Source organism: Xenopus laevis, chromosome 9_10L (assembly GCF_017654675.1).
Source record: "Xenopus laevis strain J_2021 chromosome 9_10L, Xenopus_laevis_v10.1, whole genome shotgun sequence".
Lineage (NCBI taxonomy): Eukaryota > Metazoa > Chordata > Amphibia > Anura > Pipidae > Xenopus > Xenopus laevis.
In genome coordinates, this window is record NC_054387.1 from 56,555,878 (window position 1) to 56,683,142 (window position 127,265).

The following is a 127,265-nucleotide window of genomic DNA, read 5'->3' on the forward strand; positions in this document are numbered from 1 at the left end:
TTTTGAGTTATTTCGCTTTTTATTCAGCAGCTCTCCAATTTGCAATTTAAGCAACCTGGTTGCTAGGTTCCAAACTACCCTAGCAACCATGCATTGATATGAATAAGATACTGGAACATGAATAGGAGAGGGCCTGAATAGAAAGAGGAGTCATAAAATGTAGCAATAATGTATTTGTAGCCTTACAGAGCATTTGTTTTTAGATGGGGTCAGTGAACCCCATTTGAAAGCTGCAAATTCTCAGAAAAAAAAACAAAAAAACGCAAATTAAAAATAACTATACAAAATAAATAATGAAGACCAATTGCTTAGTAGTAACATACTACAAGTTAACATAAAGGTGAACCACCTGTATAAACTAGAAAGAAGCCAAACTTTCATGGATTACTGAGGGGAGCTGCCCGTTACATTACCTCATACTGACATATATAAATCAGAGATTGCGAGGAATGGTTACAAGAGCCGAATTATCGGTACAGGTATCTGGTCCTGCAGGCCAGGCATATCTCCCCCGTAGTTATAAACAGAGTGGCACCGGAATAGAAACAAACTATTGGTCAGAGCACCCTACGGACCGGTTTATTGGGAAGTAAGTCAATTTGCAATGAAGAAGCAACAAAATTGGATTTTAGAGTCAAAGTTCCTGTACCACCATGAGCCCCCCCCCTTCTGCCCACAATGGCAATATAAGTGCAGTGCAATGTCTGCAGCACAGAGTCAATCTTGAAGGTTCTCATACTCATTCCAAGTTCTTTATTAACTCTTATTGAGAGGGGCATGGCGATGGGGACCAGTTATAAACCAGGATTACCATTAAAGTCTTCTCTAAAACCTGGGGTCGTTTAACTTCAGGGTCAGTAACTGGGGGTATGCAGAGATTCTCACAGAAAATACAAACACAAAGAAGTAGTAAGGGATTCATGTCAAGCACATCTGTTCAACAATGAACATGGTATCCGACCAACCATGACAAATCTAAAATAAACATTACAGTACAGGACAGTACCAATCCAGCCAATCACAAGTCTTAAAGTTTGGCTGCCTCCAGTTGTCCATTTATACAATGGTTAATCTTTCTGGTCCAAGAGGGTCTGTTACTTCCCCTCAGCAGGGGTTGGCTCCTCCTTGCTGAGACCCCGGATAGACAGATCATAAACCACTTCTTCTATCTTCTTGACGTCGTACTTCAGCCCATCGTATCTCTTACGCAGTGAGTCGTTCTTTAAGTTGAGGAGTCGGAAGCCAAAATCCAACTCATTGATGAAGGAGGCAATGCGGAGGGGCCGGGAATAATCTCCTGCAATTACGCTGTTAACAGCCAATCTAGACTGGGGAAAGGGGAAAAATAAGCCCTTGTTACATAAGAGACAGGCAAGATAGCGGTTTTCAGGGTTTGCTGTATATATTTAGGAGGCGATGTTCTCTCTGTAGACATGACCAGAACCCCCCAGTGGATAATGAACCTGATTTGGGGAAAGGACAAAGGGTTCCTCCCCCATGGATACTCACCAACTCATTAGCAAGATTCAACACCCCTGATAGATAATCCTCAATATCCAAATGAAACCCTTTCTCCCGCACATACTCAACTGAAAATAAAGAGAAGTGTGTTACTCCCAGAGCCGTACCAGGGTACATATAAATGGGTAGACAGAGTACAAACGGATCAGCTGCACAACAGCCCCAGGATAACAACACGGTAAGAAACAAACAGGAAAAAAGGCAGTGCAAAACTCCCTGCTACTTAACTCAAGCAGGAGGTTCAGTGGAACAGCGTTGGTTCAGCCTGTTACGTTGTGCCGACATTATAAAGGTGCTTTCTGCTTAAAGGAACAGTAACACCAAAAAATGAACGTGTTTTAGGAATGACTAATGTACCGATGCCCTCCACTGGTAAACTGGTGTGTTTGCTATAGAAACACAACTATAGCTTATATTAAAAAAAGAGATTAGGCTGCTCCAAACTCACCCCCTGTGTGTTCTTCTTAGTGTAGCTCCACTTTAGCACTCCGGGTTCATTATAGTTTATATAAACAAGCTGCTGTGTATCAGTCATTCAAGCACAGGATACACAGTGGATTGCAGATAAGTTCTGAAGAACAGAGCTTATCTGTTGTGTATCCTGTCCCTTTTCCGCTTTGAATGGCTGCCTCCATGGCTACATAGCAGCTTGTTTATATAAACTATAGTAGTGTTTTTGAAGCAAATACACCAATTGTACCAGTTTAGGCAGCAGTACATTATATTTTCATTACTTTACTACACTTTAATTTTGTGGTGTTAATGTTCCTTTAAAGGAAGTAACTATTTACCTATAATCCATCAGCCCCCCCCCTTCCAAGTAAGGGAACAAGGACTGTACTGAAATAAGATCTGTCTGTGATAAGATCACTGATTTGCTGCAATAAGAGCTCTGTATTTATAATTAACGAGCCTCCCCTGTCATGCCATTGGGCATGTGGCGGAACAAGTCATAATTTACTGCTAAAATTGAGCATTACTATTGGCTCTGAGGATACAGTTTTTCTATGCCAAAGGAAGCCAAAATCCGATGCATCTAAACAGCAGAACTTACTTCCCAATATCTCGGCCACAGCTTCACGGGTTACAAGAGTCTCAGTCTCCAGGTAGACAAGGAAAGAAGCTAAAAACACCAATCGCTGCAGCACAAATCTCCACTGGTCATGGAACCTACAGGGACACAGAGAGGGAACTGGATGGATGAGCCCTCTAGCCTTAATTAGCCAGATCAGAGCATTACAAAATATAACTACACATATATGTGAAGTGCTGCCCATTGCCGACACTTACTTATAGTATTGCTCAGCTGGGAATTTGGTCTGCAGGGTGGCCAGCTGGTCTCTGACAGTGCTGTAGTGCTCTCGTGCTTTCAGGCATTTTGCGGGTACTGATAGGGGAAATAAAATAAAAGACTAAGCCAAGGTCCAAACCAAAACAATTCCTCCCACTAGAAACATAACGGCAAACACAGAACTATGAACTAAATGTTTCAGTTACGGTTATTTTGAGCCCTTAAATTGCTTTGCCATAACTTTGCTGGCATTTTATCTACCACCCCTACACAGAGACTATTCCACGTATCTATCTCAATCCCTTTCCTTCCCCAGGAGCAGCCATCTCCCACTACTGGAATCAGTTTCTCTGCTGAGCACAAAACATCTTATCTTATGGATCTTAAGGAAGGGATATTTACAGTGCAGCTATGGCCAATACTATGCATCATTTCAATAAGCCTGAATGCTCATTAGATTATGCTAATAGGAAATGCTGAGCTGGATGTGGCCCCAGCAACAACGCAAAAGGTGCCAGATTAATGAGACAGGACGGGGTCCATTAGGGATTAGCGCAAGAATTAAAGGTGAACTCACTGTCTTTGAATCCGGCTTCCTGATGAACACCCTGCAGCAAGATGAGAATCTCCCGCGCTGTTTGCTCCAAGCTCTGTACCACTTTTCTAATTTCCTGGTGAGAAAGAGATCAGCCAATTCCTGCGGCACACAAAGCACCTCCCCCAGTATCCCCTGCCTGGTACACCCCCCACCCCAAAGTATCCCCTGCCTGGTACACCCCCACCCCAAAGTATCCCCAGCCTGGTAAACACACGCCCCTTCCAGTATGCCCGGCCTGATGGACACACACAAAATACCTCCTGCCTGATACACTCCCCTCCCATGAGCACCAACATTACAACTTGCTCCCCTATAACCCCGTCCCATATTCTACCAGCAGTACCCCTTCCCCATGATTCCTCAGTCCAGGGCAGGAACAAGGAGTAGGCAGAATAGGCACGTGACTAGGGCACAAAGCTTGGGGGCCAGGCAAGTACCTCACATGCAGCCGACCCCTAGTTCTGTAATTGTTACCTCAGTAAAAAGTGGGTGCGCTGAGCTCTCTTAAGTCAAAGTGCTTAGCGCACGACTGCACTCGCTGCGCGCGGTTGCGCACTGCTGCGGCCGAGGTGGTCGGCGGGGTTGCCTACAGAGCCCGGCCGGCCCCAGTCTCCTCCCCTACAGGAAACCCAAAATCTCGATTTCTCCTCAAATATAAATAACCAGTGCATATTCTCGACCCCCAAAACTCGCACTCTCGGGGCTCTCCAGTTTCCTCACACAGGGTATATATCAATCCCATGACTCCATTCCCCCAACAAAACCTTCACCTTACGGCCCCCTCAGTCAGTCCTTTACCTCTCGCACATCCTGGTCCGCGCTCAGACCGCTCTGCAGCTCAACGAACATGTCAATCACAGACATCTTGCTCCTGCTTTCCGCCAGCGATTCCAGTAATTGTCGGAGATAGATCTTGGTTCTATAGACTCGCGGTTCTATACAACTGTCAGAGAATAATCAGCGCGCCGTGAAAAGAGCTAGCGCAAGCGCAATACATCACTTCCTTTGATACCATCGCAGTGAGCCGGAAATTACGTTATCTGCTCTCCCAGTACCATAAGAACTATAATAATACGGAACGCATTTTAGGACATCCTGCAGCGAAAAACCCGTCCTGCATGCGATGGCCTATGCCTTCTGCATATCTGCAATCACACCTCCGACCTCTAACCTCCCTTCCGAGCCGTCAGTCATACGAACTCCGCCCTTAGTCCTCCATCCTCCGACCTCAGCCTTCCGCCCTCAGTCCTCCAACCTCCCTGCTCAGCCCTCCACCTTCTTTCCTCAGCATTCCCCCCTCAGATCTCTCTTTTCAGACGACAGTCTTGCCCATAAGTTTCTAAAGTGGTGAGCGAGGGCGGAAGACTGAGGGCGAATGATGGAGGGCTGAGGGCGAATGATGGAGGGCTGAAGACTGAGGGTGAATGATGGAGGGCTGGACTGAGGGCAAATGATGGAGGGCGGAAGACTGAGGGCGAATGATGGAGGGCGAAAGACTGAGGGTGAATGATGGAGGGCCGAAGACTGAGGGTGAATGATGGAGGGCAGAAGACTGAGGGTGAATGATGGAGGGCTGAAGACTGAGGGTGAATGATGGAGGGCCGAAGACTGAGGGTGAATGATGGAGGGCAGAAGACTGAGGGTGAATGATGGAGGGCAGAAGACTGAGGGTGAATGATGGAGGGCTGAAGACTGAGGGCGAATGATGGAGGGCAGAAGACTGAGGGTGAATGATGGAGGGCCGAAGACTGAGGGTGAATGATGGAGGGCAGAAGACTGAGGGTGAATGATGGAGGGCTGAAGACTGAGGGTGAATGATGGAGGGCCGAAGACTGAGGGTGAATGATGGAGGGCAGAAGACTGAGGGTGAATGATGGAGGGCAGAAGACTGAGGGTGAATGATGGAGGGCAGAAGACTGAGGGTGAATGATGGAGGGCGAAAGACTGAGGGTGAATGATGGAGGGCCGAAGACTGAGGGTGAATGATGGAGGGCAGAAGACTGAGGGTGAATGATGGAGGGCTGAAGACTGAGGGTGAATGATGGAGGGCCGAAGACTGAGGGTGAATGATGGAGGGCAGAAGACTGAGGGTGAATGATGGAGGGCAGAAGACTGAGGGTGAATGATGGAGGGCTGAAGACTGAGGGCGAATGATGGAGGGCGGAAGACTGAGGGCGAATGATGGAGGAATGAAGACTGAGGGCGAATAATGGAAGGCTGAGGGCGGAGTTTGTATGACTGATGGCTCAGAAGGGAGGGTAGAGGACCGAGGTGTGATTGCAGATTTGGACGATGAATGACAGCAAAGGCAACCGATTCGCCATTCGGAAGGCATAGGACATCGCATGCAGGACAGGTATATTGCTGCAGAATGTACGGAACGCATTTTAGGACATCCTGCTGCGAAATACATCTCCTTCCTGCAATGTCGTCTGCCTTTTGAAATGGAGCATCGGTTGCTTTTATCGTCACTCATCGTCCAAACCTGCAATCACACCTCCGTCCTCTACCCTCCCTTCTCAGCCGTCAGTCATACGAACTCCGACCTCAGCCTTCTGCCCTCATCCCTACATCCTCTGCCCTCAGTCCTCTTCCTTTTAGTCCTCTTCCTTCTGCCCTCTTCCCTCCACCCTTGCTGCTCAGCACTCTCCCCTCAGATCTCTTTTCAGCCGACAGACTTATCCATCATTTTCTAAAGTGGTGAGCGAGGGCAGAAGGAAGAGGACTGAGGGCGGAAGGCATAGGAATGAGGGCGGAAGGCAGATGACTGAGGGAGGAGGATGGAGGGCTGAGGACAAAAGACTGAGGGTGGAAGGCTGAGAGGGAGTTCATATGACTGATGGCTGAGAAGGGAGGGTAGAGGACGGAGGTGTGATTGCAGATTTGGATGATGAGTGACGGTAAAAGCAACCGATGTGCCATTCCGAAGGCATAGGACATTGCAGGAATGAGATGTATTTTGCAGCAGGATGTCCTAAAATGCCTTCCTTAAGAATGTCGTAAAATGCGTTCCGTATAATAATACTAGTCACGTGCAGCTTATTTGCGTCTTCTCCATGTAGAGATAGTGAGAGGTGGGGGATAACGAGAAAGTTTACTGGGGAGAGAGACTGATTGACTGGACTTGGCGAGGGGAACCTCGTCAGTTTGCTATCGAGCTGCAGCCTGCAGGGGATAGTGACTGACTGTATTATGAATATCTGATGGTTGCATGGTGGACGTGGCTGCACTTTTTAACTCAAATCCTAACTGTGGCCCTGAAACAAAAATTGTCAATGCACATTAAAGGGGATGCCGGTCGGAATGCAGTAGTAGCCACTTCTCTATGTAGGGTTGCCACATTTTCTGGAAAAAAATACCGGCCTTCCTTTATATTTATCTTTTTTCCCTATTAATAACATTGGGAACAGCCTTAATTTTTACCAGCCAGGCCAGTAAAATACCTGCTAGGTGGCAACCCTATCTCTATGCCAGTGCAGCCCTCAATTGTCTCACTCAGCAGTATCACCCCAAGGAGGCACGTCCCTCCCAACCAGTCCCATTTTGAGTGGGACAGTGCCGTTTTTGACAGCTCAACCCGCAGTCCCGGATATGTACTATATCCCTAGTTTCTCTTTGGTCTGCTGCACTGAACTGCCAGAAAAAGATACAAAGTTACTTAATTGGCTCTTGACAGACAGCCCAGAATACATACTTAACATACTTTTGTAACGTTTTAGCTAAGATAAGAACTTACACAACTTAAAGGACAATTCACCTTCATTAGCCAAAATGTAATAACACATAAAAACCACAGAAATGTGTTCAAACTTTCATACCCTGCCAAATTTTGTAAAATGGACATGGTTATTAGGGGACGTGGTCACAAAAATGGGCTTGGTCAAAAATCTTTTTGTTTCTTTTTCTGCTTTCAAAATGTTGGGTGGTATGGACCGTACATGTGGAGTGTGGACCAATGTACCAACCTCTGTTTTGCATTGTATCACTCCAAATTGCAGTGCAGCAGTATAAAGTGTCTAAAGTTTATCGGAGCAGAAATCACATGACTGGGGACACCTGGGAAACTGACATGTCTAGCCCCATGTCAGATTTCAGCTTTAAATATAAAAAAAAGTGTTTCTCTTTTGAAAAACTGAGTTCGATGCGGGATTCTGCTAGAGGAGCACTATTAACTACTGAATTTTTGGGAAAAAACAAGTTTTCCCATGAATCCCTTTAAACTTTCCCCTGCCAGTCAATTTGGTGCTTCTGGTACTTTTATTGCAAGACCATTTTCAAACACGTTGTGCTTTTTCACTTGTTTCTTTCTTGGAAGAACTTTTAGTTTACCAAGAAAACTATATATTGACCTTTTTTCAAGGAATCATAAACTTTTAAAATATGCTGGCATTTTTGTGTAATGCTATTTCTGTACGAGATCATCTTCTAAAAACCTAATATTGTATATTTTATTATTTATATTTTACATATATCAGAAACATATTTTATGAATGAAAATATAACTGATTTGGAAAGTCCCAATACCAAATATGTATAGTTTTATAGAAATTTCATAGTTGGGTCAAAAAGAGCAACTTTAATAAATGGACAAATAGGGCATCTGCCCAGAGCCCACTGATTTGGGAGAGCATTTTTTTTCTTGCTCCCTTGCCCTACCTCCCATGCTGCTGCTGCTTTCTTCGCCCATTGTACGCGTGCACAAGTTTTGAAGCCAGCGCACACACCAAATTGTGGTGTGCACAAAGAATTTTGTATGAAAACACAAGATTATGCATTTGTTCTGACCTAGGCACACAAGTTTAAAATGTACGTACAAAATAATGTTTTGCTCACATAGCCAAGAAGGAATTAGAGGGAACAATGACCACAGTACCAAATGTTTTACAACACCACTCCAGAAATCTGTGTTCTTTAGATTTCAAGGCCAAAAATTCCACTATCAGTGGGTTTACCTCTGGAAACCATATCATTTGCCTCTAACTGCAAAGAACTGTTGTGGCAGTATCTGTATGCTTGTTGTTAGATGAAGTTCTGGCCAAAGAGTTTGGAGACAATAACTGGAACTTGAGCAGATAAGATGTTTCTTATTCATTGTGCAACTGCCATCATTAGTTACATCATCAATGGAGATACAGTAAATAAGCGAGAACCAGTAGCAGTCATGCATGACCGAGCCATAACTACCCAAACACCATGTTTAACAGATGAGATTAACTGTAATCTTGCCATCCTTTGTTTGGCTAGTGGTTTGCATTTTTAACTAGTGGTTTGCATTTTGCATTGTAGCATCTGTATTTCTGTTCATGAAATCTTCTGCAGATACTTGTCTCTGACAAAAACACACCTGCCTCCTGAAGAGTGTTTCTGAGATGTTGGACAGGCGTTTGAGGATTTTTCTTTACCATGGTGAGGATTCTTCTATCAGTAGTAGAGATCTTCCTTGGCCTACCAGTCCCTTTGAAATTACAGAGCTCACCCATGTTCATTCTTTCTAGACAATTACTTTTGGTAATCCTAAGGTTTGACCAATGCCTCTAATGGGTTTATTCTTGTTTTTCAGCCTCATAATACAGTAGCTTCCTTGACTTTCATTGCCACAGCTTTGATCCTCATGTTGAACAATGGCAACTGCAGTACTGACTCCCAATGGTAAAAGCAAACCCAGGTTTCATATCTCTGCACTAGTAAAGCAATGCAACACACCTACGTAATTACAAACACCTGTAAAGTTAATTGTCCAAAACATTATGGTTCCCTGAAATGAAGGGGGCTATGTATAAAAAGTGTTGTAACTTCTACAAGGTGAAATGAAAATGTATGCAAATAACTTTAAAGTCTGGAATGTGCACTTTAATGACATCTGAATTGTTTGATTTAAAAATTTTCGCCCAGGAGCAGAGGGGTAAATCAAAGAAATTTGTTTTGTCCCAAACATTATGGAGGGCACTGTGGTTATCTGGAAATGATGCAAATCCCCTCAGTAAGGGCAGAGACACACGTGAAGTTTCAGGGAGACTTAGTCGCCAGGCGATTAGGGTTGGGCGAATTTGACCCACGTCTAAACTTTTTTGACGCGCGAAGCCATACAAGTCTATGGGCATTATTTCCGCGACAAAACAAGGTGAAAAAATGTACCTATCCTACAGGCGACAAATCGCCTCTTCTTCAGATGACTAATCTCCCCGAACTGCTTTCCCAGCGGCTAGAATCTAAATCGCCAGTGGGATGGCACTCTGAGCGCCAAAGTTTCCTTGTGAGGCAAAATCTCCCCGAATCTTAACATGTAGACTCAGTAGACCAAGGAAGACCTCCACTGCTGATGACAGAAGAATCCTCACTATGGTAAAGAAAAATCCTCCAGATCATCTTTTAGCTAATTTTTCTCAGGAACTTTCTGCTGCTGTGACTCGTTACGCCATACCTCCCAACAGTGCAGTTTTCTGCAGGACAGTCCCGATTTTAACAGCTCAGCCCGCAGTCCTGGATTTCTTACTGAAATGTCCCGACTTTCTCTTTTATCTCGTACACTGAAAAACATACAAAGTTTCTGAAACTTAATTAAAATAAGAGGCTTTTTGGCAGAGAGCCCAGAACAGCTGCACTTGGATATGTTTGTAACAATTTAAGATAAGCAAAGAAACATTTGTAACTATTTAAGATAAGCAGATCTCTTGGGAGAACTAAGACGAGCCGTTTTAAAGGGCAATTCACTTTCATTAGCAAAACTGTTGCAGCACATAAAACCTTGCACTAAAAATAGAAATATGAAATATGAAATATGTTCAAACTTTCATACCCTGCCAAATTTTGTAAAATGGACTTGGTAATTAGGGGGTGTGATCATAAAATTGGCAGTGTCTAACACTTTTCGTTTTTCAAATTTAGGAGGTATCATGCCACTAGAACTAAAATTATTTATCAAGATGGCGATGTAGCTGTCAGGCCCAGACTGGCAATCTGTGGGTTCTGGCAAATGGCAGAGGGGCTGCTGTAACCTGTAAGATGCCACAGAAAGTGACTATTCAGTGGGCTGGTGGGGTCTGTTTGGGCCTCTGTGTACTAGGAATACCAGGGCCTATTGTGAATCCCAGTCCCCAGTCCTGGTAGAGCTGTCCCTGCACAGATGCCTCCCAAATGCAGCTGTCGCTGTACGTTTCCAGTCTATCAGAGGATTTGTGCAATTGAAGCCTTCCGCCGATAGGAGTCGCTGCGCAATTCTATACTACTATCCGCTGTGTACAATTTCCTCCTCCCGCCGGAAGGTGTCGCTGCACGTTGAGCTTCCACAAACCCCACTTATTCTCCTTTGCTGACATGCCGTGCCTACAACCTGAGGAGATGGCGGTGGAGTCTGGACCCAGTGAGTCGCTGCTGTCCCTGAACCCGAAGCTGCAGATGGATTTCCAGCAGAAAATGCATGAGATCAGGCGGAAACGCTCCTTCCTGGGCTGCTTTGGTTGGGCGGACGTGCGGCTTTCATAGTTTGCAGGGAGTTGTAGTTTTGTAGGGGTGGGGAGTTTGCAGGGAGTTGTATGTATGGCAGGTGGGGGGGGGGGTCAGTGTTGACAGTCCCTGGTTTATATTATACTGGTCCCGGCTGCTTTTAAACTACAACTCTCAGAATCCAGGGGTAGATCTGCCTTACTCTGATGCCTCTTGTGCTTTTCAGACAGGGAACAGCAAGGGATATGCACATGTGGAGTTCGAGTGTAATGAAGTGGCCAAAATTGTTGCAGATGAATAATTATCTGTTCTGTGAGCGGCTGCTAAAATGTAAATGCCCCCCCCCCCCAATTACATGACTGGGCCCTACTGCAGGATCACTTTCGGGCCCCCTTAAAGGGGTGGTTCACATTTAATTAAAGGGATTCTGTCATTTTTATGATGTATTTTTTATTTCTAAATGACCCTGTTTAGGGCAGAGACAGACACGAAGATTCGGGGAGATTAAGTCGCCCATTGACTAACTTGCCTCTTCTTCGGCGACTAATCTCCCTGAAAAGCCTTCCCACCAGCTAGAATCTAAATCACCAGCGGGATGGCACTCGGAGTGCTTTGTTTTATGAAGTCGCCTGAAGTTGCCTCGTGAGGCTACTTCGGAAAACAAAGCACTCCTAGTCCGATCCCGCTGGCGATTTATATTCTAGCTGGCGGGAAGGCTTTTCAGGCAGATTAGTCACCAGAAGAAGAGGCAATTCCAAATCTTCGTGTCTGTCTCTGCCCTTACACTGCAAATAATTCACTCTACAATATAAAATTTAATTCCTGAACCAGCAAGTGTGTGTTTTTTTTTTTTAGTTGTAATATTGGTGTATAGACAGCCATCTCAGGTCATTTTGCCTGGTCATGTGCTTTCAGAAACAGCCAGCACTTTAGGATGGAACTGCTATCTGGCAGGCTGTTGTTTCTCCTACTCAATGTAACTGCATGTGTTGCAGTGGAACCTGGATTTTACTATCATGTGCTGTTCTTAGATCTACCAGGCAGCTGTTATCTTGTGTTAGGGAGCTGTTATCTGGTTACCTTCCCATTGTTCTGTTGTTAGGCTGCTGGGAGGGAAAGGGAGGTGTTGATATCACTCCAACTTGCAGTACAGTAGTAAAGAGTGACTGAAGTTTATCAGTGCATAAGTCACATGACTGGGGGCAGTCTAGCCCCCTGTCAGATATCAAAATTAAATATAAAAAAATCAGTTGGATCTTTTGAGAAATTAATTTCAATGCAGAATTATGCTGGAGCAGCACTATTAAGTGATGCGTTTAACTTTTGGTATGTTATAGAATGTCTACTAAGCAACTTTTCAATTGGCCTTTATTTTTTATTTTATAGTTTTTGAAATATTTGCTTCTTTTCTTCTGACTCTTTCCAGCTTTCTTTCTAAAAAACATATTTCACTGGAAGGTTACAAATGTATTGTTAATACTTTTTATTACTCATCTTTCTATTCAGGCCTCTCTTTTATTCATATTCGCTAAAACATGAAAACCAATTGCAAATTGTCTCAGAATATCACTCATCGTAATAAAAGTTAATTTAAATGTGAACAGCCCCTTTAAAGGGAGTCTGTAGTGGTTGCATTGCCTTGGGCAGAAGCTCCAGAATAGAGCAACAGATGAGACTGAGTATATTTTGCCTTTAATGTGTGCAGGGGAACTTGTGCCCCCAGAGAAAGTCCACCCTCGGCTCTTTATTGGCTGCGCTACCAAGTTTCGTAAGCCAACAAAGCCAGCTGTAAAGAGGTACAACCAAAGACGCAATGAGGAGGCACGAAAAAGAGATGACACATCGAATGATCTCGAAGGAGAATACATTTAGGAAATGATTGGCAGAGAAAGGAATCAACTACGACTTCCCAGGATTTGTGAGTCTTTGGAGCTAGAGGCCAGGGCAAATTTTAGCAGTGCAGAAGGGCAAGAGAAATTCGCTATTACATTATGGTCTTGCTTTATGCCAGTGCTCATGTGACACTTGCTTTCTTTCACCTGTGGATCTGTTAGGCACCAATGTCACATGCCTGATTATTAGCCAATCAACAGGAGGCTCCAGGTGCCTCCAACTTCTTGTGCCACATTCATTTATCAGTAATATTCTATCTGGTTGGATGAAGTGAGTTTCCCATATGCACCAATCAGAAATGCAGATCAGACACAGAATTATTAAAAGACTATGGCCCTGTTTAGTTTTAGCCTTTTATGCCCCATTTCTATTTACTCTTCCTGTGCTGGACCCCAGACAGGCGGGGTAGTTGCTGGGCTGGGGTTACATACAGTGAATCTGTGAGTGTCTCGTTACAGGCAGCACAGAGAGAGAAGAGAAAAGAGCCGACATATGATGTCAACACCTCCGTGAGCAGTCGGGTAAGGAAAGTAATCCTCAAACCAAATGATCCCTGGAACCAGATCCTCCTCTCCTTTCACTTACTGTCATCTCTGGCCTGATTGTGCTTTATCTGCCTTACTACTCCCAGCTGCCACTTAGCTCCCAGCATCGTCAGCCAATAGCAAACATTTCTTTATTTATTGGACAATACGTCGTCATTAATGAAGCATGGCAGGAAATAAGTTCCTCTTCAGTAGTATTGTTTGATATTGTTAGGGCTGTTGGTGTATTAGTGCTCAGTAAGTGCCCAGTAAGACTGGGTTTTTGGATCTTGACAGTACATCTACTGTAACCAAAAAATGCCCTGTCTTTGGGGTGTATAAAGGATATACATTATTTGATAACTGAAACTTGTTTAGCCTAGAGCCAGACTGTGAAAATACCCTTAGTGGAGGATGCTGGGAGTTGTAGTGCAGCTCCATAGGTACTAGTTTCTAACAGACATTTTGCACATCTGCTCTGGCTCTGGGAGTGGCAGTAGTAGCCATCTATAGCTTGTGGCTTGACTGAAGATAAGAAATATCGTCAGTGCTGTTGCCCACAGTGACCAATCAGAACTTTGTTTTCAACATTACAGGTTATTGTTATCCCCTTTGTTATTAAATCAGCCCCTTGGGGTTGTGCCCTGCTGATCTTAGTGTGACAAGCATTTGGAAACAGGTGGTGGCAGCCTCAAACACTTCTATCTCTTTATCTTTGCACAGGACAATATTCTGTTCTTTTTTTCTGCCATCTCTCATCTGAGATAAATATCCATCTGCCACTACATTGTTATACTTACCCAAATGCCTGGTGCTCACTGTGGCCTCTAATTCCTAGGATCCCAACCCCGTCTGTACCTCGACTGTGCTGGAAAGGAGGAAATCTCTCCGCCTGGAGCAAATTGATGATCAGGAGGAGGATGAGGTTGTGCTAAAGTTGCCCCAGCAAGATGATGAGATTGTGCTCAAGTTTCTACAGAAAGTCTCATCAACTGCAAAGAGGCCGAAGATGTCCAAACCAGAGAAGAATAAAAAGATAAAGTAACAGAAATAACAAACTGTGTAAATTCCCCATCCCCTGCAATGACACGACACCCATGTGTCACATATGTGCACTGGTTCCTCACATCTGCCTTTCGCCCCTCCTACCAGTGGTGCCATTACCCAGTGGACTGAAATTCTTGGGGTTATTGGATTGCATTGCCTGGAGTATTTCCCCTTCTGCAACACAGTATATTGCCCACTATGAGAAGCATGAGAGCTTGGTAGTAAGGAGACTGTCCCTTGAGGCTCCCGCACAAACATTGAGGGCATCATTAGTGAGGAGTGTAAGTGCTTGTGCCGTTTTTTTTAATAAAGACTCTGTTTCACTTGTGCAGTCAAATTTACCAACTTTAAATACCTGTTTGCACACCGTGTGCCCTTGTCTGCTGCAGTTTACATTTAAAATGTGGTTTTGGGTCATTTTACTTAAAACTGGGAAAATGTATGTTCAGGTGTTTTGAGCAGCAACAACAAAGCTCCAGAAACACATGGAAATGTCCTGTATGAATATAGTCAATGATGAATAATCTGTCCGCTTTCACAGTGGCCTAAAATGATTGCGAACTTTAAAAATGGTCCCTGTATTGCAGCACATTTCTCTATATTTTGAAAAATATAATGCACTGGCACATTCTTGGTTTTTATACAATGTTTCCTTTGAAATTCCAATATTTAAAATGTAAATCCAAGCTCCTGCAACAATGTAGCAGAATGCAACTAATCAATGGACCCCATCCACTGGCTCCTGCTACATTGTTTCCAGGGAGGGACAGAGCCAAAAACTGCTTTCAGTAGCAATGTCCACCACAAATTATAAACTGAAGGCCACAGAAGAACTCCCCTAGCCAGTCTTGCTCCTTTGTGTGGCACTAAAGGATCCTGTCAGTAATGGGTAAGTCTCCCTGTAGCTCTGTGCATGTGACATGCAAGAGTTTTCTCAGAAAGCGGTGACAAAGCACATGGATGAAGGATCTGCTCCACTATAACCCACATCTGACCAGTGGGCGATACCACAAAAAGCAGGCAAGATGGCAAATCCGTAACTGTAGAACACCATGATCTCCTTGGCCTGGAAGGGGTGACCATTTACTTTTTAAAGGTGTGGATTTTTTTTTTTAGTCCTAAGGGAGCAACTCTCACTATGCTGCTGTGTCAGTTTGTCCAGCCATAATTACATCACACTTATAAATGAGACCCTCAATCTCCTACCAATAGAAGTGGCCTTTTGTGTAGCACTTCTTCACCAGCAACTGGCGGGCCTAATTCAGCCTGTCCTGGGCTTCCTTTATAAGAAGCTTTTGGCGGCTATTTGTGGATAATAAGCTATATAGCTCTAAGCAGTGTCAGTCATTGATTGATATACAATATATATATATATATACAGTAAATGAACCACTGGCCTCTGATGTTTTGTATGGTTTTTACACAATCTGCTTTCCTGTTTTGGCTCTTTCTTAACTGTAGCTAAAAATGCTGTGTGGTTGTCATTCACTGAACCCAGCAACCAGAAGATGATTGAATGGCTTCATTTTGTATAGCTCATTTTTTTTCAGGGTTCCAACATTCATCTGCCATTTTGATTTCATAACTGTTTCCTGGTTGCCATGGTAAGCCCTAGCAACTCCATAATCCTCCAAATTCCAAGTGTTGAGTGATGTTAAGCTAAAACAACAAAAAAACTTAGTGAAAGATTAAAATTAATGACCATTTGAAAGTTCTTAGACCTGTGTGCCGTGTACACCATACTAAATCTTAATTTCAAGTGAAACATCCCCTTTAAATCAAGACACAAGGCTGCTGAAGTCTCTTTATACAGGAACCCCATACAAACAATAGAATAAGAACCGCCCGGCAGGTTAAGAATCTGCAGATATAACCAAATACTTTATTTTAGTACAAAAGCAAATAAATGACATATTAATAGTTAGTCTGGTTCTGACACCTTCCCACAAGTGGTATCTTGGACATAACCACTAGAGGTCACTAAAATTAAAGGAATTCTGTCATGATTTTTATGGTTTACTTTTTATTTCTAAATTACACTGTTTACATTGCAAATAATTCACTCTGCCATTTAAAATGTTATTCTTGAACCAACAAAGCTGTAATATTGGTTTTGAGGCAGCCATCTTAGTGCATTGTGCTTGATTCTGAGCTTTGTAGAGGAGCCAGCACTTCAGGATGGAACTGCTTTGGGACAGGTATTGTTTCTCCCCTTCCCATTGTATTATACTACGATCCTAGGTTGAGTTTGCATTGCTAAAAGCTTTGGTGCTATTCTCATGTCTACAACAAGAAAAAAATCTGTTTGTTCTTTTAAAAAAATGGATTTCAGTGCAGAATATTGCTGGAGAAGCACTATTAACTGATGCTTTTTGAAAAAACACATTTTCCAGTGATAGTATCCTTTTAAAGAGGAACTGTACCTGTGCAGTTGATTACTAAATCCACTTTTTTTCCCCCAGGGTTATTGAATATAAATGGTTTATCAGTACTCATTCTGGGCCAAGCATTGCTTCCTCTGCTGCAAATAACATTCATTCTGATTGGGCCAGCAACAGGACATTGTAAAAAACTGACTTGTGATCGAACATTTTGCATTTACTGACCCATGCTCCCTTAGGGCCTTTACACACGGGCGTTTCACCCTGCATTCCCCTGCACTTAATTTTCTTGTGTTCTACTGCAGAGGAACCAGGATGAAATGCATTCTATTTCTTATTGGGCAGTATTGATACAGGTGCATCCAAGAGCCAAACTCAGGTGGAATGCAACATGATTCTAGGGGATAATTTCTTTCTACTTATTTAAGTAGATTTTATATTTACTGTGTGTAATCTTTAGTTTATATTTACTGTGTGTAAGCGCTATGGCAGAGACAGTCAGTGGTTGGCAGCAGATATGGGAGTTACAGTCTAACAACAATAAAAGGATGGTAGGTAAGATAGTGATATCTTTTCTAATGACACCCTGGTGTGTGAGGGCCCTTGCGAGGCAATCCCACCCTGGGATCTCAGCAGAATGAATTTGGTCTGGCAGAAAATTTCATCTGACCCAAAAGTACAACACACCTCTTTTCCATTGGAGTTCTTTGGGTCTGTCAACAGTCCCAGTGAGCAGCATTACAGTATACAGCAGAACCCCCATTTTACATTTTTCAGGAGACCAGAATAAATTGTTGTAAAATCTGGGAAAATATGAAATCTAATAATTGTATCTATTGGTGAGACCACAGAAAAATAATGTAAATTTGAGGTTTCACTGTACACCTTTTCACCAGGGGTCACCAAATAATTTCATTTTATCTAAAGGGCTATTGGTTTGTCAGACTGCACCACATGACTATGAAAGACTTTATCGTTTTAAAGATTTAATCATAAAACAGGTTTTAGAGTTAACACGCTTAATGTACAGATTTATGAAGCTAACAAAATTCCCTTATCCACATACAGTTTCTGGTTTGCACATGGCACCCGAGGCTTTAGTTTCTACTGGCTGGTAGCTGCTCCGTACATTGCATGTATAGACATAAATGTTGCACGTCAGTGGATGGGTTAATGCCCTTGGGAAGGTGGGTGCTACCAAGTTACTCTGAAACGTCGGGGGAATTGGTAATACATACAGGTTACAGAGTTACAATGAGAGCAGCATCAGAAAGCCAATAGCGTGTGGTTTACACTGAACCCATAACCCCTACGTTAGTGCCTGCCATATATTGGGGGCTCTATGTTATTATGGAGCAGATCTGGACTGGGACTCCAAATAGGCCCTGGCATTCCAAGTACACTTAGGCCCAAACAGCCCCCACCAGCCCACTTTTATAGTCATTTTCTATTAGGGATGCACTTAATGCAGGATTCGGTTCAGGATTCAGCCTTTTTCAGAAGTATTCGAATTCGGCTCACTCCTTCTGCCCGTTCGAGCCGTATCCGAATTTGCATATGCAAATTACGGTGGGGAGGGAATCGCGTGACTTTTTGTCAAAAAACAAGGAAGTAAAAAATGTTTTCCCCTTGCCACCCCTAATTTGCATATGGTTTGGTTCGGTATTTGGCCGAATCTTTCATGAAGGATTCGGGGGTTCGGCTGAATCCAAAATAGTGGATTCAGTGCATCCCTACTTTCTATGGCATCTTACTGCAGCCCCTCTGGCATTTGTCAGAACCCACAGATTGCCAGTCCAAGCCTGTTATTTTGCAGTGCTGGTGGTGCTTTACCGGCCTGGCCTGTAAAAATGATGGTTGATCCCAATGTTATTAATAAGGGAAAAAGATAAGTATATAGAAAGGCCGGTATTTTTTTCCAGAAAAGGTTGCAACTCTAGGTGCAAGTGCTGCTAAAGCAATCAATGGAGGTGATTTTGTGCATTTTTACTTCACTTTCGCGAGCACCCAGAATACACAGGCACTATAATTCCCAGAATTGTTCCACGTGCCATTGTCCTAACTGGTTACTTACTCTTGCTAATGGCCCAGGCTGTGTCTATACATCCCTCTGCAGTAGGGTTGCCACCTTTTCTGGAAAAAAATACTGGCCTTCCTATATATTTATCTTTTTTCCCTATTAATACAGTATCATTGGGATCAACCATCATTTTTACCGGCCAGGCCGGTAAAATACCGGCCAGGTGGCAATCCTACTCCCCAGTAGGGTTGCTAGTCCGAGCCTGTTATGTTGCAGTGCTGGTGGTGCAAGTAGGGTTGCCACCTGGCTGGTATTGTAGCACCCTGACCTGTAAAAATGATGGTAGATCCCAATGTTATTAATAGGGAAAATACTGATAAATATATAGGAAGGCTGGAATTTTTTTCCAGAAAAGGTGGCAACCCTACTCCCCAGGGTTGGATTGGTGTAGTAAAAGCATCAGAGGATCCCTAGTGGCCCCCAGTTTAAAGCAGTTCCCATCAGCTGACACTTATTTGCTTTGTGGGGCCTTAAGAAGCTATACCATTCAGAACTATGTGTATCTAACTGGTGTGAGAGTGGGCCCAGGGTGCCAGATTCTCCATTGGACCCTGAGACCCAGTCCAAAGCAGTCCAGTCCAGCTCCTGTTTGCAGTGGAACCAATAGACTGATGAGGGGGCTCTGATGCACACCAAGATATAACACGGGTACACAGTTGTGTTACTAAAATAATAATGGGATATGTAGATTTAGCTGCCAAACATGCATTTAAAATATAAGCAGGCTCTTGTTGCCCTTATCAAACATGGCCGAAGCAAAGAATTCCGCCTCTGCCAATATGGCCTCAGTTTCCCAGGTGACCGCCCTCTCCTGCCGGCACAGCTCTCTATGGTGGGGGTTGGCGAGTTTGCGCAGTGGTGCTTCTTTTGAGCAGAAAGAGCAGCCGGGGCGGGGAGTCGGAGCCAGACGGGAGAAACAGGAGCGATGCACCGGGGCCTGGAGCGGCGGAACAGCCGGCAGCCTTAGTGTAAGAAGCGGCATTACCGGTACCCACACGGCACAGCTTTCCCCAGGTACCCAGGGCGTATCTGATAGGCCCTCCTTTTGTACTGCGGCCTCCCCCCGGGCCTCGAGTAGTGACAGGCAGAGCAAGGTGCCCCCTCCCCCTGGTGCTGCATCTGTCAGCCCGCTGCCCCTATTAGCCTATATATGGCTGCCTTCTGTACTAGCTGGCTCTATCACTACTGTCTGCCCCACTGCCTTCTATACTATGCCCATTATCTGCCCCACTGGGGTATCTGTTAACTTCACTACCAGTATGTGCTTATTATCTGCGCTACTGGGGCTGTATGGCTCTTATCCCCCTTTATTAACCCCAATTGGGGGTTCATAGATATTTCTTCCATTGTGTTAACTAAATAATATACAGGAGCTTCCCCACTGGGGGTGTTTGCCTTTTTGGAAGGTTCTGTGGGAATCGGTGGGATGGCTAAATGGGCACACCCTGTGGGTTATCCGCATCTTCCCTAATACCCTGGGGGTATTGTGTTATTCCCTATACTGCCTGGGTTATTTATTTGTACCTGTCCCACCAAGGGAAGTGTATTACCACATCATTAAGGGTGTTCGGTGTACATTTAACCTGCTCAGAGGCATCTGTGTTTTTTGCATCGTTTGGGCAGTGGGTGGGTGATTGGGGGTGTTGGGTGTCTGGTAATGTCGTACTTGTACTAACCCCCAGTGCGGGTGAGGTGGGTTTATTATGGTGCCTCACAGGGTAAGTTGCATTATACATGTATCTCGATACATGTATTCATTTGTTGTTGTATCAATGTGTGTGTCACACACTCACTACTATCCTGTGCCACTTGCTCTGTGTGTTTATTATTATTATTATTATAATTATAATTATTGCCCCAGCGAGGGCTGTACATGCGCTGATACCCGCAGCTCTGTATGTGTCAGTAACTGCCTCACAGGCACGTGTGTATTTTCTACATTGGTGTGTGTTCAGTTGTGCATTACCTGCAACAACATGGGGCGTGTGAAGCAATTCCTGCACTGCTGTGCTGCACCAACACCCAGGGTGAGTAGAATTGCATGAACTGCATTGCTGGGGGGCAGCTACATCTGTATTGAGGCCTAGGGGTACACGTGTGCAGTCACTGCACCACTTGTGTCAGAAACATTTCATTACATGTGCGTATTGTGCTTTTTAGTTTTACGGGTGCTGTTCTGTTGCACATTAGTGTCTCCCCCCTGCAGCACTGGGTGCTTGTACATTGCTGTTTGAATGATACAAGGCTGCAGCCTTACTGAGGTGTGTAACATTGGTTAGTGGCTTATTCTGTTAATGGTTCTGAACATCGGCACTGGGGTGCTCCTTCCTGACGCCTGGCTGTATATGATTAGAACTTGCTGACAGATTCTGTAAGTGCCAGCCCATTCCTAATAATTCATAATGTTCATTTTATTGGGCTACATTCTCCCTGCCCCATCCTTCCATGCTGCGGTCATGCTCCATGTAGCCCTTTTAAATATTGACATCAATTATTTATCCATTTATGTGTAGCGACATTAGGACAACTCCCTCCCTATCAGAGTGCTTAGAAATGCTTAACCCTTTCAGTATTTTTCCTAGTTAAAAAGGAAACATGGAAGAAAAACTGCCCTGTGTCTTATGTACAACCCCATTGGTAATGCTGAATCCAGATGGGAATTGAGCTGAGGTTTAAAGTTTTGCGCTTCTCTCATGTCACCCTCCTCAAGTCCCTGGGGGGGGGGGGGTTGGGGGGCTACACTATCATTTAAACTTGCGATTTTGCTTCCAGAGGTTCCTGCAAGGCATTGTACACCACATTTAACAGGAATTATTCAGGAGCATCCAACCTGCTGTACAGAGAGTGACAGAGGGTAATGGAATTTAGGGATTGGCAAACCTCAGGGTTTTCTCCTTATAATAATAGAGTGTAATATCCCATAGCGCAGTCTTGCTGCTGTCTGCCTGCGCTTGTATTGATTGGTCGGGCTGATGTCATACACTTGGCTTCTGGCTGCTGTCTTTAGAACTGGGAGAGTGCCCAGACGTGTCCGCTTCCTCCTCATCTAGATATCAGAGATCTTCTAGAACTATGTGCAGTTTTGGGGCCCAGGTCATTTATCTAGTTTTTTGTGGGGAGTCCCCATCATTATCCCATTCTGGTTTCAGTGTCTGGGTTTGTTTGCTGCTCTGTAACAGGATCCATTGGGGGTGAATTTACTTAAGGTGGCCACACATGGAGAGATCCGCTCGTTTGGCGATGTCGCCAAACGAGCGGATCTCCCTCCGAAATGCCCACCTTGAGGTGGGCGATATCGGGCTGATCCGATCGTGGACCCTAGGGCCCAACGATCGGATCCTAACGATGCCTAACGGGCGGTCGAATCGCGGGACCGCATCAACGAATAGATGCGGCCGCGATCCGACGGTATTTTTTGTCCCATCCGATCGAGATCTGGCCGACTTTCGGCCAGATCTCGATCGGTGAAGCCCGTCGGGGGGGCCCCATACATGGGCCAATAAGCTGCCGACACGGACTGTCGGCAGCTTTTATCGGCCCGTGTATGGTCACCTTTAGATGGGACTGTGGATGTGGGATAGCAGGTATAGTAGGGAGAGATGGTGCCTATATTAGCAATGGGAATAATAGTTTCTGGGAAGGGACTGTGGCTGTGGGATAGCAGGTATAGTAGGAAGAGATGATGTAGTAGCAATGGGAATAATAGTTTCTGTTAAGGGGCTGTGGCATAGCAGGTATAGTAGGGAGAGATGGTGCCTATAGTAGCAGTGGGGATAATAGCACATTTGAAAGGGACTGTGGCTTTGGGATAGCAGGTATAGTAGGAAGAAGTGATGCAGATAGTAGCTCTGGTAAGGGCCTGCGGCTGTGGATAGCAGGTATAGTAGGGAGTGATGGTGCCTATAGTAGCAGTGGAATAATAGTCTATGGGAAGGGACTGTGGCTGTGGGATAGCAGGTATAGTGGGGAGAGATGGTGCCTATAATAGAAGTTGGGATAATAGTTTCTGGGAAGGGACTGTGGCTGTGGGATATCAGGTATAGTAGGGAGAGATGGTGCCTATAGTAACAGTGGGGATAATAGTCTCTTGGAAGGAACTGTGGCTGTGGCATATCAGGTATAGTAGGGAGAGATGGTGCCTATAGTAGCGGTGGGATAATATTCTCTGGGAAGGGACTGTGACTATGGGATAACAGGTATAGTATAGAGAGATGGTGCTTATAGTAGCAGTTGGATAATAGTCTCTATAACTGGACTGTGACTATGGGATAACGGGTATAGAAGAGAGAGATGATGATTATAATAGAAGTGGGGATAATAGTTTCTGAGAAGGGACTGTGGGATAGGCAGAGTAGAGCAAGATGCAGCTATTTAATTTGTTGCTCTGATCAGCCACCAACAGCTGATGGCACAAAGCTGACAGTTGCAGTGACACCATGGCTGCAGGGCTCTCGATTGGACAGTTCTACTTTTTTAAATAACAATGCCCCACAATGCTTAGCTGTGAGACTAAGCTCCACTATGAGGACTGATAGGGTTCTTTACAGCCTTTGTCATAGCTGAAAGTGAAAGGAGCCTGTCATTATATATGAAGCATAAGGGGAGTTGTTTGCAGCTTCCCAGCACAATAGCCTCTCCACACGAGAACATTCCTGCTTTGCAGCTGATCATACAGTGCAGAGTTGTTAACCGGAGGCATCAGTGTGGGGCAGACTCTTAACCTTCTGTGACCCTAAGATGCTTTCAGTCCCCGCTATTTACTAATGGACAAGAGGATTCTATAATTATTGGCCTGTTGTCTTGTTGCACTTTCACCCTGTGCTCCCCCCAGGCTCCACCACTTCCTCTCTCTCTCACACTGGGAAATTAATTTTAACTTAAGTTTTTACTTTGTCAGACGATCTGACTTTGTTGCTGTGTGTGGGGGCATGAGGTTAAGATGATGGGCAGGTGCTGGAAACGTGTTGCCTGTAGTGAATCCAATAGTGAATCTCTGTAATATTTCATAGAGCAGCCCCAAGTCCAAGTTTATTTCTTATTATCTTGTAACGAGCACCAATATATATCTTGTAGCACTGTAAAGCGAGTATCCATCAGTCCCTGCTCCAGTAGGGCTAACAATGTTAGGACCCTATCAAATTCCCATCAGCCCCTGCCCCACTTAGGTTGAGTGCACATGAGGTGCAAACTCGGCTTCACTCCACCAGCTATTTCCCTGCAGGCAGAGAGAATCCCATGCACTCCCATCTGCTCAGCTGTTCTTCTGCCCTGACAGGCACAACATCAACCTGCTTGCAGACACGCTGAGTGGATATCCCTGCTAAATGCATAGTTTTGTGTTTCTAAATTTATATCCGCTCAGTACAGAGGAAGCATGTTGGCTTCTTCTTGTCACTCTTCCTGGACTTTTTATCTCCCAAAATGCTTTTACCTTATTAATGTGCTGGAGAATTCTGGCAGTTGTAGTCCAGTAGCATTAACCTCCAAAGGTAAAGAAGCAGGGGTACTTACCCGGCCATAGGAAATATGTGCAGGATTACTTACCCACTATTATGGTTGTCAGGCTTACACACAATTCTTAAATTTATCCCCAGGGCCACACAGATTGTTCAAGTGCCCAACAGAACAGAATAACGTCTGGTTGCCTGCTGTGTGTAACAAGGCAGGGGCCAACTCTTTCATTATACCCCATGTGCTAGTGACCAGGGCTGTGGAGTTGGTACATAAATCCTTCAATAAAGTCCAGATAGGGGAATGGGTAGAGGCTCTGGCCTAGCCACTCGCCAGTGAAATAGTCTAAAATAAATGGAAAGCCAATACCTTGTCTGCTACACACGGGTGAATCCCAAACTTTATTCCATGGTGCTCACAACACTTCAATGTTCAAACGTTTCGGGACCGCATGGCCCTTCCTCAGTGACGAGGTCCAGTACAATGGTGTTTTATTTGATATGTAACCTGTATAAACACACAGCTTTCCCAGTGCATGCTAGCAGTATATTATATGCTACAGTAATTACTTTTAAACGCTTACATTTTTTGTTGTTACTCTTCCTTTAATATACTCTTGTATCTTCCATGTGGCTTGAAAGAAGTTAAAGGACAAGGAAAGTCTTATAAAGAGAGAACCTCCATTAAGAGGCATACCTTCAGTGTTGCCATCAGTACTATTAACTCGCCTCTGTATCAAGTCCTTTTCCCACTTCATCTCCGCAAAGTACAAAAAACTGCTGACTTTAATAAAAAAAAAAAACCCCAAAAACACCCATGATTCTCCTCTCCTTAACTAAGACCAAGACTCTTGAGTTTGCATAGTGTAAGAATAGACACGGAACGCTCCCATACACGGACTCCGCAAAGCCCTCCCTTTAGTGTGCGTGCACCAATAGCAACTGACTACAACCTTGCTATGGTGATTCATAAACGAACCAGGGCAATTAAACTCGCAGATCGTCCAGAACTGAACACTTTCTCCTCCTCTGAGCCCACCTGTGCTGAAGGTTGTGTGCTAAAGCTTACAACAGCGTTAGAAGTTGGGTTAGGGAAATGTTACGCATGCACAAAGCATTTGGCGCGGCCATGTTGATTATGGCGGCTGCGACTGAACTTTTATAGGTGATAATATCAGAGGCTGCACCGGGTGAAAATGAAACAATTATGAAAATATAATATAGCGATCAGGTTCAGCTATGAGTATTGTATAACATAAAGGAAACTTCTGTTTCACAGGATTTCCTTGTCCTTTAAGTACACAACATACAAGGCATTTTATCACTGCCAAAGCTCAAAAATACAAGTTAAAGTTAAGCTACATAAACTAAAAACAATTGGAAAACCTAAAACAACTTAAACTTAAGGTGGCCATACATTGGCTGATAAAAGCTGCTGACAGACCTAGTCGGCAGCTTATTGGCCCGTGCATGGGGCCCTCCGACGGGCTTCCACGATCAGTATCTGGTGGAAAGTCGGGCAGATGTTGATCGGGCAGGGTTAAAAATCCTGTCGAATCATGGGCGCATCTGTTCATAGATGTGGTCCCGCAATCTGACTGCCCGTATTGGCAGCATTATGATCCTAGGGCCTGCGATCGGATCAGCCCGATATCGCCCACTTCAATGTGTGTATATCCTGAGAGTTTCGCTCATTTTGCATCATCGCCAAATGAGCGGATCTCTCCTTGTATGGACAGCTTTAACTTAATTATTGTTCTCAGAAATAGAATTACTTTTCTATATCCTCCTTCATTGAAGCTGTTAAATCTGATTTGATTATTTGCAGTGCTTGTATTTAAAGTTATTAGGAGTTGGAGTCTGTGTATTTTTGGCATCTCCGACTCCAGGTACCCAAAATTTCTTCCCGCTCCATGACTGCTAGTGAAACTGTTTTTCACACCATCTTTACCTTCTTTCATTTATTCTGTACTTTCCTTGCTGCACTTTCTATGAAAGAAGCTGGTGTTATGAGAGAGAGCAGGGGATTGGCTGGCAGTGCAGTGAGGGTCAGTGGGAGATTTTCCCTGCATCATCGGGGCTGGCTGGTTGGCGCATATAAATAAGCCAGATCGTGTGCTAGAGCGAGGGTCTGCCCCTCCCCGGGCGCTTCCCTCACTGGCTGCCTTTGTTCTTTATTAGCACGTTCACGCTTAGGGAGTCTCCCATCTGGGTGTGAGATGAATTCACCCTCCGATCGGATGCATTCCCACCATTATATTATATTATCGTAAATCCGGAATGGAGCTTTGTGCAGGGGCACAGACGGCTGGTGTCCAGTTCACCTTTTTACATTTTTGTAGCTTCTGTAAGGGGCTAATTTATTATTCTCTTATGATGCACTAAAAGTTGTATGCAGTCATGTATAGCGGACTAGTACGGAGACAGAGGGTAAGACAAATAAAGCAATGCATTAAATACCCGTTGCTAATAATTTATTCCATTCTTGTATAAGGGCAAATGCACATTAGATAGGATCTCCGATCGTGAGGGTTTCCTAATTCTTCCTGTATTTACCTACAAATGCTCCTTGTTCCCAACAACAGCAAATCAACCCTCTGTGTATTGTTTTGTATTGAGTTTTGTACAGGTGGTTGAATCATTAAATAACTTCCATCTTTATAGAAGCCTTATTTTCAGCACTAATGGCAGGAGAGGCCTGCAGCTCGGTTACTCCAAAACGAAGTGAGCCATGGCCAAGCAAGGGAAATTGACTTTATATAAAGCTCAAATACATGAGACCTAACTGCCCTTCTCTCTTCTTTCAGCCCACCCCAGCCTTCCTAACTGTCCTTCTTTCTTTCAGGGCGTCCTGCAGAACTATGTACCTCTGGACCGGCGACTTAACATTACAGTGCCTCTTGCCCTGCTTGCTGCACGTTTAAATCAGCCTTTTTATATCCGAGCAGCTGCTCTGCAGACACATGCTGGATTGTTCTCATTCCCAGGATTGCATCTTTGAAGGCCGAACCCTCTTCAGCTTTTTGGCAACAAGAGAAGACCACGTTGGTGCATTCACTTGAAAGATTGGTGACCTTCTGCCCTCTACATTGCCTCCTTTCCTAGTCGGTGCTGGCCCACTCCCTAGCTATGGAACAGGGAATGGACTACTGGCTGGGGCAGATACAGCAGAAAGATGTGGGCAAGAGGCTCCAGGTTGGACCCGACTTGATAGAATACTTGTTGGATAGACAGAAGTCCATAGACCTGGAACAGGACCAGACTCTGCTCGACAGAATGGTCGATGGACTTGCCACTTCCTGGGTGAATTCTAGTAATTATAAGGTAAGCCCGACATGCCTTTTATGCCCATTACAAATGTCTTCTGATAGCTTTATGCTGCTCAGCCCAACATGAAGGTGACTAAATGTATCACTGGAAGCCCTGGCTTTCTAAAGAGCCTACCCAAAGGCTGCAGCTCTTCTAGATTTAGCCTGCTGCTGATTGACAGTTCCTTTAGGCAGTGTGGTGGTGGTTGTGCAGCATGTGTGGCTGCTGTGAATGGCAGAACAATATATAAATCTCTCTCATGACTCTTGTCCCTTGTGGGGTTGGGATGTAGCAATGCATAGAGAAGGGCAGTTTATTTAACTGAACAAATATTGACACCAATGCTGCTTTCCATTCCCAGGGATTCATGCTCCTCCCATATGTCATCTTTTAACCCCTTAATTAACTCTGCCCAAACGAACATCATCTTGAATCCCCCCCCCTGGCCTGACATGTGAAGGTGGCCATAGACGCACAGATATCGTACAAAACAAATTTTCATATGATATTCTGTGAGTGTAACCGATATCGGCAGAAGACTTGGATATTGGTCGGCTCATCGATCGGGCTGGACGGAAAATTTGCATCGGGTGCCCAAACGTCGGCCATGATTGTTAGTGCTGAATCGTCAGATGCGGGTAGAATTCTATTGTTTCTATCTGTATATCTGACAATTCAGCTCTACACACGTATATTGAAACAAAAGATCTTTTCCAAGAAAGATCGCAATTGTTACGTCTATGGCCACCTTGAAAGGTAAGTGTGTAGTGGTCCTGGGTGGAAGTGAAAATGTAAACACAGTTTACCTAACCGATCCTTAAGCCTCTTGATTGGCTGCCCTGGGGTCGGATTCTGTATCGGTGGTGCCGTGCCCTATAGCTGACAATGAGACATGGTTGCCCCGTTGCACAGTAGTTTTGCTGTTGTTTGGACTTGTGGACACCAGTGTTACAGGGAAAATATGCCGTATTTATAGGAAGAATTTACTTTTCCTTTATTCAGTAAAATGGGCGTATGGCTTACTCTGCTTGAGTTTCTGCTATTTAGATTTTTTAGCTTTCAGTATGAGTGAGCGCTGGCATGCAGAACTGACAGTTTGGGGCTGCTGGTTGGATTTTTCTGAAAATGTATTTCAACCTGCAAACTTTAAAATGGAACTACACCCTTGAAGTGTTTTGAAAGGAAATATAATTCTAAGCAACTTCCCAATATCCATTAATTCCTCATTCTCAAAGCATTTATTGCTATGTGTAACTGACAATGCTATTCTCTGTTAATGTGTCCCCTTCTGCTGGTTCTAGCTTGAAACCATGTAACAATAGCCAGCTTTGCATGCCTTTTCACAGGTCTCTCAACAGGGGTTGAGTTAACTTTCAGCATGATGTAGGGAGTTATATTTTGAGACAACTTGCACTTGGTTTTAATTTTTTATAATCTGTGTTTTTTTTTTAGTTATTTCACTTTTTATTTTCAAGCAGCTCTCAAGTCTGTAGTTTCAGAAATCTGGTTGCTAGCAGGCCCGGACTGGCAATCTGTGGGTTCTGGCAAATGCCAGAGGGGCTGCTATGAGGTCCCATAGAAAGTCAGTATTTAGTGGGCTGGTGGGGGCTGTTTGGGGCTCTGTGTGGGCCTCTGTGTACCTGAAATGCCAGGGCCTATTTTAATTCTCAGTCCGAACATGATTGCTAGGATCCAAAATAGGAGGTGGACTGAATAGAACGTTGAGTAATAAAAAGTGGCAATGACAACAAATGTGTAGCTTTACAGAACATTTACTTGCATCGGGTGCCCAAACGTCGGCCATGATTGTTAGTGCTGAATCGTCAGATGCGGGTAGAATTCTATTGTTTCTATCTGTATATCTGACAATTCAGCTCTACACACGTATATTGAAACAAAAGATCTTTTCCAAGAAAGATCGCAATTGTTACGTCTATGGCCACCTTGAAAGGTAAGTGTGTAGTGGTCCTGGGTGGAAGTGAAAATGTAAACACAGTTTACCTAACCGATCCTTAAGCCTCTTGATTGGCTGCCCTGGGGTCGGATTCTGTATCGGTGGTGCCGTGCCCTATAGCTGACAATGAGACATGGTTGCCCCGTTGCACAGTAGTTTTGCTGTTGTTTGGACTTGTGGACACCAGTGTTACAGGGAAAATATGCCGTATTTATAGGAAGAATTTACTTTTCCTTTATTCAGTAAAATGGGCGTATGGCTTACTCTGCTTGAGTTTCTGCTATTTAGATTTTTTAGCTTTCAGTATGAGTGAGCGCTGGCATGCAGAACTGACAGTTTGGGGCTGCTGGTTGGATTTTTCTTAAAATGTATTTCAACCTGCAAACTTTAAAATGGAACTACACCCTTGAAGTGTTTTGAAAGGAAATATAATTCTAAGCAACTTCCCAATATCCATTAATTCCTCATTCTCAAAGCATTTATTGCTATGTGTAACTGACAATGCTATTCTCTGTTAATGTGTCCCCTTCTGCTGGTTCTAGCTTGAAACCATGTAACAATAGCCAGCTTTGCATGCCTTTTCACAGGTCTCTCAACAGGGGTTGAGTTAACTTTCAGCATGATGTAGGGAGTTATATTTTGAGACAACTTGCACTTGGTTTTAATTTTTTATAATCTGTGTGTTTTTTTTTTTTAGTTATTTCACTTTTTATTTTCAAGCAGCTCTCAAGTCTGTAGTTTCAGAAATCTGGTTGCTAGCAGGCCCGGACTGGCAATCTGTGGGTTCTGGCAAATGCCAGAGGGGCTGCTATGAGGTCCCATAGAAAGTCAGTATTTAGTGGGCTGGTGGGGGCTGTTTGGGGCTCTGTGTGGGCCTCTGTGTACCTGAAATGCCAGGGCCTATTTTAATTCTCAGTCCGGACATGATTGCTAGGATCCAAAATAGGAGGTGGATTGAATAGAACGTTGAGTAATAAAAAGTGGCAATGACAACAAATGTGTAGCTTTACAGAACATTTACTTTTTAGATGGGGTCAGTGCTGAAACAGAAGAAAGCTGAACAGAAGAAAAAGGCAAATAATTATAAAAAAAGAATGAAGACCAATTGAAAAGTTGCTTAGAATTGGCCATTCTATAACATACTAAAAGTTAACTTAAAGATGAACTACCCCTGTAGTGCAGACTTATTTTTTTTTTTTTATTATTAGGAAAATGTTTCTTTTGGATTTCTATTCCCTTGAACAGAATATATAGATAAGACATTTTCTGGGCATACAATAAGTTATACCCTCATACTATACTGTCTATGGCCAACCCTCCTGCCCCTCCAAAGTAGATTGTCAGCCTATTGGCCCATGTATGTGAAAATCCTAAACAGCTGCCCACCCCGACTAATATGATTATAACATTGGTACTTTGGGCAGATTGTCAATCAGTCAGTGGCATTGCTCCCTTCCATGAATTTGGGGCAAATATATTGTAAATCTATTATATAAATATATTCTTATATTGACATTAAGTGACCAAATGCAGTTGTGTAAATTGTTGTGTTCTTGGTTTGAATGGAAGAGAGAAAAGCCTTTTGTGTAAAGAGGGGAAGTAAAACCAAGGGGTAGATCCCTGATAAAGTTGTACTGCAGTTGGTCGGCTGAAACTGAAAACTGGGTAGAATGATCATTGACTCACTTGGCTAGTGTGCTGGCTCATTGGATTTGGGTGCCTGTGCTGCTCTGGGCCTGGGTGCCTGTGCTGCTTTATTGGACCTGGGTGCCTGTGCTGCTTTATCGGACCTGGGTGCCTGTGCTGCTTTATGGGACCTGGGTGCCTGTGCTGCTCTGGGCCTGTCTTGCCCAGTTGGCCCTAGGTACCTCGGGCCAGTGGTTTCCATGAAACAAACATTCTGGACAGTAGGCAAGTTCTTGGGCCGTTGAATTGAGTTGTGTATTTTCCTTGCAGCACAGTGAAGCCCCTTGTTCCCAGAGAGCTGGCCCAGCCCCTTTGCAGACCTGAAACCCACTGGGAATTCCCCAGTAGTGGGGGCAGGATTTTATCCAGGCTTGAATTCCCAGCACTCTTTATACAGGAACCCTTCACCAGGGGAATTGTGAACCAGGGGTTTAAGTGAACTACAACTAGAACCCATCTTAGGACCCAGTTGCTGCTGTTCTGAACACTGAGGTATTCTTACTTTTGTAATTCTAGGAGAAGGGTAAATAGTCGTGTAATAAATGGTACTTTAATCCCACACACAGATACAGGCTTGACATGTGCAGATTAATGGCATTCATTAAGGTATTGCTCAACAGAGCTCATTTACTAACACAGGTGCTAAACTGCACACCCTGCACATGGCAACCCAACAGCTTCTCTAGTCTCTGTTGGTGACTCAAGCCAATGTTTCATAAGTTTCTATGGATCCCAGTTCTGGGGCAATTTACCAGCTCAAGATATATTTAATGGAAAGGTTTTTCTGAAATCCTTAATGAATCAACCTGAGTCCCGCAGGGGCATTAAGCCAGTACTGTACCCTATCTTCCCCCCCCACAGCTGGAAAAATCTGTGGCAATGCCCAGGCCCCAAACTCTAAATATGAGGTTCTGCCAAATTCCATCCCATAATTCTCTGAGTGTGCTGTGATATAACAGGACTAGTGAAGGCAAAACCCACCTGGCTGTAAAGAAGCCCAGTAACTTGAATAGAAATGTAAATGGTATCTCTGGGGATCAGTGCAATTGTGATGGGTTGCATTGGCTCCTCAGTGTGCACAGTGAAAGAGTAACTAAGGGCTTATAATACAGCTGAACATATATCACTTGGAGACAATGCTAGAATACTGTTTGCTGTCAAGTGTCACCCCTCTCTGTGCCTCTAATGCCCCTTCCCTTACAGCTCACACGTGTGCTTTATTACTTGGCTTGTTTACTCACAGTCAACTGAAATTGACTCCGGTTTGTCTTCCTCTGTGGCCCTTAATCGCTCCTCAGCGTCCCAGTAACCATCGCCCTTCCTTCTGTTTCTTTGATTTATAATCTTCAACCAAATTGGAGGTTGAAGCCATACGGTTTGGGGTCAATAAAAATCCCTTGGGAGTACCACAGCAGTTCCCCATGTCACTTGGGCAATACTGATCTAAAATACAGTCTAAGGGGCAAATTTACCCCACGAATTGACTAACGCGGGTGTAAATTCGCCAGCGTGATGTCATTTTCGGAACTTCGCTGATTTACTAATGGTTTGCTGGCGTAACTTCGCTAGTGAATGAGATAGGACTTCCTCAAAAAATAGTTGAAAAGTCCCAAAAACGCTGGCGTCTTTTCCTTCTTACTTTTTTATTTTTTTTATTTCCCGGGCTTGTGTAATGTTTTGGCTGCAACATATACGTCCATTAACTTCCCGCCGTATGCAACTTAGCCAACGCTAGCGCAATTTTGCTTTGCTTGCCGCAGTAACGCTAGCGCTACTTTGCCAGCGTTCAGTGCCCTGGACACAACTTAGAATTTTAGTGAATTAGCGTTGTCCTGGCAAATCTACGCCTGGCGAAGTGTTACACTGTGAGCGAAGTGTTACGCTGTGAAGGAAGCCATCGCTGGCGAATTTTCGGGGGTTAGTGAATTTGCCCCTTAGAATGTCTCCTCCTAAAATTGAGTGCAAGCTCTTGTGAAACAACAGTGATTCACCTTCTCTTCCCGTTACCTTAAAGGAGAACTAAAGCTTAACTAAAGAATAATATAAGGCTGATTAGTAATTAATACAGATAATTACTATATGGTAGCACAGAAATTAGTGCAATTTGCATGAGAATGTAATAAACAGCTCTGTAGCATCATTTTATATTACAGACCAATCTCGTTTTCTGCTTGATAATTTGTGACGACCCCTAAGCTTAGCTTCTCAACAGCTGTTCAGAGCCCAGTGAGCATGTGAGTGTCACAGACACTTTCCAAGATGGTGACTCCCTGTGACAAGTTTGAAGTCCTGGATCATTGCTGCTATTGAGAAGCTGAAACTTAAGGCTGGTGCAATAAGTTCAGTATATAAAATATGACATTTTTAGCCCTATTCATTTTTAGGGTTTAGTTCTCCTTTAAGGCCTTCCTGCCACTAATCCTGTTTGGGGACTTTGTTTATTAGCCCATGACAAGCAGGTTCCGTTTCAGGATGCCGTCTCTCCTTTCTGCCTCCAGTACTGCCCAAACTTCCCACCATAAAACTACAAAATGCGTTTATTGCACCTGAAACAGGTTCTGCTGTGCGACTCATTATTGCACCCTCCTTGTCCCCATACTGAGTGTTATGGTGGGAAGAAAGAATCCCAGTAATTACAGGGTGTGTCAGTTATAAGGAACATGGCCCATCTGCTTTACCTGCGCTGTCTGCTGCCCTTTCCTACTCTGGGGTTGTATAGACAACACACTAATGATTTATGTTACAAATTCTAGGGCTGTGTGTAGAACCAGCAGCTGGATCTTCATTCTGTGGTCACTTTACAGTCCTATATAAATCACTGTTAGGCATAAAAAGCCCCAAACTGCCTGTAGGTTGTGCATACATTATGCACACGAGTTTATAGTCTAAAAGTAGTATGTATCAGGATATCTAATCTTTTAATCTGGTTATAATGTAACAAGTTGCATGTTTGTCTCTGAATTTTTTTGTTACTCATTTACGGCAAACCCTCTTGGACATTTACATCCTAATCCAGAGGAGTGGTGTTTTGGTAATGGGCAGAAACATTATGTTTATTGAGAGGAGGATGCTGTTTACATGGGTGCCTATTGGGTGTTTGCCCTGCTCCCAAGCCTGATGCTGTTGGTGCCGTGACAATGGTAGAGAGCATGTTGGCGTCTGACCTGGCTGATAAGGGTAATCATTATCACTAAAATTGCCAAATTGCACTCATCATGAGCTGGCTGGGGATGTTCTGGTAAATGTGTGGTCCAGGGCCCTCCTTGTGCCGCATTCCTGGACACCTATGTCTGGCGCATGTAGACAGCAGAGGGCCACATATATTCAGGCAGGATATGACCACTACATTTGCTGCCCCTTTAAATGCCACAGTTCTGTGTAGTTTGTGAGTGTGTGTGCCCTTTAGATTCTCAGTCCCCATTGCTGCACTAGTATGAGATAAGGGGTTACACTGGGTGATGTGTCAGTCGAGTGCCCAGCATTGTCCATTGTGACTGTTGTTTCTATGTATTTACTGAGCAGCTGTACTCCGTGCTGAGCCAAAGATCAGGGAAACACATGTGCCCCTTCTCCCGTCTGAATATAGCTTCATGTAATGTCACTTCCAAAACATGCAGCCGCACTCTGGTGCTAAGTGGCAGTGTCTCTGCACTCTTTATTCCTTGTGCCCAGTCTCTAGTACCTCCATTTGCATTATCTGCTCAGAGACTGATCAGCTTGTATTTACCCCCACAGAACATTGAACAGGTTATTTTGTCATGCCCAGTTTTATCCTCATGCATTCACTTGCCCAGTCTGCCTTAGCTGCCTGTCATGGGCACCTGCCTGAGAGAGTGATACTGTAGTGCCAGCCCTGAGTGCTTGGGCAGAGTTAAGTGTTGTGTCTGCTGAGCTTTGACAAATGCACGAGGTCCTCTGCACTCAACCCATTATCAATATATTTAGGATATTGAGACATTTTGTACCTTAAGCTACTAAAAATGGCTTACCCTTTAAACATAGCAGGGATTGTTTATCCATATATTGCAATATATTTAAGCTGGCCAAGTACATCAAAGTCATCCCCAGTTAGGGTTGCCAATTTTTCTGAAAAAAAATACCGGCCTTCCTATATTCTTGCTGTTTGTTCCTATTAATAACATTGGCATCAAGCATAATTTTTACCGGCCAGGTGGCAACCTTATCCCCAGTATGGCCAGTCCTACACTCAACTTTCATCTGATCCATTAAGAATTCTATTGCTTCAGTATACATTTTACACAGGGAGTTTTACCTGCAACTTACTTGCTGCTTTCAAGGTTAAAACTCCCAAACATGGTTGCCCATTTATTGGCCACCACTGGGATCACCTGACTATAGCTGGAAAGGTTGGGAGCTACAACAACATGTATAAACTATAACAAACAAGGGAAAGTTGTACTCACCACTATGTTTTAAAAACATTAAGCAGGGGTGCACAGTCTCATTGCACCCCCACTTAATGGTTTTAAAAATTAGTGGTGAGCATAACTTTCCTTTGTTTGCGGAGCTTTTACACCCGCACACTAGCCCTTGGCTTGATTTGCCATACACGTGCAGATTTAAGATGCTGATTCGGGTCCTTTAGACCGATTTTGTAGATTATCTGTCCGTGTATGGGGCCCTCCCACGGGCCTACCAGACCAATATCTGTCCCATCTTGATCAGTCAGGATCAATCAGGTTTGATTTTCCATCAGATCGAGGACCACATTGGCTAGTTGACCTTGCCACACGAGCGGATCTTATAGTGTATGGCCAGCTTTAGGGAGGACCAGGAGTAAAGTACCTAGGGGCATCAGGCTGTATTTACTTTCCTTGTCCAGTTTGATGCTTGTCTGGCCAAAAAGTATCATGACTTCCTTGCTGGGGTGGAAGGTTAGGGTTATACAGAGACGCTGCACCTTAGTACCCATATTCCAGAGTTGGCAAAGGGACACTGCCTGCTGGGACAGAGGGGCATGGCCCTTGAGCTCTCCCTAAATTCCCTGCAGGACAAATGGAAAAAAAAGCAATGCAGAATGGATGTGACTTGTATGTCATTATCCCCTGACTGGGGGCAATTGTACATTACACAGCAACCAAGATAAGAGCCTGGGTCTGGTTAATATTTACTGAGTCAGCTGAGGGGGGCCCTGTATCCTACAGACGCCATGAGGCACAAGTTCACGCACTGAAACTGAAAACGGATGGGTCCAACTCAGCAAGTGTGTGCCACATGGAGCACTGGCTGCTGCAGCCTCCCTCTTCTGTGCCAAGTGTTACATTTCACACCGGCACAGGAGCAAATACCCGCTGGATAAGGTTACACACATCTGCTTGTATCATTTGGAAAGGGAAAGGCAAGAGGATGAAGAATGAGTATGTGACTGTGTGTGTGCTGGTCTGGGCTACCAAACTGCCTACTCTGATGGTGTAGATTGTTAGGCCTCACAGAATATTTATACACAAATAATGGGACCCTTACTCCTAAACAGGGTATCGTGGGCCTTTAAAGCAAACCCCCTCTCGCGCCGCTGCATGGATCTTTATCTCCGGGAAGAATTTTAGTTTGTTGCCAAGAGAAACATTAGGTTGCCTGGAGAATTCCCATAAGGTACCTTTCTTGATTTCTTATTTGCTGAGAGTGTGGCTTAGAGCGAACATTGCCTGTGAGTCCCTCAATCTGCCTTCATGGAGGGGGCACCGTGTATAACCCCGGCTTTGGGAGGAAAGGTAATTAGCCAAGTGCATTAGGGATAATCCGGCCTGAACCTAGTGCAGCCGCATGTGATGGAAGGGTGAGCAGAAAGGGCACCAATGCCCAGGATTAACCCTGGTAATACCTGCAAGTTTACCGTATTTGTATTCTATTACTGTCATCTGCTCATAGTGTCACTTTTTCTTCATAAATCCCAGTCTGACGTTGGGCCAGTGCTGCATTGTTTCAGAAGTCAGAACCAGCAGTGTAGTGAATAGCCAGTCAAATGCTCTTTTTAGGCATGGGGTGAGAGTGCATGGGCATGGAGTATTATGACATGAGTCTTGTGGCTGAATTCTTGGGCTGTGCATTTGCTGTATTCCATGTTGCTTGTGTTTATTAGTCTGCTGGAGGGTCCCCACTCCTGGCCCGGAGCAGGGATAGGTTAGTGCTTCAGTTAAATGTTACAAATGGAGGGGGTGGGTGGAGTAGCTGGAGTATGCAGAAAGCCAGAGCCATTATTACCCTTTAGCCATGTTGGCCACATTACTCTGCTTAAAAGCAGGGGCTGCCCATATTGTGCCCAGCAGGAGGGCACCTTGTGAACAGTTTGGGAAGGCATGGGGCAGGAGCTGTTAAATTGTACTGAGGGATTTTGCAGATGGGGGATGCAGGTATTGGCACTGGCCTAGCAACACACCAGTTAAGTAATCCAGAAACAAATGAAGAGCCAATACCTTGAATGAAGCATACGGGGGGATCCCAAATGTATAACATGGTACTCCAGACACTTACACACGATCAAACATTTTGGGGCCACATGTCCACTGAAGGGACATGTGGTCAAGGAATTTGTTTCTTAATTGTACTAAGAGTCCAGATTGTTAGGAGTCACTAGTGCAGTGATCCCCAACCAGTAGCTTGTGAGCAGTATGTTGCTCTTCAACCCCTTGGATGTTGCTCACAGTGGCCTCAAACCAAGAGCTTATTTTTGAATTACTGACTTGGAGGCCAGGTTTTGTTGCATAAAAACCACATATTCTGCCAAACAGAGCCTCAAGTACGTTGACAGTCCACATAGGGGCTACCAAATGGCCAATCACAACACTTATTTGGCTCCCCAAGAACATTTTTCATGCTAGCGTTGCTCCCCAACTCATTTAACATCTGAATGTTGCTCATGGGTATTCTGGGGTGTAGGAGTAGGTTTAAAATCCAGCCAACACACCTGGAGCTTGAGGCACAAACCATTTAGCTGTTCAGGTGTTAACGGAGAGCTCCAGATTCCCTAATAATGAATAGGGCCCAATTACCCAGCTGTCTCTGCACTGCCCTGTGTAACACCTGCTTGGGCCCTATAGTTAGTGGTTTCAGTGCAATATCAATTGTGGGCTGTGAAAATTCCTTGCTAACGAGAAATACCGGTATGGACCTAGCGCTTGGGGTATTTCCTGCACAATCTCCTTTCATGTGACACAGGTTATTCATAGACTTGTTTGTTGTTAGTGGCCACTGTAGGCCATGTGATCTGTTACTCCGAATAACACCAGAATCTGCAAGGCCCAGTTCTGATTTACGGACTTCTCCCTAAAATATAGTTCACCGGCCTCACCTGCTAACTCACCTGCTATGCATTATTCTGTGGGAGTGATTTGGGTCAGTTTCGGGGTCTCTGTGTATGTGGGTGCTTGTGCTCCACTCTGAGTAACGCTGTTGCCCCAGTTAGCAACTGGGTCTGATTGGTTAGATGCAGTAACACTTGAGTCACACTGGGTGTATTGTCTGACACTGCCTTAAAATAGTGGTTGTCAAAACTCCCCAGTCTCTCACTCACACACACACATGCACGTTCTCTTCTAGGTCTGTTAATCAGCCGGCTGCTGACACAGTATTTCACTGTTCATAGAATATAAACAATAAATATTATCTTCCCCCATATGTAATGAAAGGCAGTAACCCATAGCAACCAATAAGATGTTTTCTTTTGAAAAGATGACCAGTAAATTCTACCTGCTGATTGGTTGTTACTGGTCCTGGGCAAACTTAGTGCCTTTAATTACATAACCCTATTAAAGTGCCCTTTGGCTCCAGTGATTGCCAGTTTCTTGTGCTTTGTATTTGAGACTAGAGAACTGCGCCAGAAATGCCAAACTTGTTGCACGTGGATGAGTGGGATGAGTCGTGTGGCTGCTAGTCAGAGCTGAGTAATCATTAGTGAAGAAGTCAATGTAAATACAGATTGTAAACAAGTAAAAGTGACTGTATCTGCTGGGGAAAATGACTGTTTCCTCTTTCCTGTACAGAGTCCTCTTGTAAATAAACCAGGAAAGATGGTGGGGTGAGGCTGCAACCCTATGGAGATAAGAGAGTATTGCACCCTGTGGAGCAACCTCATCAGTTGCTGGACAAATGATCACTTTTGTGGGCACGGTCTAGGCATCTCTCTGCATCCCCCAACTGCCTTGTATGTGGTTGCAGGTGCAGCTGATCAGAATCATGTTTTCATTTGTATATCACTGACGATAGATGGGAGGGTTGATGTTGGGGCGGGTTCCACTCACCAATCACCAAGTGAGAGTCATGTCTGGGCAATGTGTAGTCTGCTTGTAAGTGAGCAGTGTAGATCATAATGTTAGGGAAGGAAGGGGAAGTAATACTGTGATCGTTTCCCTAAATCTCACACAAGTGCAGTGTTACTGGCACCAGAAACCAACCCAGCGTTCCCCATGCACCTTACTTAGCTTGCATTGTGCTACATGAAATACAATCCATATAGAGGACTCCCTCCCTCCCCTTTCCCTTTCTGCCTCCTGCATGGGAGAATATCAGAATGCTGGCTACTCTTTCAGGCAGGTGGCATAAATGGGGCGTAAACATGGTACATGCATGATCAAATGCTTTTTGTACAAGCTGGTATTGACTGCAGCAGGGCCTACTGGTGTGTATATACCCATATAGGACAGAAGATCCCTAAATGTCCTGTAAATTATATAGTGAATAAAGTACACCTTCTTGTAAATGATAAGGATATTATAAGCTACCGAGGAGTTTCATGACCATATAAAAACACGAGGCCGAAGGTCACGGAACTCCGAAGTCACTTCTAAAATCCTCCTATTTTGAAACAGGGGGTACTTTATTTATTATAATACACACGTTTCAGTGAGTCATGTGACCAAAATGATATCACTACTCACCGTTTAATTTACAAGATATTCATGGCTTTTGTGTATTATATCATAATAGACGAGCCATGAATAAATGTTATCCTGATAAATGGTGCTTAGTAATGTCACATTTCTGTCCCATGACTCACTGAAACTTGTGTATTATAATAAATAAAGTACTCCCTATTGCAAAATATGAGGATATTCAAAGTCACCTTGGAGTTCTATGACCTGTATAAAAAAAAAAGCTCTGTCTTCGGCCTTGTGCTTTGATATGGTCATGGGACTCCTCTGTAACTTAAAATATCCTCCTATTTTACAAGAGGGGATACTTTATTCACTATATAAATGGTGTTTAGCGATGTCATCAGTTACAATCCATGCTTAGTAATAAATTCACATGACAGACTGAAACTTGTGTATTACATATTTTTCATTTTTCATTTAAATTTTAATAGTGCATATAAATTTGGGGGGGGGGGGGGGGTATTGGCCTTGTGCTTTTATATGGTTATGGAACTCCTTGGGAATTTATAATATACTTATATTTTACAATAGGGGCGCTTTATTCACTAAAATATAAATATATGTATTCCAACAGACAACACGCTGTCCTCCATTGCCTAGGGGCAAGGTTAATATAGATACATGAAGAAAGAAAGAGACTAGCAACACTGCAAATTCACTTTTCACTGTGTATTAAATGTTTGTACAACCAGCATGATATTTTGGTATATATTAGCACTCTCCTACAGACACCAGCTTGAAGTTCAGCCCCCATTTCTTTCCAGGCAGCCCTATCTCCTCTTTTGTTATTTATTTCTAGGTTCCTAAAATTGCACCATGTCAGAGTTTTCACACTAGAGGTGCAAGAGTGTTGTTTGTGATATCAGCAGTGCTACTCTTGGGAAATAAAATGTTCCATGTTATACATTTTTTCTGGTTATTTGTGCACATACCCAGAATTTCTTCTCATCATTAATTGCCTCATTTGCATTTTCATTGTTCAAATGACTGCCCAGATCAGTGGGGTTCCTAATTCAGGGAATACCCTCCTTTGTAGTTACTTGTTTGCAACTCCCCCCCCATCCCCCTGGGGTTGTAAAGGAACCAGGGGGCCACAGCTCAGTCTGCATTCCGACTTCATTAATTCACTTCTGTCCAGTGGCTGTCCAGTCTGGTTGCTATGTTTAATCCCCTGGCAACCAGGCAGTGTACTGAATGACAGACTGCAAGATGAAAAATGTGAGAATCCAGCCTCACTTTTTATCTGGTTGCTGGGGTCCACAGGCCTTAGCAACCAGTTCCAGGTCTAAATGAGACTGATTACTAGCGGTGCACATTTATAAACACTGGGCAAATGGCAGTAACCCATAGCAGCTAATCACTGTTTCGATTTTACACCCTGCTGCAAGTGAAACAATGAAATTCTCAGGCCCTAAACTTACATTTGCTCTTATTTTCAGCTTTTTAGCAAATTGTGCATTGTTTCTGGCAGGCATGGCAGTTTTAGGGGCATTCTGTGTTCCCTGTTGTACACACACATACACAGGGTTTGTGTGTCCGTAGGCAACTAATTTGAAACCATTGTTTGGTTAGTCTCTTTGTCAGTGCTGTTATTTCATGGACCAAAGAAATTTTGGGAAAATGTCGACCGAGTCACGTGTAGAGCAATATCCAAGTAATGAACCAAGTCAACAAAGCTGGTCCATATTCTATTTCCTGTATTTCAATAATTCTAATATTTCAGAGGCTTATTGTTCAGTTTAAAGGGGGTTCCAAAAATTGTACCGTTCTAGTGTATTCACACCAGTGGCACGTATGTGTTGTTTGTGGCATTAGCAGTACTGCTCTCACTATACGTTCATTGAGCAGCAGCTCACCCCAAGACAAAGATGGTTACTGAGTGTTATGCTGGGAGAGCGGGGGTAAAGCACCGGGGTTGGTTGGCATTGGGGTGAGTCAAAAGGCAAGCTTAGTGGATGGGTAGTGACATGGAATCCTTTCTCCTTTTGCTAACAAAGAGCGATAAATTCAATAACAATAAATAAATAACAATAAATTCAATGGTTTATTACACCATAATGCTAGTTTTGTGTTACCCATAATGCACTGCGCCACCTAGCTGCAGTCATTTGCATATGTTAGTCAAATGATCGCCATCAATGGCTCTTTATTCTTTCTGCCTCACTCAGATTGCACATGTTCTGAAATGCTCCAAAATGCAATAAAATGTCCCAACACTTTGTGTTTTTGCTACCAGGTGGCCCTGCTGGGCATGGATATTCTGTCCGAACTTGTTTCCCGGCTGCAGGATCGATTCAGAACACAGCTTGGCACAGGTGAGCTGTTCCCTCTCTATACCTTTCCCCAGACTTGCAGCAGTGCCCTCCAACCTACAAATTAACCTACGTTATTTACAGGTGGTATCGACCCGCCCAAGGGCCACTAGGCCTTGACTCACAGGGGCCCAAACCTAACCTTCAAAGCAAAAATTTCAGTTAAATATTGGAATTCCTTTGGGCTCATTTCTAATAAGTGGTGTATGTACCTGTGCAGTTCCCTTACCCACTGCTGCATTGTGCCAGTCTGCACCCGGCGTTCTTCTAGTTCCAGCTGGAGGAGCAAATAAATGGCAACCTGCAGCAGGGCCCTTTAATGCTGTATGAAAACAATATGGCGTGAACTGCAAATCATGCCGCCATAAACCCAAATTCTCTCCTGTGTGTGTTCAGTAGGAGGTTCTAATGTTTCCCTTTCTGCCCACAGTGTTACCAAGTTTGATGGACCGATTAGGGGATGCCAAGGACTCTGTACGAGAGCAAGACCAGAGCCTCCTGATAAAGATAATGGAACAGGCCTCCAACCCACAGGTACCTGTCTGTCTGTCTATCTATCTATCTATCTATCCATCTATCCATCTATCCATCTATCCATCTATCCATCTATCCATCTATCCATCTATCCATCTATCCATCTATCCATCTATCCATCTATCCATCTATCCATCTATCCATCTATCCATCTATCCATCTATCCATCTATCCATCTATCCATCTATCCATCTATCCATCTATCCATCTATCCATCTATCCATCTATCCATCTATCCATCTATCCATCTATCCATCTATCCATCTATCCATCTATCCATCTATCCATCTATCCATCTATCCATCTATCCATCTATCCATTTCCATCTATCCTTTCATCTATCCATCTATCCCTTCTATCCATCTATCCATCTATCCATCTATCCATCTATCCATCTATCCATCTATCCATCTATCCATCTATCCATCTATCCATCTATCCATCTATCCATCTATCCATCTATCCATCCACTATCCATCTTCCATCTATCCATCTATCCATCTATCCATCTATCCATTCCATCTATCCATCTATCCATCTATCCATCTATCCATCTATCATTACCATCTATCCATCTATCCATCTATCCATCTATCCATCTATCCATCTATCCATCTATCCATCTATCCATCTATCCATCTATCCATCTATCCATCTATCCATCTATCCATCTATCCATCTATCCATCTATCCATCTATCCATCTATCCATCTATCCATCTATCTCTCCAGTGTATTAATTGACAAGCAGATCCATACAGTGAAAATGTTGATGCTTATCCTCTAACTACATGTGCACAATAGTGCCCTTCTCTATAGGCTTTATGGACTTAGTCTCACTATATATAATAATGTACTTGCCATTTATTAGCCCCTTCCCTCACTGGGTGTAACTGGTGGGTAGTACATTCCCCTCATGCAGGCTGGGTATCGGTCTGTGTGTGGCTCAGACTGGAAGGCTATTTTGTTGTCTGCATCCAGCGCCCCCGTTCTAGCAGTATCACCACCCTGGCACTGGTCTTTACTGAAGGTAAACTCCTATCTCTGGTCATTAGGGGAAACCAAGCAGTCCCTTGCAAAGAAGCTCACCTGTCCTTACAGTTAGTACCCATCACAACAGGGGGTGAGGAGGTCTTTTTGCCCCTGTGAAAGGGGTGGGTTTCATTTATGGTTTTGCTTTGTGTTTTTGCAGTATGTGTGGGAACGGATGTTTTCGGGATTCAAACATAAGAATTTCCGTACGCGGGAAGGAGTCTGCCTCTGCCTTATTGCCACCCTCAATGTGTAAGTCCCCCCCCCCCATCTTCCGCTCTGGTGGAAGCACCCATTCCTCTTGCTCTGTGCCACTGGCTGACACATATTCTTTTTCTCCCACTCCCAGGTATGGAGCCAACAGTCTGACACTTAGTAAGATTGTACCGCATATATGTAACCTTCTGGGGGATCCTAATAGCCAGGTAGGTCCTAGGAGAGAGTATGTGAGTATGCATGTATGTATACAATATATGGTAATATGGTGGCATGTCATTCTGATTCTCTCCATTCATTACTGTAATACTAGTGCAGTAACCCTTAGCAACTAATCAGGTGCTCCCTTGCATTATTCAAGCGCAAGTGAAAGCTGGCTGGTTGCTATGGTTACAGGAAGGAGCAGTCTTTGCTTTTTATTTGCACTCTGGTTAAGCCTACGTGTCTGGTTAAGCTAGTCTGCCTACGTGTCTGGCCCAGTACCCCATTCCTACAGTGCTCCACACGATTTTTGACTACAACTCTCACCATCCCATTAGCAGGCTGTTCGATGCTGGCAGTAGATTTATTTTGTGTTTGTTTGTATTTATTTCTTTTTTGCAGGTCCCAGCAGGGTAGTTACTCATTTGGTACAGAGCTGCCACTCCTTGTTTCTGTGTTCTTGCTCCTGTATAAGAATTACATGGAAATAACGGATCTGCTGATGTCTTTGTCTTATGCTGCCATCTGTTGGTTGAAAGTCGTATTGTACCTACTGTAACTGGCCGTGATAACCATGTAGTTCCGCAAACAACCAACAGATGGCATAACATGTGAAATGATATCAAAATGAAGGTGAAAAAAGATATTCGGCTCATTTAGGCTTACTTTTTCCCATAATCATGTGAATATAAATATGAATATCCGCACGCTGTAAGGTTAAGGCTCAAATTGCAATGCTTCCATTTATATCACTTGGAAAGTGCAGTGACTGGTGCCATTTTTAGAAGGTACATACCCTACATTACATTGGGATCTCTAGCTTCTCAGGCCCTGAGAGCATTTAAGCTGCCCACTTTTCATATTGGGATTTGCCCATGAGTAGACCAGTGTCTATGTCTTCTCTGTAGTTACTGATAGGGTCTCATTTTGAGTGTGTTCAACTTTAGGGAAAGAGAAGTGACTTGCTGGGATCTCAAGACAGCCTTCTTCAGATGGGGTCCTCATGCAGGGTCCTCATATCAAACCCTGCATTATAGCAAGACTTGCTTCTCTCTACCAGGCATCTTTTGGCAGAACCACCCTGCTGCTCTTGAATTATATCCCCTATCAGTCTGCAGCTCTCCAGCATATCATTGTGTGGCTTGTTTGTTCATGGGCTACAGCTTTTATTGTTTCCTCCATATTGCCCTCCAGTTGAGATCCTCCACCTGTTGAATTAAAACCTTCAGAAAACCTACAAGGGACCCCCTATATGTCTGGATGTGTTCAGTTTAGTACAATGAATTCCAATGAAAAGAAGTCTGAAGTCAAACGGTTTGGGAAGTTAAAGGGACAGTGTCTGTTTATGATCCCATAGGAATATTTTGTATCATTTTGAGGAGCTGGTGTATCCAGTTAAGCACTTGTGCTGGTTACCAGGTGTAGTCACAAAGGCCTCTCTCTCCCATTTACAGCATAATCTACAGCCCTGTCTGCCTCTCACCTCCTCTGTGTTCCCTCAGGTCCGAGATGCTGCAATAAATTGCCTCGTAGAGATCTACAGACATGTAGGGGAACGCGTCCGAGCTGATCTCAGTAAGAAAGGGCTGCCACAATCACGGTGAGTGCCTTCTCTGCCTGGGTAAAGTGTGTAAACACTCATTTTTTTTGTTGCTCCCATAGTGGCTATAATCTGGGGCCAATGTAAAAATATCATTAGCAGCTGCCAAACAAACACCAGTATTTGATCCACCCAGAGGATTCGGGACCAGTTTCCTGCTGGGTAGGGCAGTCTGCCACCCTCTGTACACTTTAACGGAGTCATTCAAATGGGAGATGAATAGAAGTGGCAACGGGGCATGAAATTAAATGGGCATATTTGGGCCATGAAGGAAGGTTCTAGAGCAGCCACTCACACACACTTTGCTTTCCTTTCAGACTGAATGTAATTTTCACCAAATTCGATGAGGTACAGAAATCGGGAACCATGATCCTCTCCGCATCCGGTAAGTTTTCCACTCTTGCCTCTGTATATTAGGTCTTGGCAGTACTGTGGAATAGCTCCCTCTTGCACGACCCTGTGCTGGAGGAGGCAATATATGCTTGTTGCTAGGTTACCCCAAGCCTCTTTTCTTTAGGAAATGGAAATTGAAATACAGTGTTGTTACTGTGGAGCATTTAATTAGCAGCTCCACCATGAGAGAGGATTGTTTGTTATGCAGTATATTTTAGTGCTGCTAATTATGTGCAGTTTGTCTCCCCTCATTATATTCATCTGCCCCCTACCAGTTTGAAAGTCTCTTGTTTTTCTAACCTACAATCAAAGCTTTAGCTAGTTGGCAGCTCCCAGAAGTGGGGAGCTGGGGCAGAGCCATGTGTAATAAATCAACTTTGCTTATCACTAGTCCTGTGGGCTTCTTGCATCTGCTGTTTTGTCTCCGTTATGTCCCCTCAGCAGTTTATGCACCGAATCCACTATTTTGGATTTGCCGAACCCCTAAATCCTTCACAAAAGATTCGACCAAATACCGAGCAGAATCCTAATTTGCATTTGCAAATTAGGGGTGGGAAGGGGAAAACATTTTTTACTTCCTTATTTTGTGACAAAAAGTCACGCGATTTCTCTCCCCGCCCCAATTTTCATATGCAAATTAGGATTCGGTTCGGGAATCCTGGCCGAATCCCGAACCGAATCCTGGATTCCGTGCATCACTATTCAGCAGGAAACAGAACCTTGTACAGAAGTTAAATGCTTTATTCAGTGCTGCTTGATGTCGGGCATTGGTTTTGCCGCTGCCTTGCTAATGTGGTTGGGCTGTGTAGAACATGTGATCAGGGCCTCCATCAGGGGGTTACACAGGGCTAAAGGGGGGCTGGCTGTGCTGGAAAAATCATGCGCAGAAAACCCAAAGCTGTGCCGAAAAGACCTGAAGTTGGAGGGGGGCCCTGACCACCAATATTTATTTTTTTAAAAACTTTTATGGGGCCCCTGGCGCTATATTTTTTTTTTTAAACTTATAGGGGGTCCTAACCACCAATGATTTTTAAAAAATTTGTATGTGGTACACTGGCCGACCCATTTTCTTGTTTTACCGTTTCGAGCGATGGTGTTTGTATGGACTTTTTACTGTGGTGTAGGATTAACGGCATCTGGGGTGGGGCTTGGGGTGGGCGGGACCAGGGCCCCAGAAAATTTTGCTGTATGGTGCACCGTGATTTCTGATGGTGGCCCTGCATGCAATGCTTCAAAGGACCGGGAAGAAACCACAACCAATGTACTTACAGCAGTCACCGACCTACCTGCCACTTCCATATGATTTAAGATCTACAACAGATAGATACAAGGGTTAAAGGGGTTGTTCTCCTTTGAATTAACTTTTAGTATGATGTAGAGCAGGGATCTCCAACCTTTTGAACCCGTGAGCAACATTCAGAAGTAAAAGGAGTTGGGGAGCAACACAAGCATGAAAAATGTTCCCGGGGTGCCAAATAAGGGCTGTGATTGGCCATTTAGTAGCCCCATGTGGATTGTCAACCTACATTGAGGCTCTGTTTGGCAGTACACCTGGTTTTTATACAACCAAAACTTGCCTCCAAGCCTGGAATTAAAAAATAAGCACCTGCTTTGAGGCCACTTGGAGCAACATCCAAGGGATTGGAGAGCAACATGTTGCTCATGAGCTACTGGTTGGGGATCACTGATGTAGAGAGTGATTTTCTAAGGCAGGGGTCAGCAACCTTTACTATCAAAAGAGCCATTTTGCCCCTCTCCCACTAAAGAAAAATAGTCTGGAGCCGCAAAACATAACACAGCTTATAAACTTTTTTAACCTTTTTTTAATTTTAACTGTTACAACAACAGAATACAACAAACAGAAGTGCATTGTGTATATGCAGGGCTACTTTGAAATAAATTAAACACTGAATAGCCCTATTAAATGCTAGTGTTCTCATCTGTTTAATGTGACTTCTGTTTCTGAAGCTCCATGCTGATCGTGTCTCTCTTGTCTTGAGTGTGTGACCGCAGTAAGGACCATGATGAATCATCTTGCTGTGGCTCGGTCTTGCCACTCCTGGGACGTCTATACAGCCCTCGCACCTGCTGGCGGCTTCTTGAGTGTGCTTATCGTGGTCGCACACTCAAGAAGCCACCAGCAGGTGCGAAGGCTGTAAATACGACCTGACAGGCAAAGCCGCAAGACTGAGCCGCAGCAAGCAGGATGAAGAGCCGCATGTTCCCTACCCCTGTTCTAAGGCAATTTAATTTGCATTTGGTTTTAATTTTTTTATTTTTTTTTTGTTATTTAGTTTTTTATTCAGCAACTCTCCAGTTTGCAATTTTAGCAACCTGGTTGCTAGGTTTCGTTACCCTAGCAACCATACATTTATTTGAATAAGAGACTGGAAAATGAATAGGAGAGGCCTGACTATAAACCACATCATTTGGTAATTCTAAAAGAAAATCAAAGTTAAACTACATAAAGCAAAAACAATTGGAAAACATAAACATATCTATTAATTGAACCTGGCATATAGCTGTAGAATAGCTGTTGAATATAATCCTATATTAACTAAAGTAATATTCTTAGAAACAGAATTGCTTCTGCCTTATCCTCATTCATAGAATCTCTTAAATCTTATTTGATTATTTTCACTGCTTGAATGAGTCGGAGTCGGTATATTTTTGGCAACTGTGACTCCAGATACTCAAAATTGCTCCCGACTCCAACCCCACAGCTCTGGTGACCCCCATTTGAAAGCTGGAAAGAGACCGAAAAAGAAGGCAGACGATTCGAAAACTATAAAAAAAAAAAAAAGAATTGAAAAGTTGCTTAGAATTAGCCATTCTATAACCTACTAAAAGTTAACTTAAAGGTAGACCTCCCAATTAATACAGAGGTGCAACTTGGGTATCTCACTGTCCATAACCTGGATATCTGGGATCATGAGGTTCATGTATCAGTGATCTAAATGACATTTCCCCCAAGCACTGACCCTGTGTGTATATTATATAGTATATATAATGTTTCAATGGTTGGGGTCATTACAGGGATTCAGCTCATATGGGCCTAGGGTATGTGATGTACTGTGGGGCCCTTCTGTGTGTCAGCCAAGTGGTTACAATGAGACCAAACAGAGCAAGGCCACAATGGCTATTTGTATCGTATGCACAAACAAATGTTCTGTTGGCTCTTCAGTGCCGGCCTCTAAGGCCACTGAATGTTACTTACAGATCTCTGCCTGACTGACTGCCTTATGGGTTCTGCTAATGAGTGACATCACACGCCTCATTCCTTCAGGCCGACATCATTGTCCCCTTTCCCAGCTGATATTTATGTAGAGGAAACTTGCTTTCCACTGTGTCTGCCCACCAAATCTTTGTCAAAGAAAGTTATCTTGCCCACCAAATCATGTTCCACATTAATGTCCTTAATGCACTGCTGCTTGTAGGTTTGAACTGTGAGGCTGGGGTCCCTAAACGGCTCAAAGCAGTGACAATGAGGGGCTATTCTAAATGCAAACTAACATGAAATTGGGTAGTTAATGCTTATTTGCTGTTTTGGATATTTCCTTACCTACAGTACAGGGTACCCCAATGTTTTCCTCTTATCCAGGTCCAGACTGAGAATTAAAATAGACTCATAGGCCCAAACAGCCCCCACCAGCCCACTAAATACTGACTTTCTATGGCACGTTATAGCAGCCCCTCTGGCATTTGCCAGAACCCACAGATTGCCAGTCCGGGCCTGCTCTTATCACTACCTTGTTATAAAACTTGGGGAGAGTGTTTAAGTGCTGGGATTGTGCTGAAAATACTGGCCTATTGTGTTAATTAGTGAATATCTGTTTTAGTTATTTCAGTTCATAGATATAGGTATAATGAGCTACTCCTTATCTGATACCCTGACACCCAGACTGCATCTAGGATTGGTAATACAGAGCTCATTTTCACTACAGGCATATACTGGTTGCTATAATTGCTTTTTAGTAGTATCTGTCTGGTACCTGCTATGCTCTCCTCCAGCTAAAACTCCCTTGCCTGTTCTTTGATTAACATGCTTGAAAACAGTAGTTTTTACTACATTGTTTCTGCAGTCGGTCAAACGCAGAAGAGAGTAGCCATGGAAAGACTTTATTGCTTTCAGTTGCAGTTTCGTTTAAAATAACTTGAGGAATTAATGTTTATTGGGAAGTTAGTAAGAAGTTTGTTTCATTCATTGAAACAAATCATTTTGTATGGCGTGCCCCTTTAAAATTCACAGTTGAAGCAATAAGGGATCTTGGTTGAGGCAGAGCAAACAAAACAAGTAAAACACAAAGATTCTGAGCCCTCTTTATGGGGTTTCATTGGATTATTATATCCCCCTGAGATTAGACAAGAAAATGTATTGGGCGCATGTGGAATCTGCGAGTTGCCATTTGGCCAATGAGGCTTACGGAGAAGAATGTTGGATCCTATTGGTGAAGCCTTTGCTTTGTTGTGAGGAAATTGAGCAGAACTTTGCATGAATGGCTGGACATAAAATGAATTCGGATCTGCTCTGTGCAGCAGAAGCTTCTCATTAAAAACAAAGAAACGAGCTGTTTTGATAGATGCCAGTAGTACAGCTGTTTGACTACAGCTCCCAGCATTCCTTGCCGGCGACTGAGTTTTGCTATCTAGTGGGAGGAGCAACTGGGATTATGGGCATGTTATGGTGTCTCCCCGCCCTCAGAGAGGGGAGCAGAGAGTTAACTGTTGGTTTGGATCAGCAGAGCCCAGTGACGGATGAAGGCAGCGCTTCTCCTGCACGCAGCTTTTATTTTGGAAGAGGGAGGCCGCTGTCAGCTTTGTGCCTGCTCCATAGCTCTGAGCCGCAGGAGGGAGAGGTGTTGTTATCAGAGCTACGTTCCCTACTTACACCGAGCCCATCTTTCTGCTGCCAACCATGCCGACTGTTGGAGACGGGCACCCTGCATCTCTCTGCTACTTTATTCCCCAGCCCTGCTCTGCGTGACTTGCATACAGATCTGTCATAATAAGGGTTGGTGTGTAGCGGCCACTCTGCTGGGCACCTCTTGCTCACTGGGGCTGCATTCCAAGCTGATCTCTGCTGTTTTCGTCTTGCCATTCTTTGCAGTTCATCGATTGGCATTTAGTGATTCACCTCAAAATCGATTGACATTCAGTGGCACATCCGCAAATTGATTGGCATTCAGTGGCACAGCCGCACATTGTTTGGCATTCAGTGGCACAGCATCCATTTGGGACATTGATTGGCACAGCTGCCTATTCATTGACACAGCCATCTATCCTGAAGCATTCAGTGGCACAGCCGTGCATCAGTTTGTTTGTGTGGCACAGACATCCATACGGGGTATTGATTGACATAGCTGCCTATTCAGTGGCACAGCCGTGCATATCTCTGGCAGTCCAAACTCTCCATTTTGAAAACCTTCCCAGCGCTGGTGCTGAACTACAGGAGCTTATGCTTATTGGGAGCAGAAGAGGATATTGAGTGTTCCCATGGGTCAGTATGCAATATGGCAGTTTGCAGAGAGAAACCTGAGCATTGCTTTTTGCTAAAGCTGTATTTCTTGCAATCGCTATGTCCGTATTATCCAGTAAATATATAGCATCAACACATATTGCAGGAAGGTACAAACTGGGTGTGAAGCTGTTGTACTGTAGAGCATGGTGGAGAGGGGAGGTGTCTGTTCCAAATAACGGTTATCTCTTCCTTGGCCCCTGAGCGCTGGGTTAAGAACTGTGTGCTTTGCCCATTGTAGTACCACTTCCCACCACTTGTTCTGAGGGTCATGTGCTGCAATAGAACAGCGCCACAATTCTCTGTTTGGTGCTGCATATAAAGCAGTGGAATAAGTAATCTGTGTGACCCCCCCAGATATGGCTGAAACCTCGGGGCTGCATGTTACTCAACATCAGTGCCCAGTACCTTAAGGGGTGTAGAGATTGTATGTAACAAGTACACTCCCAAGGCTAAAACATTCTTTATTATGAAAGTTACATTGCCTACTCAGAGATTATGCTGTAACACTAGCATCTGTAGATAATATTCATTTTGCATATATAATAACCATGGTGCTGGTGGATGAGTGTAATTGAGCATTAACCCCCCCCCCCCCGTGAGACGGGCCCCCTCTTTTTATAACTGTGTGGTGTGCAATGTGCTGCAGAATTACACCCCCTTATTAATGTCTACTGCTGTCTCATCTGCCTTTCTGTTTAGTGGTTGATATTAAATTGCAAGCTCTGTGGGGGAGGAGTAATATGTAAAATGTGGTGCTCTGCAGAATTGTTACTGCTATTCTGGCAGCTGAGGGGTTAAGGGGCGGTGTGTGTGTTCACGTTATTAAGGTCACATTAAAGGGACAGCTGCTTGTTACTGTGGCATTAGCTGCCCTCCCCCAGCTTTTTTTCCCCCTCTTCACTCCCTGTGTAGACCAACCCCACTGCTTTATCCTCAGCCACTACAGTCCAGGGCAGACGTAAAATCTTGTGTGAACAGTTTGTGGCCCCTTTAAATTGTGTGCCAGGTAACAGATGGAATATGGCTTTTCCTCTGAATCCCTTTCTATAAGACTGCAGCCTTGGCACCTGATATTGGAATTCAACTCCCAGAATCCTGTGCTGCCCAGAGCACCACTGAACATTTTCAGTTTTGGAGTATTGGGCTGAGGTATGCATGCAGAAACTCCATCACCCTTCCTGCCTGTACCAGTAAGCACCGTGTTGGTCTTTTCTTTCCTAGCAATGCAAGGGGACTCACATGCCCTATTGGGGCTTATTCGGCATTTCTCACTTGGTAGAGCAAAGACAGCATTCTTCCATTAGACTTCATGTTATAGGTTATAATGAGATTCATTTGGTGCAACCAACATGGCTGCTCACACAATGGAGGCCCAAACAGAAAGAGGGTTGGTGTGTGCAGAGAGGGGGCTTAGTTCATTCCGATACAATCCCTATGTGGAGAACAGGTTCAGGCTGGGATTTAAAATACTGTAGCAATTTCAAGTACACAGATGCACAAACAACCTCCACTAGCCCAATAACTATTGCCTGTCTGGCATCTTACAGCACATTCACAGATTGCCAGTCTGGGCCTGGAAGTGTGGTCCCCTACTTAGCCCCGTGTTATAACAGCATGTACAGCAGCTCCTTTCACCTCTTGTGGAAAATTCCACATAAAGCTGGGGCAGGTTTGTCGCTGGACCAGCCCTTTCCTGCCCTCGTTTTTATCTCCTGGGGGGAGCATTAACATTCTGTTCATGCATCAGTTCTCACTGTGGCATCAGGTGTGCTGACCAAATTCTCTCTGCTTGTGTGCCACGTGCACTCCTTAATCCCTCCCCCTGCAGTGTTGTTTGAGACAACAATACCCCTCCTGTAATGCGAGGCTGCTCTACACTTTTGTACCCTCAGCAAAATAAAGTGGAAGTGTAGCAATGGCTTAGGAATTGGTGGAAAGTGAATGTGCTTGCTCTCTTGCAGTATTGCCCTTGAGGGTGTTACAGCATCGTTGTCCTTTAGCTTCCTTGAACTCCTGGCAGACTTTTGTGTGACAAGTATGTTAATGAGAACCTGCCCAGGCACAGGGATATTCTACTTCCTGTCTAGCTGAGGATGCTGGGAGCTGCAGAGGAGACTACTGGTTAACTGGCTGACATTCCTGTGTCACCGAGGGCTGTGTTACGGGGCCCAATCCTGGGCACAGCTGCACACAGACTGCTTTGTGAAATTCTGCTCTGAACAACAAACATATTGAGTGCTAACAATGGGCTCTAAGAGGCAGCCAGGAAGCCATTGTTTTTGGGGCCATGTACACAGTCTCCCTCTCCTGCGAAATGCCCTTTAATTGGCAGTAATTTGGCACCAAGTGCCGGACACACACAATGCATGGACTTTGAAAGAGCAGTTACTTGTTTGTGTTCTCAGCTCACCCCCATCAGGTGTTGCTGTTAAATTGGGGGTTATTTGGGGGGCTTGAACAGCGACCCTTAGTGGCCATTAATAACTGTTATTTTCAGAATATGGTTATTTTGTGCCTCATTCCCATGGGCAGTGTTTCTTGTGGGATATTAGCAACTATTGTATCAATTCTAACAGCTGCCTTTAATGAAGTTCAGTTGTGATATGTGGGCTGGCCCGAAACCCACGGGTTCGGGCAGACTCCTGCACCAAATGTTCAGTTTGAGGGCGACTTAGCACTTCTGGCACCTACATTTGTATACTCGAGCTCACCCTGCCCCTTTTGTGACATCACTGATTGGGCGCGGAACTATAAATAGGGGGGCAATAGAGGGCCAGGCTGAACACGGATTGAAAGGGGACGGTCAGGGTCGGGTGCGATACGCACATCACTAAAGCTCCGAGATTCTGCTCAGCAGGTACAAAGATAAATATATCATGTAAATGTATCAATTTAAAACCGCTAAAGAGTCGGCGACCCCCCCCCCTCCCAGAACTGCTTCAGAAGGTGAAAAATTAAACTTTACAGTTCAATATTAGAAAACTGGTCAAATATAAAAAAATATAACGTAGTTGGAAAAAGTTTTTTTATTTCTGGTGAACTAACTGAAATCAACTGAATTGAAAAACATGTTTGAAGGTGAATAACCCCTTTAAGAGGTGCTTCAGAGTAGTGCCAGTATGGAGTTGGTGCTACAGATAACACATTGGCAGTTAGGCCTTGGTGAATGTGACCAAATTAATCTGGATTCTCTTGCCAGTTATTCCTAGAGACTATTCAGAATGTTCCCTTTAATGAAGAAATCCTGGATTTAATTGCAGTGATTCAGCACCCAGGTCTGTGGGGTCATAGCACTTTTGGATAGTGAACCAGTGCCCAGGCCCCTAGATTCCACATATTAGGTACTCGTGCACCATGCAATAATGGGAAGAGGTTAAAGACCTGAGTTTGCCTACTCTGCCAATGTTTTAGGCTGTTGCCCATTAGGGTACCATGGAGTCATGCAGCCTGTGTTGGTGATGTACCGCATATCATTCCCTGATGCCATAAGGTCAAGATACAGCCAACTTTTAACTGTTTTAGTTCAACTGGGTACTTTATCCCTTATAATATGAGTGATACTTCCCTGTATAACTCAGCCTACAGCCTTGTGCCTTTATATGGTCACATAACCCCTCTGTGACTTCTAATATCCTTATAATTTAGAGTAGGGGTACATTTTCCCATATTATAGGTGAGTGCTAACTGAATTCCCTGTATAACTCGTCCTACAGTGCCTTTATGGGCACAATATTTTATGGAAATGCCATCTCCCTTAGACTCCATTTTATCCAACTAATCCACATTTTTAAAATTGATTTCCCTGTTCTCTGTTATAATAAAACAGTAACTTATACTTTGTCCAAACTAAGATAGAATTAACCCTAATTAACCAGCATATTTGGTTTATTTAATGGTTTTATGATTGTCTAGTAGACCTGAGGAATGAAAAATCCAAATAACGGAAAGATCCATTATCCGGATAACCCCAAGTCCCAAGCAGTCTGGATACCAGGTCCCATACCTGTATATATAAATATATACCCATGCTTATCTTTTCCACGCTGTTGTGCCTCCCATCATTTCCAGCTCTTGGCAAGTGATCCCTCCGGGGGCCAATAGAAAGGGCAATCATATGGGAGTGTTGCTCTGGGAAAGGAAGGTGCAGGTGAAACTTATTCTGTATATAGAATCATATGAGAAACTGCAAAACTGTGAGTGAATAAGCTGAGAGTGAGTATAGGATACGGCAGAGCATGGGTGAGTGGATGAAAGTGAGTATGAGTGTAGGAGTGAGGTAGACCAGGAGTGAATGAGGTGAGTGTGAGTGGGACACAGTTACCAGGGAAATGCATTTCAATGTAAGGACAAACTCTGTGTGTAAGCCTGTGCCTGTGCTGTAGGTGCCTAATGGCTGCCAGATGCCTCACTGATACCTATTCTGGTAGCACCTATGCAGTGCTTAGTGTTTCCCGAGGAATAAATCCCATTCCTTATTGATAACTGTGCCTTGTGTGTCACTAACCTGATAATCAGAGCTCATGTTAGCCAGTGGGGGTGCTCTGACTCTGCACAGCAAAGAAGATTCTAGTAGCTCTGACTCTCTAGCTGTACTGGCACATGCTTACCACTTACCCCACATTCCCCAAATGTCTGCCATTACTTTTTTGTGTCATTAATCTGTGCAACCCTCTATCTATTCTGGAACTCTTCCCCTTGGGGGCTCTAAACTCTGGTGGCAGAATATTGAGTTGCACACAAAATACTCCTGCAACTACAGTATGATGGTTGTTATGGCACAACGCTGTCCCAACTAAATGTGCTTGTCTAAAGGGAGGCATCTTGTACTAGTAACCAGTAACTAGTAACCATTCTTTTCCCATAATCTCTGTTCCTATATATTCGGAATTGGATGGGAAGTGATGAAAGCAGAGCAGATAGTAACTCTTCCAACACATTCCCCTGGTCTCTGTCCCTAGTGCTACCAATCACTATTTCTGTAGGGGAAATGAGAGCAGAGCAAGCAGTAGCCCAACATATCCACCTTGTCTATTGTGATTTGTCATTAAGTGATATCACTTCTCTCGGCAGAATCAATAGCTTTATATGCAGGCTTGTCACACCTGGGGTATGGGGGGTATACAGTATACTTTGCTGGGACTGGAGTTACCAGAATGGTATGAGGGATATTGAAAGAGAATCTGAATGTCTAAAACAGTGATCCCCAACCAGTTGCTCATAAGTAACTAGTGTTGCCATCCGGCCGGTATTTTACCGGCCTAGTCGGTAAAACACCAGCCAAGGCCGGGTCCGGTATTACAAATTTACCGGCAATGTAGCTGCCGGTAAATTTGTAACACACCTAAAAAAAAGCCTGTGGCCTGCCTCCAGCCTGCTCTAAACTTACCTTTTTCCTGGGCTTCTTGCCAAATGCGCTGTGTTTGACTCCGCCCCCTCTGACGTCACGACCCGGCCAGCCAATAGCGCGTCATGGCCCGCCCCCCTTAGCATCACGGCCCCGCTGAGGGAGATGTTGCTCAACAAACCATTGGATGTTGCTCCCAGTGGCCGTAAAGCAGGTTCTTATTTTGAATTGAAGACAAGTTTTGGTTGCATAAAAACCATGTGTACTACCAGACAGAGCCTCCTGTTGGTGCCAGTCCACATAGGGGCTACCAAATGGCAGATCAATTATTTTACACCGTCCTGGAACATTTTCATCTGAAAGTGGCGCCCGGGTGACCTTGGTCTAAAGTAACCAGTCTAGCCTCTAGATAACAAAAGTTACTTTTTGAACTGCTGTACAGAAAGGGGATAGATACAGTGAACTGCCTTCCAGCAGGGGTGGTGTAACTAAAGGTGGCTATAGACATAACAATTGCGATCTTTCCTGCAACCATTGTTTGCAAGAAAGATTGTTTTCAATACAATGAAAAATACAAATATACAGAGAAGAATTGACTCCGTAAGCTATTTGTATTTTTTTATTATGGTTGTTGGGGAGGGTGCGCTATATTTAGGCTCTGGTAGGGAGTTAGGATGTGAGTATAAGATGAGGGAGAGCGGATTACAATTCCCTGGGTTCAACAGGGCCGCAATGGTAAGCTGTGTATATATACAAACAAAGTTTGTGTGCAATTTCTGGGTGCAATTGATTCCGGTGGAAGGTGGGGGGAGAGAACACATTGGATATATTCGTGCCATGAATGTGGCTCTGGGATGGGAGGTAGCATGTGTTGGTGCTACCATACCTATAAGACAGTGTGTGACTGTGTGTAGGTGAATAAAAGAGTACACAATGCAGGATACCTGCTCTCTCTTTCTGTAACTGTTTGTGTATGTGAATATGTCTTTGTATGTGTGAATGTGTATATGTCTTTGTGTGTGGGGCAGGTACCTCCCCGGGTAGCAGTGCTGTAGCAGGTTGTTATGGAGCTGCTGGCTCAGCCCATAAGGATGGGGTCCCACTGGGACTGCATTTATTTGTTACAGTGCAATGACAGCTGTTTGAGAATCCTCCAGGGAGAGGAATGGGCGAGTAACACAATATCAAGACGCTCCACGGATCTGACTTCATTTCCCGTCTCCTCTCGCAGTGGCAAAACCTCACCCATGCACATTTCACAGTGTTCCTTGGTGGGATCTGACATTCCCAGCATGTCTGCTGGATCCCTGTCTGCTCAGGGCTGGAATTCCTGCTGCTCTCTTCTCTTGACTCAGTTGGGGAGGAGTAAGGAAGGATGCTGAGAAAGCTCATTTGCCAAAGGATATGCACCCGTAAGATCTACATGCTTCTAATGGCGGCTTGAGATGTTTTTATTCCCCCACCCACCCCCCTTAGTGTTGTGAGGCGCCTGTCGGGGAGTATTTAACATGGAGGGTCGCAGCACCGATTGGAATTGCTTCCTTTGTGAGCGAATGCACTGACATTCCCCCCGGCCGGTTGTATAGGGAGGATTCCCATCACTTGTCTCTTTGCCTTCCCCACCCCCCTCACTGAGGAGCTGCTGCTTCTCTTGCCCTGCTTTGTGTGTTTATCTGCTGGAGAAACACATCTGTCTGTCTATGTATGGCTGGTTGCGTCCATGTGTCTCTGTATCTAGGTGTGTTTGTGCCGGGTGTGATGCTTTCTGTTCCTCCATGTTTCTCTCTGTCTGAGCTGCATCTGTGGGGGCAGGGGCTGCGACACATGGATGAGACATTTGTTACATTGATTCCTATGAGGGATCTCACACAGGCGGTTTTGTTGCACTGCTTGTGGAAATGTCCCCGGGAAATTCCATGCTGATCATGCTATTTAACGGTTGCAGCTTTGTGAAATTGGGCAATTTATGCCATTTTTATGGAATTTTGTAAATGGGAAATGTGTCTGCGCGTCTGGTTGCACTGTCTCCATGTGACAGCAGCCATGTTTTCACAATGGGAGTATTTAGCTGTGAATTCCGTTGAATTTACATACCAATCGGTTTATTCCTCTGACAGGAGGGAGTCAGCATGAGTCACATCTGTCTTTCTGAAAGATTTACTTACCGTTATCAGCCATTGCTAAACTGGCCACATGCATCTTAGTCACGAAATGATGGGAGATATTTAGGGATGGGCGAATTTGACCCGTTTCGTTTTGCCAGAAATTCGCCTTTGTGCCTCTTTTTGTACCCTGAGGAAGTGCCTGGTATAGAGGCACGAAACGTGTAGGATTCGTCTGCACACCCACTGCATGTAAAGCACTGTATGCTGTAATAAAGCCGCATTTCAATACATATAAGGCGTCCTTTGACATCATTCAATCAGCGCTCAGTAGGTGAGTAAAATTGTCTTTCATGATAGAAACTTCGGGTGAGTTGCCGAAATCTCGCAAGAGTTTGCGACCAGCATCGAGACTCTGCGCCGGAGTGGGCTCCGCCATCGGCGCCACAGACTACTGAGAAGTGCTGATAAAATATTAGAGACTGCTGATTGAATGGATGCCATGTGAAGTGCAAGGCCGATAACCTGCCCATTATTGGACACTTATGCCTACATGTAAACAATACACTGTTTGCCCTGGGGCAGTAACCTATGGCAACCATTAAGATTCCCAGTAAATGCTACCACCTCATTGGTTGCTATAGGCTATTGTACCTAGTAAACTTTGTGTATTTTATCACATAACCCTATTAGGCTGCTTATTGGCACCTAAGGGTCTAAATGCCATGTGAATTGCAAGCCCATTAACCTGTCCAATATTAGCAATTGTTTGTGTGTTCACTCTGAAACTGGAATTCTCCGCAGATAAAAACTTTGATGATGAAGATTCTGTTGATGGCAACCGACCCTCATCGGCCAGTTCTTCTGCCTCTTCTAAAGCCCCTCAAACCGCCCGCAGAGGGGTGAGCTTAGGGACTGCCCGCAGGCCAGGACCCTCTAGTGCTGCAGCCAAGACAGGAGGTGAGTGATGAACAAATATCACATTTCTGTGCTGTGTCTTTTATCTGCAGTTAAACTGCAACTTTTAGCCTTTGGGATTCTTGTAGTTCAGCTGGGAAGGTGATCACCGATTGCTGATCATATGTGTTCATTTTTCCCTGTCACCCGGACAGTCCTCCCCTTAGCCAACTGACTCTGTGTAACGAGTATGACTCCTGCCATTTATCCTTCTTATTTCCCATTTTTTGGCACCTGCTAGGGCCTGGCTTCAGGTGCTCTATCCAGTGTCGGTGAACCACACCTTTATGTATAAACTGAGTCACCCAGCTCTGTGGAGATGTCTTTATCTCCTTTAAAACAGAGAGATTTCCTATTAACTAAATCAGATCATTGATTGGCTGGAGTCTGACACTTCATTCTGTATCCCCAGGAAGCATAGTCTATATGGCATTTCCCACATCTTTAGCTGATCGCTGGCCGTGGTGCTGAACTGCTCATTCCCTGGCTGCCAAGATATTAGGACGCAGCCAGTGTGTCTCTCTCTCTCTCTCTGTAAATCATGTACAGCTCAGTGACATGCGCACTCCTGGCAGCTCCTGCTGAAATCAATATCTCTGTGTGTTAAGGGAGGGACTAACCCACATAAGGGCAGACATTTTGGTGCAGTCTCATGCAGATTTCATGCTCCCCCCCCCCCCTTTAATGGTTTCCATGTTTCTCCAAACTGCAGGAACTGCCAAAGAAGGCGCGGGAGCCTTGGATGAGGAGGATTTTATTCGAGCATTTGAAGATGTTCCGAATGTCCAGGTGATTTGGCTCTAAACGTTTCACTGTGATGCTACAGTATCTGCTGCCTCTCACCCCCCCCATCTACTTTCTCTCACCCCCCCCATCTACTTTCTCTCACCCCCCATCTACTTTCTCTCACCCCCCCCCATCTACTTTCTCCCCACCTCTGTACATTCTCACCCCCATACATTTTCTCACTTCCACCCCCCATATACATATATGTCTGCCCCCCTGCATTCTACCAGTCTTACACACAGCTCTGGAGGGTGGAAATTATTCGGGGGGCGTTCTAAAATTATTTGATTTCCCATTACCATGTGTATATCGGCATCTCCCAGCAGGGCCAAGAATCATATGCATCATTACTTAGACAGATATTTAGAGGGAGGGAGTTGGGGTTAATATAATATCCCATTTCTAAATATTGATTTCCTTTGTAAAACATAACTGACATAATTATAACCTTGTGCCCATAATGTACTGTTTCATGAAATAAACTTTCTTATGTTATTGCTCTTACTCAACCACATCTGCTGGACACAACTCAGCCCTGCTGTTTGTCAGCTGCTCATTTCTAGTTTGTGATTGGTGCTGGGAAATGACTGACTGCCACCTACTCCATCAGTCTAACAGTCCCCATGGTACACTATAGAGTGATATCAGCAGCCATTGGTTGTAACAGGGGAACAAAGCTGTGGGAGGAGGAGTCAGGGGATTAAAGCCGTGGGAAGAGGAATCAGTTGGGCATTTTATATCCGCAGAATCCTTTTATTTAGAAAGAGGGAGCAGATATCAGTTAGTGACTTCCCTAATCTAACAGTTTCCCCTTCTACAACCAGTTACCTCTGCTGTCAGGCTTGGGCTCACAGCATGATGGAGGTGTTTGCAGCAGGAGATTAAATGCTTTGCTTATTATACCAAAGTTCATTTGATTGGCTTGAGGGAGGGCATTTCTGGCTAAACAGAGTATTGATTGTTGTGTCCCTCAGCTAGAGAGTAGCCCCATGGGAAACTGCTAACTGCTCTGGTACCTTTCCATTATGTCCATTATCACGTCCTTGCCCTTTAGCTTTAGATAGGCCTTAACTCATGTTGGGTCTCTCTGCTTTGGTACCATATTGCACTAACACCCTTGCCCTCTCAATTCAGATATATTCAAGCAGAGACCTGGAGGAGTCCTTGAACAAGATCCGAGAAATCCTCTCTGATGACAAACATGACTGGGAGCAGCGGATCACTGCTGTAAGTGCACCTCATCCTTTCCATATATCATGCAAGTGTTGGCATCCTCACAGTTTTATTATGGAATGTTGCAGGAGGGAGCTGGGAGTTGTTAGGAAGGCACAAAAGGATATATTAAGGTCTTGAATAGTCTGCTTCTTCTGCCGGTTTCAGAAATGTCTGTTCTCCTTCAGACTTGCAATCGATATTTGTCAGAATTGTAGAGGAAACCAGCGCTCGTAGCACGAAGTTTTGGACAAGGGGAGAATGACAAAAATAGTAATATAGTGTAGTACTTCTTATGGTATGACACACCGCTTAGTGCATAGGCAAAACTGAAATCTTATATAGGTGCCTTTAACCCTCTACTCATCCACACTGTGCACTTTCTGCAACGCCACTTCCCAGCATGCGGTGTGTGAAGAATCAATGGTGGGGTACTTACAAACGTTTAAACGGAATAATTGCGTTATAATAATACTTCAATGGGTCGATGGTCTAACCTTTCCAGGTCCTATGGTTCTATAAAGAGGTACTCGACATAGTGTAAAACCGTAAAGAAAATTTATTTGGTCACAGAACTATTAAAATTGCACTCACAATGTTCTTAGTAAAATACGCATAAATAGTTAAAAGTCACCGTCTCTCTGGTTCCCTGGGTCTCACATGCGGTTTGTAAGGATGATATTTAGCCGGCGTCTTCCCGCCTCGTGTTCCCTGGGCTCCTACTGATGACGTATCTGCCCGACGCGTTTCGTCTCATACGACTTTCTCAAGGGCTTCCCCTTGAGAAAGTCATGTCGAGTACCTCTTTATAGAACCATAGGACCTGGAAAGGTTAGACCATCGACCCATTGAAGTATTATTATAACGCAATTATTCCGTTTAAACGTTTGTAAGTACCCCACCATTGATTCTTCACACACCGCATGCTGGGAAGTGGCGTTGCAGAAAGTGCACAGTGTGGATGAGTAGAGGGTTAAAGGCACCTATATAAGATTTCAGTTTTGCCTATGCACTAAGCGGTGTGTCATACCATAAGAAGTACTACACTATATTACTATTTTTGTCATTCTCCCCTTGTCCAAAACTTCGTGCTACGAGCGCTGGTTTCCTCTACAATTCTGACAAATATCAGTTGTTAGGAAGGAGCAGGATAGATTTTTCTGAGGCTATGTGGTTTAAGGGAATGTTTGAAGGCAGGTAACAAGGGGCAAAGTGTTGGGGAGCTGAAAAGTGAGTTACATAGTTAGTTACATAGTTACATAGTTAAATTGGGTTGAAAAAAGACAAAGTCCATCAAGTTCAACCCCTCCAAATGAAAACCCAGCATCCATACACACACCCATCCCTACTTTTAATTAAAATTCTATATACCCATACCTATATTAACTATAGAGTTTAGTATCACAATAGCCTTTAATATTATGTCTGTCCAAAAAATCATCCAAGCCATTCTTAAAGGCATTAACTGAATCAGCCATCACAACATCACCCGGCAGTGCATTCCACAACCTCACTGTCCTGACTGTGAAGAACCCCCTACGTTGCTTCAAATGAAAGTTCTTTTCTTCTAGTCTAAAGGGGTGGCCTCTGGTACGGTGATCCACTTTATGGGTAAAAAGGTCCCCTGCCATTTGTCTATAATGTCCTCTAATGTACTTGTAAAGTGTAATCATGTCCCCTCGCAAGCGCCTTTTTTCCAGAGAAAACAACCCCAACCTTGACAGTCTACCCTCATAATTTAAGTCTTCCGTCCCTCTAACCAATTTAGTTGCACGTCTCTGCACTCTCTCCAGCTCATTTATATCCCTCTTAAGGACTGGAGTCCAAAACTGAACTGCATACTCCAGATGAGGCCTTACCAGGGACCTATAAAGAGGCATAATTATGTTTTCATCCCTTGAGTTAATGCCCTTTTTTATGCAAGACAGAACTTTATTTGCTTTAGTAGCCACAGAATGACACTGCCCAGAATTAGACAACGTGTTATCTACAAAGACCCCTAGATCCTTTTCATTTAAGGAAACTCCCAACACATTGCCATTTAGTGTATAACTTGCATTTATATTATTTTTGCCAAAGTGCATAACCTTGCATTTATCAACATTGAACCTCATTTTCCAGTTTGCTGCCCAGTTTTCCAGTTTAGACAGATCACTTTGCAAAGTGGCAGCATCCTGCATGGAACCTATAGTTCTGCACAATTTAGTATCATCTGCAAAAATAGAAACAGTACTTTCAATGCCCACCTCCAGGTCATTAATAAACAAGTTGAAAAGCAAGGGACCTAGTACAGAGCCCTGCGGTACTCCACTAACAACACTGGTCCAATTAGAAAATGTTCCATTTACCACCACTCTTTGTAGTCTATCTTTTAGCCAGTTCGCTATCCAGGTACAAATACTATGTTCCAGGCCAACATTCCTTAATTTAACCAGTAACCTTTTGTGTGGCACTGTATCAAATGCTTTAGCAAAGTCTAAGTAAATCACATCCACTGCCACGAGTTCACAAGCTGGAGGTGAACGTTGGAGAAGTTTGTTAGAGAGGATTGTGGGAGGTGTAAAGGGAGCAACTGAGGAATGATTTGTGAGCTAAAAGTTGTGATTACAGTTAATGGTTTTATTTGGCTTCAGTTTTTTAGGTTTAGTTTTGGCTTTTAACTGGATTTTATGTATTTCATCTTTTCAGCTGAAGAAGATCCGATCTTTGCTTTTGGCGGGGGCGGCAGAATATGATAATTTCTTCCAGCAGCTCCGTCTGCTTGATGGAGCCTTTAAACTCTCTGCCAAGGACTTGCGTTCTCAGGTTGTACGGGAGGCTTGTATCACTCTGGGGTAGGTGGAGTTCACTCATTATATATAGTAGTGGATTTGGTGCATACCTAATAAATAAATATAAATATATATATATATATATATATATATATATATATATATATATATATATATATATATAAAATAAATATATATATATATATATATATATATATATATATATATATATAAATAAATATATATATATATATATATATATATATATATATATATATATATATATAAAATAAATATATATATATATATATAAATAAATATATATATATATATATATATATATATATATATATATAAATAAATATATATATATATATATATATATATATATATATATATATATATATAAAAAATAAATTTGGGTGCATGAGACATGGTTAAACGATATACAATTTCAACTTTCTCAGCACTCCAAAAACATTAAGTGGCATGAATGCATGTTAAGAAAAAAAGGGAAATACTAGCTATACAGGCAAAGAGGTGAATTACCTGCATCCAAGTGAAATAGTTTGTACAAGCATGCATAAGCCATCGTGCCCCGTCAAGGCAGTGTCCATTGTGTCAGTCCTAAACTAGTTTAAAAGCGATGTATCCACATCTGCTACTTAACCCTCTCAAATACTGAGCTGTTGGACAGCCCTTAAAGGGGCGGAAATAAAGGGAGAGCTAACATTAAAAGGAGAAACCACCTCCATGTGTGTGTGCTTATTCAAGCAAAAGCAGCAATAAGATGTAGACTCACAGGGGCTCTGTAAGACCGCTAAAACAGATAGCACATGGGGCAATTTGATCTTAAAAACCCTGGTTATACACCCCCCTTATAAACCTTTGTTCCTCAGGTTAGCAGATTCATTTAAAGCACAGGTGCTTCATTTAAAGCACAGGTTAATAATCCATTAACATCTGGTGACCCAGGGTTAAGAAGCAAATATTTTGGATGCTGCCAGTCTGGGGTGGTCGGTGGGGCCTCGGGATATTCCAAACTTATCTCTCATTACTGATAATGAAACTGTAACACTCATTTCTGATGACATTTTCCCCCACCAGACACTTATCCTCAGTTCTGGGGAATAAATTTGACCATGGTGCAGAAGCAATCATGCCAACGGTCTTCAATCTGGTCCCCAACAGTGCCAAAATCATGGCCACCTCTGGCATTGTAGCCATCCGGCTAATCATACGTGTAAGTACTTGGGCATTCTCATATATGTAACTAGACATAAGAAATATTACTGGGGTTATCTACACATGTCCAAAAACCATCAGACACCAGATCAGTGAGATGTATGTTTGACTTGGTAACTATAGGTCACTAGACCAGTGAGACATGTATGTTGGTTGGTTGCTATAGAAAACTAGACACATTAGGGAATGGTTGCTATAGATTATTAAATCAGTGAGCTATAACGGGGATGGTTGCTATAGATTATTAAATCAGTGAGCTATAACGGGGATGGTTGCTATAGATTATTAAATCAGTGGGCTATAACTGGGATGGTTGCTATAGATTATTAAATCAATGAGCTATAAAGGGGATGGTTGCTATAGATTATGCTATAGATTATTAGATTATTGGATATAACTTGAGGTTTGTTCTTTTAGGCTACTTGACCAGTTAGAAATAACTGGAGGTTAGTTACTATACGTTATTAGACCAGTGAGATCTAACTGGGTTGATTGCTATAGATTAGTAGACAAGTGAAATATAACTGGTTGCTATAGGTTACTAGACCAGTGAGATAGAACTGGAGGTTGGTTGCTATGTTGGTAGCGCAGTGCTGACTTTACAAGATAGCCACTAACACAGAGAAATGTTCTTTGTGTTGGTGAACCTTTTTCTTGGGTGACTCTTCTTCTGTATTTGTGTGTCTTCAGTGTGTAGTATCTAACACTGACCCTGGTCTTTCTCCGCAGCATACACACGTCCCAAGGTTGATCCCCATCATCACCAGTAACTGCACCTCCAAGTCTGTCGCTGTCAGAAGGTTTGTAATTTTCTATTATTTGCCCCATGTGAGACCTGTGGGTACTCACACACAGCCCGGTCTGTGTTCCAGTGTCTCTATAGCATTTTGTTCTGCTTGGAGCAAATAGAAATGGTTTACAGTTCACATTATGTTGTTGCTTGTTCCAAAGCCAATTGCTATTGGTCATTATATAGATATATTTTTTGGGCTGTCTGGATTCAGATTTCAGATTTCTGCCTGGTTGCTAGGACCCCATGACTTTAGCAATCAGACAGGTGTTATATTGATGACCGGAGGGGTATATTAAAAAGCTCAATAACATTCTCTAATATTGTGTCCAATGGAATTGGGGGAAGAAGGGGCAAATGATAGGGGTAATGGGGCAAATGTCGGTAGTGCATGCACATGCATTGGGATTGAGAATATAAGGTAGAAAGAGTGAAGAGAGGGGTGGGTTAATGGACACTGATTCAATGAGAGTAATAGTTTAAAATTTAAAGAGACAGTACCATAACAAATGAGTGTAATATTCTATTCTGAGATAACATTGATACCCCTACTCTGTGGCTGCTAAAAGGGCTGGAGCGCTCTACTTTGGACCACAGACTTCAATGTTTCTCTAACAGCACTTTTGTAAGCAAGACCCATTATTCATACTCTAAATCTACAGAGCAAATCTTCCATTTACATGTTGCCTGACTTCATTGTGTATGTTTGTGTCCCCTGCAGACGCTGCTACGATTTTTTGGATCTGCTTCTCCAAGAATGGCAAACTCACTCACTCGAAAGGTGAGCACAAAGCTGCTGTATTTAGCCTACGTTCAAGGTCTGGGAATATAAGTAATATAGGTCCTGTTTATATCTCGTGTAAAGGAAATGCGACTAGATTAAAATGCTTATCTATGTTTGTTAATGAATGGGAGCTACCTAACTGCTGAAGTAAATCCATAAAGTACTGGCAGAAAGGAGACTTGTTGCCTGCATTTGAATTTGTGCAAGTGTCACCAACAAATCTCAACAAATCTCGCAAGGTAACATGTCTATTGTTTAGAAATAAACAGGGAACTTTTTTTTTTTTTTTTACTTGGGTCATTATGTATTAATCTCTGGTGTATAGGTGTTGGAACTGAATCTTCTAGGCTAGGGAATGGTCTGGGCACACAAAAAGTTTTACCCTCATACTGTACTGTCTGAGAGAAACAATATGGCTCCTCCCACCCATAATATACAGAGGAGTGTTCTGGGCTCACTCTACTGGATGGCCCCATAATATACAGAATTAAAAGAAACAAGAGTAGCTGGAACATGTCTTGTACCTATGCTGTGCAGAGTGGCTGCGGGAGAGGCCATGCTGTTTGGCAGGATTATAAAAGTGGCTTTGTTGACCTTGTTAGTTACTATCACAACCAGCCATTGAGTTCCTAGGAATGCCATTTCCTTGTTTGTCTCCCTTCTTTGGGCTTTATTAACGGGGTGAATTAGTGGCTCAGAGCTCTCCTTGATTGGCAGTACTGTGGGTGGGGGTAACAAGGGAGTCATGGAGCGAGTGAGGATCTGGGCTTTATGTGACTCCTTTCCCCTCCAGGCACGTATCTGTGTTAGCAGAGACCATCAAAAAGGGGATTCATGATGCGGATTCAGAAGCAAAGATCGTCGCAAGAAAGTAAGTAGTCCTAGCTCCATACAGTGTTATTGCTCCAGTCTTTCCCTCTGACTCTTGCTGTGTTGGGCACTCTACAGTCTCTTTATTCTATTGCATGAGGTTTGAGGTGTGAAGGAACGGCAGTAAGGAGGAAAGCTGACAAGCTATCGCTCAATTGCCCAGGGTATACTTCACCTTGTGTTAGACATGGGTCCTCTCTGATGTACTTCCTGCTATCTTTTTCGGTATCCAAAGCCGGCGCTGATCCTACGGGGCAGTGGGTATAGAGGCTAGGCCCTTCCAGTAGAATTAACTAGCGAGTTTCATAATGTGACTAGACTGGCACCCTCTTTCTGCATCTCTGTAGTCCTTAACTGAGCTGCCATGGCTCTAACTCTCACTGCTGCATTTTTTACTCTCTGCACTATGGAACTACAACTCCCAGCATCCTCCTGGCAGCAGTTGCTTGTTTTTAATTAAATCCTATGGCAGTTAAAGCACATAAGTCCAACTGTTCTATTTCAACAGATCCACCAGCTGCTTCACCTGTACAGTTCTCATTTGTCTCCCTCTCGCATGCCCCCCATATCTGTGTTAGTTCTTTCTTCATGTGTCCTAGAGATAGAAAACCAGTTGCCGGGCAGATTTTCGGCAGGGAGACGGAGTGGGCCCTGGTTGAAGACTTGTTAGGAATAACAATTAGGGAATTTATGTAAGGTCTAAGAATTGGGGGGGGGGGGGGGGGCTTGCTGGAAACAGCTGGTAGGGATTAGGGTGGGAAATAAAATTGTGGCACAGATATAAAAGCTCTACTATGTCATACACCATACTTATTTCCCATTAGTTATTGTATAATTAACAACTTGAGTCATTATAGGAATTCATATTTTGCAAGTTGTGTTTTGATTTTGATCTGATCCAGAATATTCTGCTGTTGGGTTTGATTATTTATTTCCCTTCCCTAAACCTGAAACCCCCTTGGAAAGAGGTTGAGGGAAGAGCTGCAGAGACTGCAGAACATTGTGAGTCAGCAGCAGGGAGAGTGCTCTGCACCAAAGCTCATTATGACTCCTGCCTCCATCCATCCCTGCCCCTTTGTTTTTCTGGCACCTGCTGGTCAGTTGGGGCAAATGTTTAAACAAAAGACAAATCTACATCCACCAATGATATATTAATGCTCTGAGTGTGTTCCCTTCATTAGGTACTGAGACATATAGTGATGTTAGAAGTGACATAGAATGCTCCCCTTATAGACCGAAAGCTTTGTAGAGCAGGGCCCAGCTTCGCTCTTTTGCGTCCCGTTTCACAAATGCATTTGTCTGTGACTTAGTTCTGCTTTAATCTCATGTGCAGGTGCTACTGGGGGTTCCACAGTCATTTCAGTAAGGAGGCAGAGCACTTGTTCCATACACTGGAGTCTTCCTACCAGAAAGCCCTGCAGTCTCATCTGAAGAACTCTGACAGTATCGTCTCTTTGCCCCAGTCTGACCGATCCTCCTCCAGTTCCCAGGAGAGCCTCAAGTAAGTGGGTTAGAGAGGCAAGAATGCTGGGAATGTCAGACCCCACACACCTAGAAATCTGAATATAACTTGCTGGTCATGTATAACCTGTGTAATTCTGTTTCTGGTCCACAGCCGACCACTTTCGACTAAAAGAAGCCCCACAGGCAGCACTGTGTCTAGAGGTGAGTCCCACCCTGTGGAGCAAGCTCTTGGCTTCCCACTAACCTGTGTTCCCCCAAACTATTGAATATGAGACTGACGCGATACATATTAGTGGACAGAGAATCAAAATAAGGCCAGCAGGGGTCGATTGGCATTTAGAGAGAATTACCCTGAAGCCATTATGTTCAATCCTTTCAGGCCTTCAAATTTGCCACCAGCAACTCCCCATATCCTTAGCTTGGCAGGCCATCATTTGTGTTTGAGTGGCACTGTGGGCATATCTGCTTATATATTACTGCCAGACCTGAGCCGCATGAATTACTCTCACATATTACTCACATTGGCAGCACCTGGTGGTTCAGTGGATGTTAGATGCTGTACATAATATACTTTTCCAACTTATTAGCCAAACCAAACCCTTTTTTTGTAATCAACTTGGTGGCACTTAGTCAACTTTTTAGAAGATCACTCAGGAATTTGTTATAAGTAATATTATTAGTAGGGCATTTACAGTTTTTGAACAGGAGGTCCCTTTATTGGATAGAGGTAGTTACTGCATTGAGCTATGAGAAACAATGTGGCCCTCAGCATGTGTGTATACACTGTGCATAGTGGTGCAATTTAGCACTGGATAAGTGACAATGGCATTGCTGATGCTATTGTAGTAATTGTAGTGTGAGAGAATAAACTTCACAAAGGATTTAAAGGAGCAGTAACATAAAAGATTTTTTTTAAAAATTTGTTAGTATACATCGAAAAAAATAAAATGTAAAAAGTCTTTATTAAGAAATAACTTGCCGAAAGTCCGCTTGTGCTCCTCTTCAGAAAGCAATCGGCGATCCATCATGCGGCGCTCGATTTCTCCTCCTTGCCACACGATGGTTTGTGCCGTGTTGGCTTTCTAAAGAGGAGTGCAAGCTGAGTTTCGGTAAGTTATTTCTTAATAAAGACTTTGCGATTTTAAAGTTTATTTTGTTTTGGTGTTTTTTTTCCGATGTATACCAACAAATTTTTTTTTGATGTTACTGGTCCTTTAAAGGATCCACCTCTGACTTCTCCTTTTATGTCATAGCATCGTCAGCTACTTCCAAATCCACCCCCGGGTCCCTGCAGCGCTCTCGTAGTGACATTGATGTGAACGCAGCGGCCACTTCTAAATCTAAGGCAGCATCAGGAGCCTCCACTGCTCCATTCATTTCTGTTGCCGCACTGCCACCTGGATCCTATGCGTCACTGGGTAAGAGACCTTTTTTAGCCTACAGATAACATGCTTTGTGCTATGAGAGGAGGCACCATCACCTTGTGCCTGTGCCATGTGTAGGGACAATGGGGAGGGAAGAAAATTACAGGATTTGCACAGATAGTGGGGACACCATCAACATTTATAATGATTGGGATTGCTCTAGCAACTCAGTGTGGAATCCCCAACAATCTAATTTTGTGTACACTTTTCTGACCCATTAAAAATGCCCAGATTATTGGTACCTGGTGGACTTCAGTGCTATCTGCTGCCTTATGTGTCATATTGCAGACACATTGGGGCCTAAATATTCTTTGCCATGATATCTGTATCTAACCCCCGCCCAGCATGTCATTGTAAGATCCAGTATCCCAACACAGTATAAGACATTGGATACTCTGTGAGCACAACAGGGACATTAAATACCCTTCAGTACATACTAACATGGGGAGGACCACATCTGGGGAGCCCCTACTGTAAGTGCATATTAGCCATTGAGAAGCCAAGTTTTTTTCCTCTTCATTCTTTCTGACCAATCTGTAACCTTTCCAGCTGCCTCCTGACACTCACTAATTCTCCCTACTGTTCCTTTTCCCTATTTTTATTTCTATGTTAATTTTGCCTAAAGATGGTACCACATCTAAATCGGATGGTAAGCAGTTTGTGTGGCGGAGGTCTTGTCCCTCTGTGTATCTGGAACCCACAAGGGCATCTCTAGTAATCATTGTGCTTCCCGGTGACCTGCATGTTGTTGTGCTCTTGGACCCCTCATCATGTCTGTATGTATGATGCATCCAGTTCCATGCCAGAGTTACTTGGCATCCGCTTTATGCTGTGATTCCTGAGGTGTCGCATCTACACGCTGTAGATTGATGTGCACTGTGCATTGGATCCTCTGTGCTTCTGCCTTGTAACTCTTTATACTCACATTTATTTAAGAGAGCCTTCCATTTCAAATTAAGAGATTGTACTACGTTAGTTATGGGGGCAGCCAAGCTGAATGCTTGTATCATCCAGAGACACAAAGGCCCAATATAACTCTCTCCCCATAGAGCCATATGTGATACCTTGCTTGTTTTATATTCACCTTTCACAAGGGAATTAGGTTAAACCAAACTGCTGTGAGCCATGTCTGCTGTGGGGTAACTGGGTGCATGTGCCATTACTTACCATAAGGGTATCATTTGTCATTTTCTATATGATTTCTGCCATTGTGATAAGGGCTGAATACTGAAGGGCATAGGTGGCACAGTGGTGAGCATTGATACCTTGCACCCCTGCACTTGGGTTCCATTCTAGCCAGTAAACTCAGTGTCTGCATGTTTCACCACGTTTCTGTGGGATTCCTCTTTTTGCCCAGATTCCTTCTCCTGCTCATACTTTGAGGTTCATTGGTTTCTCAATATATGTGCCCCTCTTAGTGTATGATAGAGAGATTAGATCGTAAGCTCCTCTGGAGCAGACTAAACATTCTATCTCATCGGGATATAATATATAAGCGACCTTGGAAGTTGAATGCAAGTGCAGTACAGAATTGTGTGTTTAAAGATAAATGATCTGATTTGGAGCAAGGGAAGGTCACAACTGTAAATGCACACTCCACTGAGCACTAACCTCAGTGCTTGTGTAGGTGGAAGTTTGGTCGAGCTGTGCTTGGATCAGGTTTATTCTCAGATCAGTTTTTTTTCATTCCCATTTAATCAGTCCTTGTCCCTGTGATTGTGTTTAGAAACTGTTGTGATGTATTCTACCGGGGCGTTTGCAACCAGCAGGGTGCAATCTATTGCAACAGTGCAGTGATGTTTAAATTGCAGCTCCTATTGCGCCCATCTAGCAGTTAATTATCACTGCATGAATGCATCATGTATGAATAGATGAAATCATAATTTTCCAAAAAAAAAATTTGTGCGTATAAAGAGCCCTCAAACCTTTCTGATACAAGGAAAAAAGTTGTGTTGCTGCATAATGAGGAGGAGCTGAATTTTAACCCTTTCTGTTTTTCTGGATTAGGCCGTATTCGCACTAGAAGGCAGAGTTCCGGCAGCACCACCAGCACGGCCTCTACCCCAGCAGACACCCGTGGACGCAGCCGAGCCAAAGTCGTGTCACAGTCACAGCGTAAGTAATCCAATCTCTATGCTGTGCGTCACCTTCTAAAATCTATAGCAGAGTAGCAATTGTTGCTTGGGGATGTTGCAAAAGGAAGTTCAGCTTTTAACTACACAGCCGCAATTTGCAATCACTCTTTCTTTGTTTTATTTTATAATTTAAACTGCTGAAGGATATATGAATTATAAATCTGGTTGTCTGGGTTACTGACCAGAGCACCAAGGTTCACTTTTGGAAAATAAAAAGAAAAGAATACCTTCTGCAATCAAACGTAACTGTAAAGCTGGACTTGCCTTTTAAAGCCTAGTTCCTCTGTGCTTTTTGCCACTTCCTGTGCTCAGAGACTAACCAGCTTTGCATGTTGATCGTTCTTTCTTTGGCATGTTTCTTTAATCCTGTTCTGCTGTCCTTTACTTTGCTGTCATGATAAAGGATCCAGATCGGCAAATCCTGCCAGTGGTAAGAGTCTCTTGTATTCCGTTCTCTGTGTATATGTACTGTCACCCCCTTACTGTACTGTCTTGTCGACTCTTAGCACCTCTGCATATCCTTGGTAATGCTCTCCTCCATGCCAGACTCGAAGTCCTTTAGCTGATGATCAGTTTTACTTTAGCTGATGAGGTGTTCTCTTACCTCGACAAAACACAACTGGGTTCATGCTAGAGTCTTTCCATGCTTGGTCTGGATTGGCTTGACCCATCTAGTGATGCAAGACTCAATGCAAGGCTGATTGTTGATCACTATGTTGGCACTTGCTAATTTATTATTATTTGGTATGGCTTTCCCTCTGCCAATTTTCTGCTATGTGTTCCAATATGATGCATGGCTTTTCTGCCATTTTGGCACTGCCACACTCTGTATCGGTATCACTTTTTCCATATTCCACCCAATAAACCTCTCAATTGTTCTTTTTGCGTTTGCAGCTGGAAGCCGGTCCAACTCGCCAGGAAAGCTCCTGGGGAGTAGCTATGGTGGGATAGCGACTGGCCCACAGAGGGTCCCCCAGATGCCCTCCTCTGAAAAGAGAAGCAGGATCCCCCGGAGCCAGGGGTGCAGCAGGGAGACCAGCCCAAGCAGGATTGGCTTAGGTAAGGAGATAATGTGTCACAGGTCTCTCCTTTCTCATGCTCAGGCAACATTACTGTACAGGGAGCAAAATCACTTCATGCAGGAAAGTGGGGACAATCTGTGCATGAGCAACTGGGATATTGTGTGTCTTACCACAGTGAAAGGACTTCATTCAGATTCAGCACAATTGAAAAAATGAAAATGTAATACAAGCTTCATCATACTGAAATAAAGACCTTTATAAATATAATCAGTTAATGATTCTGACCCATTCCTGAAATAACGATACTCTCCCCATCTTAGCATCTCTATTCATGCAGAATTTGGTAGTCTGGTTTTGAATGACTATTAGGTCTATAACAGCCTTTGGGGGGAGCTCCTTTTGCCTAAAAGATATAGTAGAGCTCACTCTCTGAAAATTACTAGAAATACTCACTCTCTATATGCAGGATTTATGCAAAAATCAGTTCGTTTGTTAGATTGTGTTTATGCTCTCTCCCTTAAGATAAATTGGACCTAATTGTCAAGCAAAAACTCCTGCAAGAAGACATAATGAAAGAAAAACAAATGCTGAGGGACGGATAGCGAAGATAAACTTGATTATTTCTGAATGTGCAGAATTTTTAATTGATTATATTTAGAAAGTTTCTTATTTCAGAAGTTCCCCTTTAAAGGGAAGTCTAAAATATGAAACATGTATTCATGGTGCTCCTCTGGGCATTTTTACAATATACATTAGGGATGCACCGAATCCAGGATTCGGTTCGGCTTTTGTCAGCAGGATTCGGATTCGGCCGAATCCTTCTGCCCGGCCGATCCAAATCCTAATTTGCATATGCAAATTAGGGGCGGTGAGGGAAATTGCATGACTTTTTGTCACATAACAAGGAAGTAAAAAATGTTTCCCATTCCCACCCCTAATTTACATATGCAAATTCGGATTTGGTTGGGTATTCGGCCGAATCTTTCACAAAGGATTCGGCCGAATCCAAAATAGTGGATCCGGTGCATCCCTAATAAACATTCATTTTCTGTATAGTGGGGTCTGAAACAGTGGAAGTTTTATACTGCTAGGCAGGCTTTGCTCAACAGTTCTCTGAAGGCCCAGAATGTTATTGACTCTGCCTTATGCACTTTCGTGGATTCAGTTAACCCTAGGGTTGCTAATATTGCTAATATCATATTAGCTAAATTGCTAATATCACAGAAACTATTCAAAATAGGAAATGAATGTAAATTGCAAAAGTGCTCAGACATGCCCCGATAAACTTTATATCAATTTAAAGGGGAACTATCGCGAAAATGAAAATTTAGTATAATCATACTGAAATAAGACCCTTTCTAAATACAATCAATTACAAATCGTGTACTGTTTCTGATATAATCAAGTTTATCTTCACTATCCCTCTCTCCGCATCTGTTTCTCTTCATTCTCTCTTCATGCTGGAGTTGGGTGTCAGATATTCAATATATCTTATAGGGAGGGCTCCTTTTGCCTAGAAGATGTATTAGGGCTCACTCTATTAAAATCACCAGAAATCCTTTCTCTCTACATGCAGGATTTGTGCAAAAGGCGGTTAATTTGTTTTGTACTGGCATCAGTTATTTGAGTGAGCTCTAATACATCTGCTCGGAAAGGAAGCCCCCGTATAAGATGTAATGGATCTAACTGTCAATGAATATCTGACACCCAACTGCTGCATGAAGACAGAATGAAGAGAAACAGATGCTGAGAGAGGGATAGTGAGGATAAACTTGATTATTTCAGAAATTATGCAGAATTTTTAATTGATTGTATTTAGAAAGTTTCTTATTTCAGTGTGATGAAGCTTCTATTACATTTCATTTTCGCAAGTGTTCCCCTAACTAGGGGGGGAGGGGGGGCATATGTCATGATATCTATGTTTGAGGGCGGTATGAGGTATTGCTCACCTTGAGGGGTGTTGTAAGGATTTCTTTGTATAGCATCAGCAGTTTCATTGCCTAATGTACATATTTTTAAAGGTGCAGTGACTGAAAGATTGTGAGTTTTGAATATACCATGTGTATGAGAGGGAAACGCTTATTTTACTGTTTGTAGATGTTATAAATGCTGTGTATATACAATGTTATGTGACCTGTATTCTCTAAGAGAATTGGAATAGAAGGCCTTTTTATAAACTAATTGTGTTACCAAGTAATGTACTAATTTTTTTACTCCCTATAAGTAATACATAACGTACAGAGGAGCAGCCTGTTTGTGGGGGGGACACATGACTGCAAACAGAGGAGCAGCCAGTTTGGGGTTTCACATGACAATCTGTATGTGCACTTATATTAAAGCAATAACGGGGAATAACGGTGTCTTGTCTGGTGGGCCGCGGGTTATTGTTTATGGGGAGGGGAGGGTGTAATTAGGTGCTCTGCATGCCTTTGCTTCCTATTCATACTTGGGTGGTAGAACCTGCCCTGCTAACACTATTAACCTTCTTGGCTGCTTGGGGGGAGCTGTATCCTATTCTTCTTCTATGAAATGTGTTGTATTAACCTGCTGACTCTCCACACCACATGCTAGCAAGGAGCAGCCGTATCCCCCGACCCAGCATGAGTCAGGGGTGCAGCCGCGATACCAGCCGGGAAAGCAGCCGCGATACCAGTCCTGCCCGGGGCTTTGCTCCTCTGGGTGAGTACAGATAGGAAATCCACATCGGCTTCACCTATTCCCTAAATATTCTCTTGCAGGAGAAACAGCCACATTCTCTCCATAGCTTCAAGGGTTCTCATTGCATTGCATGTCCATGTGTTTGCATGGCTGCGCCACTACCTCCTGCAACTAATGCATTTAGGAGCCCTGATTGGCTCACTGCAGGAAGTAGCGCCCAGCAGTATTAACAAAAGTTCAGTGTTTCTCATGATTTCTAAACCGAGACTGGAGACCAGATAGTGATCAATATGCATACAAAAAGCTTTCACCCTGCCATTCACATAGTTAACCAAAGAGGGCAGCATTGCTCTTTGAGCTATAGACCCCTCTCAGGTGTCTATACTAAGATATATTAAAGAGATGCTAAAGGGATAGTTCATCTTTAAGTTTCAATTGGTCTTTGATTTTATTTTTTTTATTATTTGCCTTTTTACAGCTTTGAAATGGGGGTCAGTGACCCCCGCAGCCAAAAATCTGTTCTGTGAGGCTACAGTTTTGTTGTGCTGATTTCATTTTATTACTTATCTCACTATTCAGGCCTCTCCTATTCATCCAACAGTCTTTCATTGAACCTAGTGGCTGGTTGTTAAGGTCAAACCCAAACTCTAGCAACCAGATTGATACTGAAATTTCATATTGCAGAGCTGCTGGACAAAATGCAAAGTAATGAAAAAACCCCAAAAACATAACATTTAAGAACCAACTCCAAAATGTCTCAAAATATCACTGTCTGCATCATACAAAAAAAAGTTAATTTACAGGTGAACTGCCCCTTTAATTGTTTTTAAGAATAGGTAAGTATTCTATAGCAGTGATATAGCCAAGCAATGGTATCTGATCCATTCACAATAAGAGCCCCCTAGAGCATTACCTTTAACTGCCTAGCCCCAGAGATGTGATATATGGATTGAAATGGAGCAACTGGAATAGGCTTTACACTGCAGATGCGATTAATGGATATTCTCTTATTCAAGGTTTTTTTTTTTTTTTCCAATATAAAAGTTGGAAAGAGAAGTGATTCTCATGCTGTAACTTAGGAGTGGGGTTAAAGTAGAGTAATTCATGATAACAGCCAATTGAATAAGTACAAGACACCAAGCTTGTGAATCAGCTCCCCAGTTAGGGCCGTGTCCACACACAGACGTTTTCAGCCCAACGTCCAATCATGCTTTGCTTCTTGTTCCATTTCCTCCTGGTTTCACCTATGCCTCTGGGAGCAGCTCCACTGTCCAATCTGATCTGAGGGTTCTGTATGTGTTCTCTCTTCTCTGTGTGTGTTAACCCACTAGGTGTTTGCCATTCCTTCTTCTTGCAGCCTCTCGACGTCATTCCAGGTCCACTAGCGCCCTCTCCACCTCCGACTCTGTGGGGCAGTCAGGTGAACCAATGCTAACTGCATGCACGCTTCATCCTTCTATGTATTTGTTCTGCCTCATCTGCTGAATTCTGTCCATCAGCAGCCGGCACGTCACATTCTCATCCACGATCTGTGTTTTATGTTAATGGGAGGGTTGCACCTTGTGCTACTGTTGCACTGTGTAACGGGGCAGCTAAAGGGGTACTCTATGGACCAGGCATAGGGCTAGGGATCTATAGCGCCAGCTTTTAGCTCCTCCTATTCAAGATGGCACAGCTCATTATGGGACCCATTCTGTATGATTAAGGCACTGGCACGTGTTCCTATTGTTTCAGGAACAAGATTGCGCAACGAGAATTATGCTGATTATGGAAACGGTTTGGCCTTAATAGCCTTGCTGATAGTTTTAGTTCAGCTCCTGGAAGTGCGCTCTAGGAACATGGCTGCTCTGCTTGCTTCCATAGAGTCAGGGCAGATATTGGCCAGTGAGAGAGTTCATTTCTGTAACGGGATTAGTGGTTGCTTCATGCTGGTTGTTGCATTGTTTTGCAGCCAAGCGCCGTGCCCATGGTCTTGGTGTGTCACACACTACCCAAACCTTGAAACCATCTCTTTGTTTTCACGCATGAGGTTGCTGGGAGTTAATATAAAGTCCCTGTAATCTTTAAAAGCTCTCACCTATAAAAATTTTATGGTCCTTGCAGTCTGTTCCCATTCATGGTGTTGGGCTGGTTTTGCACAGGCTGAGTGGGTGCTCTATCTAAAACTGCAGAGAGTCCACTGTACACATACATAGAAGTAGGCAAATAGAGGGCTGGGTGGGCGACATTGGGTGGGCGAAATTGAGTGGGCGACATTGAGTGGGCAAGGAACTCAGAGTGAGGGCATAGGGAGCATTCATATCTCTGATGGCTGAGGTTGGGGCAGGAACAATAAAATCTGGTCTTGTATGCAGAAGATAAAGCAACACCGGGAATATTTATTGCACAAGCCACAAATTTATAGAGCCATGGTGTTATTAGGGGCATTTCACTTGCTATTCTCTGCAATCATCGCTGGATCTGACTATTGATATTATGTACCAGAAGTCCGCTCTTTTCCAGCTAAGAATCCGGTTTGCACAAATCTATTAAGCTGCCAGCTTCTGCTACGTTTATTTCAAAAGCCACAACCAGCAATGCAGAGAATATGAAGTTACACAATTTCTATTGGAAAGTTACTGGTTCCCCCTTGAGAACAATCCCTAGGGCTGATTGGATTTACTTGTTGATGGAGATATATCTGGATTCAGATATTCAAAAGGAATACCCATGTTGCCGCCAGTGTATTGGTTAATCAATACAGATGCACATTTCATAGCACTATAAAAGCTAGCGGGGTAATGACTCTTGTACCTTGCCGGTCTGTAACTTTATATATATCTTGCTGTGCACCAACCTGGGGTTACCATAGTGCGAGTTCTGACTCTCCTTGGGAGAGTGTTATGGGGAACACAGCACAGTGGGCTTGATGTGTGGGTACCTCCTACTATTGAAATGGGTTGATTGGGTGCAGTGGAGAGATGGCCTTATTCCAGTCATACTGACCCCCAGTCTGAATCTGTCTGCCATTAGTAATTACTTGGACTGGATTTAATTGCATGATCCTGTCTGTATGGAATGTTATCAGTAGATCTAGATTTGTCATTTTACCCACCCCATAGTCCCAGTGTCATTAGACAATAGTGGGCAGTAGGGATGGCCGGATTTTTTCGCCTTGTTTCGTCCTGGAAATGACGCCCATAGACTTGTATGGCGGTGTGCGTCAAAGACGGCTCAAATTCGCCCATCCCTAATGGGCAGGGATGATTCCATATGGTGTGTGCTGGTCTGAACCGCTCATTGGGCTCATGGAAGACATTTTGTGCATAATAAAGTTCTCTACATGTACAATCCTTAAAGCCATTGGCTAGGGCTGCTGAATGGGTGAGTGGTCCCTGACAGGTGAGCGGTATGGGCACACAAAACGGTGTAATGCATTGGGGGTGCTTTTAAACATTTTTCTTTAATTTGGTAAAAGTTTCTTCATCCCATTGTTCATTTCTTATTTTTCATCCACATATTTTCCGTTCTTCCCATGAATCCAGTTTTGCATCATCTCCACTCATGATCATCCCGCCAGTGAGATGCATCTGTCTGCTAATACGGCTGAGCCTGGGGTGGGGCTGCAGTTTACATGTGAAGGAAGTGGGGGGGGGGGGGGGGATTCACGTTCTCTATCTATATCTATCTGTATCTATCTATAGTCCACCAAGACTCTCTCTATCTATCTATCGTCCAACCAAGACTCACTCTATTTATCTATCTATCTATCTATCTATCTATCTATCGTCCACCAAGACTTATTCGATGGATAAATATGTGTGACCCCTCTTGTAAAATATAAAGATGTTATAAGTTACCAAGTAGTTCCATGACCATATAAAATCACGAGGCCTAAGGCCATGGAACTCCGAGGTGACTTCTGATGTCCTCATATTTTGCAACAGGGGGTACTTCATTTATTATAATACACAAGTTTCAGTGAGTCATATGACAGAAATGACATCATTAAGAACTGTTTATAAGGATATCATTTACTGGATATTCATGGCTCGTGCGTGCAAGTGTGCGCTCTATTCACTCATTGCTTAAAGGGGAACTGTCACTGTGAAAAAGCCTCCAAACTGACAATTTGGCTTTATTATTGTACATTGTAGTCCCCTTTTGCTGCGAGTGCTGATATCAGGAGCAGTTGGGAAGGGTCCAGTCTGGATGTGCTGTTCTCTGGCTGTTCCCCTTTAGTCTTTCTTATGATTATGGCAACGGGACCCCAGATTGGCACTGTATTGGCAGACAGGAATGCATCATGTTGCTGCTTAGCTCTAAACTGTGGGTGTTAAAACAGTGTCTCTCCTCTCTCTCCAGATCGTTTTGGGATCAGCCAACAAGGAAGAATCCCTTCGGCAATGCGTGTCCTGAGTTCCAGCACAGATCTGGAGGCAGCTGTTGCAGATGCTCTGGTAAGGCACTTTAGAGAGCTCGGTTCTTGAGGGAGGAATCTGTAAATACCCTCCCAATCTCCCACCTGAACTCAGAGCAGTGGGATTTATAGTGTGCCGCTGCAATTCGATTATCTATTCTCTCCTGTTTCCCAAATGCTTTGGCCGTATTATTCACTAGAGAACTGTGTGTCTGTTCTGTGCCGAGAGATGGGCAGTACCCAGTGTTGCTTCACTTTGTGGGGAGAGAGATTTCCTATTGGTTTAACATTTTTATACTAGGGCCAATGTTACTGGCCTAAATGAGGAAAATGAAATGCTTTATGGCAGGAACTGTAGCAATAAACGCAGAATCGGAGCTACAAGGGGTCCTTTATTAATTCCATGCACAATGATCAGGCCCAATCTGTCATGTCTTATGTTTTTTGCACCCTGCACCAGATCCATAAGAAACTGAACGTGTACCTGCATAGATGTATTAAATGTGGAATATGATTGAGCGAAAATAACCCAGCGTTTTTACTGCTTTGTAAAGAAAATGGAATTATTAGTAAGAAAGAGGAGAATATTGTGATGACAGGTTTATTTTTTTTCTCCGCTATCTTGCTGCTGCCTAAAAGTGATACTGTGCTCTATCCCATATCTAGTAGAACTGAGTCAAAGGCAACTGGACATTAAGAGTTTTTGTTCCTTGAAAACGTTTCACCGCTCATCAGAGTGGCTTTTTCAGTTCAACTGAAGTGGTAAGGAATTGCCTGGCATTTAAGTTCTTGAGGGTAGTAAAGTCACTGACATCCAATCACAATGGTTTCATTGAACTTTCACAGATGTGTGAAAGTGTGATCCAGTCACAATGGTACCACGATTTTCATTGAGGAATCTTTCAATGTACATGACTGGAAGTGTGTATTGTTGTGAAGCCATCTTGGTAGAGATGTCAAAGCGGCATTGTAGGTTGATGACAAGCAGTGTTGCAGGTCCCCTCCTCTGTTCAGGGATAGTCTTTTCACATTGGCATAAATGGCCTACCACTTCAGTTGAACTGGAGAAGCCACTCGGGTAAGTGGTGAAACGTTTTCAAGGAAAAAACTCTATGTCCAGTTGCCTTTGACTTAATTCTACTAGATACTGTATATATCATGCCCTGGATAAATTAGAATCTTTATAGACATGTGCTCTATTTCCTTACACAGTCTTACACAGTCTACACATCCCTATGTATAAATGATATATGTATTTCTAGCAATGTGTGTTACATACTGTAGTTAAATTGGGTTGAAAAAAGTCCAACAAGTTCAACCCCTCCAAATGAAAACCCAGCATCCATACACACACCCCTCCCTACTTTCACATAAATTTTATTTATATATATATATTTATATATATATATATATATATATATATATATATATATATATATATATATATATATATATATATATATATATATATATATATATATATATAGATGCAATCAGGAGCACTCACGGTTGTAGTGATCAAAGTATATCTTTTATTGGAGTGTTACAAACTACCCCACATCAACGCGTTTCGGTTCTCTCAGAACCGTCGTCAGGATGCGTTGATGTGGGGTAGTTTGTAACACTCCAATAAAAGATATACTTTGATCACTACAACCGTGAGTGCTCCTGATTGCATCTATTTGTTCCCCCCTGAGGAGCACCCGGGACTTGATATATTGAGGTTGAGTGCTGGTGGATTATTTGACTCTATTTGTTCCCCCCTGAGGAGCACCCGGGACTTGATATATTGAGGTTGAGTGCCGGTGGATTATTTGACTATATATATATATATATATATATATATATATATATATATATATATATATATCAAAAAACAGACCGCACTCCAAGGGCTTTTAAGTGAAAAAAGTAGTATTTTATTCTCGACGTTTCGGCGCCATAACTCGGGCCGTCCTCAGGAAGGTGAACTCTACACATCTATACACACAATTTAAAGGTGAGCAAATTGGCGCCAAAACCAACTTGTATGACGTCATCAGTGGGTGTGGCTAAGTATGTGCAATCCCACATGTGCCCTATAGCATTCTCGTGTTGTCAAAATAAGTATTAAGTACTGTCAAGTAAGGAGCATGTGTATTAGACAGCGCAAAATCCTAGTAGTGAATATCCAGTGACAATGTGTCAAAGCATCCATCGTGACTTTCCCCTAAGTAGCGGGAAGTGCAGTGGGTTAAAAACATTTAAAAACACTCACCCCAGGAGTCGTAAGGTTCTGGTTTCAACTGCCCTTGTATCCCCATAGTGCATCTGGCAACACCAGTAAGAATCGCTGTGTTACCCCTTCTATCAGTGCGCTGACATCGCCAACTGCGCACGGAGCTGCTTTACTGTGTGTGCGTGTTGCGTCGAGGACCCGCCCCCGTTGCCTAGGAGAGCGGGGACGCTTCTTTCGTAGCTCAGCGGTGATTTGGCGTGCGGTTGTCATTGGTTCGCATCCTTCAATCTACGAGGATCGCGGCTGCCGGCTTCCCCTCTTTGTGTGCGGATCTGCTGGTCTTTAACCCAGTGGGTGCCGCATCACGCTGGGGGTGTCAATTAGCCTTCTCCCCTACTACTGTGGCTACAACTTAGCCTCTCATTTCACTGTGAGAGGATTAGGTCGAGGGCTTCCCCTCCCTTCTCAATCAGCGTTTATATATATATATATAAGTCCAACACGTGTAATGCACAGTATTAGTAGTAAAGTTATCTTCTGATGGTGCGTCTCCCCAATAAGCGGTGAGTCAATCCGCCAAATTTATGTATAAATATTCCAACAGGGTCGCACTCATGTTCAATAAAACGTAGCATTTATTTCAAACGCATTAAAAGCATGTGTAAGTTACAGCCAACTTATCTGTTCAGAATTCTGTTCAGAGTCGATACATAGCGACGTTTCGGGAGCATCTCGTTCCCTTTCTCAAGCACGGCTCTGTCACAGAGTATAACATACAGAGGTGTCCATTTTTTGGAGCGTATTATCGCATAAAGACGGAAGTGACGTCGGTTGCCATGGACACGCGTATCTCAAGATATCGCGCGTACATGGAAGCGGATACATCTGCCGCCCCTTAGTAACCATGAGCATTATTACATAGCAACATCAGATCAGTTACAATAGTATGATTCTAATAGCAGATGTATCGTAGTATAACATAACATATATGTCTACAATTACAACTCACATGGGAAAATTTTCATAAAAATAAGTGCAAGTCAAAATCTCGATTTAATCCTTTAGGGGTTAATGTTTTCAACCTGTCAATCCACTGGACCTCAGTTCTTTTTAAAATTAAACTACGATCACCCCCACGTTTGGGCGGGGGAATATGCTGAATAACCCTAAACTTTAGATCGTCTGATGTGTGTCCCATATCTATACAGGTAAAGATCTATTTTTAACCTTGATGGTTGATCTATGTTGGGAAAACCTATCTGTAACTTTCTAACTTTCCCAACATAGATCAGCCCACACGGGCAAACCAACATATAGACCACAAAATTAGTCTCACAGGTATGGAATCCACGTATCTTGTATTTTCTCTTATTTTCTGTATCATTAAACTCAGAGCCCACCAGTACATATTTACATTGTGCACAGCCTTTGCATTTAAACATGCCCTGTCTCCTTGGTCCCAAGAAGGTCTCTTTCATAAGAGGTAAACGTATATCCGCACTAACCACTTTATTGCCTATCGTTGTTCCCCTACGAAATGACATCATTGGTATTTGTTGAAATTCCTTGATAGTGGGATAAGCCTCTCTTAAAAGATGCCAATGTTTATACAGTATCGACTTGCAATCATTACTATATGCATTGTATTGTGAAACAAAGGCTACTCTCTGTTGATTTCTCTTTGTATGTCTTCTTTGTCCTAATTCCCTACCTTGTACCTTCTGTATATTTTTTTGTATGATATCATTTGGATACCCACGATCTGATAGTTTTTTACTCATAGTTCTCAAATCCTCAGCTCGAACTTCTGGATCATTTGTGATCCTGCATACTCTTGAAAACTGACTAATTGGTATGGACTTTTTTACACCTATAGGGTGGTGACTATCATATAGGAACAATTGATTACGGTCTGTAGGCTTAGTGTATATACGAGTATTGAAACCTGTTTGTGTGCGTGAGACCAATACATCTAGGAATGCCACCTCTTGTAAACTCTCAGTCATTGTCAGTTTAATATCAGTATGGGCATCATTAACCGCATCACGGAAGGCGGACAAGGACTCCAGGTCACCCCGCCATAGGAGGAACACGTCATTGATGTACCTCCACCAGGCCACACAGTGGCCCGTGAAGAGTACATTCTGATAAACGTGCACCTCCTCAAACCAACTCATGAATGAGTTGGCATATGCCGGGGCGACTCTGGAGCCCATGGCCGTCCCCCGCGTCTGCAGGTAATATTTGTCCTGAAATTTGAAGTAGTTCCTATGCAATATAAAGCTGAGCATTTCCATAAAAAAATTAATCTCCATATCGCAATACAGTGCACAATTCGTTAATATAGTTTTAACTGCCTGCAGACCCTCTATATGAGGAATTGATGTATAAAGGCTGGCCACATCCATTGTGGCCAGCCAAAGTACACCATCATCATTTTGTACATTAGAAAGTTTCTCCAAAAAGTCACTTGTATCTCGGATATAAGATCTGGTTTGTTGTATCAAAGGACCGAGTATCTTGTCTAGCACTTCAGCTGCATTACATGTTAAGGACCCTATACCCGCCACTATAGGTCTACCTGGCGGGTTAATAGGGTCCTTATGAATTTTCGGTAGGACATAAATAAGAGGTACCACCGGAAAATCCACAGTCATATATCGTTTAGAAGATGCTGTAATGGTTTGATTTTGTGCAGCACAAGACAAGAGACTGTCGAATTCACGCTTAAATACATCAGTGGGATCATTTTTAAGTATCACATATACAGTATCGTCTGACAACTGTCTCAGTATCTCATTTGTATATTTTTCCGTGTCCATGACAACGATAGCTCCTCCCTTATCGGAAGGCTTTATCGTTATGTTGGACCATGATTTCAACTCATTTAAAGTATCAACCTCCTGTCTAGTCATGTTATATCTCACAGCTTTTTTCTTGGATAGCATAGAGGACTCTATTTCTGATTTCACTTTTTGAATATAAGTTTCAACTACAGGGTAGATAGTAGGGGGTACAAATTTGCTTTTTGATTTCAGACCCAATTTCCCAGTGTCAAATCCTAACTTAGTTTCTGGTATTAGGTATTCATGTTGGTTAGAGAAATGTACTTTCAGTCTCAATGTTCGAAAGAATCGGTATAGATCCACTTGTAGTTGGAACGGATCTATCTGGGACGTTGGACAAAAGTTCAGGCCATGTTGTTGCGATGACTCTCGTGAGTAGAAGGGAGCCGATCTACTTCTATCCCTTCCCCGCGTGGTCTGTGTCCAATTGTATACTGCACCACGTTCATAATCCATAGTATCTCGATCAAATTTCTGTTTTTTACGTGTCACCACATCATTTTTAAAACGATCTAATGTTTCGGTGAGTTTATGATTAAATTGTGTCAATTCGTCCGGTGGCATAGCACTAGTCATAGTACTTTGTAGCGTGACTAGTTCGACTTCAATATCCTTCAATTCTCTCTCTATGAATTCAATAGTCAATGCCATCAAATCACGTGAGCATTTGTTAATGATTCCAGCAAATTTAGTTTTGAATTCATCATTTCGTGCAATGAGAGTAGGCTGTAAATTCACCCTAAGGCCTCTGGGTATTCGTTGTACATGCAAATATTCAGTGAGCGATAGGTTTAGAGAGAGGTTTTCCCAACATAGATCAACCATCAAGGTTAAAAATAGATCTTTACCTGTATCAAGACATTGCATAGATATGGGACACACATCAGACGATCTAAAGTTTAGGGTTATTCAGCATATTCCCCCGCCCAAACGTGGGGGTGATCGTAGTTTAATTTTAAAAAGAACTGAGGTCCAGTGGATTGACAGGTTGAAAACATTAAACCCTAAAGGATTAAATCGAGATTTTGACTTGCACTTATTTTTATGAAAATTTTCCCATGTGAGTTGTAATTGTAGACATATATGTTATGTTATACTACGATAAATCTGCTATTAGAATCATACTATTGTAACTGATCTGATGTTGCTATGTAATAATGCTCATGGTTACTAAGGGGCGGCAGATGTATCCGCTTCCATGTACGCGCGATATCTTGAGATACGCGTGTCCATGGCAACCGACTACGTCACTTCCGTCTTTATGCGATAATACGCTCCAAAAAATGGACACCTCTGTATGTTATACTCTGTGACAGAGCCGTGCTTGAGAAAGGGAACGAAATGCTCCCGAAACGTCGCTATGTATCGACTCTGAACAGAATTCTGAACAGATAAGTTGGCTGTAACTTACACATGCTTTTAATGCGTTTGAAATAAATGCTACGTTTTATTGAACATGAGTGCGACCCTGTTGGAATATTTATATATATATATATATATATATATATATATATATATATATATATATATATATATATATATATATATATATATATATATATATATATATATATATATATATATATATATAAAAAAACATACCTATACTAACTATATAGTTTAGTATCAAAATAGCCTTTGATATTCTGTCTGTCCAAAAAATCATCCAAGCAATTCTCAAAGGCATTAACTGAATCAGCCATCACAACATCACCCGGCAGTGCATTCCACAACCTCATTGTCCTGACTGTGAAGAACCCTCTACGTTGCTTCAAATGAAAGTTCTTTTCTTCTAGTCTAAAGGGGTGGCCTCTGGTACGGTGATCCACTTTATGGGTAAAAAGGTCCCCTGCCATTTGTCTATAATGTCCTCTAATGTACTTGTAAAGTGTAATCATGTCCCCTCGCAAGCGCCTTTTTTCCAGAGAAAACAACCCCAACCTTGACAGTCTACTCTCATAATTTGTCTTCCATCCCTCCAACTAATTTAGTTGCACGTCTCTGCACTCTCTCCAGCTCATTTATATCCCTCTTAAGGACTGGAGTCCAAAACTGCACTGCATACTCCAGATGAGGCCTTACCAGGAACCTATAAAGAGGCATAATTATGTTTTCATCCCTTGAGTTAATGCCCTTTTTTATGCAAGACAGAACTTTATTTGCTTTAGTAGCCACAGAATGACACTGCCCAGAATTAGACAACGTGTTATCTACAAAAACCCCTAGATCCTTCTCATTTAAGGAAACTCCCAACACACTGCCATGTAGTATATAACTTGCATTTATATTATTTTTGCCAAAGTGAATAACCTTGCATTTATCTACACTGAACCTCATTTTCCAGTTTGCTGCCCAGTTTTCCAACTCACTCTGCAAAGTGGCAGCATCCTGCATGGAACCTATAGTTTGCACAACTCACTCTGCAAAGTGGCAGCATCCTGCATGGAACCTATAGTTCTGCACAATTTAGTATCATCTGCAAAAATAGAAACAGTACTTTCAATGCCCACCTCCAGGTCATTAATAAACAAGTTGAAAAGCAAGGGACCTAGTACAGAGCCCTGCGGTACTCCACTAACAACACTGGTCCAATTTGAAAATGTTCCATTTACCACCACTCTTTGTAGTCTATCTTTTAGCCAGTTCTCTATCCAGGTACAAATACTATGTTCCAGGCCAACATTCCTTAATTTAACCAGTAACCTTTTGTGTGGCACTGTATCAAATGCTTTAGCAAAGTCTAAGTAAATCACATCCACTGCCATCCCAGAATCGAGGTCTCTACTTACCTTCTCATAAAAAGAAATTAAGTTAGTCTGGCAAGATCTATTACACATAAAACCGTGCTGGCACAAACTCATAGTATTGTGATTTGCTATGAAGTCCAGTATCTTATCCTTTATTAACCCTTCGAAAAGCTTTCCTACTACTGACGTCAGACTAACTGGCCTATAGTTTTGAGGCTGAGAACGGGATCCTTTTTTTAAATAGAGGCACCACATTAGCAATTCGCCAGTCTCTCTGCACTATGCCAGATCTCAATGAATCCTGAAAAATTAAGTAAAGAGGTTTGGCAATCACCAAGCTAAGCTCGCTAAATACCCTGGGATGAATACCATCTGGCCCCGGACCTTTGTTTATCTTAACATGTTCTAGTCTCTTTTGAATTTCCTCATGTGTGAACCATGCATCATTAGTTGTATTACTAGAATTGGGACTATTAACTGGTTCTTCATTTGTGTAGACAGATGAAAAATATGAGTTCAGAATCTGCGCTTTTATTTTGTTTTCATCAACCAGCTGACCCCCCTCTGATAGTAAAAGTCCCGTCCCTTCCTGCTTAATTTTTTTTTTTACTATTAACATATTTAAAAAATAATTTTGGATTTTTTTTACTGCCTGCTGCAATATCCTTTTCCATATCAATTTTAGCTTGCCTTATAGTTTCGTTGCATGATTTATTGGCCTCTTTGTACCTTATAAATTATTCGGCTATCCCAGCTAACTTGAAAGCTTTAAAAGCATGTCTTTTCTTGCCCACCTCAACACCAACACTTCTATTGAACCAAAAAGGTTTTGCTTTGCAACAACGTTCCTTGCTTACAAGTGGAATATACTGACAAGTATATTTATTAAGCAGCATTTTAAAGACTTCCCATTTGTGTTCTGTGTTTAACCCTGTGAAAAGCATTTCCCACTTAATATGTTGCAGAGATGCCCTTATACTGTCAAAGTTTGCACCTCTGAAATTGTGTTTTAGTTACTCCCTTATAGAATTGCTTCTGTAACAGAATCTCAAAGGAGACCATGTTATGATCACTATTCCCTAAATGCTCACCCACACAAATGTTAGAGATGAGTTCTGTATTATAAGTTATTACAAGATCCAAAAGTGAGTTATTCCTAGTAGGTTCTTGAACGAGCTGGAATAAAAAGTTGTCATTCAGCATATTTACAAACCTACTAGCTTTTCTGTTTTTGCAACCCCATTACCCCAGTGAATGTCTGGATAATTGAAGTCACCCATAGCAACAACTTGACCCAGCTGTGAAGCCGCTTGTATCTGCAAGAGTAGCTGGGCTTCATACTCGACACTTATACGAGGTGGTTTATAGCATACACCAATGATAATTCTTTTTGTTACCTTTTGCCCAGTCAAAATCTCTACCCAGAGGGATTCTACACCCTCACCAGTGCCAGCTATTGTTATTTCTTTAGCACATGGCTTTAATTCAGGCTTTACATACAAACACACTCCTCCACCCTTTTTAATCCCTCTGTCCCTCCTAAAAAGGGTGTAACCATTTAAATTTACAGTCCAGTCACATGTTTCATCCCACCAGGTCTCAGTGATACCAATTCTATCATAATTTTAAGAGCATGCAATTAATTCTAGGTCTCCCATTTTACCTGACAAACTCCGTGCATTTGCCAGCATACAGCGGAGGTTACTACATTTACTTTTGAAATTTGCATTACTTAGCGGAGAATTATATGTTAAGTTAGCATTATTCGGTTTTCCTTGTAACAGAGGAACCTCCTTAGCTGGTAAACTGTATTCCCTTTTAATTTGCTTCTCTCTTCTTTCCAGTTGCTGGGAGATTCCAGGAATAAGGTATGAGATATGTGTCTGTAGTTCCCCTATATCCCAAGGCTTATTGGTCCTTGTGTACTTTGGTAGCATGTCAGTGGCAACACCTCTTGTATTGAGGCTATGCAATAACCCCAGTTGGTTGTGCATGTATTTGGGTATTTTGGTTACGTGGGAACTTATATCTCCCTAGTGGCACTGACTGTGCTTCCTGTGAATCTGACTACTTTTGCTGCTACAGAGTATTAAGTAACAAAGTAGCCAGTTGGAATCCTGTAGAACAATATTTAGTGTTTGCCTTTTGGCACTAACTAAGAATAACACCAAGATTGCTTGCCAACAGTCCATGTCTGCATGCCACTCACTCTTACCTACCCATCATGCACTGTGTTCCAACTGGGTTGCAATTGAAACCGCTGCACATAGAAATCTGCCCCTCAAACCCAGTTGGGAATTGTCTGTGCTTATGCCAGCAATAGTTGCACCAAGGCAGAAGCAATTTGTTCATATTGTGTTTTTTCTCTGAGCCCCGGTAAGGACAGTGTTAATATGCGGTAACTGCATGGTCTTCCCCCAAGTCTCAGTGTGCCTGAAATATTTCAATGTTCCGTGTCGTGTGCAGCTCCCACGATATAATGACACTCTCACTCTCCCCTCTGATAGTATCACAGGCAAAGATGTCTTCATTGGCACCCTCTGGACATGTGCCGGCAGGTTGGGCCCCCGCAGAACTGGTTCTTCCTGCTCTCCCAATGTAGAAATATTTATAATGCTGTCAGGGACACAATGTGATTGAGTATTGTCTTGCACTCCCTGTGACACACACACACACACACACACACACACACACACAGCCTTTGCTGTTTATTTATATAACTAGTGTGTGTGTGTGTGTGTGTGTGTGTGTGTTTATATATATATATATATATATATATATATATATATATATATATATATATATATATCATCTATATCTATATCTATATCTATATATATATAAAAAACAAGGGAAAGTTGTGCTCACCACTAATTTTTAAAATCATTAGGTGGGGTGCAATGAGGGTGTGACCACAAAATACATATAGACAAATCAAGAGGTCCTCTGCACTCAACCCATTATCAATATATTTAAGACAGAGACATTTTGCGCATACTGCTACTGAAAAATGTCTTACCCTTTAAACAAAACAGGGATTCTTTGTCCATATATTGCAATATATTTAAGCTGGCCAACTACGTCAAAGTCATCCCATATGTGGCCAGTCCTATGCTCAATTTTATCTGATTCATTAAGAATTCTATTGCTTCATTTTTTTTTTTGTGTGTGTTCTGTGTATGTGGCCTACTGTTGTGCTTGCTTTTGCTCAGAGGGGGCATCCCCAGATTTATATGTACAACCATCATCACCCCATTACCCTCACTGTTATAATTGTACACCCTTTTTGTTGTATAGTCTCATCAGCCTTCCACATTCCATCTTGTTCTGTGCTGTGCATTGATTTTGTTTGTTTTGCTTTAGCCAAGCTTTTTTAGTGGTTCTACTCTCCTGCATCACCAGCCTGCAGTGCTGTAACTGTGAGCCATGAGTCTTGTGTGCAATAAATGATAAACTATTTCTCCCCCAGAAGAAGCCAGTTCGGAGGCGTTATGAGCCATACGGCATGTACTCTGATGATGATGCCAATAGTGACGCATCAAGCGCTTGCTCAGAGAGGTCCTACAGCTCCAAGAATGGTGGGATCCCTCACTACCTGCGCCAGACAGAAGATGTGGCTGAGGTGCTGAATCATTGCGCCAGCTCCAACTGGTCTGAGAGAAAGGAAGGGCTCCTTGGACTGCAGAACCTGCTCAAGAGCCAGAGGACGCTGAGGTGACTTACAGACTCAACCACTGCCTAGTCACACCCTATAACATTCTAACCCTGCCCACAATCTACTCAGTATTAATTAACTAATTCCAGAACACACTGTGTGAGCATGATTGGGGGCATTAAAGGGATTTCACATGAATTGAATTGCCTTGTTACAAGTAGCCATCTAATCAGCATTGGCATAGGACTTCCTGTAACAACTTTCTCCAAGACAAACCAGTGACCAATCACCAGTGAACTCACCAGGGCAATGTTGTGTTTTAGCCTTTATTGAATGATGAACTTTAATTTAAAAATGCAATTAAAGAAACTCTGGTTTATCTCATTACAATGTCCAAACATATACAGTCACAATGGCACAGTTTTGAGCTTATTTCCGTGGAGTAATAGTGGCAAGCTTTGCCCTAGTGGTGAGAATTGACAGGCATTCTGATGTATTCTTGAGAAATAATATTCATGGAGCTGCGTGGAGTGACATGTGATATAACTGTGCCTGTTATTTGTTCTGCAGAGCCTCCTGGAGAAAACCATTGTGTTAATGGGCCATATTTATATAAAGGCTTTGACTTGTGAGATACTGGCTCTGATCCTAAATAGATAACTAGAATCCCTGCCGTAAAGCAAGACAGGACTGCTGTGTTTTACACACAAATTATTATTATTCTAGTGAGAGTAACCCTTTAATATTGCCCAGAATGGCCATCCCTGGGAATGAGTATTTTTGTTATTAATACTGTTTCTGTTTATCTTCCAATCTGTCATTCAGACTGTTAATTTGTTGCTAGGGTCAATGATCCTAGCTACCAGCTATAGAGCAAAATGGCACACTGCTGCACTGAAACCCCAATAAAAAGAGGGTCAAGTTGCGTATCTGATTGCGTCACAGTCATTTAGTAAGGGACACTTCTGCTAAATGTTCCCTTCTTTTATCACTTAGCCGAGTGGAACTGAAAAGGCTCTGCGAGATCTTCACCCGGATGTTTGCGGATCCTCACAGCAAGGTAAGGTGCTCTGCTCCATTCAGCACCAAATTTACTAAACCGGGTGCTGATTTAATACTTTGCAGTAATACATATCAGTCAGTCTGCCCTTAATGTCGCTGCAGTAATAAAAGCCACGTTCTGATTGGCTGCTACGGGTTACTGCTGATTTTACTACCTTTTGTTTTTGCATGCTGCTTGTTGACCCCTTTCCTGTGGTGGTGTCATGAAACAAAATGTCATTCTAAGCAATTTGTCAATATCTATTCATGATAGAAAGTTGTCAGTTTCTTTGCATTTGAAACTGTCTTTTTATATTCTCTACACTGCTGGCTCTGACCCCGACTCCTGCAACAATTTAGCAGAAACTAGCCAAGCAAGAGGCCAGGACTTTTACTACATTATTTCAAGAGTCAAAGCCCAATATGAGAAAAGACACAGTCACTACTTTTAATAGCAATTGCATTTACACATACTGTAACTTTAAATAATGAATTGATATCGGGAAGTTGCTTAGGCAAAAAAAAAAATGAACATTTTTGTTGGTTCCCCTTGAAGAAAACAAAGATTCTATGAGAAAACTTAGGTGTATGTTCCTGCTGAATTGTGCCTTAGTAGAGGGGAATACCTATGCTGACTTAGTTTTATGGAATCTCTCTGTACAGGCTATGAGCAAACTTAGGGAACTGGTCCTACTGAATTGTGCTTAGTACAGGGGGATACCAATACTGTTATAGTTATTTCACTGTACATTCTATGAGCAAACTTGGGAGACTGTTCCTGCTTATAAATGAGGGCTGTGTTTACTTAAGGTGAATAAATCTGCTGATTGTGCTTTGGGTCTGGGTCGCGTTGGTACCAGCTGGCAGGCAATGCTATTTATCTCTACGCATTAGGTAGCACTTTAAGACCAAGGGCAGACGCAGTGTTGGCTCCGCTGCTATCAGTCTGCATAGGCTGATAGAAGCAGATCCACTCCATGCCCCATCTGTATTCATTTAAACCGCTTGCATGCAGTCACGCTCAGCAGAGTGGAGGTCAGCCTGAAAATGCCTTCTTTGGGCCAACCTCCTCTCCGCTGCTTGTGACTACACGCAAGCGGATCTTATTCAAATCAATGGAGGTGGGGCTCAAAGTGGATCCGCTTTTCTCAGCCTTTAGAAATACCCAGGCAGAGAGCAGCGGAGCTAACACTGTCAGCCTTAAGCTGGCCATAGACGCAAAGATCCGATTTTCACAAATCATCGTACGATCGGACTTTCCCATCTCCCGACCCGCCACTAACCATTCAGATCAAAGTCTTACCAGTCAGATTAGTTTTAGAACAGATCAGCAATGTTCTGCCCCTGACAGCAATCGTACGATATCTATGTCCAACCAAAGCTAGTGACAGTCTCCCACTGAAAATCGTACGATCGGCAATACACGCAGAGATATTATCGGCAGCCGACAGAAATTTTCTAACCTGTCTGATCGACCAAACGACCGATCTCCGCCGGATGAAAAATGTCGGGACTCTCCACACACGGTTCGAAAATCGTACGAATCCTCGATTCGTACGGTCAGATCTTTGCGTCTATGGCCAGCTTAAATCGAAACATGCCCAATGCTGCCTGGTTCTGCTGTGGGGTAGTCCAAGTGCCCCCTTTATCTGAGACTGAGAAATTCCTATTATTTTGCGTAAAGGGGGTGGGGCGGTCGGACTGTTTTTATACTGATGATAAATACTAACAAATGGTTTGTTTTATTGCATGTTCTGCTTTGCTGTGGATCTCACCCCAGAGAGTAAGTTTTGCATCATTGTTTTTGCCTTTCTCTCCAGCCTCTGCATCCTACAAATAGTCAACCCCTCCCCCCATTCCTATCTTAAGCTAGATTTTACATAAACTGCCCAATATAGTTCTAGGGTCTGCTTTTGGCCCCTGTGAACCAGCAGAGGCGCATCAGGGCAGCTGCCTGTTTAGTGCATATCTGCTGGGAGTTTTCCTGTCTTTGCTCATTTCCTGATGAGCTGATCACCTGTTTTTTTGCCCACTCTAAAGTGACTTACAGGGTACTGCCACCTGGGTATCTGCCAATTCAGAAATGTCTCTTAAACTAGAGCATTGCTAGTTGGACACCCCTTTTTTTTTTTTAGATCCAGATGTTTTTGAAGATAAGGGTCCTCCTTAGCTCATAGAAACATTGTCATAACAGTCACCCTGTTATTTGTGCCCTGGGTACCCCTGGAACTATAAGTGCTTACCCCAGGTAATACAGGCCTACAGACTGGGCCCCATGTTTTGGGCAACACTGGTACATAATTGCTATAGACCGGTATGGGCAGAGGGAACTGTAGAAATTGTTAATTTCTACCATTACTCAATGCTGGGTCCTTTCTGCCTTTCTGAGGTGGCATTTCCTATTACCTGGATGCAACTTTCACCCTATTCAGTTACACACCAAAGAGATGTGAGCTCTGGGTGCCATGCTGGACAGTCTACCCAGGTGCTTTGTCGCTAAGAGAGTAGGGGTAGTAGTTGCTAAAGATAAGTATTAGTGAAGGGAAGGTGCAGGGAATATCTCCCTTTTGTTGATAAATATTAGCCAGAGGGCAGAGCACCCAGTTCAGGTTTGGTTATGGTGCAGTGGCTAGAGGATAACATGCAGCGCCACATGTTTACATTTAAAGGGCAAGTACTGCCACTGAGAGAATGCTAAAACCAGTATATGAGGGGATTATAAGTTATTTTATTAGCTATGGGGGAAATGATATAAATTGGCTGGATACAGCGGCATTCTAGGCGGACTCACATGCTGTATTGGTGACTTTATATTCAGATTGGTCCTTTCTGTGTTGCCCAATCAGGTGTTCAGCATGTTCCTGGAGACCCTTGTGGACTTTGTCATTATTCACAAAGATGACCTGCAGGACTGGCTCTTTATCCTCCTGACCCAGCTGCTGAAGAAAATGGGTGCCGACCTGCTGGGCTCTGTCCAAGCCAAAGTGCAGAAGGCACTGGATGTGACAAGGTGAGTGCCTTCTTCATCCACTATGTGCTGGTAGCTTCCAGGATGTGAAGGGGTGGAAAGGGGTGAGGGAGTGTTTTGTTGCCCATGATTAATCTCTGCTACAGTGGCTGACAAAACATCCCTTGGTCTTTCTCATAGCCTAACATGCAGATCACTACTGGGGAAACACATGCGGTGCAGCAAATTCCTGAAGTAGCCCAACTTTCTCTCACGAGAAAACTTGGGGCAGCTTTGCAACGCATTTGTTTTCCCTACCATTGATTCACATGTTAGCCAGAGAGAACAAGGGATGTTTTTCACCATTGTAGCCACGGAGTTGATCTGTGGAATCAGGTATGTTTGTGTAAAAAAGAAAAACCACTGGGAAGTTCAGATGCTGTTTGTACATATTTTCTACATAAGCCCAACTGAATTAGCGCATGTCAAAAAGAGGGGATATTTTATCTTTAATGGAATTTCTGCTTACACAACTCCTCTAATTATTGTTCCTGGCCCTAGGGGCACAGGGATTTACCCCTGGGCCTTTAAGGAGAGTGTTTAAGAGACCTGTCTTTAGTCCATAGGAAAGGCAGGCAAATTCCTGGGCTCTGTAGGGAAGGATTCATTACCAGAACCTTAAAACTGGAAGTTGCAGCATGATAATATACAAGTAGGGCAACTTGTACCCCTACTTGCTTGCAGCACCCATCCCTATTATTTCTCCCCAGGGATTCTTTCCCCTTTGACCAGCAGTTTAACATCCTGATGAGATTCATAGTGGATCAGACCCAGACTCCCAACCTCAAGGTAAGTGCCCACCTGCCTGTTGCTTCCCTAATTGTTTCTCCTCTACCCAAAGTGCAGTATAATTTCCCATTCTGTCTCCCCCCCCACATAACTTAGATTTAGCAACTACATTTTTTCCTCTTCAGCGGCGGGAGATGCCATGCAGTCAGGATAGCGGGAGAAGAATTGCTTGTAACTTGTGCTTCTCCCAGTAAAGTCCCATTTTGTGCACAGAATTTATAGGGAACAGTTGTAAAATCTCATATCAGCCTGTTCTGACTTTGACTCGTGAACTTGATTTTATTATGCCATAAAGTGTGTAACGTTGCTAAATAAAGTCTTTTGTTTACTTAGGCACCAGGTGCGGGCATGCACGCCATAGAATAGAACACTCACACACTGGGTTGTGAGCATGCACACAATATAATAGAACACTTACACATTGGGTGTGCCATGCACTCCACATAATAGGGCCCTCATCTGTGGTATGCACACGATATAATAGGGTACTTACACACTGCATGCACAAAATATTATAGGGCACTTACACACTAGGGTTGGGCATGCATGCAAAAGAGTTTTTACACATTGGGATGCAGGGGGAATGAACATTGTAGGTGGGCATGAGTTTGGATCTTGGGCCCTTGGAAATGATTATTCAGCTCTTCCTCTAATTTGTGCTGCACAGGTGAAAGTTGCCATACTGAAGTACATTGAGTCATTGGCCCGGCAGATGGACCCAACAGACTTTGTCAACTCCAGTGAGACACGTCTGGCTGTGTCCAGAATCATCACTTGGACAACTGAGCCAAAGAGTTCTGATGTCAGGAAGGTGGGTCTCTGGTTCTTCTAGAGCTCTGTGCCGTTTCTCTCATAAACTAGGGTCCAATCTGGTCCATTGTCCTTCAGACACTGAGTGATCCTTAATGTTATCTGGTCAATCAGACAGAGTTATGATAAGTGGCCATATACTGGCTTATCCTTAATGTTACTTGGCCAATCAGACAGAGCCATGATTAGAGGCCATACACTGGTTGATCATTTATGGTAGGTGGTCGATCAGAGAGAGCCAGTATAAGTGGCCATCCATGTTCAGGTCCTTTAATTTGTTTGGGTCCAACCCATGCTGTGCTACTTCACACTTCTTTATCTGTTGATGCACGCGCTAACATGGAGCATTTGGCAGATTATATTTTTGGACAATTGTCTTTGATCCGACAGGACTGTAGGATGGGCCATCAAGACAAACCCCTGAACACGCATATATGCTCAGACAAGCAAGCAGTAGCAGCCAACAGTGCATCACTGCAGTGATATTGCTGCATAACATGTGTTCCTAGTCTTTGCCACCCTTACACCCATTGTGCCAGCGCCAGAGGCATGTTTGGAAAGGTGCAGGCTTTGGGTGAAGGAGTGCAGATTGAAACAAGGCCCATCCAATCTCCTGGGCCCATAAATAATTATAATTACCCAGTATCACGCTTTCTCATTATAAGCATTTATATCAACTCCAGGAATATGACATTATTGACAGGGCTGCCAAGTATTAAGCAAGGATCTTGGGGATTCTTCTCCCTCTGTCACTCACTCAGCAATTAGATTAGGTTTTGCTTTCCCTTTATTACTACTGTTTCTATTCATTCCAGTGCCATGTGTGTATGAGCATTAACACTGTGCCAGCCCACGTTCTTCGGTGCTTGACCTTCCTCTGTGTAATATATTCTTGTGTAAATCACTCCCTCCACCCTGAGGGCATCAGTGTCTTAACAAGCTGAGGTCAAACTCCTGTCACTTCTATAACCAACTTGTGCCAAATCTACTCTACATGCAGTATGTATTGGACCTTTTTGCACCCTAGCATTTGCAGCATACATCAGATGGTGGCGCTGCTCTTTTTCAGTCCTATGGAAAGCACTGACCTTTGGCTGAAACTGGTGATAGGTGGTACTGCAATGTATCAGAAACTACCAGAGATGACAGAGGCCTTCTTTGTGAAGAATCTTTATTTTGGGAAAGAAGTAAAATGACCCATTTATTCCATTTAGTCCCGTGTTTTTGGCCTCACCTGCCAAATAAGAAAAGATCGCTTGTAAGATTACATTTGCAAACATACATTTTCCCTTTCAGATTTAGGGTTATACCTTTAAATGCCTCAATTCTGCAGAACTTAACGAGCCATAAAATAAATGAGAACAATGGGTTGCTGCTGCGCACGGATTTGTCTGCACTGAGCTGGTGACACTGTGTATGGTACATCGCAATAACTGCTAAATATAGCCCTGCTCATATAACCTGTTCTGCAGAATTTCTCCTGTGCTTTCATACGGCCGTCATGCAGGGCGACTTGCCAGCGATATGGAAATTTGCCCCAATATGTGAAACATTGACCAGAATAAAGGGATGTCATGTACCTTCCTCTAGTCTGGGCAAAGTATCACACATTGGAGTACATTTCTGTGACAGTGGCGAACTGCCAACTCTTGTGTTGTATTGTGTGTGCCCTGACACTGTGCCATCTCATGGAAACAATATGGCAGCCCCTGCCCAGACTTTGTTTATAAATAAATAACCTATGCCTTGCACAATACTGTGGCATATCTCACCAGTACATACATGTGCCTAAATAACTTTTCTGATTACAGAGGGGCAGATCAGATAGAATGGCACTTTTCTGCTAAGTAGAGTTAAGCCTGACTGGGTGCAGTTCTTCTGTAGAAGCCATAAGGGTGCATTTGGTGGCTGCAAGCCTCATGCTCGCCGGTTGATTTCTGCCTCCCCATCACAAGTGCATAAAATAGAGCCGTCACAGCACTGTTATTTTGGGGTGAAATGCAAGAAATGCTGAGCTGTCACACAGTTGAATTACTGGTAGAAACATGAGCCTTAGATAGAAAGGTAGAAAAACCTGATTCTTGGGCATGAAAGGACTCACTATTATATCCTAGATGTGGCCACAGGGTATACTAGTTGCCCCTCTAGAGAGTTTAAAAGCAGCCCCTTTTAGATAACCCTGCAGCTGCCAATGCTGTAAGTCTGTAAGTAACAGTCTTCTCTTGGCCCCAGGGTACCCATTCTGGCCCAGCTAATCACTTAGTGAAGAGCCAAGCCCAGCTCATGAGTCACATTAGTACTGTCATATTAGATGCTTATTCCTCCTGTATGTCTGTACTGTGAATCAGGACATACCGATGCCTGTGGTGCAGTGAGTCTTCCACCTTGTAACTTGGCCCGTAAAAGTGTTTCTTTCCATGTCCCAGGACAACCGATGAATTGTGGGTTTCCCTTTCTGTGACTTTATCTGGTTATTTATTGGGGATTAACCATATGAACTTACCTGGAGCAAGCTATTTATTATCCTGTATTAAATGGGGTATAGATTTAAGGGAGGAGTGGGTAATTTATCATTTTTACAAATCACTGGTTCTATGCCATGCAGTTTTGGTCTCCAGTGTTACCCTGGAAAAGAGGCAGGAAGGGCTCATTTATGGGGAAAGGTTGTCCAAGTTGGGATTGTTGCACTGAAGAAGAGGCAGTAAAGGGGGTATGATCACTATATATACAGTATATATGAATGAAATGGAGAAAGTACAGAGAAGAGCGACTGAAGGGAAAATGAGTACCCAAAAACATTTATGGCACAGTGTATAGTAGATCCTAGTGGAGATTTCTGTATCAGGATGTCTGCTAAACTCACAGGGTGGGGGTGGGGTGCAGGACAGTATAAGTAAGACCGTACAGTTGGGATATGATCTGCATAAAATCATTGGCCGCTTGTAGGACCCTTGTGACCCCTTCCCAGCCTCCTAGAAAGCAGCCGTATGCACAGTGCCTGAGGGGTCGCATCTATAATGAGCTTCTAACCCATTAATGGCTAATGAACTCCGTGTGCAGGAATGGAAATCTGTAAACCCAGGGACCTTAGAGGCGGATACCCCTGCCATTGGCTCCTGCGGGCACAGTCTGGGCACGTTCTGCTTAGCTGAGCACTTCACCCACCACCACATAGTGAAATAATGAACCAATAAAAGTGCTGGGAACTCGCCTGGGGATAACGAATGGCAAATAATCTTGCGTAACAGGTTTAAGGCTTGTCTGCATTTGGCACCAGTTACTTTGCGCCCAATTCCCAGGAAAATATCAAGACAAAAACGCTGAATGTTCCTTTACTGCCCCAATTTCCATAAATATCGATTGGCTGGAAGTTCTGCAGGGAGTTATTATAAGTGGTGTCACCTTCTTCTACAGAGCCACCCCCTGTGTCTCTTTGGGTTTTGTTGCCCTTGGATATTGGCATATGGGTGGTATTATACCTTATTGTGTGTGCAGAATGTTAAACCACTGCATGGGAGCTGCCACACTGCTTGCTCCTGGTTCTCTGCCAGTTTATAATAGCACTGAGAATCATAATGAGATTTATGTGGAGACTCCCTGGCAGTGCTTAGTATTGTTGGCTGGATCCAACTGCACGTACCTCTGAATTCCTGTATATTAATCAGCGTCTCACTTGCACTGACCTAAATATGGCAATTATCCCAACTCATCATAAATAGCTCCTAGCAATCTCGCCCTGACTTTTCTTCGAATTGGTGCCGGCAGAACAAACTGATCCTACTGTTCCTACACATGTTTCCAAAACACTCACCTTGGCTCTATGTTTGGGATGCAAGCGCTCTGGCAGCTCCTTGTTTATTTCTCGTATTTACTTGGGCCTTTCTAAATGACCCTTCCTCTCACATTTTTCTTGTCATGCTCCTTGTGCCCTAACTATGTAGTGTAATGGGGCCAAATTTTTACAGCCCTTACACGAATGTGTTGGTCCTGTGTTCCCCTGGAGAAGGGGTGACACGAGCATCACTGGGAGTGCAGCATCAATGTTTTTGTATATCTGTGATCATATTTATGGACTGAGGAGGCAGCTGAAAAAATGTTGGACCTAAAAGTGGGGTTTTAGACAAAAAGCCAGAAATCTCCTCCTGTACAATAAAAGCCAAGAGATGCTGCTGCATAGAATTACCCCTCATGTAAGCACTGCTTATCTTGACAGCGCTATATAAATAAATGATGATGATGATGTTGTAAGGACCCCCAGGCAAACTGAATCTGCCCCACATTTCAGAGCTTTTATACAGGTTGTGAAATGTTGAACTTGCTTAATCTTAAAATTAAATTTCTACTATTTTTATGAATCACCTGTAACATATATTCTTATAACACACAAAAGCCATGAATATCTTGTAAATGATATCCTTATAAACGGTGAGTTCTGAAGTCATCAGTTATAAACGGTGAGTTCTGATGTCATTTCTGTCACATGACTCACTGAAACTTGTGTATTATAATGAATAAAGTACCCCCAGTTGCAAAATATGAGGATATTAGAAGTTACCTCGGAGTTCCATGTTGTTCGGCCTCGTATATGATATTGAAACTCCTTGGTAACTTATAATATCCTTATAATTTACACGAGGGGGTACTTTATTCACTAAATAGTGCACAGTTTCTTGTTTAACTCAGTCTGCAGCCTTGTGCCTTTATATGATCACAGAACTCCTCTGTGGCTTCAAATATCCCTATAATTTACAGTAGGGGGGTACATTATCCCTTATAATACATGAGTGATACTCAGAGTTCCCTGTATAACTCCGCCTGCAGCCTTGTGCCTTTATATGGTCACAGAACAACCCTCAGTGACTTCTTATATCCCTATAATTTACAGTAGGGATTACATTATCCCTTATAATACATGAGTGATACTCAGAGTTCCCTGTATAACTCAGACTGCAGTCTTGTGCCTTTATATGGTCACATAACCCCTCAGTGACTTCTAATATCCTTATAATTTACAGTAGGGGGTAAGTTATCCCGTATGTAATTTACAATAGGGGGTACATTATTTCCTGTATGTTTAGAGTGGACTACTTACAGAGGAGAGCAGCCCCACTGCAGGTTGGTCGGTGCAATGAATGACTTCTCTAGTGCCCACACCGACATTTTGTTGCTTATTTCGTTGACCTCAGACCCTAATTAAGTGGGAGGACTTAGACACCAGGCCCAGTTCGGCACCCTCAGGGCTTGGAGATGGGAGCCTGGAAGAGAAGTGTAAACAGGTAGCCGTGTGACCACTAACCCCAGGAGCAGCCTTGGCGTTGGGAATACTGACTGGAATGTACTAATTATATAAATGTGGGGGTCCAACCTCCGCTATTTTTGCTGCTGTTCTACTGCAAATCCAAGTTCAACAGCCTAAGGGCTGTTAGTCCCTAATATAAAGGATCCCCAAAGTCTCCAGCCCCCCGTTTCCCCTTGTAAATTGCTGGCTAGAAAGGCAACCTTGCCTTCTGCTTGGAGACATTTCGTGACACTTTGTATACTCACAGCTAACATGTAATAACCGTGTGTGTGCCGTGTGTGTGTAACTTTGTGCATTGGACTTTCTAGCACCCCTTCTTTTAATCATTATGTATTTTCTGATTTTCTTTGAATTAAATAAAAAGGAAAGTGTATATCACTGGGAGGTGCCAAATGTCAGACACCCCCAGTGATTGTAATCACTTACAAGATACCCCTGGCCACTCCTTCTGTTAATGGGAAACTGCACCAGCCTGGGGTACTTCAGTGTGAGCACCACGGAGAGATGCTGCTTTTTCGACACACGGGTGCGCATGCACAGTACAGTGAAAAGACAAACTTCAGCAAAAAGACCGCATTTGACTGCACATGTGTTTGCCTGAGGGCATTTAAAAGAGGGGAAGCTGAAGGTGACGATCTCTATGTAGTGCTCACACATACCTAGTGCGAGCTGGTGCAGTTTTCTGCTAACAGGTAAGTGATTACAATCACTTTGGGCTGCCTAACGTTTACAACCCCACCAGTGACTTGGAAGTTCCATCTTCTATAACAGCTTTTTTCCCCCTTATAACTATAACTTTTTGTTATGGTTGGTAACCCCCTAGTAACCAGACAAGGGGCAAACTGCAGTCAGGTAGCATATAAAACATCATGTTGGCACTGCTTAAATGTTTTCTGTACTGTCAGTATTTGGGTTGTAGGGTGATGTACTGGAACATCCTCAGCAATGCATCACTTGCATCCTCCCCAGTCCAGTGCCATCTTCACTTCTGACACTGGTTCTTGTTGCAGGCGGCGCAGATTGTCTTAATCTCTCTGTTTGAGCTGAACACCCCAGAGTTCACCATGTTGCTGGGAGCCCTACCCAAAACCTTCCAAGATGGAGCCACAAAACTCCTGCACAACCACCTCAAGAACTCAAGTAACAGTAGCATGGTAAGTTATGCCTGTGCTGTAATGTCTGTCTGTCTATATCTGTGCGGCGAGTGCCCTGCGTATACCCCCAATATCTCTGTAATATCCATGGTTATTGTCGCATCTAGATATTTATCTTTATACCAATGGCAGTGCCATGTTTCCACTATAACACACAGATATATCTCCTGCTACCCACGACTGTGCCACATTCCTACCATAACACACAGATATCTCTTCTTGTACCAATGGCAGTACCAACTTCTTACCATAACATTCAGATATCTCTCCTGGTGCACATTACAGTGCCACATTCCTACAGTGCTGATGGTATTGCCAGTAGCAGCAGGAGGATACATAATAGTTACATATTTACATAGTTAAATGTGGTTGAAAAAAGACAAAGTCCATCAAGTTCAACCCCTCCAAATGAAAACCCAGCATCCATACACACACCCCTCCCTACTTTACATAAATTCTATATACCCATACCTATACTAACTATAGAGCTTAGTATCACAATAGACTTTGATATTATGTCTGTCCAAAAAATCATCCAAGCCATTCTTAAAGGCATTAACTGAATCAGCCATCACAACTCACGCGACAGGGGCACTTACAGGGTCACATCTGTTGTTACACTGACTCACTGGTCATTTTTAAGTTTTGATCTTAATCTGCCTCTCATGGCTAAAAGTTATTGATTTGCTAGTAGGTTGCTAGTGGCAGTTGCACGTCTGCACTTAAAGGAGAAGGAAAGGCTAAAACGAAGTAAGCTTTATCAGAAAAGTCTATATAAATACACCAGTAAACCCTCAAATAATGCTGTTCTGAGTTCTCTGTCAAAAGAAACACAGCATTTCTTTCCTTCAATTGTGTACACATGGACTTCTGTATCAGACTTACTGTTTTCAGCATAAACCTCCAGGGCTAGGGCTTGAGTATGCTCAGTTTGCGCCTCTCTCCCTCCCTGCTGTAATCTGAGCTATGAGTTAACAGGGAGAGACTCAGGCAGGAAGTGATGTCACACCAAGCTAATATGGCAGCTGCTATCCTAAACAAACAGAGAGAGAGCATCTAGAGCTGTTTACTAAGGTATGGTGAAGCATTCTACAGAATAAATATAGTGTTATAGCTTGCACTATTGTGGCTAATCTGTTGGCAATAAACTGCTTTCCTTTTCCTTTAAGCATCTATGTTAACGACCCCTGTGTCTCCGGCACCCTTTGTGCACTGTAGTTGTTGGGGCTAATTTAGATGGGTATGAGTTTGGGGGCAGGGAGTTTCCCATCTCTCTGAATTAACCTGCTATAGGGATTATTATGGGTGCTAAAAGCTAAATTTCTAGTTCTCCTTGCAGGGATCCCCAAGCAACACCATTGGCCGAACTCCTTCCAGACACTCCAGCAGCCGAGCCAGTCCACTAACATCGCCCACCAACTGTTCCCATGGCGGCCTCTCTCCCAGGTAAATCAATATGGCTGCAGCTGGTCAACCCTTGAGAACTACTGCCCTTTTGTGCCCCTGTCTATCTGTCTGCCCCAATCGTTCTGTCTGGCCCTCTGGTAATATTGTTTGGGCTCTGTTAGGGCAAATCTTTCCTGGTAATTGGTTGCTAAGGAATATATTGCAGCAATTCAGGCCACTGGTATAATCACTGCTGTCATTGTATTGCCCAGCTGTCACCATACGGTGCTGTGTTTGGCCCATTTAATGTTCTGGCTTTGGGAAATGAAGGCTGAGCACTGCTGCATTAAGCCACTTACGGAAGTGCTGGTAATCAGCCATCTGCACCTTTTCACCCCCCCAGTGAGCAATCAGCATAGCATTGCCATAGGGCACACATTGTTATGCCATGACTTGCAAGATGGAAACAAGGGCACTTATATCTATAAATTGGTAAGCGAGACCCATTGCATGGAGATAAATGAAGGGCAGAGTGTTGTGCCCTGCGGTTGGCATGCCTGTCCCACTGAGGGTGGCATGGCTTACCAAATAACCAATAAAAGGAATTCTTGGGCACTAGAAATAGTGTGACGTCTCTGTGCCTATAATGGTGCAGGGCATGGGCACTGGTCACGCTTCATAGTAATCAGATTTTAATAAGATCACGTTCCTGTGTTCTGTACAGGCCTGGGGGGTGGAGTTCAGTTGCCTCCTCATCTGTATGTGCAACATTTAATCACGTCTCTACTTTATTTTACTTTATTTCTGCCCGATTCATATTCACCTCCAGTTTGCTAACTCTTTTACAGCAAAAGTTGAAAATAGATTATATCTTTCTGTGAAGCTTCTCCCATGCAAAGTGGTTCCTCAGGGCCCTGCATGCTATTCTCCACTACTAGAAAATTGCCTGTGGCTCGCTGCCCATGATGGCCAAAGAGCCCAGATCAGTTCCTTGGTCCCCTTGTAGTAGACTTAAGGTATGAAGAGCCAAATTACAGAATGATCTGTTATCTGGAAAAGCCCAGGTACCGAGCATTCTGAATAACAGGTTTCATACCTGTACAAAAACTTTGTTTAAATTGATAAGACCATACATTTATTTGTGCCCATGGCTGCTTTGCCTTAACCCTTTGTGTGTCATATCTCTCTGCAGCATGCTGGATTATGACACTGAAAACCTGAACTCTGATGAAATCTACAGCTCCCTCCGAGGGGTGACAGAGGCCATCGAGAAGTTCAGCTTCCGCAGCCAAGTGGATCTCAATGAGCCTGTGAGACGGGACAGCAAAAAGGAAAGCGAGCTGGTGAGTTTTGCTGCCTAGGATTTGGCTGGCACTGTACCCATGGGCATTACTTGGTTTGTATTGTCACAAGGCTTTTGCTACCACTGTGTCTACCATCTGCAGGGGTCCTGTGATGTTGGTATCGCTTCTCCAGCCAGCGATCTCCGTGGGGGCACAGACATGGTGGAAGGAGGTAGAATGGCACTTGATAACAAGACTTCCCTGCTGAATACGCAGCCGCCACGGGCATTCACAGGGCCCCGTGGGCGGGAATACAACCCTTATGCCTATTCCGACTCTATTAACAGCTACGATAAGACAGCGCTAAAGGAAGCCGTGTTTGATGATGACATGGATCAGCTGCGTGATGGTGGGTAGATTTCATTATCCTTGGCCACTTGGGGCAGTGTCTGCCTCATTTTCCCATCATTCTTCCCCATCATTCCCTCATTGTTACCATCTGACCTGTTCCCTGTAAAGTGTGTGTGTGTGTGTGTGTCAGGCTTAGCTGCTGACTTGTGTCTCTCTTACTGCCACCAGTGTCCATAGACCACTCAGACCTCGTGGCCGACCTCCTCAAAGAGCTGTCCAATCACAACGAGCGGGTTGAGGAGAGGAAAGGGGCCCTTTGTGAGCTGCTGAAGATCACGAGAGAAGACAACCTGGCTGTTTGGGAGGAACATTTCAAGACAATTCTGCTCCTCCTGCTGGAAACTCTGGGTGACAAAGATGTACGGGATGTGTATAATGCCAGTCTGTAGGGCACAATGGAACAGTTAGGGCAGATAATAGAAAAGTCACAATGCTCTTGGAACACTGGATGGGTGTTTGGGGTTTACTTCACCTTATTGCTAATTTTTAGGATGCGTATTTGAGAAGTGTGTGGTGAATGCAGTCTGGTTACTAGGGTGAGTGCCCCAGTAACCTCAAATTCATCTGTTGACCGTTGTATTGTGACCAGTACCAGTGTGGGGGATTATGTATCATTGTATAACTCGCATTTTCCTTGTGTCTCAGCATGCAATTCGCGCCTTAGCATTGAGGGTACTAAGAGAAATCCTGCGTAACCAACCGGCCCGGTTTAAGAATTATGCTGAGCTGACCATAATGAAGACACTGGAAGCCCATAAGGACTCTCATAAAGAGGTACAAAAGTTTTCCCCATAGAACTGGGTCTGTAGGTGCCCCATTGCTGCGATCCAGAAGTTAGGCGATCCACATGTAACAGCCCCCAGCACAAATGTAGAGGGGGATGCTGGGACTTGTAGAGTAACATTTGGAGACCCACAAGCAGGAACTTTTTTATTCCGCCTCCTGTGGGGCGTTTGCTTTGAGTCTCTCACTGCTGGCTCTTTGCCTTTATTTCTGCCATGTGTAATACATAACCTTCCTGCCTTGAGCTGCCTGTGGGACTGTATCTGAGACCCTGTTCTGTATCTAGAGATCCCCCTTTGGTGGCCATACATGGGCAAATATAACTGTCAATATTGGTCCTTTAAACCAATTTGGCAACTTATTTGCCTGAGTATGGGGCGTTCTGACGTGTCTCCCCGATCGGTATCAGGCCAAAAATTGTCAGATATCAATCAGGCAGGTTTGACTTTTCTTGGTTGATCGAGGACTGCATCGACTAGTTGATGGGGCTGAACGATCAGATAAAGCTGTCACCCTGTCTTTGGTGGGCATATCAGGTTAAGATCCGCTTGTTTGGCGACCTTGCTTTACTGAAGTGGGACATATCCATTGTGCTTCTGTGTAAATTTCAGTTATACAGAGATTCCATATGTTCCCACTGAATTGTGTTTTAGTACAGGGGAATACCAATGCTGCCTTAGTGTTATGGATTCTCTCTGTACAGTTTATGAGCATACTCAGTGGGTTCCTGCTGAATTGTGCTTAGTACAATGCTATTGTATGTTTCAGGGAGGATTTACACAACCATAAGTGGGTTCCTGTTAATGAATGCCATGACTGTTTCAGCCAAATCTTTTTTCTAATTGTCCAGTGTACCCATTTTGCCATAGCAATGCCCTGTGCTTCCTGTGTGTCAGGTTTATAACACAGTAGGGGGTTTATGGCTGGTAATGGCACCATCTGTGTTGCTTTATAACTGGCAGCGCAATACACTGAGGATCAGATGGGATCAGTGGGTTAGGCAGTTGTGTTCCTAGGGACACGCTATTGTGCTCTTCCATGAGTCCTGGGGGCTCTGGTGCAGTTATTCATTAATGACCCACAGATAAAGCAGAACAGTGAGGCGTGAGGCTGCAGCCGCATTCTTCTACTAGGAAAATAAGAGCTATCACCTCTTCAATATGTACATTTCTGTATGCGCTGCCTCTGGCCCGGGTGGGTGGTGTCTCAGCCTATTGGGGGGAGGCAGTGTTATTACTTGAGTAAATTACTGAGCAGCCCCAGGAATAAAATTAATAATTACCCAAATGTCCCATGTGCAGCCGGCAGGAACTAATTGGGAAAAGGCTGTAATGGAATTCATTGTGCTGTAATGGCCTGCGTAGTACTGACCCGGAGCTCCATTATCTCTCACTCTGGAACCACACAAACTATTGGGCTTCAAAGTGATCACAGACCTTTCTTGTACAAATGGTAATAGTTGTGCTTTATAGTTGCACAGAATCTGCGAGTGGCACAACTGGCAGGAATACAAATCTTAACCACTTCCCTGCAGCTGCCTGTTTGACCCCTTGGTGACAATGGAGAATCCACAGCCTCACAAAGTTTCTTTCCTGCAAAATAAGCAATTTTTCTTTGTTTTATTGTTGGATCCAAATTCCGAGGGTACAGTCGGGGGCATATGTTGTGCTTCCCTTAGTACATAAGATAATTGAAATTTTGCCCAGGCCACTGCCTGGCAGATAAGGGAAACCATGATAACCGTTTTGGGGCACTAGCCAGTTGCTCTCATACCCCTATCACATTTTATAACAAGGCTCTGAGTAGACTCCGTGTAATGTTACTACTGACAATTCAGTTATACCCTAGGAATATACTGAAATCTACCTGCTGGTTCTACCCTCCTCCTTGGCAACCAACTCATGTGTTGGCTGCTCCCTGTTTTTACCAATAACAAAAGCGTTAGTGCTGCCAGGCGCTCAGTATTGTCAGAGACCTGGCACAGCCTGTTACTTCCTCCCAGCTCCTGCATGAGCACATAGGGCACAGTCACACTCATCCTCAAATATCCTTGCCAGTTGCTATGGCGGTGTGAGTTCTAATACTGGGACCTTTTCCATATAATGTATGTGCGGTTGCTGACTGTGTTCTGGTGGAGCCGTTAAATAGGAAGAGTTTCCCTTGAATCAAGGACAACCTAATGGGTGTTTCCTCCAGTCATTTCCCTTGTGCAGAATTGATGGGGTCAATATTTATTTAGGGTTATAAGTGCGGGTTTACAAGCATATGGCCGGTGCTCTTTCTTGGAACTCACCTAATGGGAGAGCAGGTCTGTGTGTGGGTGGGGGGCACTGGGTGCTTAATTCACAGGGAATGTTCATTAGATCACAGCAATTGTGCAAGATCCTTTCATCTCTGTGTGTGCAGATCCATTTACTGTGGCCCAGAAGGGGATGTGGCATTTACGGGCCTGGCTAATGCATTTGGGCTTTATGCCATGTGTACTCTAGGGATCTGAGGGCTTTCTACCACAGGCTTGTGAGAAAGTCATTCAGTGTGTAACACAAGTGTGCTGGTAAATGGAATTTACTGGTCTCTCCCCTGTCCATCATCCTAAAATGCTCCCAATCAGAGCCCCCCATTATATACTGTAGTTCCCGCCCACCTATTTGGGGTTACAGTGGGTGCATTCGGTGTTTATTGTGGGTGCGGTCCCCTTTTTGTATAATATTGTGGGTGTGGTCATGGGTTGGGCTATTTTTGTCTATTGGGGAACCATTCTACTTTTGGCAGGACCCTCCTCCTAGGGGCCTATGTAACCATTTGGTAGAGGCCCCTGTTAACTTAGTAGTATGGTACCACAATATTCCTTAAAGCCCTCATGGCCCCATCCTACTGTTCCCTCTGCCTTTAAAGTTGGGTAAGCGGAGTCATTAGACTCACGCCCCTGAACGCTGGACTTGCCTTAGAATCGTATCATGAAACCTGTTCCTACCCCTCTGTGTGGGTCTTGATACAAAATAACTAGAGGTCAGTATAGACTTGTAGGCTCTTTTGGGCAGGGGCTTTCTTCCTCTGTAAGTCAAATACCCGTCTTATATCCTTTGTTGCCCCTGTGCCAGCTTTCCCATGAGCCAGGTGCCACACATAGAGATTGGGAGCTGCTGGTAGGTAGGCAGAAATGGGGAACACGCCACTCTGTACAAGGTATTGCTAAGCTGCATTTATATTTTGAGAGTGTTGTGAATCCAAAAGTTCTGGTGAGCTCTGTTTCTGCCATTATTTCCTTGTCAGCCCAGTTTCTGGGGTGCAATATATGGATTTAGGGGAGCACCTGGATAATCGTTTGCATTCCTACTTGGTTTTAGGTCGTCCGAGCTGCAGAAGAAGCAGCATCAACTCTGGCCGGGTCCATCCACCCCGAGCAGTGCATCAAAGTTCTGTGCCCCATCATCCAGACAGCTGACTACCCCATCAACCTCGCTGCCATCAAAATGCAAGCAAAGGTCATTGAGAGGATTTCCAAGGAGTCCCTGCACCAGATCCTCCCGGATATCATTCCAGGCTTGTTACAGGTAAGTACTGTCCCCCCCCCCAACCCCCCACATATGCATTCTTCAGTTTTCGGACCCGTGGTTCCAGGGAAGGTCATTTGATTGGCTGAATTGGGGTGTGGGTGACGGGGCTGAAATTGAAACATGTATTACCCCAAGTATGAGGGGAATGAAGGAATTGAGTGATTCAGGAACGGGGATTCAGGAAGTTGGGCAGGAACGGGGATTTCCCAGTCAGGATAGGATAGGGTTCTTTACTGTAAGGTCAGTCAGGTTATGGAATTTCCCTACCTAGAGAGGGGGGGGGAGTGAGTGATTTATTGGCGAGTTTTTACTATTGGTTGCCTGACCCTCCTAGAAGAAATTCCATGTACAATTGTGTATATTATGTACTGTTGTAATTGGGTGGCACGACGGCTGGATGGGAAATGTGGCTCTGTCTGTCCCACTCCGATGTAAGGATTTAAATATTCATTGTGAGTTGTTACTGTTTCCAGGGCAGGCGCATGCCGTGTGGCAAATACTAGCCCCTGATCACTACCTTTTGAAGTTTACCCCTGGAGGGGCAGCCACACTGAGGTCACATTCTGAGGTCAAGTAAAAGCTTTGCCAGAGTGGCCCAACCAGTCCAGATGAAAGGGCCCCTGTGTTAGAGCTGTGTGGGACTAATAGGCCACTAATGGCTGCTTATATTCTCTACTAGCTGCACTGAAGTGACACACTGGGCAGGATTTACAACAGTGTAATTGTGCTAAGTGTCTGTGAGTTTATAGTGTCACTCCTGTACAGCTGCCATGTGGGGTTGGGTGGCACTTTATGCACAATACCATGGTCTGTGTCTGACAGTGTGGGACTTCTGTACAGAAAATCAGTGACAATGGAGTGTTACAGGAATAGGGAGAGTGTTCTGTGCAACCGGGCAATTGCAGAAGTGAATGTTGATGTTTCTCCCACCCTAGGGCTATGATAATACAGAGAGCAGCGTTCGCAAGGCAAGTGTCTTCTGCCTGGTAGCCATCTATTCTGTGATTGGAGAAGAGCTGAAACCATACCTGGCGCAACTGACTGGCAGTAAGGTAAGGAGTTCCACGTCCACTGCACAACTGCCCACCCCAATATAAAATAAATCGCCCTCATTTGGTGCTAAAATGCAGCGCTACACAGGGTTAACACCATAATGATCCTCCCATTCTGTATAAACCTAACACACAGGGAGCAGATAATGCAAGGGGGCATCACATTAGGCAAATCTTCTAATATTCATGAACTCTTTTCTCTCTCACACCAAATACTGTTCATACTGGCAGGTTAACTGGCCCTAATGTGTCTGATTGGGACTTTAGATTGTAAGCTCACTGGGGCAGGGTCTGATGGGAATGAATTATAATCTTTGTACAGGCTATATGTGCACTATAATAAATCAAGGAGAATAAGCGGACGATTTCAGCCATTGGTGCACTATTTATATACACAGGTGTATACTTCGCCTTGAAATACAATCCAGAGCTCTAGAACCAGATTTTACTGGTTTGGGTGTAATGAACCCATTTTCAGTCAAAAGCCTGTGTTCCTTTTTGCTATTATATGACACACTGTGACACAGCCGCAGGCACTTAACTCTTACATGATACACGTCTGGGTGTTTTCATTTGGCCGTGCAACTGCCCAAACACTACCCACTCGAATTACTCAAAAGGTATCACATTAATTATGCCTCCAGGGGGTAAAACTGAGCAAAGCTACACAGAAAGTCCCCCCCCCCATACTGTACAGGTATGGGACCGGTTATCCAGAATGCTCGGCACCTGGGTTTTTCCAGATAACGTATCTTTCCTTAATTTGGATCTTCATGCCTTATATGTCTACTATAAAATCATGTGTATATTAAATAAACCCAAAAGACAGGTTCTGCCTCCAATAAGGATTAATTATATCTTAGTTTGGATCAAGTACAAGGGACTGTTTTATTATTACAGAGAAAACGGAAATCTTTCTGAAAAAATTGGATTATTTGGATAAAATGGAGTCTATGTGAGACGACCTTTTCGGTAATTCAGAGCTTTCTGGATAACATGTTTCTGGATAATGGATCCCATACATTTACTGTGCAAGGGAAACAATATGGCACCTCCATCCCATACGTATAAATATATGTACATAAGCAGAATGTATAAGTCACTGTAACGTATCTATAGCCGGATCTCCCTCCGTTGAATCTGATGCCGGTGTCTCTTCTCTTACAGATGAAGCTGCTGAACCTGTATATAAAAAGAGCGCAGACAACAAACAGTAACAGCAGCTCCTCGTCGGACGTCTCCACGCACAGTTAGAGATGGTGCTGACGGCAGAATTGCTTTTCAAGATGGGTGGAGAGGAGGGAGCACCTGCACCTCCCGTGTGCACTGGTTTTGCTCAGCGGTTCACCATCGCATACCTTTAACACTAAGAAAATTCACATCTTTAACGCTGGAGAGGCATAGTGATTGTGGGTGCCCAAGGTTGAACTGCTCACTCTGGGGTCTTCTGATTAAGGGCCCGGCAAGCTTTAGGGTAACTCCGTGCTCAGCAGTGCCTCCATCTTTCCTCTCCACAGCTCAGCCTCCTCATATCTCATGCAATCAGTATTTCATTTTAAACGTTTGAATTTTCTTTTCTTTTTTGGATGGGGGAGGGGGGATTGAATGTAAAAGGGGGCGCAGATTTTGCCTTGGCCCCTGTGAGGCAAAGATGAAAAGCAGAAAAATGTGGCATGGTGACCCGCAGGGGCTATGATTGGCATCACAGGCAGTCTATGTTTTGCACGCTGCATCCATTTGTTTTGCGGTTTTATGTTGTAAATATTAAGAGAAATTATTTTACAGCTCCCGGCAACCCCATTGGATTTCTTTTAGGGCCAGATTATTCAGTATTTGTCTCTGGCCAATCAAATCACTCTGTGCGTTTTTGATTGATTTCTCAGCTGGGGTTAAATTGTTCTCAGTGGAACAATTCACAAATGGACCTGATGTTGGGGGTTGGCAGTACTGTGAAGCGGGATATGGTTAATGTTCCTCTGCTACATGGCGCCACATCCGCGCCGCCATTTTTAAATTCTGTAAATGTATTTATTTGGCATTGTTGCTTTTAACCTGTCCCAGTGACCTGAACTCTCCTTTGCCTCCCTGCTGGGCACTGTGGCCACTACGTCTGCCCTCTCACACACTCCCCTCTGTCCCCCCCAGGGAAACAATTATGAGTGAACCCTTGTTATGGCTTGTGCAGTTTCTGTGCCAGAAGCGGAGGGTGGCAGACTGACATCACCAACCCACGGGGCATTTTGCAGCCAATAAATAACTATGAAAAAACAGCAATCGTTTTTTGCTCTTTGTTCTCTGAGCAAATACACCATATGCTGTCTTTAATGAAACCACTCCCAGGAGCCCCATGTACTCCTTGGTGCCTCGTTTCTGCCTGCCCTTTTCCCATTGGTTAATAGCATGAAATAACATCCTATAGGAATGAAATGACAGGATTTTATATGATTTTATAATAGTAGGAAGCAAATTCACCCATCACTGAGCAGATCTGCAGCCACTTCCCCTCAATGGCCCATTCTGACTTCTAGAAACCAATGTCGGACTCAATATTCTTATCAGGTCACCACTGAGCAGATTATCCAGCGTCCCAGCAAAAACTGCCCCCCCATCCCACTATTTTTAGTATTCCAAATGTTGGGTCCGGTACTGAATCCTAGAACTTTTCCCATCAAAACTCTATGATCCAGGCCCCAGTGGTTATTCTGCAGGTCAGGAAGCAATTGTATCAGAAATAAATTGGTATGATCAGCTCCCCCCCACCCAGCTATATAAGCCTTTGCGACCCCCGGTAGCATATGGATTTCATTGGACTCATTATGTGCTTCAGTAATCGTCTCTGCAAACAGGAGAGGGACCCATAGTTTGTTCGTATTGGCTGCCCTTGGACTTCTACCCAACCCCCATAATTTATCATAGCTTTATGGACTCTGAGAGGGAAATCCTTATTCTTTAACTGGGACATTTATTTCCTTCATTCAAACCCTATGCCCCCCCCCAAGGCTCTGATAGTGACAAAGTGGCACCGGCTCCCTCCAGCTGATAAAAGCTCAAGTGCACTGGGTTAGAGCTGATTGGTGTTCAGCAAGCCACGCCCAGTCTATATGGCTGAAAGAGACTGTACTTCTCTTCCTGAAGGGCTCTCTAGTCTCTCTACAGTCTCGCTGCTCTCTATGGTCTAATGAACAAATTGATACAGACTCCTTGATAATCGGCAAAGAGAAATTTGTTTCTGCTGATGGAAAAATATATTCTACATTAACAGAAGGGAACATGTTCACTATCCTCCCCTGCAGTCTCCATGCAGTGTACCTGGGACAGGGCACCCTATGGAAGGCACACCTCACCCCTCTCATGTACTGTAGTAACTAAATATTGCAGTACTATGAAAGCATGAGGATCTCTCCTCAACATGTGTGTTGGTTGCTTGGAGTCAGGATGAGAGCCTTGTTTATACTGGCTACTAACAACTGCTTGACAGACATGTTTATTTGCAGCCGAATTCTCTTCCATTGGTTCATCACTGCTGGCCAATAGGCAGCCTGCAATCTTTAAAAGCCAAGATGGGGGGAGACTTGTAAAACATTCAACTGATGAAGTTCTGGAAATAAAGGGTCAATGTGTAGACTTTTTTTTTTTAATCCCCCGTCTTTTCTTTTTGCTTTTTTCATGCTTCATATCTCGCTGTATTTATATCCTGATTGACTTTTCCGTGTATCATGGCAATTGTACAGACTTTCCTTTCAGTTAGTTTTGTTGCGTTAACCTGTATGTGATAGAATTTGCTAAAGAAAATTAATTGAAAAATGAGAAAAAAACGACCCTGAGTTTTGCTTTAGAATAAATTAAATTTATGTTTAACTGCGGAATCGTCATTTGCTTGAGATGTTGGTGCCTCCAACTGGTTCAAACCCCCCAGCTTCCTGGATCGGTTGCTACCTGGGTAACAGTCCCCCTGCTATAGTTCCAGGGATACCCAGGGCACAAATAAGCACTCACCCCAAATCTCACCCTAACTGACCTTCAGGCTGGGCCCTCTTAGCTCATAAGGTTACAGCTATATAGAAACATTGGGGTAATAGTCACCTGATATAGTTCCAGGGGGACCCAGGGCAAAAATAAGCACTCACCTCAAATCTCACCCTAACTGGCCTTCAGGCTGGGCCCCCTTAGCACGTAAAAAAGGTACAGATATACAGAAACATTGGGTTAACAGTCACCCTGCTATAGTTCCAGGGGTACACAGGGCACAAATAAGCACTCACCCAAAGTCTCACCCTAACTGGCCTTTAGACTGGACCCCCTTAGCTCATAACAAGGTTACAGATATATAGAAACATTGGGGTAACAGTCACCCTGCTATAGTTCCAGGGGGACCCAGGGCACAAATAAGAACTCACCCCAAATCTCACCCTACTGGCATTTATGCTGGGTCCCCTCATACACTGTAAGAGGAGCTACTAATACTGAGCAGCTGACACATTGGTCATACAATGGACGTACAAGTCAACAACCAATAGAGGACAGCTTATGTTAATAGAAAACCTCAACTACAATTACTGTCTTGGCCAACAAAAATTGGCACCAGTTCAGTTAAGGTAATGCCTCAAAAAATTGCTTAAAAAAACAATTCCATGGGATTCACTTTTGTTTGCAGTGGAACACAAAAAATCTGGTAAAAAATAGGGATGCACTAAATCCCGAATTCACTTTGGTCACCCCTCTGCCTTGTGATAATTTGCAAATGAAATTAGAGTCTTGATTTGGATCCAGATTTGGCAAACAAGTAGATTTGGTGCATCCCAACCACAAATTAATTTTCTTATCTTCTCTTATTCCACACAGAGTGTGGTGTGGAGCAGAGTGTGATGCAGATTTGGATTTCAGTCCCTCTCCCTCCACCACTTTCTTCTCCACAGGAGTGAGGTAACGGGAGGTACTTACTCTAGTTGGGGAATAGATGCTGAGTACTATACCATGGATGAAGGCAGGAACTTTAGTATACCTCCAAACTCATTTTGCAGCCTTATTTATGCTCATGCCTTAATCCCCCAGAACCTCTTTTGGCATCACTTCAAACCAATCCCTATTTGACTCTTCTCACAGTTGGTTGATATGCTTCTCAGGCTTCCTCAGAAACCCCAGAATGGGCTGCAATGCACCCCTCAGCTAATCTCTCCTATGAATTAGATGCTGGGGATGAAAGTACGTGCCCTGGCACTACTAAATGTAAACGAGACTGAGAACGAAGGAAGCTACTCTTTCTCCAGACTCTTCCTTTTCTAAGGATGGAACCAGCAAAGGGAAATACCTTCATCCTCTCCTTTCATTTCAGAAGGGAAAGATCATGCTGACAAAGCCACATAGAATGTACACCAGCTAACAACCTAATAAGCAGTGAAGATCATTTTTCTACCAGGGGATTCATAACCACAAATCTAACTCCCTTGTCACCACTTGCGTCCACCTTCAAGCAGATGTATTCCAACACTCCAAGCCTGCTGGAAAGAACATCTCTTTCTCAGTGCAAGCCAGGAAGTTGCCTGCAGAGGACTCTGAGGGTAATGTGTTTTATGTAGAGAGCTGGCCTCTACACACAAGGCAACCTCTGGGTCCTGAACACAAATTTTTCAGGATACCACCACGAATTTCAATCTTGGGAATCCTTCCTCGTGATTGTCTCTTCCCTCTGTCTCAAATGAATATCAATGAATTCTACATGAACCTCTTTCTCAAACCCAGGAAAGATGAAAATTGTCCACCAGTTCTGGAACTCAGGTACTTCAACATATACTGTATGCTTATCGCCAATTTAATATGGAAACACTTTGTTTAATTATCCAAGCATTGGGGCCTTGCACAATCAACACTTCTGGTTTGTGTTCCAAAATAAGTATTTACAGGTTTTTATAATTTGCCTTTTGGCCTGTATTATGCACCTTGTGTATTTACAAAGACTGTTGCTATCACAGCAACCTTCTTCCCTGTTCAAGGTGTATCTATGACACCATACTTGGACAACCTCACAGAACACTGGGGTTTTGCTGCTGTGTTTATGACTATGATTAGAGCACATTCTAGAGCATACCATTGTACGTGAAGTTGCTATTGGACCTGGTGTAAATTACAATATCACACGTTTAAGGAATTCTGGAGTTTGTTCAATCTGGTCATCATCGAGTTTAATCAGTTTGAAGGCCCCAGTGTGAATAGCAAAACAGTGTCACAATCTCCTCAACCTGGTGAATTTCAGAGCTGGGAGGTCTTCCCGGTTAGGACCATTCTGAATTTTACATGAGGACAGAGTGCTTGTCTTGTCAAATACCTTGTTCTGGACCTCTGAAAGGCATCCCTGCCACTTGGATAATATTGCATGCTGAATTAAGGAGACCTCAAGATGGTCTTCTCTGGGGTGAGGAGGATGCCTTCCCACAGACTTGGAGGCTATTATACCAGGGCTCTCTGTGCCTCTTTCACTTATAGACATATGTCATGTTTCTAAACCCCTAAAAAGGCCTTCAGAGAAAAAGGTCCCCATCCCTACAATCAAACTTGAGATGGTTGACTGATAAAAGGCATTGTGAGATCAACCCCGGTCTCTTTCATAAACCATGGGGCAGATTTACTAAAGGGCAAAGTGGCTGTCGCTAGCAAAAATTTGCCAGGAATCCCATCTGCAGGCACATCGCCAATTTACTAAAAAGCGTAGGGGACAATTTGCTAGCGAAAGAGACCTTTGCTAGCTTAGTTTCATGCCATATATCCAGGCGGATTTTCACTCAGGTGAATTTTACAGAACATTACCTTTTTCACCAGCGTTTCCCTCTCCACCTTAGACCTGGCAAACTAATAAGATGAAGCTACATCTTCCTCAATCTTATGTCCGTGACATCATATCCTATATCCTGGAAAGTCATAAAAGTTCTTTATAAAAAAAAAAAATATTTTATAGCGGGATTGCATTCCAAAGTTCTAACTATTAAAGATTTTTTTTGTTAACAATTTTTTAACCAATTTGAGGGGCATGCTACATTTGTTTTAGGGTGGGCAGGACCCAGACTGGCCACCTGCTGTCAGTTCGGGCAAATGGAAGATTCTCTATGAAATATAAATGGACCGCTGGGGCAGCTGCTAGCCAAGCCCCTGAGCACAGCCAACGTTAACTGCAATTACAGCCAGTAACTGCTACCTTACTAACCTGATGGTAAAAAGCTGGGCAAGCAGGATGAGAAGACAGGCTTTAGGCGCTTGCTTGTAAAGAGAGGTGGCTGTGGAAGGAACATTGATTCTGAATTGGTAGGCTGGGCCAGGCAAAAGCAGTACACAAATCAGCTATGGAGGATTAGCTTAGCTGAGATGTTTTCTATAAGAGCAGCAGCTTCCACAGAATCTGTTCTATGTAGGGGAATCCCCATCCCAGTTGATACAATGTATTGAATTTTCCAGGCCACAAGGAGGGTGGGCTACATAAGAAGCAAGGAACAGCAGGGCCAGTCTTACAACTCCAACAGAAGGTGATGACTATTTTAGTTTTTATGCCACTGCTACTGAACTATGATTTTTGATGCTGTTGAGTTTTCATTTGGGGCAATAAATATGCACTTAGTGCTACAAATCCCCATTGTCTAGTTCCAACATTTCTGAAGATTGTGAGTTTCTAGCCTGCCCATTTAATTGCATAAATTGAATGTCAACTCCCAGCACGTTGCAAGAATTGAAGACACAGTGGATCAGCCCTGACCCAAAGGGTATGTACAGTTCTTTTGTTTTAATTGGGCTATAACAGTATTATGTAAAGTAGCCACATAGAGTATGAATGCAAGGGCTTAATGGCTGCCCATAAAAAGTTAATTAATTCAGTTCAGTTGTAATGACATTGTAACAGCAACATGTCACTATTCCTCTATAAACCAAGATACTGATTACCCAGTACAGGTGCCTCTCTACAACCCCCAGCACCTCTGCTCACTATGTCTCTCCTACATGGAGCAGCTTCCTGAATGATAACATGCTTGGGGCTTTGTTTTGATAGGCTAAGGTACGGTTTACCTTTGTCCTCCGTCTTTTATTAAGTGCACATGCATGCATATGGGCTGTTTTACCTTTTTGCCAGGACTTCTTTTTATTCCCAGTCCGGCCCTGGGGTGGTCTCATGTTTAGGGCATTAGAGGATCTCTTTTGTCTTTATTTTGCTTCCCTGGGCATTTGTAATAATGTGGCCACTTCAAGCATTTGCACCAACATCTCTAATAAAGACATCTATACGACCTATATGTACCCACCCTATTCAAATTGACAAAGTTTCGCTAGGCAGAATTGAACGTTAGCAAAAGATCGCTATGAAATGCTCGTGCTGATGTATTAATGCTAGTGAATCCTAATGCAAATTTGGCCGAATCCTGGCCTGGAAGTTCGCCCTTTAGTGAATATGCTCTTGTGCTTTCAGCAGGACAATGATGTAAAACACAAATATTTTCCCAGGAAACATTACAGACAAAACACTGGCCTGTTCTGGAAGCACTGTGTTTGGATCTATAGGGGCACTTAAATTCAGTTATTCTTTCCAAAGGGGGGGGGGCTAACAAATAATAAGCCAAGGGGGACAATTGGTGTCAGTTTATAAATAAGGAATTGTGGAAGCCTGTTTTTGTCAATCTGTTCAGCACAGCAGCAGGTACTTTTGTGAGTTATCTGGAAGAAGTGCAAAGGGGACAATATTAAAGGCCACTGTGTTAGGGCCACACTCAACAAAGACACTTTTCAATAATGGGAAGACATTTGTAGAAATATTTGATCTTCTGATGTAGAACTGTAGCCAAGGCGTTGCCATAGTATCGGGCAATTAACATGAGTTTAGCAAAATGACTGCACAACAGTATTGCCTCAGCAATAAGCAGATAAATGGGGGGCAGATAGAGGGACCATAGCTGGGGGACACTGCTAATCATATGTGGGTGCTAATAACAACACATAACTTCCCCCCCCCCCCTCCAGTACTTGGCTTATTTACTAAACCAAGAAGGTTGTACAGTTACTGTTCTGACCTCATTATATTCATTAAATAATGATTATGTTCTAAGCTACTGACTAATCCGTAATTAAGGTTTGTTAAACCCATGGAAACGTTGGGGACACAGTGCGACAGAGAGTAAAATCTAGTGACTAATCACGGGAAGCAGTTGCTTTAAAGGGAAAATGTTGCTTTGTTTCATGGGGGGGGGGGGATTTCCTTCCATATTTATGGAACACTGTAGGGCAATGTGCCAAATGCCGGCCATCAAATCCATGCACCAAGCTTTAATCCACCAGTTCAGTCTGAAGGAATTGCATGTAGGGGCAATATTCAGGGCGAATGGACGTAAGCCTTGAACTTGAAGGGGGTCTTCACTGAAGAGTTGTGGTTTTTTACCTAATGACAGAAAATATTCATTTGTTTCCCATTCACGCTGGGATTTTTAGTTATTTGTAACTGTCATTGCTATTGTCTATCACTGTCTGTCGGCCCCTTTCTGCACTGCTGGTTCTGACTCTTCAAACAATATAGCAGCAGTCAGATCTCCAGGTCAGTTAATTATCTGCTTCTGCTACATTGTATCAGGAGTCAGATCCAGAGAACAGAAATAACACTTCTATCGGAAAGTTGCATATTAATTAGCTGTTATTCATACGAGTTGCTGGTAACAGACCCCCAACCCCCTTAAATGTGCATTACTGTATCAATCTCTGCCTGAGTCTCTGTTGTCCAATGAGATGGATTAGCTTGTCGCTATGAGATGTATAATCCTTTGCACCCTACGAGGTTATTTCAGCAAATTAGAATTTAACCCTAAATACCCCCCCCCTGTACTGGGCACGGATGCCATGGAATGTAGGTATTTGGTAACCAACACCAGGCACAGATTCTGATCTCTGCTCTGTTAGTACAGCACATGCCTGGGGCCCAAGCGCAAAGAGCAAGAATAAACCCAGATAAGGACTAGCATGCTATTGAAACTATTGATAATTGAACTCAGTCCCCAGATGTAACAATCAAAAGGTTTCAGTTAAATCTAATCCAAAAGATTCACAGGGAGAATACATAAAGATGTACCATAATATAGTTCAAGATGAGAAAAATGCTTTATTCAGTGACCTTGGAAGCTCAGAAATTACCTAACAGGAGCAGAAAAAAGGTATAAAAGATTATACAATTATTATTATTACTACTATTATGCCTGCATATTAGATTATAACCCTACAGACAGGTACACTAAGGAATTGACACTTCTGTTAAAGAAGGACTAAACCCTAAAAAATAATGTGTCTCAAAATGCCATATTTTATATACTGAACTTATTGCACCAGCCTAAAGTTTCAGCTTCTCGGTAGCAGCAATGATCTAGGACTTCGAACTTGTGATCGGGGACTCGAGGAGTCACCATCTTGGAAAGTGTCTGTGACACTCACATGCTCAGTGGGCTCTGAGCAACTGTTGAGATTTGTCTGCAATATAAGCTGATGCTACAGGACAGATTATTAAAGTCTGATGCTAGTTGCATTGGTTTCTTTGCTGTCATGTAGTAATTATCTGTATTAATTACTAATCAGCCTTATATTGTGACATTTCTATTCTATGTGTACTGTATATTGTGAGTCGGTCCCTAAGCTCAGTAACTGACAGCAACACAGAGCGTGTGCAGTGAATCAGCAGAAAAGAGGATGGAGAGCTACTGGGGCATCTTTGGAGATACCGATCTTTACTGCTAAAGGGTTGTGGTTCCCTTGGGCTGGTACAGAAGCTGAAAACTTAATTTACAACATTTCTAGCCTACTTCTTTAGTTAGGCTTTAAAAGGGGCAGAAGAGAATGATATATTGGACTATTTGAAAACCTTAACTCAAGGATAGCAATTTATCATCATCTCCCCAAGATACATAAATGTCTACTCTCCTGGTAGACCCATAATTTCAGGCATTGGGTCTTTAACTAGTAATCTTTCAAAATTTGTAGATTTTTACTTCAGTTGTACAAAACCAAGAATCATATCTGCATGATTAAACCCATCTTTTAAATAAACAAATGAATATTAAATGGGAGGAAGATTATGTCTGGATAACATGTGAGGTAACCTCACTATACACTACTATTCCACATGTTAAAGGGATGGAATCTGTTAGTGAAAAACGAAAGAATTCCTTGTACGCAGTGTTAATTATATTTTAACACATAACTATTTCCAATTTGAAAACACATTCTATGTACAGCTGCAAGGCACAGCTATGTGTAGGAAATTTGCACCTTCATATGCTAATATATATATATATATATATATATATATATATATATATATATATAGATATATATATATATAGATATAGATATATATATATATATAGTCAACTACAAGAGGTCCTCTGCTGCACTCAACCCATTATCAATATATTTAAGACAGAGACATTTTGTGCATACTGCTACTGAAAAATGCCTTACCCTTTAAACAACACAGGGATTGTTTGTCCATATATTGCAATGTATTTAAGCTGGCCAACTACGTCAAAGTCATCCCATATCTGGCCAGTCCTACGCTCAACTTGCATCTGATTCATTAAGAATTCTATTGCTTAAATATACATTTTACAAAGGGACTAAGTTTTACCTGCAACTTACTAGCTGCTTTCAAAGTAAAACTCCCAACCTTGGCTGCCCTTTTATTAGACACCAGTGGGATCACCTGACTATAGCTGGGAGGGGTGGGAGCTACAACATGGAGCTGGTCACTGCTCCTGTATAACTATAACAAACAAGGGAAAGTTGTATATATATATATATATATATATATATATATATATATGGGGGTATGGGAGAGCATTCACATTTGGAATAATGCTCAACATAAGGAATATATTGTGTTTTACACCTGCATTATTGATGATCTGTTGTTTATATTAGGATATGGAGAGCGATAATGATTTTGTTCGATTTATTATCAATCAGAATTATTTTAATTTGAGGTTTTCTGCAGATGTGAAGAAGGACAATCTAAATTATCTTGACGTCACATTGTTCATCCGGAATGGAAAAGTAGAAAGTAAACTATACACGAGAACCATAGAACTGATAGAAATGGCCTATTGCACACCAGCTGTGGGTGTTTTAAGGGTTGTGTTAAACACCAAACAATGAGTCTTAAAGTAATAAAAATGTAATGTAGTGTGGCCCTGCAATAGTAAAAGCTGTGTGTTTGCTTCAGCAACTCTACTGTAGTTTATATAAACAAGCTGCTGTGTAGCCATGGGGGCAGCCATTCAAAGCACAGGATACACAGTAATTAAAATACATTCTGAATAATCCCATTGTATACTATAGATCATATCTGTTATCAGTTGTGTATCCTGTGCCTTTTCTCCTTTTTCAGCTTTGAATGGCTGCCCCCATGCCATGGCTACAGTGGAGCTTGTTTATATAAACTAAAGTTGTGTTTCTGAGGCAAATACACCGGTTATACCAGTGCAGCACAAGAGTACATTATATTGTCAATACTTTGTCACTTTAATTTTTTTGTGTTACTGTTCCTTTAAGAAGATACCAAAGGGACAGTTCTTCAGGGCTAATCAGAACTGCTCTAGGGAATAAGTTTTTTTGCAAGAATGTCAAGATTTAAGGAGAAAGGCTATAGTGATGAATGGATACAAGCAGCATGCGAGTCTGCATCCAAAACAGACAGGGATATTTTATTAAAGGCTAAACTGTGGTCAACAAAGCAGATGGATATATTAAAAATATTATCCTGAAACATTGGTATTTGATTACAGCAGATTACATTTTAAACTAGTCTATTGATAAACCTATAGTGTGCTTTAGAAGGGCATGAACCATCAAAAACATGGTAGCCCCATCTAGGATTTGGGGACATAGAAGGCAAGAGGCATCACAACACCATTCTGGTTTGAAAAGCACATTTAAATGCCAAAAAAACAGATGTGGGGCTTGCTCATTTTTCATGTCTCAAATATACATAAGCAATAAGATTGTGTAGGTAGAACTAAAAGAACTGTAGGAAGGAGGACCTGTGAGCACATCCGTAACATCTGGATAGTCAAAATGAATCATAGTCTTTCTAGACATAAAGAAATCTATAATAGTGATCCCAAGTATACAATGTTTGTAATCCTTGAACAAATACCTGCTAGTTTTAAAGGAGGTGACAGACTGAGAGAGAGAGAGACCTGTCGGATTTTTTAATACTTTACAACCCCGTGGCTTAAACATAGATTTAGACCTGACAGCATTTGCTTTTTATATGTATGTGTAGTTTTAAATAATCCTTTTATATTTACAAATTGAATTTCTGTCATTTAACAAAAACTGTGTTCATTTTATATACCATTGTTTAAACATAGACAGGCCCCTTGTTC

At 43.2% G+C, this 127,265-nt stretch overlaps 3 protein-coding genes, 1 non-coding gene and 1 pseudogene across 26 annotated transcripts; 2 read left to right on the forward strand and 3 right to left on the reverse strand.

Moving 5' to 3' along the window:
• Positions 1 to 738: 738 nt before the first annotated feature.
• On the reverse strand, positions 739 to 4,508 carry tsn.L (translin L homeolog). Of its 2 annotated transcripts, none has more exons than XM_018234100.2 (6): positions 4,209 to 4,508; positions 3,390 to 3,483; positions 2,812 to 2,908; positions 2,576 to 2,691; positions 1,510 to 1,589; positions 739 to 1,323 (listed from the first exon to the last, which is right to left on the reverse strand). In XM_018234100.2, the coding sequence occupies exons 1-6, from the start codon at positions 4,272 to 4,274 to the stop codon at positions 1,312 to 1,314; spliced, it is 465 nt and encodes a 154-aa protein (XP_018089589.1). In that variant the 5' UTR covers positions 4,275 to 4,508; the 3' UTR covers positions 739 to 1,311.
• Positions 4,509 to 4,694: 186 nt separating this feature from the next.
• Positions 4,695 to 10,726, reverse strand: LOC121397961 (splicing factor 3A subunit 2-like). The gene is made up of 2 exons (XM_041576277.1): positions 10,651 to 10,726; positions 4,695 to 5,578 (listed from the first exon to the last, which is right to left on the reverse strand). Exons 1-2 carry the CDS (start codon positions 10,724 to 10,726, stop codon positions 4,695 to 4,697), a joined length of 960 nt encoding a protein of 319 aa, XP_041432211.1.
• Positions 10,727 to 12,371: 1,645 nt separating this feature from the next.
• Positions 12,372 to 14,640, forward strand: LOC108701253 (annotated as a pseudogene).
• Positions 14,641 to 19,593: 4,953 nt separating this feature from the next.
• On the forward strand, positions 19,594 to 117,732 carry clasp1.L (cytoplasmic linker associated protein 1 L homeolog). 22 transcript variants are annotated; one of them, XM_041575684.1, is made up of 42 exons: positions 19,594 to 19,746; positions 27,074 to 27,552; positions 42,305 to 42,383; positions 42,811 to 42,914; positions 44,106 to 44,197; positions 44,295 to 44,370; positions 45,865 to 45,962; positions 46,280 to 46,347; positions 60,124 to 60,279; positions 60,989 to 61,065; positions 62,197 to 62,289; positions 64,963 to 65,108; positions 66,153 to 66,288; positions 67,020 to 67,090; positions 67,802 to 67,861; positions 68,658 to 68,735; positions 70,068 to 70,235; positions 70,350 to 70,399; positions 71,452 to 71,616; positions 72,248 to 72,271; positions 73,630 to 73,737; positions 74,161 to 74,187; positions 74,652 to 74,816; positions 77,351 to 77,458; positions 78,795 to 78,857; positions 81,782 to 81,876; positions 91,492 to 91,515; positions 93,117 to 93,361; positions 94,299 to 94,362; positions 96,124 to 96,126; positions 97,190 to 97,353; positions 98,061 to 98,139; positions 98,807 to 98,950; positions 105,259 to 105,402; positions 106,742 to 106,848; positions 107,981 to 108,131; positions 108,234 to 108,480; positions 108,651 to 108,841; positions 109,128 to 109,256; positions 112,613 to 112,819; positions 113,758 to 113,874; positions 115,042 to 117,732. In XM_041575684.1, exons 2-42 carry the CDS (start codon positions 27,358 to 27,360, stop codon positions 115,126 to 115,128), a joined length of 4,605 nt encoding a protein of 1,534 aa, XP_041431618.1. In that variant the 5' UTR covers positions 19,594 to 19,746; positions 27,074 to 27,357; the 3' UTR covers positions 115,129 to 117,732.
• LOC121398602 lies at positions 41,816 to 41,941 on the reverse strand. The gene has a single exon (XR_005964423.1). It is a non-coding gene; the product is annotated as a U4atac minor spliceosomal RNA (small nuclear RNA).
• Positions 117,733 to 127,265: the final 9,533 nt, after the last annotated feature.

Bases quoted from the DNA above. Each gene is read 5' to 3' on its own strand.
- clasp1.L (XM_041575684.1), top strand. From the start codon at position 27,358: ATGGAACAGGGAATGGACTACTGGCTGGGGCAGATACAGCAGAAAGAT. The intron at 44,371-45,864 runs GTAGGTCCTAGG...GTGTTCCCTCAG, and splicing joins TGGGGGATCCTAATAGCCAG to GTCCGAGATGCTGCAATAAA. The intron at 45,963-46,279 runs GTGAGTGCCTTC...CTTTCCTTTCAG, and splicing joins AAAGGGCTGCCACAATCACG to ACTGAATGTAATTTTCACCA.
- tsn.L (XM_018234100.2), bottom strand. From the start codon at position 4,274: ATGTCTGTGATTGACATGTTCGTTGAGCTGCAGAGCGGTCTGAGCGCG. The intron at 2,909-3,389 runs GTGAGTTCACCT...TTCCCCTATCAG, and splicing joins GGAAGCCGGATTCAAAGACA to TACCCGCAAAATGCCTGAAA. The intron at 2,692-2,811 runs GTAAGTGTCGGC...GTGTCCCTGTAG, and splicing joins CCAGCTGAGCAATACTATAA to GTTCCATGACCAGTGGAGAT.
- LOC121397961 (XM_041576277.1), bottom strand. From the start codon at position 10,726: ATGTCAGCAAAGGAGAATAAGTGGGGTTTGTGGAAGCTCAACGTGCAG. The intron at 5,579-10,650 runs GTACACAGCGGA...ATTCGCCCTCAG, and splicing joins TCCGGCGGGAGGAGGAAATT to TCTTCCGCCCTCCATCATTC.